This window comes from Notamacropus eugenii, chromosome 7 (assembly GCF_028372415.1).
Source record: "Notamacropus eugenii isolate mMacEug1 chromosome 7, mMacEug1.pri_v2, whole genome shotgun sequence".
NCBI classification, from domain to species: Eukaryota; Metazoa; Chordata; class Mammalia; order Diprotodontia; family Macropodidae; genus Notamacropus; species Notamacropus eugenii.
Genome location: NC_092878.1, coordinates 122,704,191 through 122,829,273, shown reverse-complemented (window position 1 = coordinate 122,829,273; position 125,083 = coordinate 122,704,191). Strand labels below are relative to the sequence as shown.

The 125,083-nt window shown below is 39.5% G+C and overlaps 1 protein-coding gene across 3 annotated transcripts; it reads left to right on the top strand.

Annotated features, from left to right (window-relative positions):
* Positions 1–16,226: 16,226 nt before the first annotated feature.
* Positions 16,227–123,528, top strand: SGMS2 (sphingomyelin synthase 2). Of its 3 annotated transcripts, none has more exons than XM_072622531.1 (7): positions 16,227–16,363; positions 60,950–61,074; positions 96,327–97,037; positions 101,628–101,745; positions 110,727–110,880; positions 121,123–121,289; positions 123,158–123,528. In XM_072622531.1, the coding sequence occupies exons 3-7, from the start codon at positions 96,583–96,585 to the stop codon at positions 123,359–123,361; spliced, it is 1,098 nt and encodes a 365-aa protein (XP_072478632.1). In that variant the 5' UTR covers positions 16,227–16,363; positions 60,950–61,074; positions 96,327–96,582; the 3' UTR covers positions 123,362–123,528. The 3 variants fall into 3 exon arrangements, with proteins under 3 accessions (XP_072478632.1, XP_072478633.1, XP_072478634.1); XM_072622532.1 differs by lacking the exon at positions 16,227–16,363 and adding an exon at positions 16,722–16,854; XM_072622533.1 differs by lacking the exons at positions 16,227–16,363; positions 60,950–61,074 and adding an exon at positions 96,017–96,240.
* The last annotated feature ends 1,555 nt before the right edge of the window (positions 123,529–125,083 follow it).

Below are 125,083 nucleotides of genomic sequence, written 5' to 3'. Positions count from 1 at the left end.
GAAGTGAGTTAAAGATGAGGAAATGAAAACAATGAATGAGTGTAGATGTCTCTTTCCAAATGATTCCAATTGGAGATGAGAATCCAATTGACAAGATTCATTGGGTATGAAAAAGAAGAAAGCTAGAAGATGATGGTTTGAAATGATGGGCAAGTGAAGAAGTTTTAAGGCTAGGGGAAGATCCAGGAGTTTGTAGTCAGCAGGGAAGAAAGCAGTGGACAAGGAAAGAATAAAGATAAAAATAAACCAACAGGAAATGAGAGATGGGACAGGTTCCTGGGGGGGGTGAAAGAAGATGGAATCAAGGATACAAGCAGTGGGGTTGGCCTTTGCAAGAGAAGCCACCCCTGGCCAGAACAAAGGAACTGAAAACAAGAAATCATGAAGAGGAGTTTTGAGGTCTGGAATAGTGGAGAAGGAAAAGTTCTTAATGAATGACCATGACTTTCTACGTATAAGCAGGTAGTTGGCATAGTGGATCGAGCTCTGGACCTGAAGTCACAAAGATTTGAGTTCATCTCTAACCTCAGATTCTTACTATCTATGGGCAAGTCACTTAACTTGCTGCCTGCCTCAGTTTTCTCAAATGTGAAATGAGGATAATAAGAGCCCCTACCTCCCAGGGTTGTTGTGAAGATCAAATGAGATAAGGGGCTTAACACAGAACCTGGCACATAGTGCTATAAATGCTAGCTATTATGACTAGTTGGAGATATGGCCCCCTTCTAAGAGGAAGAAGAGAGGTGGGGTAGTGGGCTTGAGGGGAGAAGGACAAGTTTGAAATAGTCCTTATGGGGTGTGTGATACAGTGTCAATTCGGGAGAATGAAAGGGTGATAGTATAGCAGGGGGGTCCAGTTAACATTAGACAATGAATTAGCATAGTTGTGAGACTTTGCCAACAAGATTCAGCTGTGTGAGATTAGAAGACTTCATGGAGGAGGATGGTGAGCACAGACTCAGGGTTTGGCAAGTATGAGAAGCAGGAGTGTAAGGGCACAAGAGATTTAAGAATAGAGGACAAGTGTTTAATGGGAGGAAAGTTGGGTCTTATCTTTTTCTTCTTTATCATTTGACATATTTTGGTGTACGTGGGACGTTTCTTTCCATCTTTGATCTCCTTGGGGTACATGCGTCTAAAACTATTCCTTTTTTAACCTTTACTTTATGACCTCCAGTCTCTCTTCCAGTTTGTTTTCCTCTGTTTTTCTGCTTTATCACCAGGGGCTGTCTCTAGTTGCTCTGATCTATATCTTGTCAGAGCCAGATGGCTCTGGAGGAGAAAGTGAGGCTGGTGACTTTGCACAGATCTGCCTCACTTAAATTTGCAAGTTATGGCATCACCTTCCTGATGCCGTGGTCCTCTTCCAGAGGAAAAGACTAACAACAACCTGTGAGTAGTCTGAGCTGTCCCACTGGGGACCCAACTGGCCAATCCCAGTTGAGCAAAGCAGCTCCTTCCTTCCTTCCTTCCTTCCTTCCTTCCTTCCTTCCTTCCTTCCTTCCTTCCTTCCTTCCTTCCTTCCTTCCTTCCTCCTTCCCTGCCCCCCTTCCTTCTCTTCTTCCTCTCCTTTTTTCCACATAGACTATCATACCCTTACCTTAGGGTGCTCTGCCCAAAGAATTGTAAATTTTGATGGTTTAAACCTAGCAAGATAGAGCTTCCAAACTGTTTGACAGTAAGCAATACATACATCACAATTCAACAGACAGATGCAATTGCCTGACTATATATACATAGTTGCCAGACAGCATCTGGGTTTTCAAAGCCAGGGGAGTTTCTTAGTGGCTTCCCAGAGTCTCATCTGGCCAAACAAACACTTCTAATCAGTAAGTGCCCAAAGTAAAACCTCACCCCTCAGAGTATTTATATACTTTTTAGAGTCAGAGGGCATCACAACCCTTGAGAACCAGTGCCTCATTAACAAAAGCTGTGGGCCTTCCTACGAATTTTCCCTAATCAAACTCCCCTTAATGGGCAGGCCCACTCACAGGTAGGGAAGATATTTAATCACACTAAAATATTTAACAATACAAATACATATACTGTTTCTAGTGAAAGAAACTTGTTTCTGTACTTTACTCCTCGTAAAGACCCTTAGTTAATAAAGGCAAGATTCAATCAAAGGCATTTGATTATACAAAAAAAAAAAAACACAGCAAAAGATCATAATTTGCTTACCATCACACATGATCCTCTTCAAGAATAAATCACAACACCTCCATCATCCCAGAGACTGACAAATTCCATTATACACTATTCTCTCCTTTTGAATTTCTTACTCTTTTATACTATGGTTGCAAGTAGTGGAGAAAGGGATTGGAAAGCACAAAGAAAGTATAGGTTTAGAAGCATATACTCCAAGGTCAAAGGCCAAAAGAAAAGTCTCACAAACACCAAACTAGTAACAATAGCACTTTTGTGTTAGGAAAATGGTACAAGATTCCTAGAAAGATATAACAACAAAGACACCATTGTTTGATGGCCCTCTAATCATTAATTTTGGGCAAATAAGAAGACGTACACACCAAAGGTCCCGGAGGAGGAGATCCAGCACAAAACTCAAGTCAAAAAAAGATTAGTTATGGATGATTGGCTTTTTCATATGCTTCCGTTTCCAGATACAATGCAATTAGATTCAACAAGCATTTATTAGGGCTTACTATGTGCAAGGGATTATGCTAGGGGATGAGCATACAAAGACAAAAATGAAACCATTCTGCTACTTTTTTTTTTTTTTTTTTTTACAGAGCAAATTTTTTTTTTTATTAATTTTTAACATTTATTTTCACACAATTTTGGGTTACAAATTTTCTCCCCTTTTATCCCCTCCCCCCCCAAACCCGAGCTTTCTAATTGCCCTTGTGACCTATCTGCTCTCTCCTCTATCCTCCCTCCCTGCCCTTGTCTCCGTCTTCTCTTTTGTCCTGTAGGACCAGATAGCTTTCTTGACCCCTTAACCTGTATTTCTTGTTACCCAGTGGTAAGAACATTACATTTGGTCCTAACACTTTGAGTTCTAACCTCCTTAGCTCCCTCCCTCTCCACCCCTTCCCCTTGAAAGACAGGCAATTCAATATAGGCCATATCTGTTTAGTTTTGCAAATGATTTCCATACTAGTTGTGTTGTATAGGACTAATTATATTTCCCTCCATCCTATCCTGTCCCCCTTTACTTCTATTTTCTTATGATCCTTTCCCTCCCCATGAGTGTCGACCTCGGATTGCATTCTCCTCCCCATGCCCTCCCCTCCATCCTCCCCCCCACCCTGCTTGTGCCCCTGTCCCCAACTCTCCTGTATTATGAGATAGGTTTTCCTATCAAAATGAGTGTGCATTATATTCTTTCCTTTAGTGGAATGTGATGAGAGTAGACCTCATGTTTTCTCTTGCCTCCCCTCTTTATCCCACCACTAATAAGTCTTTTGCTTGCCTCTTTTATGAGAGATAATTTTCCCCATATAACTTCTCCCTTTCTCCTCCCAATATTTCTCTCTCACTGCTTGATTTCATTTTTTTTTTAATATATGATCCCATCCTCTTCATTTCACTCTGCACTCTGTCTCTATGTATGTGTGCATGTGTGCATGTGTGTGTGTGTGTACTCCCACCCAGTGCCCAGATACTGAAATGTTTCAAGAGTTATAAATATTGTCTTTCCATGTAGGAATGTAAACAGTTCAACTTTAGTAAGTCCCTTATGATTTCTCTTTGCTGTTCGCCTTTTCATGGTTCTCTTCATTCTTGTGTTAGAAAGTCAAATTTTCTTTCCAGCTCTGGTCTTTTCATCAGGAAAATTTGAAAGTCTTCTATTTCATTGAAAGACCATTTTTTCTCCTGAAGTATTATACTCAGTTTTGCTGGGTAGGTGATTCTTGGCTTCAGTCCTAGTTCCTTTGACTTCTGGAATATCCTATTCCATTCCCTTCTATCCCTCAATATAGAGGGTGCCAGATCTTGTGCTATCCTGATTGTATTTCCACAATACTTGAATTGTTTCTTTCTAGCTGCTTGCAATATTTTCTCTTTCACCTGGGAATTCTGGAATTTGGCCACAATGCTCCTAGGAGTTTCTCTTTTTGGATCTCTTTCATGCGGTGTTCTGCGGATTCCTTGAATATTTATTTTGCCTTCTGGTTCTAGAATCTCAGGGCAGTTTTCCTTGATAATTTCATGGAAGATGATGTCTAGGCTCTTCTTTTGATCATGGTTTTCAGGTAGTCCCAGAATTTTTACATTGTCTCTCCTGATTCTATTTTCCAGGTCAGTTGTTTTTCCAATAAGATATTTCACATTATCTTCCATTTTTTGAATCTGCGCGGTATGTTCTGAGGTATCTGTCTTTCTCGAAAAGTCCTTAGCGTCCATCCGTACCATTCCAGTTTTGAAAGATCTATTTTCTTCAGTGAGCTTTTGAATCTCCTTTTCCATTTGGTTAATTCTGCTTTTGAAAGCATTCTTCTCCTCACTGGCCCCTTGCACCTCCCTTGCCAGCTGAGTTAGGCTAGTTCTCAAGGTGCCAATTTCTTCAAGATTTTTTTGGTTCTCCTTTAGCAGGGAGCTGATCTGCTTTTCATGCTTCTCCCTCACCCCTCTCATTTCCCTTCCCAGTCTTTCCTCCACCTCTCTAACTTGATTTTCAAAATTCCTCTTGAGCTCTTCCATGGCCCAAGCCCATTGGGTGGGCTGGGACACAGAATCCTCGATTTCTGTGTCTTTGCCTGATGGCAAGCATTGTTCCTCCCCATCAGAAAGGAAGGGAGGAAGTGTCTTTTCTCCGGTAAAGTACCCTTCAATAGTTTTATTTCTTTTCCCTTTTCTTGGCATTTTCTCCAACCAGTGGCCTGACCTCTGAATGTTCTCCTCACACACACCTCACCTCCTGGTCCTCCCAGCCAGCTTGGGGACTGAGATTCAAATGCTGCTTCCCGCCTTAGGATTTTTGGCGGGGGCAGGGCTGCTATTCAGTGTGAGAATTAAGTTCAGGTGGTCAGGGGCAGGGCCGCCTCTCAGGCATAGTTCCCTCTGGGGGTTTATGCACAGACCTTCCACAATGGATCCAGGCTCCTGCCCGTTTGGGGAGCCCCCCGTCCACAGCCGCCTCTCAGCCCCCACCTCCCGGGGGGGCCCGAGCCTTGGGGGCACCCCACTCCCCTCTCAACCCGCCAAAGAGACTCTCTCACCCACCCCCGTCAGTCACCTGTTGGTGGGGGGGCCCGTGCCACCGCTGAAGATCCTGCCTCCGGAGCCCTCTCAGATCTGTGCCTCTCGGTCCGGGCTGGGCTCCGCGTCTGCAGCGCGACGGACCTTTTGCAAGAGGTTTGCAGGTCCCTCTGTGGGTGGGGGGACCTGCGTGGCCACTGGAGATCCCGTCCCCGTAGCCCTCTCGGATCTCCTCCCCTCAGTGTCGCAGCCGCAGCAGGGCTGCGCTCCGCTCCCCGTCCCGGCGCCCAGTCCACGGCGCGAAGGACCCCCCGCGAGAGGTCCGCAGGTCTCTCCGGAGCAGGAATCTCCCTCGCTCCAATACTCCATGGTCTCTGGGTGCAGAATTCGCCCTGGCTTGGTCCCCTCTAGCCGTTCTGTGGTTTGTGTGTTCGGAGCTATGTGTATGTGCGTCTTTCTACTTCGCCATCTTGGCTCCGCCCCTCCATCCTGCTTCTCAAGAGGAGGCAACATGTATATGCAAAATGTATATGAAGTACATAAAATAGAATTTCAGGTGGTAGTGATAGCAGTGGTGGTTCTAGCTCCTGGGTGGAAGCAGGCTAGGCACTTAAGCAGAGCTTTAAAAGATCTATGGGTATTATGAGGCAAAGATGAGGAGGGAGTGAATTCCAGGCATAGGGCCTAGGTTGTGCCACGCACAGTGACAGATGGATTATTGTGTGCAAAGAACCGCAAACAAATCAGTTTGTCTGGATACTAGAGTGCATGAAGGGGAGTAATGTCCAATAAGCCTGGAAGGGCAGGTCATAGCCAGATTGTGAAAAGTTTTAAAAGAATGTACAGAAGAGAACAAAAGAAAATGTACAAGGAAGCAAAGAGAAGACGACAGCTCTCAACATGATGCATAGTTTTTTAATACATAGGCTTTCTTGAAATGGAAATTTATTGCTATATATTTTGAATCTTCTTTTACATTCTGCTGTACACCTGAAATTTTTTTATTTTCTTATTTTATCTTTAAGTTTTAATATATAAATTTGTTTCTTTTTTCTTATTATGTATTTAAGTTTTAATAAAATTATAATTTTAATTTTAAAAAGTTTTAATAATAAAAATAAAGCTTTAAAAGGTAAATAGGAGTAGATGTTCTTTTTCCAGAGGCAAGAGGGAGCCAACTCTGGTTTCCTGAGCAGAGGCATGACATAGTCATTTAGGAACATGAGTGTGGGAGCTGTGTGGAGTGTTGCTTAGAGAGGCTGTAACAATCGTCTAGGTAAGGGTTGTTGAGGGACTGAATTAGGACAGTGGTCTTGTGAGTTGAGAAAAGAAGACAGATTCAAGTGATAACTGTGGAGGCAGAACTGACAGGACATGGCAAATGACTGAATATAGGGGTAGAAGGTGAGATGAGAGAGAGGGATTACTTGAGATTGGCTCCAAGGTTGAGAACTGGGAAGATGGTGGTACCCTCAAGAGACATACAGAAGTTAGAGAGGAGGGTCTGGGGTCAAGCAGAATGCTTTTCACTTTTCACATGTTGCAATGCCTTTGGAACATACAGGTGGATATGTACAAGATGCAGTTGATATGAGATTGAAATTCAAGAGAAAGACTGGGGATACAATAGTTGTTTATATAGATGTCACATAAGAAGCTCTGATATCACTGGGGGAGAGTATAAAGACAAAAAAAGAAAATGTCCTAGGACAGAACTCAGGAATATACTCACATGGAAGTGAGACTGGGATGAAGATCCTGCAGAGGAGAATGAAGAATGGCCAAGTAGGGTAAGAGAACCAGGAAAGAGAAGGAGAGCACCCAGAGAGGAGAGGGTGCTTAGGAGCAGGAGAAGTAAGTGGTGTCAAGTACTTCAAGAAGATCAGAAACAAAGGCTAAAGACTAAGAAAAGGGGGCAGCTAGGTGGCTCAGTGGATAGAGTATCAGCCCTGGAGTTGAGTTCAAATGAGGTTTCAGACACTTTACATTTACTGGTTATGTGATCCTGGGCAAGTCACTTAACCCCTATTGCCTCACCAAAAAAAAAAAAAAAAAGACTATGGCCAGTGGATTTAGTTGATTTTGGGCTGTTGTAACTAGGTTGCCCAGTGGTTAGAACAACAGACATGGAGATAGTATGGATTATAATTTATCATTCATTAATATTGTCTGAACCTAGCTTTCAGCTAAAAAAAATTATCTAACCCTTAAAGTTTACTGGAAAGGTCAGGCTGACCTCAGAGACATTCCGAGGAAGCTGGATGATTATAAGGAATGCTTAGATCCCTCCCAGTGCTTATTTTGGATCTCTTCAGATCTTGTTTTGGGTTTTCCAAAATAAACTAGTTTACCTGCTAACGTACATGTCAAACTTCCCTTCTCTTGGAGACTACCTACTACCAATAAGGCCAATCAGGTAAATGTTCTTATACCCTTGTCTGAACTCTATATCATGTAACCTCATAAAGATTTGGTGAAGGAGCCAATCCTTCTTTCTAGCTCTTTCCCTACCTAATAAATGACCTAATACATTTTTTTCTAAAACTGTTTTGGATTTGGGAGTTTGTTCTCTCAAACAACAATAGGAGGACCTAAGTTTGAATACTACCTCAGATACTTTCTGACTGTGTGATCCTAGCCTAGGCACTTAACCTCTCTCCCTCAGTATCCTCAAAATTAAACTGATGATAATAATTGCACCTACCATTCAAGGTTGTTTTAAGGTTTTATATTGCTTACAAACATATGTAAAGTGCTTTGTACATCATAAATTGCTATATAAACGCTATGACTACTATTATTGGGTCTTAGAGCATTGCAGAACCTCCTGGATGAGATCAATAATCACTTAAAAGAGTTTGGACTAATCATCCACACAGTAACAGTTAAGTGGATGAAAAATGCCTATTTCTAGATGCTTTCACTGGTATACATGGTTGGGATAGGAAATACAAATGAATAGTAAGTTGGATCCAGAATTAAACAGGAAGAAGAGAATAGTTTAATTGTCCTGGAGTAATTGGAAAGTTCTTTTAATGACTCCATACTTCTCCCTGAAACAAAGGCCCATCTTTTTTTCACACTTATAGTCTATCCATGTGGTGTCCAAAGAATTTAAAGTAAGGATCACACCCAAAAGGCAAGAGAGAGGCTCATGGAAGGTGTAAGCAGGCTGTAATACATTACCAACAATTTTTAAGAAGTGGGGTAAAAGATGACATTGAATAGCTGTATTAGTGAAAAAGAAGATAGGCCAGTAATTCAGCAACAGGAAGGAGGCAACTTGATGGATAGCCTATAGTCTCCACTGGTATCTTCTCAGCGTCAAGGGAAATCAAAGAAGGCTCTTCTGGTTAACTAATGGGAGTACGAGGATAAAATCAGCATAGAACTAACAGGTCTGCAGCTAGGTGGCTCCATGAAATGAGCACTGAGCTTGGAGTCAGGAAGACCTGGGTTCAGACACGACCCAGACACATACTGATTGTATGTCCTGGGGAAGTCACTTAACTTCAGCTTGTATTAATTCACTGGAGAAGGAAATGACAACCACTCCACTATCTTTGACAAAAAAAGTTTATGGACAGTATGGTCCATGGGGTCAGAAAGGATCATACATGACTGAATTAACAATAACAAAGTAAGTATGAATGAATTGCAATTTACATTATTGGAGGAAATATCCATTGGTGAAAGCATAGAAACAGTGAAGTATTTGAGAACTTCAAGATAGAATGTCAGAGATGTATGGACTCTCATAGGTCATCTACTCTACCCCTCCCCCATTCTTTAAAGATGAAGAAACAAATGCAGAGAAACTGTGACTTGTTGAAGGTCACAGAGGTAGGAATTACTTTAAACCATCTTTAGTCTGAAGAATAGATTGTTGCTAAGAAAGCATATAGAAAAAGGATATTAACAAAGTATATAACAGAAGTATATTAACAAAGGAATATGCTACAGATCATAAAAACCTGAAAATAAAGGAATCAATTCAGTTTCATAAAACCCTATCTTAGTATTATATATGTGAAGATGAGCTAACCAATATTTAAGAAGCATATAAATAAAATGTCAATTAAAATGTAGTGTCATAAGTCATACAGAAAAGAGAAAGAAAAAGGTGAGGTGGGGTGGAAAAAATTAAGAATGGATGAAGTTAAATAAACACTAGCAGAAGCAAAATAGCTATGTAGCAAAAGTCTGCAATACAATGGGGAAGAGAGAAAAGTCATTAAGTATTTATTGATTGGCCACAAGGTACATAGAAGAGGTAGCTGGGTTCCACAGCACAGAACAAAGTCAGTTTCTTCTCACAGAGCATTTGTGATGTAAAGAGAAGAAAAGAAAGTGTACAGCATCAAAGCAAAGAATGATAGGACTGGAAGGTTATATTTATGTAGATTAGTTAGGTTAGGGCAGAAGAGAGGGAAGAAAGAGAATGTCAACAGTTTGTTTTAGAAACACAAGATTGGAAAGCATCAAAGGCAGTAAAAGTGAAGTAGAAAACATTTAATAAGTATCCATTCACACAGTCTTCTGAATCATCAGTTGTTTGATACTGAATAGTGGAAGCAGACTAATGACTCAACAAAAATGAATTTCTGAGGAAGCTGTAAAAATGCAATAAATGAGTTAATGCTTTGGAGCCTTTGCAGTAAGCACATGGGTCTAAATGTATGGTATTATACAACTTGGAATTTATAGACTCTGTTAGTAATATATATTTCAAATGAGCATTATTTTAAAACCTGCCTATGATCAGGAAAAGGAAAAGACTAGGTAAACATCAAAAGCCTTCTTAGTCATTATTCACCTCTGGCTTCTTCTCTTTCTTTAAAAGTACTGATAACAGCCCTGATCATATCTCCTTCCTAGGAAGTTATAAAAATGAATGAGTATTTATAAGTTGTTTGGAACTCTGGAATGAAAGCAAGTCATCTTATCATAAGCAGAGGACTGTGCTGTCGCTCTCTCCGTCATTCAGAAAAAGATTTGTCTATAAACCAATGGACCTCTCCATCTTTCTTTTTAGATTTTTGGTTTAAGCTGAAAGATGTCTACAGAATCAAGCTGATGTCCAACATAAACATGCCAAGTCCCTGGCCATTTTCCAAGTGAACATATTTTTGTAATAGCTGGTTTCTTTTAATATCCTTTTCAAGGTTCGCAAAGTGCTTTGCCTGTATGATCTTTCTTCCCCATAACAACCCAGAGGCAAGTACTATTATTATATCCACCATGTAGATGAGGAAACAGAAGTTCAGGGAAGTTAAGTGATCTGCTCATGGTCGCACAGCTGGTAAACACGAATAGTCACATTTAAATCCATATCTCATAACTCCCAGTCTTTGTTTGTTCATTGCAACACACTGTCTCTATTTACAAATTTGGGGGATATCCCCTTTTCATGAAAGTGAATTTAAACTGGCTATATACTTTCTGACTCAGCTTAAAGTGATGGCATCTTTACAGGGCAACCTAATAAACTCTAAAGATGGATGTTTATATATGCTATTGAGTAATTTAAAGGGTCCAATTTGGACCACTACATGGAAGTTAGAACAAAAGAGACCCATGGAATCATGGTTGAAAAGCATCCATGTACAAGTCTGTGTACGTTAAAAAACGGAGATAAAAGTAGGTCGAATTGGTGCCTTATGACACATGGCATCATTTTCTAAGGAATTAGCTGGCAGTTCATTGTACTGATACTACAGGGAGCATATCCCTCCAGTGTAATTATGAAAAAGTATGGCATCATAATTGGTATTTCCTTAAGGATTGCAAAGCACATTAAAAATATTTCATATTATATTCACAACAACCATGGAAGTTCGGTGCCATTATTATCCCCACTTTACAGATAAGGCAGAGTTGTTAAGTGACTTGCCCTCCTAGTAAGTTAAGTGACTTGCCCTCCTAGTAAGTGTCTGAGGCTGAATTTGAATTCAGATCTTTTTTGACTCTGGGTCCAAGAACTCTACCCGCCATACCACCTCACTGACTGTTTTTATACCATGGTTAAAATAAAAAATGCCTATAAGACAGCATGACATAACAGATAAAGATCTGGCCTTGCAAGTAGGAAGTTCAAGATCCTCCTCTGACACACCCTGACTGTGTGATGCACCCCCCCACCCCCAAGCTACTTATGAGAGTTCCCTATATCCATGAAAAAAGCAAAACCACAGTATTTCATCAGAAGAATAAATATATAACCTTGTATCAGGTTTTCCATCATAAAAGTTAGAAGAGCTAGGTTCTTCTAATCCCAGCATGGTTACCACCTGTATGACTTTGGACAAGTTAATTCTCTTGGAGCCTGTTTTCCTAATCCTTCTCCCTGTTTTCTCCAGTTCATCTTGTATATATATATCTTGTGTGTGTGTGTGTGTGTGTGACTCTGTTTGGGATTTTCTTGGCAAAGGTACTAGAGTGGTTTCCTATTTCTCCAACTCATTTTACAGATGAGGAAACTGAGGCAAACATAGTTAAGTGACTTGCCCAGGGTCATATAACTCAGGTCCTCCTGACTTCAGGACTAGTACTCTCTCCATTGTACCACTCTAGTTGCCCATAGTAGGCACTTTATAAATGCTTGTTCTTTGCTTGTTATAAGATAAGGAAAGTGAACTAGATTATCTCCACTGTCCTTTCTAGCTCTAAAATTCTATTATTTCTACATATGTACCTATTTTAGAATGAAATTTTCTATTATGATTAATCATTGGATTAATTGGAGGCTAAGCGCTTTAGTAAAAAACATTAACCTGTATTACAATTGGGAAACTGAGGCACACAAAGCTGAGATAGCAAATCTAAGATGAGGAATCAAGGACAGAACTATGCAATAAAACTCCCTCCTTTATAGACAAGAGGCTCTTTCTGAGTATTGTGCTGAGCTCTTGTTGTCTATACAATACACAACAGTGTAGAAAGGGCTGCTGGTCATGCTTTGAACTTTTCAGCCCCATTCATGCACACTGATAAAAATACCATCAACAGCATCTTTTGAATACAAAGGACAATTTTATAATTCATTGTAATATTATTGTAGCTACATATTGAAGACTTGCAAAATCCTGAGAAACATCTCTTTTCTGGGGGGGAGGGGAGGATTCTTATATTATGCCAGCTAATCAAGCAAGCATCATTAAATACTTGCTTTAATTTAAAATGCTTGATTATTAAATGCTTAATTAAATTAAATCAAGACTTACTGTGTGTTAGATTTGGGGTATACAAAGTTAAAAAACTAGCCCCTGTTCTTATGTATATTACATTCTATTGGGGAAGTAACAGTTACATATATGAGTATATTATATAAAACATATAAAGGAAACACAAGATAAGCTTGAAGATGAAGGCACTAGCATCTGGCAGAAGGGAATGAGGTGAGGGGAAACAAGAAAGCCATCATACAAAAGGACGCACTTGAACTCAATCTTGAAGGAAATTGGGGTACCAAGCTGGCATTTATATAGTGCATTAAGGTTTCTGAAACACTACAAAAAAATAGCTCAAATTATCTTCCCAATAATATTGTGAGGTAGGTGCTATTATTATTTCCATTTTTCAGATGAGGAAACTGAGGCAGAAGTAAAGTGACTTGCCCAGAGTTACATAGCTAGTAAATGTCTGAGGCTGGATTTGAACTTGGATCTTCCTGCCTCCAGGTTTAGCACTTTATTTACTGTCTCATCTAGCTGTTTCATAATTCCATAATTCTAGTGAAAAAGCACAGCACGATAGGGAAAGCTCATATGAGGAAGAGCTCATCTCTGGCTTTCTCAGCCTTACCTCATACTACTCTGCATACAGTATACACACACCAATCAAAATGCTGTGTCCTAAAGGTGCCCCACTCCTTTCAATCTCTTTACTTTTGTTTACTGTCTCTTCCATCTGAAATGTCTTGACATCCTACCCTCAGAACCTTTGAATGTTACAGGTGGAAAAGGGACCATCTAGCCTAAGGTCCTTATTATGTGGATGAGGAAACTAAGAGCCAGAATGAAGAAATGGTTACCCAAGATCACAGAGCAGGTTCATCTGGAAAAGCATTTAGCTTGTAGTCCCCATTAACTCTGACCACCACTCAGCAAGTGCGCTTACTTACTATTGCCTTCTGGGCAAAATGCCTTAGATTAAAAACCACCCCTGAATATTAGCTGCTCTTTGAAAAGAACAATTGTGTAATGGGGGCCTGACCAATGAATTTCAAATGTTTGTTGCACATTCTTTTGTGTTTATATGTTTCTACAGAATTAAGCAAGTGTGTTTGATACAAGGTCTACTAGTCAAACATTATCTCCTCCATAGAACCTCCCTTGACTGTACTCAGGCTGAGTCATTGAAAGATGATGTATATGATTGAGGAACATATCTTTTGCAAGGTATTCCTGTATTTTGGTGTAGGGGTGATTTCTTCATCCAGTCTCTTAGCATTTTATCTTCCTTTCATGCACTTGGATTCAAATTTGTATTACATTTATTCATGTGTATGTTATACCTCTTCCTATTTAATGGAAGTCAAGAATGTCCTTCCTTCCTTCCTTCCTTCCTTCCTTCCTTCCTTCCTTCCTTCCTTCCTTCCTTCCTTCCTTCCTTCCTTCCGACATAGCAAACTCCCAGTGACAAAAAACTTCCTCTCACAATCTCTGCAGCTTATGATACATGCAATCATCTTTAATTGGTAGTAACATGGAGTTGGGGATAAAGTCTTGGATGTGGAGTCAGGAAGATCTGAGCTCAGATTCCTCCTCAGACAGTCATAAACTTTGTCTCAGAGCAAGTCACCTAACTTTTCTCAGCCTCAGTTTCCTCTGTTGAAAAAAAATGGGGACAATAATAGCACCTACATTACATGATTGTTGTGAGAAAAACCACATGTATACACATAACATATCATGTAATATATGCAATATATTATAGAAAATATATTGTAATATAATACACTATTACAGATATCACATATATATGCAATATATTTTAGATTACATAATTATGCAGTATGTGATTATAGACAACCCATTATATGTTCAATATATTATATATAGCATATAATAAGTACTGGGCTTTGTAAGCAATAAGGATCTATATAAATGGAGTTCAACATCAGTTAATTATTATCGTTTTAGAGAGTTGCTTAGAGAAGGAAAAAAACAAGCATTTTTTAAGCAACTATTACGTGCCAGATACTGTGCTAAGCACTTCATAAATTTCTCATTTGATCCTGACAACAACCCTGGCAAGTAAGTGCTATTATAATCCTCATTTTACAAATGAGGAAACTAAGGCAGACGAGATTCAGTGATTCACACAGGGTCACACATAACCCGTGTTTGTCAGAAGCAGGTTTTCCTGTCTCTAATCATATCTTATTTATCTTTGTATCCTCTCTGCCCTCCACCTGCCAAGCATAGAGCATTATATATAGTATGCATTAATAAATAGGTTTAAAGTAGACTTGGGTTCTACTGCTTTCCACCTGTGCAACTTTAGCCAATTTTACCTCCCTGGACCTCATTTTCATCATCTATAAAAATGAGGACTCTGGACTGGGTGAGATTCCTTCCTCTAGCTTTAGATCTATGATCCCATTTGGCACTCACAGAAAAGAAGCATGTTCCTATGAACCTGGTCCAAGTTCATCTGGAAAAGCATTTAGCTTGTAGTCCCCATTAACTCTGACCACCACTCAGCAAGTGCGCTTACTTACTATTGCCTTCTGGGCAAAATGCCTTAGATTAAAAACCACCCCTGAATATTAGCTGCTCTTTGAAAAGAACAATTGTGTAATGGGGGCCTGACCAATGAATTTCAAATGTTTGTTGCACATTCTTTTGTGTTTATATGTTTCTACAGAATTAAGCAAGTGTGTTTGATACAATAATACTGAAACCTTACACACTTAAAGTGGATTTTTTTTGGGGGGGAGGGATGCAGAGGACAGAATTCCCAAGCTCTACTAGTTTTCTGCCAGCTACCTTTATATGCATGTTGCATTATGAGTAAGTATTACTTCTGGACACTGTGAATCCACATAAATAGGAAAGCCAGTGCCACTTGTCAATATATCATTATTCTCTATTGGTTATGTGTACATGCCAAATGTAGAATTATAGCTCATAGTAAACACAATCTTTTGGGTCAGTTTTAAGTAAAAATTACCTTTTCAGACTCCTAGAGTAGTTAGTTTAGCCTGAAACCTATGTAACTTTTCATTCCAATAGAAACCTTGGAAGCTGCCACCTCTAAAACTATCCTATGTCTAAAAAAAGGTGATTTTTTTTTTCTAGAGTAACACAACTTCCAATAATAGTGTTACTGATGAGTGCATGAGAAACCCAGGCTGGCAGGACACACGCGCGCGCGCACACACACACACACACACACACACACACACACACACACACACACACACACACACACACACACACACACACACACACACACACACACACACACACAGAGTTTGCAATGGAAAAAAGCTGTTGGGGCTCCTTTCCTTCAGCTAGAGGATTCAGCCTAACCTTGTTTGGGGTTGTTTATTTTGGTTACCAGTTTCTCTTCCTAAATAAAAAACAAATCAATCCACAGTTCGAATGATACAGTTGTTAGTCACAGAAAGAGTAATAATACCTGATTCTCATTAAAACAGAGAGCTGTGAACTGGAGCAGCCAGTTCACGCCTGGGGACGGCTGACACACTCGCGGGAGCTGTCAAGGAGCCTTGGTCCTAAATAGGGGCGACCGCGACAACCCCACCAGCCCCCGCCGTGCGTGGGTCGGGAACCTTTCCGGGCTCTCCAGGCCAGCTCAAGCCCTCCTGATCTCGGCGAAGGGAACACCCTTTAAATAAACACGCCTGCCCCTGCCTCGCGGTGCCCAAGGGTGGGGGAACACTCCCTCCGCTGTCATTTCCTGCAGCAGGCCCGGGGCTGGGGCGGACCGGGGCGCGGGCCGGGGGTTCCCTCCTCAGGCCCCACCCGAGGCTCTCGGCCGGGAGTGGCGCTGGCAGAACTTTCCCGGGGCCGGACCGTGCAGCTGCGCGGTCCCCGGGACACCGAGCCAGAAGGAGGCCAGCCCCCAGCCGGGGAAGGGGCGGGTCAGGTGGGCGCTCCTGGAGAAGTCTCACCGGTTTTTCAGGCTCAGCCCGGAGCCGGAATAGCCACCGCGATCGCGGCTTCTGCGGGTGAGTCAGGGTTTGGAAGCAGGGGGCGGGGGGAGAGCGGCGAATGAATGATGTCAGGCGCGGGGCGCGGGGCGCGGGGAGCGGCTGCGGGGCGCGGGGCTCCGAGCGCGGAGCCGACGGAGAGCGGGGGCGCCGGGGGCTAGCTCGGGAAGGAGCCCTGCCCTGCCCAGCCCGGCCCAGCCCGGCCCCGGAGCCGCCCGCGCGCCGCTGCCGCAGTACCCAGGTGCAGCGGGCGGGCGGCGGCCGAGGGGCAGGCTGGCCCCGGAGCTCGCAGCCGCGGTCACGGTCACGGTCGCGGTCGCGGGCGGGCGCCTGAGCCTCCGAGCACCTGGGGAGGAGCCCGGGGGCGGGGGCAGGAGCGGGAAGAAACTTTGCAGCGGATTCTCTTCCCCCACCCGGGAACCGGGAGCTGCTGCAGAGCGCCCGGAGGTGGCCGCGCTGCCGCGCTCCGAGAAGCAAGTGCCTTTAGCCGGGGAGCCCCCGGGGCCACGGTTAGTAGAGGGTGAGAGGAGGAGACGGGGGAGGCGGGTGGGTGGAAGACCCCCGGGAGAATCGGCTGAAGTTTGCCTGCTGCAGAAGAAGACGGAGGAGGGGGGAGCGGAGAGCTGATCTGTGTGCCCCCCGCCCTTGGCATCCCTACTTTTCGTGGGGGGTGGGAGGAGGGTCCTGGGCTCTTTATTTTTATCACCTTCTTCAGTACTGGAGGGATTACAGTTCATTCATTTGGAACCATTTTAGGTCAGTTGTGACCGTGCTCACTCCCATTCTGCTGAAAGCATAGATTAGACCACAGCTTTCCCAAGGCCACCCGAGAGGTTACTGGCAGAAATTAGATTTTGATAGGAAGTACCTTACTATTTTTTCTCTTCTCTCCCCCCTCCCCCCGCCCGCCCCTTTTTGAGAGGCACTGGTTATAAAATAACAGCACAGCTCTAGAAATGCCAGCCCAGAAACCTCCTCAGGCTTTGGCATTCCAGAGTCGCCTGTTTGTTAGGTAAAGGGGATAATGGACTTTTTACCTTCGGTTTTTGTACCTATGGACTTGTGCCAGCCTCTATAGGAGGTCTGTGTGTCCCTCAAGGGCTAGTAGGAAATAGATGGCTTTTGAGAAGCCGCAGTTACTGTTTAAAATAATCCAACTATTGTGTCGCACCTGTTAACTGTATCCTGTGATCTTTCCGTTTTAAGAGTCTGGAGCTCAGGGATGAAGCCCCATTTCTTGCTGCAGGGCCTGCCTCTTGCACTGGGTTTTGAGAGTAATTGTAACAGGTCGTTACACCTCTTTAAAAAGTGAAGAGCTTCGTGAGGAGCTGTCTGTTTTCTGAAACTCCAACTGGGCTGAAGTGATGTCCGTGTAGACTCAGGTTTCCTTCTTGCTATTACAGCTGTTGATGGAGTTGAACTTGTAAGAATCCCTGTGTTAGGATATATCCTCAAGGGCTTTCTCAAAACTTGAACAGAAGCGGTTTTTAAAGTGAGTGGTGAATTGTTCCACTCATTTCAGCTGCGAATCCTCTAAAATACTAGCCCTGCCACGAATATTTTGTTTAAATAAGGATTCATTTTTTTTGAGAGGGAATAATCTAATATTTGGGGAAGAAATGAAATGTTTTAGATAAGTGGAGAATTCAATTCCCCCTTCCACAGGTCCTTTTTCTAATAGGCAGTGCTAAAAGTTTCCTATTGGAGTGGTATCCTCAGCTGACTAATACTGTTTCTTTGCCACAGTGGTGTTATTGAATGCTTTAACAATAACATTGAAGTTAGCTTTTTCTGAATTCACTTAATAGGCTGACACACACAAACCTGAGGGAGTGGAAGAGTCTCTATACTAAGAACACCATCTTTTTCCCTGCTCTTTCTTTCTCTAGCACATATCCAAAACTCTAAAGGGAGTTATTTTTGTATTTTTTCAGCGATCATCTTACATTTGCTCATACCACATCTATAAATTTTAAAGCTCAGTGTTTTGGTGAAAAGGTTGTGGAAAACCTATACAAAACCAAAGTTTTATTGTAATGGGAGAAGGTAAGCCAATAAAACTTGGATTATTTTGAGTACAGTTTCATATATGAAGCTGGAAGCTACTTCAGAGATCATTTAGTCCCATCTTTCATTTTACAGGTGAGGAAAATGATGCCAAAGAACTACTGAATAAAAGGTGAACTTGAATCCAAATCCTAACTCTAAACCTAGCACTTTCCCTCTCTTCCCCTTCCCTTGTCTAGCCAGATTAAAAACTAATTGGCAAATATTTAACAAAATAAAAACTCAATAAAACTTACCACATTTTAGAAGTAAGTCAATATACAGCTTGAAGGGATCTTTATGTATGGATTTGTGGCCCCATTTCTATCTGAGTTTGACATCACTGCCCTAGCTTCACGATAGCAGAAAAGGTACCTGCTTATAGTAAAGGAAGTCTTCTCACCTGGCAGTTCCTCTGTGCTAATCAAATCACAGATCTGGCCTCCATCCCTGCCTCTTGTCTCATTCACAGCTCTGAGCAGTATTAAGGGTCTGGGTCATGTTGTTGTTGTTTTTTTTAATCATATCTGAACTGTGGTTTTCATTCTCTGCTCTAAAATGCATAATATGTTAGAATAGGCATCTGACTCAACTGTGTAAGGGCATTTATCAAGTAAAAACTTATTGTTGGTAATTTTTGTCACTGGTCAAAAACTTCTCTGGAGAGTAAGTACTAGGAACACTGCTGATTCTAATAAATAGTCTTCCTTTGATCTGAGTTATTGAAATATGAAAATACTGCTGGAACTTATTTTAACCAATCAAGTATTTATTAATTCAGTTTCATAGCACCTCTTGGTTCCAGGCACTATGGTTAAGCATTGAGGATACAAAGATAGTCACCCTCTGAGAAACTTACTTTCTATGGGGTAGATCAGACAGCAGTTACATATGTGGGTAGTATACAAAATAAAACCAGTTGATCTTATGAATCACTACCTGTAAACTTGTAAACAGTTGACAGTAATCCACTTACGTGTCTATTTATATATAGTAAATGCAGTAAAAGTTTACAGTAAAAAAAACAAGGCCACAAAAAAAATTGAAGCATAAATAGAAAAACTCATTTTTTTTTATCTTTCATTTAATGAACACATTTTGAATACATACCATATGGGAGACATTGTGCTAGGTATTCTGAAGGATAGAGAGATGAGTAAGATATTTTCTTTGTCATTCATTAATGAATTTATAGTCTAGTAAGGAAGTGAAAATGAAGATAGCTAACCATTACTGGATAGAATGGAATGTGAGAAATCCAAAGTTCTGTGGGAGTTCAGAGGAGAGAGGTATCCCTTTTGACGAAGGGAATTAACAAAGTCTTTCTGAGAGAGGAAGTTTTGTAAAATGAACCTTGTAAGATGGGAAAGAATTGGATCAAAGGTTGAGAGGGATAAAGAGAGAAAGGCATTTCAGAGGGGAGGAACAGCGTGAACGAAACCATGGTGCTTGGAAGTTGGGGACACAGGATGATGTGTTTGAAGAATGATGAGTACTTTGGCCTGATCATGGACTCATAGAATGGTTAATGCTGTAATGAAGTTTAGAGATCTAGTCCATCAGTTTTCAAACTTTTGGGGCTTAGGGCTCCTTTATACATGTAAAATTTATTGAGAACCCCTCCCCAAAGTTTTTGTTTATGTGGGTTATATCTGTAAATGTTGACTGAAGTATTATTGTGAAAATTGTTTCAACCTCAAGGATCCCTTGAAAGGGGATCTCCTAACCATAGTTTGAGAACCAATAATCTGGTCTAATGTTCTCATTAGATTAAAGCTTAGAGAGAAAGTAACTTGCTGAAAGTGAGCCAGGAGAGCACAGGTCTCCTGACTCCCAATCCAGTGATGTTTCTATTCTAGAAAGGGCTACAGAATGAAATAATGGAAGGTAAGGCTAAAAAGATAGGTTAATGTCAAATTATGGAGGACCTTAAATGCTGGACTTTAGAGGGTTAGCGTTTATTCAAATGGGGATCCATTGAAAGCTTTGATCCTAAGTAACGGTACATTAGGAAGAAGAACTCTTTGTTGGTTACAGTTTCTCGATGAATAGACTAGGGCTCATTACTGATGATTCATATCTGGGCGAATGAGCAGTAGCCAGTGTTTAGAAGTGAATAGATTATTTGCTGTAGCAGGTAACAGTGAGGGTTTTCAAGAGAAGCCACAAAAGATGTTGGTTCCATTTCAGAACTTGTCTTTCCATATTGGTGCAGCTACAATCCAGAGTTGTGCAATGGTTGTCTACTTGCTGAAGGGACTCATCACCTAGTTGTACGTTAAAAGCAAATTGACCTTTGGTGAAAGACTTTGAGTGAGGGTAAGAAAGAAAACTGAGATTTAAATACAAGGAGGATGAATATAGTTTCACTTTTCAGACTTGTGGGGATCAAATATGACAAAGAGTTGTACCTTGTACAAAAGAAATAAACATGATTACCCCAAATGGGAATGCTGGACATAATCCTATACTTATATTACTAGAAGAATAGATTTCAGGGAGCCTACATAAAAGTGTCTGTATGTGTGTATAGGGCCGGGGATGGTTACCTCATATTCTATGGGGAAAAACTAGTCTTATCCTTGAGTGGTAATGTGAGAAGAAATGGAGATAAAAAGAGGGCCAGAGGTCTTATGTACTTGAAACATTTTATCAATTAGGGATTCTTTTAGATTTCTTGCTTTTCTATTCATATAAATACCCCAGGGAAGTTTAAACCTATTGTATTGTTCATCTCCTGTCTTGGATTATTTTAGATACCCCAAATGCCCAACATCTACATGCTTTAATGGATCTATGACCTCAGTGAGGAAAAGACCACTTCACTGTCTAAGCTTTCCCATTCTGTGCAAATTTTGTTCATGTTCTCTCAAAAATCCTTCTTCCAGACTTTGCTCATCATGGACCCACCAAGTAATTGTCAGTGGCAAAGTTTGCATTACACTTCACCAATTTAAAATTAACCAATTTAGGGAAGCCAGAAAGAGAAAATTGTATACATTGACTTCCCAATGCAAATGTACTTGAATTCAGAACATGTTTAAGAATCTACCAAATTCACTAGAAGCTTTGCTTGCACTTCATGGGTGCCAAGGCAGCACTCAAGCAGTTCATCTGTTTATTATCTCTCACTTTTATTGGTCATGTATAATCATTTTCTGGTCACACATTTTCTTAGTAGCCCCAGCGCCATTTCTTATGCATAGGTCAACTTCAGAAATGTCTTACAACCCGCTGGTAGCCATTATGTGTATTCCCACTGTTCTTTGGGCCATTAAAAACTTTGATTTTTAGGAGATTGTGGTGTTAGTATGTGCAGTGTGTAGTTCAAATAGGAAAGGATGGAATTTTGAATTGAATTTTGGTCATGAGAGGGGAATCAAAGAAAGTATTTTTGGACCATTGCAAACTTAAGAAAGGGCAGGTCAAAGTAGGCTGACTTGGGACTTCTTCCTGCAAAATGAATATATGACAAGAGGATGGCTGTTCCCAATAACTGATTTATGAAACTTGGCCCTTGGATTCCCCTAGTTTTAGAATTAGAATTGAGACCAAATAACTGAACTTTCTTTCCCTCCCCTTCCCAGAATTTTACACTATTGTCTTCCCTCCTCACTTGATTCATGGAGTGATGATGATGATGATGATTTTTCTGGTGTCCTGACCAGAAGTATGATGACACCTTGACTCAAGGTTATGTAGTTTTTCATCTTCTTAACAGTTTTCTCCTGCATTAATTCATAAACCTATACCAGAAGATGGAATATGAATATGTATGTATGTATATACAAACACACCCACACCCCAGATGGGTAAGAACTATAACCATTGGAGATTTAAAAAAGCAATCACAGCATTGATTCTTTGCACTATGTCTTAAGAATTCTTATTCCAAAGGCTTAGCATAAAGCTCGTTTTTGTAGTTTGGGTGTATAATGAACCTGCGTGTAAGGGCATATACATACATTCAAATCAAAGTTAAGTACAAGTCGTGTCATCATCTTCCTGACATCATGGTCCTCTTCAAAAACGATGAACAAACCCAACAGCAACAACATACACACATGCTTTAAGGGCTCAGCTGTCACCCCTGGAAGCCTTTAAAAGCACTATTAACATAGGGTCTACTGAACTCCCAGTAGACACTGGCTTGATACAACACAAACGCTACTGTCCCTACAGATTAGTCTTCTGGGAGAATTATTGTACCATGAGCACTACTGTCTCAGAAAATGCTGGGGGACTTCAGGAACTAAAACAGAAACTGAGGAGGGTTATGTAATACAAATGCCAACTGTCTTCTGGGATTTGCATTTGCTGAGAGGATTGTTTTCACTATCTTGGGCATTACTGTCTCAGGAGCTGCTCACGAACTTTAACAATTATAGAAAGCATTATTTTATCTCTACAGTGCAGTACTATTATTTCTTCAGCAAAAAATATTGATTATTCTTCTTTTTAAACATCTATGTTTATTCTGTTGAGAGAGAAAGAGAATAAAAAAGTCATTTTTTGGACAGAAGCTATAAGCATCTAATAGGCATGACATTTATATTTGGACTCAAATTGTCTTTTTTCGCTATGGCTATGTGTGTGTGGTCTGTATATCAGTACATACACTTAATATTTATACATATTATAGAATATTTTAAACATTATAATTTAGTGAAATACTATATCCTGGGTCATATCCAGTCATCTTGATGAATATCTGGTCACTGGATCCAGATGGCTCAGGAGGAGAAGTGAGGCTGGTGACCTGCACAGCCCTCCCTCACTCAAAACAAAGTCAAGTGCAAGTCATGTCAATATTTCTCTGATGGCGTGGTCTTCTTTGGCAACGAAGGATGAACACAATATCATATTAGCAAAATATGTGCACGTTATATACATTTTTATATTGTAAGTTTATAAAACACAAATGTATATGCTTAGCACAAAATTATTATATAACCATGTAAGCATGGAGGGGAAGTACTGGAACAAAGGTGAAAAGATTAACAGTGCTATATGAGGACATTGTGAAAGAATGAACACAGTATTTTATTTTGAATATCATTTCCATTTGGCATTTACTTAAAAAAAATTTTAAGAGAATTTTGACTATAGGTCAGGACATTTTTGGAAATAGTAGAACATCAACCTGAATTTTGTAGTATCTTAGTTACCATTTTCTAGTCTAGGAACAAGTCTGGCTAACCTTCCTGTGCATGGTACATATCTAAAAGAGATAAAACTACAAGATTCTTTATTCCTCATACTTAGAAGATACTCCTTTTGTAGCTTAAGGAGAATATATGACACACTTAAAGTTTCTTTGTTTTCTAGACCCTGTTTAAAAGTTATTCAAAATTTCTCCAAGTAAAACTTTGGGGAAAGTTTATAAACCTGGGATATTTGTTGTGGGTGAACTAAGTAGCCATTAATAATTCTATATTCCTGCCTCACTATTAACATGTAAAATTAATTTAAGAGACACTGAAGAGAGAGAATATAAAATTTTTTTACTTACACATGCTCATGCTGGTGTACAGGGCATCCGCAAATATAAGCTTTATTAATTTAAAATTGCACTAAGTCTTTTGGGACATTCTGTATTTGGATACAGAGTATGTGCTTGAGCCAGCAAGGAGCAGCAACAGAGTTTCATAAGAATGATCAACAACAGGCTATAACATTTATTTATTACATGCCACATCCTGTGTTTTGAGACTGAGGATGCAAAAGCAAGAATCCCTACTCAAGGAATTTCCATTCTAAGCAGAAGTTCTTAACCTGAAATCTTGATATATTACAACCTGTATAAGGAGAAAAATTACATTTTATTTTCATGAATCTCTATCAACTATAGCATTTCCTTTGATTGTAGATGTTAGCAAACATTATTTTGAGAAGGCTTGATACAGGTTTCCCCAAAAGCCAAAAAAGATAAAGAACTCCTATTCTAAAAATGAAAATAGCCTCTGCACAGAGTATATTCAAAATAAATGCAAGGTGATTTTTTGGCCAAGAGGCAATGGCAGCTGAGGGAATTAAATAGGTCTTATAGGAGAAAATTAGGAATTTTAAGATGCCAGCAAGAAGACCAGTTAGACTGGACCAATTGCTGATGAAGGAGAATATGCTATATACTAAGTCTAAAAAGATTGGCTAGAGGCAGCTTGTCAAGAACTTTAAATGCCAGAGAAATTGGCATCAGTTTCTAGAGTTAAATTAGGGAGCCCCTGTAGTTGATTTAGTAGAGAAGTGTCATTGTTAGATCCAGGCTTTAGGAATGTCACCCTTTCTGCTGTGTTGATGATGGGCTGGCAGAGGTAGAAACCTGAGGCAGCAAGGCCAAATAGGAAGTTATTGAAGTAACCCTGACCACAGGGGCATGAAGCTGGTGTTTTGGATGGGAGTAGAGAGGAGGGCAAGGTTGTGAGAGATATTTTGGAGGTGTAGTTAGTTACAGAATTGACAAGACTTGGCAAAAATCTTGTCACGTTTTGGAATAAGAACATTTAAGTAAATCTGGAATCCATGTGGAGCAGAGGATTGTGAAAGAGGACACCATCCCTCCCACCACTCTAATGGGCAGTGGTGGTAGGGACACTTCACTCTCCCACCCACCCCATTCACGAATTTTTGGGTTTTAGAGCTCTAAGCTACTAGTTCAGATTAGCGATGGGATAGAGGCCATTGAAGAAGGTGTTTGAGAAGAGTTGAAGTGAGCCATTGTTTTGTAGGCATGTAGAATTTCTTTAGTGGAGGAGATGGGGTAGCTTTTTGGATCTTTGACTCCAAATCAGTGTGTTAATTTACCATGTTCTGGTCTGACCCTTGGTAGTAAATGGATAAAGGCTATGTAGTGCCCCTCTGTGAACAAGGTCAGGGAGAATCCTTTCTTTAATAAGGATCAACAGACAATGGATAGGCTTGTGTTTTATCGAATTCTCCCAAGAATCACTTAGTTTACTTTGTATTTTGGAGATAGTTTACTGAAATTAAGGGAAACAATCTGTCCTAGATGTAGCAAAAGTAACATAAATGGAAACCTTGTAAACTATATATCAAAACATTTGAAGCAAAGAATAGGTAGGGATGAAAGTTTTGATGATTTTAAAGTTATATTCAAGAAAAATGAGTTAGCTAATGAGTTAGGCAGTGAGGAAGGAAGAGATAGGCTATATACACAGTGATTTCATGGAAGGAGCCTTGCCTAGCCTGTGCAGACCGGCTCCAGTCTTCTCTTTAGACTTGAAGACTTACAGGGAGTGGGAAGGATTGGTGCTAAGAAGGGACTGGTTCAAGGTCACCTAGTCCCCAAAAAACGAAACTTGAATCCAGGGCTTACTATCTTGGAAACTAGTTTTTTCTCTACTTTGTCAAACTTCCTTTCATCATAACCTGTTAAAATGTATCTAGTATTAGCTCAGTTGGGAAGATAAACTCTGGCTTTGGGATTTGTAACGTGCAGAAATTTTTTGAGTCTGGAAAGAAAATGTTTTCACATAATCTTTGGGACAGACTCATTTTTAAAGCATTTTGCTTTATATGTTGAAAATCACTTTTTGCTATTTTGGGAACATGATAATGTTCTGTTGTAACTTGATTTGCCAACTCATTTGGTAGATTTAAGTTTGGGTGAGAAGTTGAATCTTGTAAGCATTTATTAATTATGTGCCAGGCTCTGTGCTAAATTCTAGTGATAAAAAATAAAAAAAAAATCAATAGACAGTCCCTGCCCTCCAAGAGAAAAAACTTCAGAAATATTTGACTGGACAAGATTGAAATATCCCACAAGCTTCCCTAATTCCTTCTACTTGCAAAGAAAATTTCTGATTATGACTTAGTTTCCCTGATGCACTGGGTGAAAAACATGAATATTCTGGCCACTAGATAGACACATTTTTCCCCACTGTAAATCAACAAACTGATATTCTGTTTTATAACTCAATCTTTTGAACTTTATTAATGTAACTCAGTTCCCCAAGTTTAACTATCCTAAATAAAGTGATAGAATTTGTTTCTGAAGCTGCAAAGTTGCAAAGGTTCTAGACATTGGTGCCTTCCTCCCCTGCTCCCCCCCCCCCCACCATAGAACCAATTAGAAACAACCAGTTGAGCTTTCCTAATAAAGGTCAAACACCCTCTCTGAATTAGTCACATCCCCAAATGACTCTGTGGTACATCCATTATCCAGTGTCAGGGAGGAGATAAATGCTTTTCTGGATTTCTGTGCCATTGCTCTTCAGATACTCTAAATCAGTGCTCATTTTTAAAAGAAAATTATGTTGACTCAGATTAAATATTTAGACCTAAAAAGGGGGGGGGGGGTAGTTGAGAGAAAGGTTCTGCTTCAGTAGGAAAAAACTAAAATGTGGTCAGGCAAAATATAACATTTGAATTAGTTTTATGATTCATTCCATTTGTATGCAACCTGAGAAATGACTCCTGGATTTAAGGCTCAGAAGAATTGCTTTGGTTCCCAGTGAATGACTGGACTAATTCTGCAAAGTACCTTCACATTTGATCATCATAATTACCCACCCTGTGAGGTGTGGGTTACTGGCATTATGGACCCTGTTTTATTGATGAGAAAGCTAAGACACAGATTCGTTGAGACTTGGGGTGGAGGGGAGGGCTGGAGAGAGGGCATCACACATTTAGGGTCAGAGGTGGGATTTGAAGCCTAGCACTTGTTCCACTGCACTACAGTGCTTCACAGGATGTATAGGCATAAAAATTGACCAACCTCCTTTAATATTTTACAACTCCTATCACTACTTTAAAAATGATAACAGAGTAGTTCTTGACAAAGCTTGGAGTGCTTTCACATATGTTAATCTCTCCGTGATTTAGTTTCCTTGCTGTAAAATGAGGCAGATTAAAGCAGTTGACTTTTACTGTCCTTTCTCAGCTTTAAATCTATGATCATATTTGATCCACAACCATAAGAGGTAGGTAGAGCAAATATTTTTATCCCCATTTTACAGATGCAGAAACTGAGGCTCAGAGAAGTTAAAGTGTCTTATCTGAGGTCACATAGCTAGTGAAAGGAGCCTGGCCTCAGATCCCAGGTCTATGGGTGGACACCACAGAGAGGCAGACTTTAATTCAATGTCAGGGAAAGCTTTCTAAATATTGGAAATGTCCAAAAGTATAATTAATGTGTGTTCCCTCTGGAGTTAGTGAGTTCTGCCTAACTGGAAGTTTTCAAGGGAATTCTGAATAACTCCTTGTTTAATAGTACTGTTACAGGACCTCTTAGTCATGGACACACTGAACAGAATGACCTCCAAAGACCCCGCCCAGAAATTGTGTTCTGATTCATGCAGTGCCCAAAACTATTTGTAATATACATACCACAGGATCACTCCTATAATACACACTCTCCCTCCCTCCCTCCCTCTCCCTCCCTCCCTCTCTCTCTTTCTCTCTGTCTCTCTGTCTCTGTCTCTGTCTGTCTCTCTGTCTCTCTCTGTCTGTCTCTGTCTCTGTCTCTGTCTCTGTCTCTCTCTCTCTCTCTCTCTCTCTCTCTCTCTCTCTCTCTCTCTCTCTCTCTCTCTCTCTCTCTCTCTCTCTCTCTCTCTCTCTCTCCTTGGGGCAGATAAGCTTTGGAGAGTAATAAGGTAACTATTTTAGGAACTGAAGCAGAGAGATAAGTACCATGTAACCAGCTCATTACATTGGATTCATTAACTTAGGATCATAGACCTGGAGATGGTCCAATCCCATTATTTTTGCATATGAGGAAACTGAAATCCAGGAGCATACAAGTATATCAGAGGTGGGATTTGGAACCCAAGCTCCTCTATTTCCGAGCCAGTGTTCTTTCTACTGTCTCGTTCATTGCTGTCTCACCCCTTCAATTCTCCCTAGTGCTGAGGAATACTTAATTTCTTCAAAGTTCCTGCAAGATTTCTCAAGTCACTTGACACTCTGAGTATTCTACCTCACCATAGCATATTTCTCTTGCCTTTTCCTTCACATCATCTGTTGATCTTGCTCCTTGATTTTTTATACCTACGGCTTCTGTCTTAGGTGGTCTTCTTTTATTAAATTAAATTACTGCAAATTTCTACTGCTATCTCTAGGCTAGCTTCCGCTCCTACTTGGAACGCTCTAACAATTGTCTCCTCTCTTCTCGTTTTCAGCCTGCCTTACACCTCTCAAAGTTCTACTGGGATTTCTCTTTGTGCCTGGATTTAGAAATTTACTTCTTGCTTTAGAACTGTTTTATCTACTTATCTTCAGCTATCTCACTTTGTTACTCTTTTACTCAACTGTATTATCTCCAGCCTTCTGCTCTACAGAAATTCCTCTTTCAAATTCTAAAACTCTAAAATATTAACTCCTTTATTAATAAATTCTTTCACAACTAATTGACATGCAAGTATCATTCTTCCATTTTCTATTATGTTAACAGAGTACGCCTTGGTTCCTTTACATGCAGAAAAGATTATTGAATTGGGGAACAGGAGAGGTTCTACCCCAAATTTGCTGATAGGTCTTTCTGCTATAAGTTTTTTTCTAGTCCATCCTCCACTTATTTCTCAAACTGATCTTCCTAAAATATGGATCTTAACCCTGTCAGACCCGTACACAGTAAACTCTACTGATTCCCTATCACTTTTAGGATTGAAAGTAAAATCCGAATTTGATGTTTAAGACCTTTCTTAACGTCCTCTACCCCTCTTTTTTACATTCTTCTTATATCTTACACTGCCCTCTCTGCAACTCACTGGCTCCTGGCACTTTGAGTGGCTTTTCATTTACACTTTCAGACTTTCCTGGCTTCCTTCAAGTCCCAGATAAAAGACCACCTTGGACTGGAAGCCTTTCCTTCATTCATAATATCCTATTATCCTGCTTTTAACTTTATCGCCTGTGGTTGTTTGCATGTTGTCTCTGCCATTAGACTGTGAACTCCTTGAGTGAGAGCAGGGTCTATCTTTTACCTTTCTTGTATCCCCATTGTTTTGGGGCAGCTAGGTGGTGCAGTGGATAGAGCACTAGTGCAGGAGTCAGGAGGATCTGAGTTCAAATATCACTTCAGACACTCAACACTCACTAGCTGTATGACCTTGGGCAAGTCACTTAATCCTACTTGCCTCATCCTGGGTTATCTCCAGTCATCCTGATGAGTATCTGGTCACTGGATTCATATGGCTCTGGAGGAGAAGTGAGGCTGGCGACCTGCACAGCCCTCCCTCACTCAAAACAAAGTCAAGTGCAAGTCACGTCATCATTTCTCTGATGGCCTGGTCTTCTTCATCAGTAAAGGATGAACACACTTCACCATCCTCATTACTTTATAGCATAGTTCCTGGCATATAGTAGGTGCTTAGTAAATGCTTATTAACTGTCTATGTTACTTAAATAAGTCTTCTCACGTGTCTCAGAATTCTTCCTATTTTTCATTCCTCAAAAGCATTATAATGTGCCATGACATTCTCATACCATGGTTCATTCAGCATCATGGACCCTTTTAGAAGAATCTTTCTCCTCTGGAATTCTTCAAACTTGAGTAATTACCTGCATTTGGTTGCATGGAAGTAATTTTTTGTTAATCTTGGCCTCTAATGCTGCTGTTTTATTTTCTATAAGTTATCAGCCTCTTGTTGCAACATCTCAATATAGTAGTTGCCATGGAGACATTATTGTGCCACTGATGGAGAATTATTTCTTCAGATTGAGGGGAGAGCCCATTGCTAATCTCATGCCAGGGGTTCCTTGTAATTAAAATAAGCAATAGACCCAAAGAAGAGAGATTTTTGCAGAGGCGTGGGACTGGGTTTGGGATGCTGCTTGTAATTAGTTTTTTTCGATATGTTGGTTAATTGTGTTGGATTTTTTTCTCTTTTTTTTATGAGTGATTGCTTTGTGGTTGGGTAGATGCATTGGGAAATGTAAGTGATATAAAACTAATTTATTCATAAAATTGTACTAATTAAAATATATAAATGTCTTGGAAAATGAAAGTCACCATGTCTATGCACTGCAAATTGGATTTTCTGCCCTCTTCTCCTCTTTTATAGTTTTTGTTTTTAGCGAACTGTTATACTTATGTTATTCTTGGCATCTCTTTACCAAGAAGTCCTTTCTCAAGTTACGAAGCTCATTCTATTTTACTTTATAGCCTAGCCTATAGCACTGAGCCTAGTACAGTGCCTGCATGGTGACATCTTTTTAAAAATATGGTTTTTTGGTCTTCTGTTTCTCACATCATCATAGTTATCTTCAGTATCCTTCTCCCCCATGCCAGCTCTTTTATGTAACATACAGTATTTTTTAAAGAGGAAAAAAATTAAGCACAACTGATTGTGATGCATTGAAAAAGTTCAAAAACATGCGTAATATGTAGCAGCTGTGGACTCCACCTCCGGGAAGGGGTGGGTTGGGACTCTCTTCTTATATATCTTCATTCGAGTCATGCTTGATTTTTATAATTTTGCTAGACTTATTTTTGATTCCTTAATGTGTAGTTCTTTCCAGGCATATTGTCTATCATTTTCTTGTATATCACTCTACATTTATAGTTCATATAAATCTTTCCATATTTTTCTTTGTAAATCATTTCCTATAGCACAATAATATTCAGTTACATTCATGTACAATACTTTGATGTATTTGGGACTTTCTTCTTAGCATTGGCTTCTGTAGGGTGTAAGCCCAGTAATGTAGTCTCTATTCAAACAACATATCAAAGGTCTTGGGGAATGAAAGTCATTTTGTGATTGTCTATACATTTCAAGTGGGATCTTCTGGCCTTTTCCCTCCTTTTATATTTCGTTTTTGTTCTTTTTTGTTTTTAGTGAACTGTTATACCTATGTGATTCTTGGCATCTCTTTACCAAGAAGTCCTTTCTCAAGTTACTAAGCTCATTCTTCTTTACTTTATATCCTAAGAGCCTAGCATCATTCCAGATTGCTTTTCAAAATGGTTTTACATTTTAGAGTTCCACCACAATGTGTTAGAGTACCTATCATATCACAAGCCCTCCAACATGGAGTATTACCATTTTTTTTGGTGTTTGTTGCTTTTTTTTTTTTTTTGGTTGTTTTTTCCAGTTTGTAGGCGTGAGCTGAAACCTCTGGGTCACTTTGATTTACATTTTGCTTCTTGATGGTTTGGAGCATTCTTTTGGGTGGTTGTAAATATTTTGCAATTCTTTTTAGAACTGTTTGTTTATATCTTTTGATCATTTTTCTATTGGGGATTAGCTATTAGTCATATTTGTTGTTTCTGTATCTTATACCCTAAATGTATATTAGAGAAATTTGATACAAAATTTGTTTTTCCCCCATTTGACCACCTCCCAGACCAGGTCCCTGATTTTGAAGCTCGCCATTGATCTATACTCCCCTCCTGGTTACCTTATTTTGTCCATCTGCTTCAAAATCTCCTTCCTGGGTCCATGCTGTCTTTCTCTCCCAGGTGCCATTTACCCCCATTACATCCACTTGCCTCCTTCCAGAGGTAGGAAAAGTGGTCTTATCAAGCATCAAGTCCTGAACATACTGAACACAAGTCCCTGTCTGTCTTTACCCCAATAAGAGCCTTCATCAGTGGAACCCCCTACCCGTACTAAAAAAGGTCTCTCTTCTTTCCCTCACCCTTTTCAATTCTGTCTCTCACCTTTACCCCCAACTCTTCTGGAAGCTTTTTGGAGAATACTATCTTTACTTTGAAAGATGTAATGTTGACTTTTTAACCTTTTCATCCATGTTTACTAAAAAGAACATTATGGTATTAGTCATTTATACACTGAAGTACTAAAATAACCTTTATAATTTATTTTCTGATTTTTAGGACTTTGACTTTGTGATTTACTGACATAGTTTGTGATTTATTTAGCAAAGAAAAGGAATGTAGTACTTGGTGTACACATTAGTTTCTGTAACCATTTCTTAAAATAGTGCTTAGTTTTTTTTCAAATATGCTTATTTTTAATTTTTCCCCTTTAATGACCCCTTAGAGTGCTTCTTCATACTTTAGTCAGATGCTACTTGACAAACATCTTGCTATGTCCAAAAGAAAAGGCATCTATTAGAATCACAAGTTAAGAATAGTTCTTCTTGACACTAAATATCCTATCTTATCCTTTAAATTTCTTTGAAAATGGTACCTCTTTATTTCTTGGTCACTCTAAGTGAGAGATCACAGGTGCAAGGAGGTCAAGTGTAGAATGTGGAAGCCTATCCTCACATAGATTTAAAAGGGTCATTTTCTTATACATCTCCTTATTCCCCATATACACAAAAGTCTTGAGCGTTCATAGGTCTTTCCATATGATTGAAAGGCCTATTGTCCCAGATTTTCTTTGCTTAACTCCTGGGTTTTTCATTTGTAAACACTCGTGATTGGGACAGAGGTTACCATAGTGGCCTGGGAGGAATGGGATAGGAATTGGCTCTGGGACTTCATTGATACCAGGAACTCACCATTGAGGAAACTCTTTTTACCTGCAAGTCTCACTCTTTCCCTACTTTTATAGTCTTGGAGAATAGCCCAGGATGCTGAGAGATGCTTGTGAGACTTGCCCGCCTAACACTGACAGTATGTGTCAAAGGCAGAACTTGGACTTTCCAAGGTCTTCCTGGCTCCAAGGCCAGCTCTGCTGCTTTTAATGGGGAGGGAGGTAGTGCAGTTTAGGTTGTTTTGGAGGTATAAGACACTGGCTTAGTTAACATCACACTATGTATATTCCTAGAAGATAAAGTGAAATTAATATTTCAAGGTTGACACTAATCAACCGTTTAAAATGACCAGATAATTCAATTTTGATTGAACTGGCTTCGGTTTTGTACACCTGTCAAGGGAATGCGTAAGCATCTCTAGGAAATTTAGATACTTTGGCGGGTTCTATTCCAGATATGGATGGAGGGGCCAGAGTATAGTATAGCTGTTAAGAAACAAAAGTCCTTTAGGTGACTTTGTAAATAATGAGGTCTAACATTCACATGGGAGGTAGATGACAGAGGAGAAAGAGAGAACTTGGCTTTAGAGTTAAGATTTTGGTTCAAGTGCTGTCTCAGGCACATATTTAAGATGCTATATGACCTTGGGCTAATTTCTTAACCTCCTAATTTCCCACTAAGGCTATATAATACAAATTAGTTGATCATCATTTGTGGAGGGAGTTTCCACACACTAATGACATCCCAAGTTTGGACATGCTCTTAGCCTCCCCACCTCTGCCCCTTTCAGATATAGGCTTAGAAGAATTAATCAATAAAAGAGATTTACTAGTCTGTTTATAGCTTGGAACCCTGATGAGGCACTCTCTAGCTCAACCAGAAATATGGACCCTAAAGAGCCCTCCAGGCTAGAATTTCCTGTTGTGTATCCTACCACCACAATCTTCCTACTCTGTCGGAGGCCTCTCAAAAAGGAGACAATCACATACATGGTCCTAGCTTGGGGCTGCCTCTCATTGTCAAAATATTGGTTGGTTAGAAATATGATCACTTAGATTAAACAACCTGGAGATTAAACAAGCAGGACCCTCAACAAATTTCTGATTTTGATTTAATGATGTGGCCCTCAGTTTTCTTGGTGAATCATTGAGTGCTATGTATTCTTATGAGTTGTCCATTCACACTTATCTCTTTTAAAGAAAGAAAGCAGTGGTACAGATAATTGGAAAAAGCAGAAAATATGGGGGAAAGCAGCTTCATTGCAACAGAATGCAAGAAATAAATTATATGTTTCTCAAGGGCACAACAATAAGGAAGTATATCATTAAAGTTTTTTTTGCAATAGATTTAGTTCCCTAATTTTTCTTTTCTAAAATTAATTTTTTATTCCTTGGACACACATTAACTTAATAGCAGGAGGAGAGGTAGCTCTGAAATGTATTGATTGGCATTGGGGAATAATATTACAGAATCAGAGTTGGAGCTAGAAGGAAAATTGAAGGTCATCTAAACCCCCAACCTCCTCTATTTTGAGATAAAAATGAGGCCTGGAAACTCAAATGATGACCTGAGCATCATATCTGTGTCCAGTTGGAATTTGAATCTCGTCTTCTTACTCGTTGCTCTTCATTAGGACTGTTCTCCTGTGGTCACTTAAAATTCTAATACATTTCAAAGCATTTTATACACATAGTCAAGTTCTTGAATTGTAGATCTAATTTTGGAGTGACTTTCCCCCTTTTTTTAAACAAAAGTACTTAAGGTACAGTAGAACATTATGTGTTGAGTGATTGCTTTTTTCCCCTTGTTTTAGATGGAAGTTACTGTTTTATTTTTAATAGTATGTGTGACCCAAACTTAGTTGTCTTGCCTCTGTGTTTGTTGGTTGCTATGATACCTTTATTAAGAATGCAGTTCCAAAATAAGCCATTCTGTGATATTAATGGATTAACTAATTTCCGTGTGGTTTTATGAGGTCATTGAAATCGGGTTAGTGTCTAATGTACACAAATATTTTGCTTTTAGTTTCTTGTCTGTTTTTTCCAATAGGTTGAAAGAAACAAATGCCACTCTTTAATAATCAGCAAGCTTCTACTAAGTGCCAGGTTCTGTGCTATTTGCTGAGGACATATATAAAAAGGATCAAAAAATTCCTGTCCTCTAGAAGCTTCTATTTTTCTAGTTAAAGGTATTGTCTAGTAAAAAACTAAGCTTTGTGCCAATGAGACAAAATAAGAAAGAAAATGTCTCATTAATAGGAAACAGAAAACAATAATTACAGTGCTTTTTAGGGGGATAACAAAGCAAATAAAAAGAGCCTGGGGCAAATAAAATGTTTTGAATATGAATTTCCATTTCTGTGATCATATTCTCTGGGAACTTAAGACTTTTACTACCAATCTCATTTAAGAGACTGAAAGTCTGTTTACAATACAAGGACTTTCTTCAGATAATTTCTTCCTTAGGGACTCCTGGACTAATTTTAAATGTTGTGCAAAACTAATTTGGAAACATTAAATGATATACCACCCTTTGTGCTCGAAGGAGAAAGAGGCTTCTTCACATCTCCACCAGTGAAAATTCTCCCCTTTTCCCAAAGCACAACTCACGTACTCCCTCCTGCAAGAGAATTGTCTCTGGCTTTTCCCAGTGCCTGGAATGCTCTCCCTCCTTTGCTCCAACTACTGTCCTTCCTGACTTCCTTTAAGTCCCAAGTAAAATCGCACCTTCTACAGGAAGCCTTCCCCAACATGTCTTAATTCCAGTCCTTTCACCTGCTGTTAATTATTTCCTGTTCCTTCTGTCTATTTCTTGCTTTATACATGTTTGCTTTGTATACGTATTTTGTTTCCTCTGTGAGATTGTAAACCCCATGTGGGCAAAGGCCTATCTTTTGCCTCTTTGTATCTCTAGTGCGTAGCACTGTGCGTGGCACATGGTAGGTGCTTAATTTTTAATTTTATTATTAGTTATTGATTGATTGATTGATTAACCAGAGTCCTTCCTTGGGCTACCAGGAAAAGATTCCTCCATCTCCAACCTTTTGTGCCTTTCTTTTCTTTTATAAACTTGTGTACTTATTTGTGTACTTGTCTCGTCCTCTTATCAAGATGGAAACTTTAGAGAAAAAACTATCATTTCTCACCCTTTTTACCCCCGACCCTTGGTATCTCCAGTACATAGAGTAAGCTTGAATTGAATTTTGCTCACTCTTGTAGGTTTCTCCAATGACTTCTTCTAGATTGAATTTTCTCTCCTTCATTCTTACTTCCTAGAGGTCATTTCTGTGTTTCAGATGCTGCTTTGTGTTGGGGGCTTCCCATATATCATATCCTCAAATCAGTTTGCATTCCTTTTAATTGCAGCAAGTTCCTGTCTTCCCTACTTCTCTTATGCCCTCTAGCTCCTGACATGGGGCTTTGTTCATACTACAAGAGTGTTAAATTGCTATTATGACTTGTATTTAATTACACTAGCAATTTGTCATAGATTACACTGTTACACTACTAAATTAGATTATTCATCTAAGGTACAAACTTAAGAACTATAGATTCACAGCTGGAAGGGGATATTAAAGGACCTGCCCAGTTTTTAGAGTGGGAACTCAAATCTCAAAGTAGAGAAATGATTTGACCTGTGCTCTAGCAGGTGGTGAATGGCAGGGCCATGATAGAACTCTGAGTCTTCTGACTTACCATTCCTTCTGCGGAACCATGCACAGAACCCCCAACATGGGCTCACATCTTTGAGTACATTTGCCCATTCCTCCTACCCCTTGACCAGCGGTAGCCAAGAACCAGGGTTGTGAGTATAGTCTTGTGACTGTGAAACAGAAGAAAGCTGACTGGACCATATGGGAATTAAACCTTCAACCTTGGCTTCATTAAGTACCATTTTCAAACTCTCTGGTCCTCAGACTTTAGCCTGGGGAACAATTTAGCCAGGTCCAAGGCCCCATGGACCATTTATTTTACTCATGCTTACCATCACACGCACACACACACACACACACACACACACACATACACACACATCCTTGTCAAGCTTTTGCCTGGGTAAATAACAATTACTGTGGCTATGTTTTTAAAAATTGCCCTTTTTTACCCTATTGATGTATATTTGTTTGCTACGTATTTGTATATTTGGATGCAAATTGCAGGAAACAAGTGACAGGGTTTTGGTGTGTGTTCATTTTCTAAGCCTGAAGATGGACCATGACGGACATTTAGGTTAGTTCTAACTTAACTTTGTAAGCACGAATTATGTTCTGCAAAATTAAAACCGTGTCAGTGAATCTTCATCAATGACCACTTAAGTGCCTACGGATGGTAGGCACTGAGGGAGATGCCAAGACGATTAATATTCTTTGCCTTCAAGGAGTTTGTTAATTAGTTTTGTTAGGGCATACGGGGATAGATATAGATAGATAAATAACAATATATAGCATATAGTAAGTGCCAAATAAATGTGGCATTCTGCACTTGGATAGGAACAACCAGTTGCATACATCATGGCCTCTGGAGATCTGGACATATAGGTAGTAGTTCATATGGAAAAGATATAGGAATTTTAGTATACTTAAAGCGTAGACATTTATTATCTGCCTACTATGTGCTAGAGACATCTAGGGATGCAGTAAATAGAGTGTTGGGCCTGAAGTGAGAGAGACTTACCTTCTGAGTTAAAATTTGGCTTCAGATACTAGCTATATGATGCTGGACAAGTTACTTAATTCTGTTTGCCTCAGTTTCCTCATCTGTGAAATGAACTGGAGAAGGAAATGGGAAACTACATATTTGCCAAGAAAACCTCCAATGGAGTCATGAAGAGTCAGACTGAAGTTACTGAACTGCAACAACTACTTATGTGCTGGACACCGTGATGCATGCTGGGGATACAGAGACAGAAGGGGATACCCTCCAGGAGCTCACATTATGTGGGGACGTGTGTATGTGTGTGTGTGTGTATAATATACATACATATATATACATGCATGTATATGTGTGTATGTATACACGTACACACACATATATACAGGCACATACAAAGTAAACACAAAGTAACGGGGGGTAGGAGGAAACATTTGACGTCTAAGGGATCAGGAAAGGCTTCACATTGAATGGCATGATTGAGTTGAGTGAAATTAGGGATTCTGAGAGACAGGTTAAGAGGAGATACATTCTGGGCATGGGGATGAGTCAGTGCAAAATGTGAGAGATACTTTTGGATCTCTCCATGGACAGAATCCATGACATGAAATCTCTCCATGGAAAATGGAATGATGGTGTATTGCTGTGTTGTGTTCATCCTTCGTTGCCAAAGAAGACCATGCCATCAGAGAAATAATGACATGACTTGCACTTGACTTTGTTTTGAGTGAGGGAGGACTGTGCAAGATCACCAGCCTCACTTCTCCTCCAGTTTGGCTGGACTGAAGTCTACTTGAAGGGCATCAAGTAATTGTCAGTAAGGGTAGAAAGGTAGATTGGAATAAAATTATGAAAGACTTTAAATGGTATTTATATTTGATCCCAAAAGTAATAGAGAGCCACAGAGGTTTGAGTAAGAAAGTGACATGACGATATGTATACTTTCAGAAAATCACATTGGCAGCTGTGCAGAAGAATGAATTGGAGAGGGAAGAGGCGTGAGGTAGGGATACCAATTAGGAAGCTTTTTCAGTAGTCTAAGTAAGAAGCATTGAGGTGTGAGCTAGGGTGGTGAGTACTGTGAGTAAGAGAAGGGGTCAGTGCAAGAGGTTTTGTGGAGGCAGAAATATCCCAGGGGTGATTAAAGATCTGTGGATGATGATACTGTGGTTGCTATCTTGAGTGATTAGGAGGACTGTGGTGCAGTTGACTCTGAGTTGACAATGTAAGATGGAAGTAAAACAAGCAGGTGTGTTCCTAGGAAGTATTACTAAAAAATCTAGTGTTTGCAATGTTTCCCTTCTCTGTACTTTGTCATATCACACCTAGGGTATTGTGTTCAGTCTTAGGAGACACATTGGCAAGATATATGACCTTGGTCCTTGTGCTAGAGTAGAAGTCAGAACTGTATCAAAATGAGGAAAGTGTGAAGGAAGTTGGAAGAGTTAAACTCAGTTTGGAGGGACATAACAATCTTTAAGTATCTGAAGGGTTCTCATGTGGAAAAAGGCTATGGAGGACAAACCAAAATGGGGTTAGGGATTTCTAGAGAGGCAGATTTCTGTTCAACGTGGAGAAGAGTTTCCTTAACAGTTAGTGCTGTCTCAAAAAGAAATGGATACTCTCAAGTACTAAGTTCCCAGTTCCTAGAATTCTTCCAGTGAAGACAGAATAAACAGTGGTCAGGGAGGTTGTAGGGGGAACTCATGTTTCAAGTAAGGGTTGGATTCGATGATGTAAAATGTGTATCAAAACCTTAAGACTCTAGGAATCTGCCTTTTTCATATGGATTCATAAGACCAGACTGTGAAGGGCCATGAATGGTAGTCTGACAAATTCTGCACGAGAGAGAGAGAGAGAGAGAGAGAGAGAGAGAGAGAGAGAGAGAGAGAGAGAGAGAGAGAGAGAGAGAGATATTTTATGTACATATGTATGTATTTATGTATATGGAGTGGGCATGGCACCTGATCAAGGTGATATTTTAGGAAGGCAAGTTTGGTAGTGTTCTACAGGATGGATTGGAAAAGGGTGACTAGAAATTAGAGACAGAGAACAGCAAAAAATTTTTAATAGTATAGACTTGATGAGGGTTTTGGCCAACTCTGGGTCTCTTTGATTGGCCAACAATAAGGTCCCAGACTAAGTCCTACTTAGTCATCGTTTGGGCCCTGATTAGCACAGACCAAATGTAAATAGCAATTGTTTCTGAGGGTCTTCCCCTCCTAGACTGATTTTTTTTAACTGGATAAAGAGACCATTTTCCACCTGATTTCTTATTTAGCCTTAATCACTAAATGAATGTTGCCTCAGTGAAACTTAGACCTGCTAAAGACTTTAGTTTAAAAAGACCAAGGTCTCTCACTGCATCTGGGTCCACCTCCAGTCGTTCTGATCTGTGTCTCTCCACTGGACCCAGATGGCTCTGGAGGAGAAAGTGAGGCTGGTGACTCTGCACTGCCTCACTTAAATCCAATCCACTTGCATGTCATGGCATCACCTCCCTGATGTCATGGTCCTCTTGGAGAACTAAGAAGAAGCATCAGCAGTGTAATGGTGAGGAAACATCTAATATTTTTTAAAATAAATTTTCCAGTGTCCCAAAGTCTACGTGAAGACTATGCAAAAGCCATGATTCCTGTATTCCAAGGACTTGATCTACAAAAGCAATTTTATGGGAGTTAAGTACAGAAAAGTAGGACCAAGAAATATGAGACTGGTAGATTTTAAGGAAGCAGAATTGTGGTGGAGAAGGGACTAAAATCCTTATCCTTGACATTGTCACTCTGCAAGAATTACCGAACACTAGGCAAAGTGAAATTTATAAAGAATAATTCCTGTAGTGTTTTATATTGTTGGAAAAGTATAAGAAAACACAGATGAACTGTACCATTTTGAAAATGGACAAGAGATGGAAGGACGTACAGATATAGGATTTCGTTCCTGGTGCTTTGCTAGTGAGATTTCTGTACCAGTAGTTGAGTAAGTAAATGTAGAGATAACTTTGTTTTTTAATAGAGCACTTTCATTCTGTTCTTATTATGGATTATACTTACCCTCTGCTTTATGTTGTGCCAAGTCAACAATCATTCATTAGGAACCTTCTGTGTGTTAGCCCTAATGCTAAGTGCTGGGGATCCATGGATGGTTAAGCAGACATTCTGGAATTTCCAATTATATTGAATTCTCTAGTGATTGTCACTTTCACCTTCTGATTCAAACTCCTTTACTATCATCTAAATAGTCAAATCTTGATTTATTAAAAGGTTGATTATTCAGACAGAGTAATACAAGCCTTCCATTTGCTTTCTGCTTTTTTTCTTCTTGATAATTTTATTGCCTTTCATGGACTTTTGCCAAAAGGAAGGCAAGAAAAGGGAGGAATTATGTCACTTCTGTAAAGCTCTCTTGCAGAGCTTGATGGGAGAATCTCTCACTTAAATCCAATTCACTTACATGTCATGGCACCACCTCCCTGATGTCATGGTCCTCTTCAAGAATGAAGGGCAAGTGACAGGAACAGTGGCAACAACTTGATAAGGGGAAGAAACCTGAAACTAAAGACACAAATGGATATCATGCGTGCATTTAACTTTTCTCTTCTCCCTTTCCTCCATTAGCACAGGGACATAGTACAATGATTTCCTTTAAAAAAAAAAAACAACACACATATTATTTTCTGTATCAGATGTCCTTAGACTTTACTTTAACTAAACTAGTAGTACAGGATTCTTCTAAGTAGAAGAGTGAGCTCTGACACCATTTGGAGGATGGCCTGTATCATTTACCAGTGGGAAGGTGGGAAAATGGGTAGATCCCATCCTCCAGGTAACAACCAGTCCTGGGGGCTTATCTTACCTACCGTCATCTCTAAAACTCAACTCCCTTCCTTCACTGTACAAGTTCCTAACTTTGTCCCTGTCCAAAGAGTTTCTGTTGTAACCTAATTATTGCTGGGGTCTCCAAATCAGCAGTTGCATGGATACTATTGAGAGAACTCCCATCTTTCTGCTACATACCCACTCCTGTTCCCCTTCCCTCCTATGACTAATAGACACCTTCTGAAAACCATACTCTAGTTCTTGAACATTGAATAATAAGTCCCATCTTGGTCTTTTCATTTTGGATGAGACAGAACAAGATTCCCAGGACAAATAGACATAAGATCAGTTGCAATTTGTAGCAGTGATTTTACTAATCTTAAAATGTTATCTCTCCCTCTCCCAACCCTACTGCTCTTCTGAGCATCTTACCTCTTTCAAGGGCTCTCAGGTTTACAACCTCAGCCTCATATTTGACTTCTTACTCTCTCGATCCACATGGTCAGTCAGTGGCCAAGCATTCTTATACATGTGCCCCTGTCTCCACTCAGGTAGCTCCTAATACAGGCTTGTCCCTATCATCTCGTACAGGGAGGATTTGCATTGACCTCAGTTGTTCTGCCCATTTCAAACCTCTCTCTTCTCTGATCCATCTTCCACTCAGCTGCCAAAATTATCTCAGATCTGATGGCAGCATCATTTTCCTTTGAATTAAGTTCTCATGACTTCTTAGAATCAAATATTATTTCATATTTACTTATTCTTTTTCAAATGTAAGTTTTATGATGTACATAATTTTTAATATGGTGATATGTGCTATATACCCATATAATCTATAAATAAGTAAATATGTTCATATGGGGGGGGGTGTTCAAAATATTTTTGCTGACGGAACAGAAAAGTTTGGAGACCGTTGAACTCACTCCCTTGCACAGTAGTCTTACTCTCAACGAGAACAAACACTTATATAATGCTTTGTGGTTTGCAGAGCACTTTACATAACTGATTTGATCAGCTTAATAAGCCTGTAAGGTGATTACTATTCCCATTTTGTAGATGGGGAAACTGAGGCAGGGAGTGATTTGATTTGAATTCAGGTCTTCCTGACCTGTGCCCCTTGGCTTATGATTATCACATGCACACATACATATGTGTATATGCACATATGTGTATATATACAGTATGTGTGCGTATATGTGTATGTGCATATGTGTATATATGCAGTATGTGTATATATGTCTATGCATGTGTATATATGCGCATATATACATATAGCATATATATGTATATACACAAACATATATATATGAAAAGTTATAAACAAATGTTCACACTGATAAGCTTTCTGAGAATAATTATTTTAGAACTGTAGACAATAGGCTTATTTCCCTAAAATGAGGTTGAAGAGTGGCAAATAATTTTAGCAAGATAATTCTGGAAACATAATTGTCTCCTGCATCAACACTTAAGAGCTCACTTTAATAGATCTGACTTCATCCATATCAGTGATATTCCTTTTGCTGCAAAGCCCTCCCTCCATTTCTTATCATCCCATCCCATTCTTGCCCTTGTGTTTCCATAACTCCTCCCTCCCAGAGAGAATATCTTCCTTCCTCTGTTTCTGTTAATATTTGAGGGATAGTAGGGCAGCATTGGGGCCATCCTGTGCTATGTGGCCAGCCTTGTCCAGAATTGTCTCCAAAATCTGACTTAGTTGAAATCCAGCCTCAAGACACTGCTGTGACCCTAGGCAAGTCACTTAAACTGTGCATGCCTCAGTTTCCTCAACTGTGAAGTGAGAATAATAGCTTCTAATTCCTAGGGTTGTTGTGAGGATCAAATGAGATAATATATAAAGCACTTAGCAAAGTGCTTGGCTCATGTTGCTGAAAAGTTGTTTCAGTCACGTCTAACTTGCCATGACCCTATTTGGGGTTTTCCTGTCAAAGATACTGGAGGTTTGCTATTTATTTCTCCAGCTCATTTTAGAGATGAAGAAACTGAGGCAAACAGGGTTAAATGACTTGCCTAGGGTCACACAGCTACTGTCTGAAGCTATATTTGATCTCAGACTCATCTTGGTGATTCCAGGACTTGCAGTCCATACGTTATGGCACCACCTAGCTGCTGAGGCACACAGTAGGTGCTTAATAAATGCTTGTTCATTCCCCTCCTTTTCCTTTCCCCTCCCCTCTCCTCTTATTTTCCATCTCAATGGAATCATGGACCATTCTCAAAATCATTTTATAGAGATGAGAAAGGAGACATATGAGTTGGTAGGTTAGCCTCTCAGTTGCAGTTTTTGTAATGATACTGTCCTTGACTTTTTCCATTCTTTGAAATTTTCTCACATTGGACGTATCTTGAAAATTTATCCCTGGGTAGCCTTAATGTTAGTGCCTTCAGCACAGATTCTGCCTTTTTGTAAGTATTTGGTCAGGTCAAGCTGCTTTTCCCAATTTTGGTAACTTTGCTCTTTTCTCATTCTAAATCAGAACTACCTCATCCAGCTTACATCACCTCACATCCAGGGGCAGAAATAAGGAAGAGAGAGGACAATGGAAATGTTGGCACATCTGATCTGTTTCACATCACATTGCTGCATTCCTTCCAGTTTAAATGATTTTACCACCAGGGATGCTGCTGACAGCTTTCAGTAACTGGAATAAAATACTGTCAGTCCTTTACTTCTGCCTAGCACCGTAGGTGCTCTGTGATAACAGCAGCCTGGCTACATCTCTTTTCCTTTTTGTGGGGAGGCAATAGCCATCTCATTATTTTAGGAGTTTTGTGTGCTTTTTCTTTTTAATATATCTTTCTTTAGTGATTTATTTTTATATATTTTTATTTATTTCGTTAAGTATTTCTCAATTACATGTAAAACATTTTTAACATTCATCATTAAAAATTTTGAGTTTCAAATTTTTTCACTCCCTCTACTTGCCCCTCCTTGAAAAGGCAAGCCATTTTATATTGGTCATATATGAGAAGTCATGCACAGCATTTCCATATTAGCCATGTTGCAAAAGAAAACAAAAACAAAAAAGAACCCAAGAAAAATAAAGTTTAAAAAGTATTCTTTAGTCTTCAATCAGTTCTTTCTCTAGAGGTGGATACCATTTTTCCTCATACATCCTTTGGAATTGTCTTGAATTACTGTCTTGATCAGAGTACCTGAGTCTATCACAGTGGGTTCTCATATAATATTGCTGAACTATGCATACTTTTCTTTCTCCTGGTTTTGCTTGCTTCACTTTGCATCCATTCATATAAGTATTCTCAGGTTTTTTGGAAAGCATCCTGCTCATCATTTCTTATAGCACAATAGTATTCCATCACAGTCTTACACTACAACTTGTTGATCCATTTCCCCAAATGCTGAGCATCTCCTTGATTTCTAGTTCTTTACAAAGGAGTGTGATGTTTGACACCCATGGCTTGTGGAACTCCCACCATCTTGTCTTCCTTACTGTGTTTCAATGAACTTTAATAGCAGCTTTGGTGTCCACCTGTCACCCGATTCTCACCTGTGGCTTTAAGAAGCTGTAGCACATGTAGTGGTGACACCCTGGTAAAGCCACCTGGGCAGACTGGCTAAACCAGGTTGAGGGTAACTGACAGACCTCGTTCCTCTCAGTGAAATAGGGGGATGTCTACTCCAATCATGTGAAGAATGGGTAGATGAGAACAGTTTGTTTCAATAACCATGAAGGCAGGTTAAGCAGGTGCTGTGGAGAGCTTAGAGCTTAACCAAACATTGAGGTCATCCAGCACATCCTGGGTCATTGCCAGACATCTTGACTTTTGTCTTACCATTAGACATCAGTGACTTTGGAAGAGAGAGTGGGGTGGATGACTTTGTGTAACTGCCTCACTTAAATCCAGTTCATGCCTCAGTCAATACATTGCCCTGTGATGTCATTAACCTTCCAAAATGAAGGATGAATAAGTAACATTTGCAGAGCATGATGGAGTCAACAGCTTAAACATGGTGACTTTATGCAGACTTTTATTCATAATGATAGGAAAAAATGCAAATAAAGCAAACAAAACAACCACTGTGGGATAGTGTAATGGTAATTTAAGGTTAATGTTGGGTTGGGGAAGAGTTAGAGATCTTCTCTGCCCATTAATAGACCTCAATACTGAGGCACTAGGTCAGAGGGTCTTGCCCTCTGACTCTGAAAAGTATTTAAATACTCTGAGGTGAGGTTTTACTTTGGAGCTTACTCACTGGAAATGTTTGTTTGGCCAGACGAGACTCTGGGCAGCTGCTAAAGAACCCCACCCCCTTTGAAAACCCAGATATTGGTACTTCCCTCTCTGGTAACTACGTATGAATGGTCAGACAGTTGGATCTGTCTGTTGATCTGTGATGTATGTATTGCTTACAGTCAGACAGTTGAAAGCCCTGTCTGTTGATCTTTATTTGTTTGTTTGTATTTTATCTGAAGTTCAGGGTGTTGACTTTTCCCCCTGAACTAAGTGAATGATATATGCACTTGAGTAAAGTGATTATTGACCACTCAAAAGTTGCTTTCTTTTTAGAAAAGCAGATCAACAAACCTGTACAGTGGGCCCTCCTGTGTATGTCGGAGTCCCTGCTGATACAGATGGTGTACCTGGAGATGCCTCTAGTCTGTGGTCCTCTATTTGAACTGATGAGTCCCAGTCCTTGACCACCATGAGGTACCCAGGCCAAGTTCACTTCAGTTTTGTCTATTTTTACTCTGTAGACTTGTCCAACTCTCTTTTTATGTGATGAAAGTATCCTTAGAACGTAAGCTCCTTTTGCTTGGATTTGTATATCTAATGTTGAACACAATGCCTGGCGTAGGCTAAGCACTTAAGAATGCTCTCTCCGTACATTAGTATCGTCTTTCTACACATTGTTCCTTCCAAGCCCTTGGGCAACCCCAAGTTTGGAAGGTTAAAGAACAGTTTGGGGGTTCAGAGTTAAATCTCCTGAAGGGCTATTCAATGACCTTGTTTCCTTTAGGATAATCTATTCTTTGGGCCATTCTGCTCTGGCCAGTTCTTACTATCAATCCCTCTCCTGCCTGGAGTTTACTCACTGCCTTGCTATCAGGTCTTATCATGGGAAACAGTTGTAAGAAAAAGGTCTGCTTGCTTCCTTGATGATAGTCATTTTTTCTCTCTCTCCCCCTCTCTCTGTTCTTAGAAAAAACCATGCCAACTGCCTTTGCCTTGTGTCACTTCCCCCAGGCTTTTTTCATGCCACCCTGGCTCTGAAACTTGGTAGGCAGGGCTGTGTTAACCTCTAGGCTTGTATCCTCTTTGTTCTCCACTAGTTGTCTAATTTATCAGAGCAAAAGAGGAGGGGAGAAGGAAAAGAGGAAAGAAGTGTGTGCTTGACCTAGAAAACCTCTTGTGATGATCAAGTGTAGCTGAGGTCAGTAAGTCCAGACCTCTCATTTTGCAGATGAGGAAAATGAGGGACAGAGAGATTATTAGTTGGCCAATCAAATCAAATGATTTCTAGTTGTCAGAGTCAGAATTCAAACCAAGGTCTCCCTGACTTCAGATGTAGCTTCCTAACTATTGCTGCTGAGTCATTTAGTTGGGTTTGACTCTACATGACTCCATGGACATAGTTTTCTTAGGAAGATTCTGGAGTGATTTGTCATTTGTTCTTCAGCGTGTCTCCATTTTTATAGATGAGGAACTGAGGAAAAAGGGGGTTTAAGTGACTTGCCCAGGGTCATACGGCTAGTAAGTGTCTAACGTCCCATTTGAACTCAGATTTTCCGGACTCTGGGCCTAGTGCTCTGCACCACCTAAGTGCCCCTTACATTTATTATACGGCTAGTCTAATGCTGTTTACACCTAAAATAGTTTTGCCGTGACTTGCATGAAGTAGAGACTTCGATGTACATTCAGTCGGTCAACTAACATTTATTAATTTAACAATTTGTTAATTAACATTAATCATAATATTATTGAACTAGCATTCTCAAGGTCTTTCTGAAGTACTTTGGAATCAGTTGTGAGACCTGGGAAACACTGGCACAGGATCACCCAGCATGGCATGCCCACATCAAAGGAGCTGTGCTCTGTGATCAAAGCAAACTTGTATGGGCTCAAAAGAAATGTGAGATGTACAAATTTCAAGACTTCTCCATTGCAGTCGTTCATATGGGCTATTTGTGTCTGACCTGTGATAGACCCTTTCAAGTTGTATTGGTCTGATCAGCCACAGTCGGACACATTATACATTGATCTCTGACATAATGAATTCATTCTGGTACTCTTCAAGTATGGAAAATAACAAGCTACTAAGCCCTTACTAGGCAAACGATCTCCCTTGTCCTCACAAAGCTCACAGGCTAGTGGGTGAGACAATATGCAAATAACTCCGTACAAATAAGCTATAGCTTGGATAAATTGGATATAATCACTACAGAGGATACAATGGTACAAGAGAGGACTGGAACAGAATTCTAACTAAAGGTGAAACTTGAAGGAAACTGAAGGTAGGTGGCTAGCTAATGTGGTGATGAAAGGGAGAATTCCAGGCAAGGGGCACAGCCCGTGAAAAAACCTAGAGTCAAGAGGTAGCATGTCTTCATTAAGAGATAGCAAGGAGATCAGAGTCTTTGGACTGTTGAATTGAAACAGTTGTTGAATTATAATAGAAAACAATGTCTAAGGGGAGCTAGGTGGTGCAGTAAATAGAGTGCTGGGCCTGGAGTCAGGAAGACCAGAGTTCAAACCTGGCCTCAGACACTTACTAGCTGTGTTATCCTGGGCAAGTCACTTAACCCCATTTGCCTCAGTTTCTACCTCTGAACTGGAGAAGAAAATGGCAAACCACACCAGCATTTCTGCCAAGAAAGCTCTCCAAAAAGAATCAAGAAGATTTGAACACGACTGAAATGACTAAGTAACAACAACTGTAAGTGACTTGCTGAAACTACGACCTGCACTGGTAGAAGGAACTCCCCATCTTAGTGAAATCTCACGTCCTTATCCATCCTTCTTTTTGTTGAGATGAGTGGGACATTCAGGTGGAGACTTCCTTTATGTAGTTCCAAGTGAGATTTCTTTTTGTATTGTTATTTGGAGATTGGGGCCTAGAGGTCAGAAAAGAGATTAAAAATAGAGCTGGAGTCTTCTACATAGAAGTGGTCATTGAAACCTTGGGAGTGAATGAGACTAGGCTGGAGAGAAAAGGGAAGATGGTCAGAGACTGCCCTTGAGGGACAGTCATGTGAAGGAGTCTCCCAGGAAGAGGATGAGGAACAAGGTGATCATAGATCTGGAAAGGACATCAGAGTTCATCTAGTTCAGGTAGTCCTTTCACAAATGAGGAACATGAGGTTCGGGAGATAGCCTGTCAAAGGTCACAGGAGTAGCGTGGTGGTAGTGATGGAATGGGAACAAAGCTATCCCCAGCCCCAATATTCTTACTTTCTTGTGGCCCCCTCTGAACAGCAGGCATGCCCTGATTTGACCACACCACAGGACCGCAGGCTCGATCCAGCGACTGGCCCGCCCCCCAATTCACTATCCTAGCTTCCTCATATGCCTTACTGCTCACTAGATCAATAGGTGTGTCCATGAACTCATATTTCCCACAGAAACAGGAGGTGTGTCCATGTGATAGGATCCTAGCCACTGCCCCCAGACTCATTCCTTATATTTCCCACAGAAACAGCAAATGTGTCCACGCACTCAACCACAGACATATCCATCTAATTTCGGACAATAGCCAGCCAATGAGAAAGCAGCAACTCCAGGATGCCCAGGCAGGATATGGACCCCGAAACAATAGAGGGGACTTTCCCTAAGTAGGCACCTGCACAGTAATAGCAAAAGCTGCCCTTTAGGTGAACTTATGATGTAGAGAGGCTTATTATATCATCCTTCATACATACAAGCCTCTCCCTCCCCCATGGATTTTTTCTGTATGCAGTGCAGATAATCACATGTGTAGTTTCACTGAAGCTGGGACCCTCCCCTATTACCTAATCCCTTAACAAATCCCTCCTGCCTTTTTAAAAATTCATAATTTCAGTTGTATAATCAGCATCATTACAATATAAAATTTCCTGTCTTGTCTTACTGAGCTGCTGGTTTCTCTTGGAACTCAGCCCATTGGAGATGTCATTCCCAGTAAATGCCTGTGCTTGGATTCGAGGTGGTCTAACTCTGAATTCTTTGAGACGGTCCTGCCACAGCACACCATGAAACCACAACAGTAGCTTGGGAGTCAAAGGTCCTGGATTCAAATCTCATCTCTCACACTCCATATGTGACAATAGGACTAGTCACTCAATTTTCTCTGAGCCTAAGTTTCTTCATCTGTAAAGTTATGGAATTGAACCAGATGGCTTTTGAAGTTCCCTCCAGCTACCAAACCTCCAATCCTAGTAGCAGAGCGGGCCTTTAAACTCAGTCCTTTGACTCCTAATCACAGTGTACTACACTGATCCCTCAGAAGAAAAGGTAGAAAGAGCTACTAAACAGGTAGAAGGAATAGCAGGGAAAAGATGTTTTCCCTGAAGTTGAGGGAAGAAAGTATTCAGAAGGATAGAGAGTGATGGCTGTTGCTAAAAGCTGCAGAAACATCCAGGAGAGTTGTAGTCATTGTTCATCCTTAATTTGAAGAAGACCAGTGATGTCTTGACTTGATTGTGGATCGGATTTAAGTGAGGCAGGGTTGCACAGTCATCAACCTCACTCTCAGAGTCATTGAAGTCCAGTGGCAGAACAAAAGTCAGGATGACTGGAGATGGTCTGAGACAGTATGTGCTGAAAAAGCCAGTTGGGAGAGTAGAATATCCTTAGAAAGCAGAATATCATTGAATCCTCTCAAAAAGGAAAATGAGGTTAGTTTGCATGACTTGAGCTTAATGAACCCATGTTGGTTTATAGTAATCACCTCTTGCTTTTCTAAATGCTTAACACCTCATGTTCAACACCTCTATCGAGCAGAAGGTAAGACTGAGTTTATGATGCCCAGAGGCAAACAGAGGCCAAACCCTAGCAATAACACACCTAGGCAAACAGGCTAAAGAACTAAGAGTGGGTTTGGTTGGAAGAATTTTTCTGCAAGTGAAAGAACTCCTTATTCAACAACCTTTTAAGTCAGGGCCTTAGAATAAATTTGGCCAGCCACAAAGAAGAAACTCAGACTCTGTATACATATCTGAATGAATTATAGATACAGCCTACTGCAAGCTACTGAAATTTCTGAGCACATTTCCATTCCAAAAAACAAACGCACAGCCCCAAATTTAGTAATGAACCTTACCACATGACAGGAAAATATGTATTTTTTGGAATGGAGCCATTATTTCCATAGCTAAATCAGTCTGGGGCCTGTTAGGAGAGATGTTTTTCACGTCACCCAGGCTTTCTTAGTTTTAGCAGAGTTTAAGTTGTGAAGAGGTTTTGTAAGAAACACCTCTTTATCCTAAAGTCATGGTGGGTTGGGAGATGACCCACCAACCCCCCTGCTCTTGCCCTACCCCTACTGCAGGCCAGGATGTTCCTAGGACCACAGGTGTACAGCTGGAAGAGATCTCCAAGGACATCTCATCTCTCTCCCTCATTTTACTGAGCAGGAAGTTGACATCCAAGCTAGATGATTCACTCCGCCAAGGTCATACGGTAGTAAGCGTCAGAGACAAGACTGGAACCCAGCTCTTCTGACTCTGGACTCAGTGCTCCTTCTACTATATACCATAACACTGATAGTCAAATGAGAGTTTGTTTGCTATGCCACTTGTATGCATGGTAGATTTTTAGCCAGGGTTCCAAATGGGAATTCTGTGCAATGGGATCTCTGGACTGGGCAGGGTAGGGGGGTGGGGATGGGGGAATGGAGACCAACAAAGGTGAGATTTTTAAGAAACAAGGTAGTTTTTAAAATATGCTGGAAAAAGAACCTCAGTCTCTTCTGCTCATTGATTTTCACCCCGTTCTCTTCCTCACTATTTGGATAACCCACAAATATGAGTGGTGAACCTGGAATTAGCCTGTTAGAACAATATTAAAATCAAGAACCAAGAGGTAAGAAAGAACTGAGCCCATTGAGATGGTATGTTAAGTGCAGGGAAACAGGGTGCTCGCAGTCGAGAGAGGCTACCCAAAGGATTCCTAGAAGCCAGAGCTTGGAAGACATTGGCTGAAATGGAGTTTCAGATGGCTGTTGAGGGGAGCAGTTTCCCCAAGTGTGCTATAGACCTGGATCCTAGACAGTAAATGACACTGCTTTTCCCATGAGTTAGGAAGTTCAGCTAGATAAAGCATTTATTAAGCAAGTGCTATGTGTCAGGCACTGTACTAAGAGAAAGAAGTCAGCCTGGGGGAATTGGGGAGCTTGAAGTGAGATGAATTAGAGCCAAGACTTGGGCCTAGAGGAGATGACTGAGTTTTTTGTTAGTAGTATAAAAACAACGTGTACCTAAAAGGAACAGCTGAATCCTGTACAATTCTGCCAAATCAGTTGAGTGATAAAGCTGATAACCTTTAGCTTCAGGACTGTGTGGTTTGTGTCTCAAAATGAATTGTATATTTGAACATAATCAGAGTGTGATTTAGGTTGTTGATTTGTTTTTAGGGGAATCCTCATGGTGGTACTGGCGGAAAATTACCCCCAGACAAATAGCTAGGGGTGGGGCTTGCTGATAAGCGTCCTCTGTTTTACTGGATGGTTGGTTTTCTGTCAAGGAAGGGAGAGAACATCTTTTAAAAGAGAAGGGTCCTGGGAAAAGTCATGCTGGGAGGAAAGCTGAATCTGGCTTTACCACGGTAGGATTTTGCAAATGACAAGTTGATGATTTTGTGGTGAGGGCCCCTTGAGTTCAGATGAGGCCCGCTGAATGGAGCTTTTAATTTCAGAAGTGGAGAGAATGTACCTAGACATCTTGGTATACAAGGAATCTCCTTCATGTTGGTTGTGATTGACATGCTAGTATACAATGACAGGGTTATACATCTGGACTCCCCATCCCACAAAATGCAGTGCACTCTTGCCCACAGATTTTCAACAAATGTTGTTTTACCCACATTATAGGCAGTTTGTCATAATCTCTACATTTAGAAGGTTCAAGTGCATGTCGATTACAAAGCAAATTTAGATGACTAATTATATGTTTTGTAAGTTAAGTCTACTGTGAAAGTCATAATGTCTGGGTGTTGACTTCCAGTCTTAAATGGCACATTGCTTTGGGAATTCTTTGTTTTTTTCTTCTCTCTGATTTTTAGATTTTACAGAATGGACGCTGCCACATTTAAGAAATTGTTGGTAGGAGCTGTTTCCCACCTTAAAGGCTTTCAGAGATAAATAGTAGGCTGGGTAATCTCTAAAGGAACCAATAATGACTGAATTACATAAAATTACAGATTAAGAGCTAGAGGGACCCTGGAGGCCTATCTCCTCCAACCCTCTAATTTTATTTTATTTTTCTTTTAACAGCCATCTACTTAATCTTCATACATCTTTGGTAGGGAGCAGGGTGTAATAAAGGAAAACAAAACCCTTGTAACAACTATGATCATCAAAATAATAAATTCAAGCATTTGTAGGGGAAAAAATGCACGTTCCATTCTGCATCTTGACTCTGTCTCCTCTTTCTTAGGAGATGGGTAGTAAGTATGCTTCATCATCTCTGATATCATGGCCCATACTTCTCACTTTACAGATAAATTAACTAAGACCCAGAGACATTAAATGACTTGCCACACAGGTGATGGAGGCAGATATTGAATTCAGTTTTGGGGCTCTCTTTCCACTGGATTTCACTGAAATCTTAAACTCATCATATCCCAAATTGAACTCATTGCCTGTCCCCCAAAGCCTTCTCCCTTTCAAATTTCCCTATTACACCACCATCCTCCCAGTCATTTAGGGTCACAATCTAGGTGTCATCTTTGACTCTTCACTTCCCCCTTCCCCCCAGCTATGTATCTAATTTGTTGACAAAGCCTGTAAAACTACACAGATATGGCCTATATTGAATTGCTTGCCTTCCAAAGGGAGGGGGTGGGGAGGGAGGGAGGAAAAGAAGTTGGAACTCAAAGTTTTAGGAACAACTGTCGAGTACTGCTCTTGCTGCTAGGAAATAAGAAATACAGGTAAAGGGGTTTAGAAAGTTATTTGGCCCTACAGGACAGAGGAGAGGATGGAGACAAGGGCAAAGAGGGATGATAGAGGAGAGAGCAGATTGGTGATGGGGGCAATTGGAATGCTCAGTGTTTTGGGGTGGGGGGAGGGGATAAGGGGGGAGAAAATTTGGAACCCAAAATTCTGTGAAAATGAATGTTAAAAAAGTTAAATAAATAAATACATTGGAAAAAAAAAAAAGAACCTAGACAAACACTGTCATACAACCCAAGCTTTCCCCCTCTCCCTGCCCTCACTCTGTTCATCCTTGTCAGGCATTTTCTCATCCTACAGCAATGTTCTGAATGCAAATGGGGATATAGCCTGGACTCTTGCTGTCTGCTCTGTTGTCCAGGGCTAAAGTCTTGAGGTTGTGCAATGACCTCTAGTCAGAAAGACTCATCTTCAGAATTCAAATGTGACCTCAGATTCTTGCTAGCTATGTGAGCCTGGGCAAGTCACTTAACGCTGTGTACCTCAGTCAGTTTCCTTTTCTGTAAAATGAGCTGTAGAAGGAAATGGCAAAACACTCTTTTATCTTTGCCAAGAAAACCCGAGATGGGGTCACTAAGAGTGAGACACGACCAAAATGAGTTGGACATGACTGAAAAATGACTCAACAGCAGAAGTGTCATGAAGCTAAAGCTATCAAGTTTTCTCCTTGCTGCCTTTAATACAGTTTTGTATCTGAGGGAGGCAGGGCATTGTCTGGAGACCTTAGTTTCCAATCCTGGTTCTGTGACTCTCTAGGGGATTTCGGGCAAATTGCTTTACTTGTGTCATCTGCAGTGTCTTAATTTGTAAACTGACAATTGTATTTGTCTCTCTTTTTCCTCCTGAAGAGAATTGAAGAAAGAGGAAACTGCTGATAATTCTTGATATGAGATAAAGATGAGGCTTGAAGCCACAGTGTTCAAGGAGGGAGTTAGAAATGTAGTATCAACTGGTGGATTAAGGGGAGAAGTCAAGTAAAAATATGAAGGATTTAGGAAGATCTGTGTAATTAATGCTTATCTATCTCTGTATCTTCTTGAAACACTTAATATGCAACTATTTATTAATATATATTATTTTGAATTCTTTTTTTTGTTTAATTTAGTTTAGTTTTATTAAGAAATTAGATGAAAAAAATTGTTTTAAATTTTCAAAGTTATTTTCTTTCCTGCCTCTCTCCCCTAGAACTCCTCATCCCATTGGGGCAGGGACCGTCTTTTAACTTTTTTGTATTCTCAGTACTTAGCACAGTTCCTGACACATAATAGGTGCTTTATAAATATTTATTGATGAATACTGGGGGAAAAAGATTAAAAGAAAAACAAAATCCTGGTCATAACTATGCATAGTCAAAACAAAATTCTGCAGAATTTTAGGTGTCATTCTGCATCTTGAGTCCATTACCATTTTCTTAGGTGGGTGTCATGGTTGGTCATGGCGTTGATCGGAGTTAAGTCTTTCAGTTCTTGTTTATAAATGGCTGTTCCCCTGGTTCCGCTCACTTCATTCTAAATCTATTCTGTTAGAGAAGAGGAGCAATGTGGCCTTGTGGAAAGACCACTGACCTTGGAGGGAAAGCTGGGTGTGAGTCTCACTTCCATTAGTTCTCTCTGGAGAGAGCCTTCATTAGCCCATTTAAAAATGGCGGTTGTTCAGTTGCGTCCAACTCTTTGTGGGCCTTGGGGACCATACTGTGCATGGGGTTTTCTTGGCAAAGACACAGGAGTTGCTTGCCTTTTGTCTCCAGTGGATTAGGGCATGCAGACATTAAGTGACTTGGTCAGGGTCACACAGCTAGTCAGTATGTGAACTCAGGTCTTCCTGACTCTAGGCCCAGCCCTGTATCCTCTGAGTCCCCTAGCTGCCTATCTCCTACCTGGGGATAATAATTATTGGATAATATATTGCCTTCTTTAAAAAGCAAATGAGATAATAGATACAAAGCACTTTGCAATTATGTAAATTCTGGCTATATTTAATTCTTTCGATTTTGAATATGCCAAAAGAAACTCTTTTGATTATCCTTAGTGTCTTTTTTTTAAGCCTTAGCTCTGGCTTTCTTTCTGATGTTTCTGGTAACCTGTCTCACTCATACATTTGTACTTCGGTTGTGTTTCTCTCAGTCTGGGTTTTGTCTTAGTCTTTTCTGGAGTGCTCCATGTTGAGTCTCATTGGTTTCTTTTGCTGTTTCCCTAGTTTTTCATCCTCAAGAAAAGATCTAGCTTCTTCAGAGACTAAGGAGGGACTTGAAAGACAGAGACAGGGAGCAGGAAAGATCAAGGAAGCAATAAACGTTGGCACCTAGACCGGAGTCTGAAGACTGGAAAGGGAAATGATAACAGAGATTCCTTAGAAGGCATACTCTGATGCTTTAAATCTACTCATGGGCTGAATAATAATGTGAGGCCTGTGATTTGCCTGAGCACCTGGATAGAGAACATTGGACCTGGAGTCAGGAAAACTCATCTTCCTGAGTTCAAATCCGGCCCCTGACACTTAACTAGCTGTGTGACTTCGGGCAATACACTTAATCCTGTTTAACCTCAGTTTTCTCATCTGTCAAATGAAGAGGAGAAGAAAATGGCAAACTGCTCCAGGATCTTTGCCAAGAAACCTCCAAGTAGAGTCATAAAGAGTCGGATATGACTGAAACAGCTCCACAACAACATGATTTACCTCCACTTTATTACCCTATCTTCAGAAGCCAAATTCAATTCTCCTTACTGGAATCTACAGTGTAGAATTTAGAGTCCAGACAACTCTTGAAGAGTTTGTAGTAAGTATAGAGAAAGGACATAGGGCAGCTGACAGTGTGGTGGATAGAACACTCAGGCCTGGCGCTAAGAAGACCTGAGTTCAAATCTGGCCTCAGACACTTACTAGCTGTGTGACCCAGAGCATAACAATAAAATACATAGGATTAAAAAGAAAACCAATTATATTGAAATCGATGTAATTTTTTTCCCATACAAATTCTCAAACTTCTTGGGTGCCTGTGGATCCCAAGCTCAAAACCTCTGGACAATATGCTCTCTAAACTTCCTTCCAGCTCTAAATTCTCTTATCTGTGTGCTGTAAAGAAAAGTGTCTACACACACACACACACACGCACGCACGCACACACACACACGCACGCATGCACACATGCATGCACGTTTGCCATTTCCTTCTGTATCTCATTTTACAGGTGAGGAACTAAGGCAGACAGGGTTAAATTACTTGCCCAGAGAGCTTGACACAGCTTGCATATGTCTGAGGCCAGATTTGAACTCAGGAAGATGAGTCTTCCTGACTCCAGGCCCTATATTCACTGTTCCACCTCAGTGCTATCAAGCATCCTAACAATTAGAACAGTCTAAAAATGGAAGGTATTTCCTTGGTAAATAGCAAGTTTCTTGTCATCAAAGGTCATCTGGTAGAAGCTGGATGACTACTTGTTCGTGTTGTTGTAGGCAGGATTCGTTATTTGGATAAGATTGGAAGCCAGAAGTTCTATAAGATCCTTCGCAACTTTAATTCTACGATTGCATAATTTTTATTTTGATGGAAGAGTTCATGACCAAAGAAGACATAGGTTCACAGAGGATAAAAAAGATAAACTTGATTGTGTAAAATAAAGAAGTTTTTGTACACATAAAATCAATAAAGCTAAATTTGAGGAAAAGCACAAAGCTGAGAAAAAATACAGTAAGTTTCTCTGATAAAAGTTTACTTTCTAAAATACATGAGAGAACTGAGTCAAATGTACAAGATTAAGAGTTATTCTCCAATTGATAAGTGTTCAAAGAATATGAACAGGCAGTTTTCAGAGGAAGAAATCTAAGCTATCAATAGCCATATGAGAAACTGATCTAATCATTAATAATTAGAAAAATGCAATCAGCTCAAACCTATCAGATTTGGTAAGCTGACAACAAGGGAAAATGGCAGATATTAGAGGAGATAGAGGAAACCAGGTACATTAATATGGTGGAAGTACGAATTAGTCCAATGATTATGGAAAGCAATTTGGAACTATGTCCAAAAGGCTATTGAGTTGTTTATGGAATATCACTACTAAGGTTGATCAAAGGAAGAGGAAAATGACCAATACATACAAAAATATTTAAAGTAGCTCTTTTTTGTAGTGGTGAAGAATTGGAAACTTGAGGGAATGCCCATCCATTGGGGAGTGGCTGAATAAATTGTGGTATATGAATGTCACAGATTACTGTTGTGCTGTAAGAAATGAAAGGGATGGTTTCAGAGAAACCCAAAAATTTCTATCAACTGATGTGGAGTGAAGTGAAAAGAATTACGAAAGCAGTTTATCCATTTGCCACCATATTATTAAAATAAACAAATTTAAAAGACTTAAGAACTTAATTAGTGAAATGACCCAACAGAATTCCAGGAGATCCATGTTGAAATGTTATCTACCTCTTAATAGAAAGGTGATGACTCAGGATGTGTGTATATATATCTGTATGTGGATGTATATATGCGTGTATATATCTACATATATGTGTGTATGCACATGTATGTGCACAAATATGTAATACATGTTATCTGTGCTGTATGTATATATGTATTGTATAATGTATGTGTGTTTATGTACATATTGTATGGGTGAGTGGCTATATGCGATATAGCCAATGTAGGAATTTATTTCTCAAGGGTTTTGTTTTTTCTCTTTCAGTAGGGGTATGTAGTGAGAGAATTTGAAATAGCGCATCGAGACCACCTTCGCTTTCTTTTTCTTCTTTTATTTTACTGCCAGAATCCTTCCTTAGACAGTTGCCCATGGCACCACTCTGTTCAGAGCTCTTCAGAAACCACCAAATTCTTACCTGCCAAAGAGGTTTAAAGATCCTCTGTGAGGTACTGAAATACCACCTCACTCACTTGCTCCTCTACCTTATAGTACTTCCGTCCAGCCAACCTTGTACAGACAGATTTAGGGTTTCCAATCTCTGTTCCTTTGTATATGCTGTACTCTGTGTTTGGAATGACTTCTCAACAGCCCCTGCTGGATTCTTAGTAAATGTCTATCAAAATTGTTGAAATGATCGTGTTCCACTTGTACAGTGAAACTAAGCAGCAAGCATTTATGAAGCGCTTGCTATGTGCCAGGTGCTGTCAGGGTTACAAATATGACAATGAAACCATCCCTCTCCACCAGGAGCTTATACTCTACTGGGAGGGACAACATGTGCTTTAATAAGTAGATACAGAATTGATAGGAGCCAGCTCAGTGCCTCAGTGGATAGAGCACTGGGCCTAAAATCAGGAAGACCTGACCTCAAACCCTGCCTCAGACATTTCCTAGCTGTGTGACCCCGGACAAGACCCTTAACCTGGTTTGCCTCAGTTTCCTCATCTATAAAAAGATCTAGAGAAAGAAATGGCAAACCACTCCAGTATCTTTGCCAAGAAAACCCTCAATGGGGATCACAAAGAGTCAGACACAACTGAACAACAACAGATTTAATACAAGATAGTTTGGGAAAACAAAGGCACTGGCAGCTGGAGGAGAGGAAAGCTCATCAAAGACTTCTCTGGATACTGTTTGAGCTGAATCTTGAAGTCAGAAAGATCATAGCACCTTAGATTCAGAACTGGGAAGGAACTTAGAGAGCTGCAGGGACCATCCCCTCACTTTACAGATAGGAAACTGAGATCGAGAGAAATTGATGACTCAACCAGGGCCTCACAGCTCATAAGGACCTTAGGCAGGATTCAGCACCAAGTCTAACTAATTCTTAGTCTAACATGCTATTTACCGGACTTACTCCACTCCACACAGGCAGAGGTGAGGAAGGTGTACATTTCAGGCATTGAAGGGGATTAGTACAAAGGCGACACAGAGGTGGAAGATTCCGTGATACATGTGAGAAACAAGAAGGCGAGTTTGGCTGGACAATAGGGTAAGGGAAGGGGAGCGATGGGGAGATGTATTATGAGGCTAGAAAGGTAGGTTGAGGTCATGTTATGAAAGATTTGTGTCATGTTAAAAAAATAGAACATAGCATCTCTCAAGTAAAAGTTTCCTTTCTAATAACTAATCTCTTCAGAAATTATCTTTTGTCCACCTTCCAGGTAAAATGTATCCCTAACCACACGCTGTTTTGTACTTTGGCATTTTTCCAGGTGTGAGACCTTTGAGTAGCTTCTGAATTCATACATCTAATAGGAATGTACTTCCAGTTTCTTAAGTCCCTCGAGATGTTTGCAGTTCCTTATTGCCAGATGAGATCTCAGTCTTTCAAGTGTAAAAACAGGTGCTTTGGGGGAAAGTTACTGTCTATCCCAAAAATCAAGTTGTATGAGATTTCTGTAGAACATCTCTTTAACCATCTCATGACAATCAAAGCAGCGTGTTCACTAAGTTACTTAACTTCAAAATAACCAACTGTATCTTTTTTTAAAAAAAAAAAGGAAACCCACAAAAGCCATGATCTGACTCATTAATACCTTTTGTTGTGTGTATCGTCTACAAAAAAGATGCTGTGGTAGCATATACCCTCCAGACAGCTTCTCTAGTGATGGATTTATATTCAGATAGCTATGCTTTCTCCCTTGTAAACAAAGACATACATATATTTGCCCAGGGTACTAGTGAGTATAATGAGTGACTGATGAACAGAATGAAATTATAACTGGTCCCATTAGCATCATGACCTAAACAATTCATATGTGTATGTATGTATATACATATGTGTGTGAATGCTTGTGTGTGCACAGACATGTATCTCCTTACAAACTTGATACATATGTGTAATGTTATATGTGATGTGTATATGTATATATGTGTATTTTTTCATTCATTTTTCAGTCCTGTCCAACTCTTTATAACCCCATTTAGGTTTTTCTTGGAAGAGACATTGGAGTGGTTCATTTTACAGATGAGGAAACTGAGGCAAATAGAGTTGAGTGACTTGCCCAGGGTCACACAACTATTAAGTGTCTGAGGCCAGATTTGAATTCAAGAGGTTGGGTCTTCCTGACTCCAGGCCTAGCATACCTAGAATTATTACTCTATGTCAATTAAATTTGCTATGTAGATAACACATGTTATGTGAGAGAAAATGACGTGGCAATTCATTTTGGAAATACCATTGCTTTATTTTTGAATAATTTTGTTTTAAAATATCATATTGTTTTGTTTTTATGGTTCTATGAACTGTAGGTCTGTTCTTACTTGGTACTCTTATCTGATCCCACATACAAAATTCATTCAGTTATGTGCATTTGGAAATGTGTCTGCCATTCATTTTGTATAAAGATAACATATACTAAAACACACGTCAAACTTAATTTTGATTCCCTTATCAATGTAACATTTTATAGACCTGAGAACATGGCTTCATGAACAATTTTATTCCCTTGGTATAGAGTTATGGCTTCCTTAAAATTCTGTAATTTCCCCTCTGGCCGATCCACTGGGGCAGAACTGGGAGGTTCACTCCCTTTTTGGTAGAAAAGGGAAGAGTCCAAGAAGAAAGAAAACCTATTGCTTATCATTAACATTTTATTAATTATCATTAATATTACTTATTACTATTTTTATTCTTTTTAGAGTCATAATTCTCAAGACCTACTTCATTCTCCTCTGAATTTCCTGCCATTCCTTGGTGCACTGAATGTAAGAAAGCCTTCACTTGGAATCTTGGGGCTCTCTGCCTTTGTCAACTTCTGTAAACAGTAAGTTTGGTACTTCTGTGTGTCCTGGTGCTAAAACTTTTGTGTTTTAACTTAGCGTAAGGAGAAGATGGAAAGGCTCTCCACTAACCTAAATAAAATTTTCCCCCACATTCCTATAACATATGACTTTGATTAATTAAGAATCTTTTTTTTTTTTGCTAAGATCTCTCCCTCCCTTCCTCCCCCCCCCCTCTGTCTGTCTCTCTCTCTCCTTTCCTCCCCATATCTTTATGTCTCTCTCCCTTCTTATCTATCTCTCACATACTGTCTCTGAATTTTTAATGGTCTTCAGACCAGCTTTAGGTTTCTCAAAGGAGATATGGGCATCAAAATGTTCTGGGAATATACAAGTGGGTTTTTTACTCTGCTTGTTGTCTTAGTAACTACATAGAAACGAAACAGCTCACTGCACACATTTCCTAGCCTGTTTGGATTACTGCCAGAAGAGACTGTTCACTGACTCAGTGAGGCTTTAAGGAAAGTGTGTCTAAAAACATTTAAAAAATATGCAAACATTGGCCCCCGTTCACCTTGTATTTCATAGTTTCCAAAGCACTGAATTGTCCTAAGAAAATGTGCCCTGGTTTGAGTGATCCTGTACCCCAGGGCTGGTGGGGGTGCTGCCTGGGGGAGCCACTTGCCTTTGTTTAACCAGGCAGTAGGAATGCTCACTCTGAATTGATTTTCACAGCATCTCAGATCCACTATCCCATGTTCTTGGTTAGTTTAGTGGTTTTTTAGACTTCCTGAAGTATCCAGAAAAAGTGCTTTGCCATGTGAATGAGAACATATTTTCTACACAGGTGGTGATGAGGCTTATTGATGTTTTTTTTAAAAAATAGTAATCAAAATAGTGGATGATTCTTCAAAAAAAATCCAAGAAATTTTACTTCTCAGCCTTTAATGATTTCTCCCTGTGCTGGCTCCCTTAAATCTTGCAAGAGTTATTCATTAGCCTAACTAGTATTCTGGGTTGACAGGGGAGACTTAAAACTCACCAAAGTAGTGTATTCAATTAAAAACTTGTTATTAATAATAAATACAAATTAGCCATCATTTTAAGTTCACCATTGAATTGTTCTAACAGTCAGCTCTAAGCCAGGTAGGCTGTAATTTTAATTTCAACAATGACTCTTAGCAACTATGAAAAGGAGCTTTTGAGACTGTGTCTACCCATACTGGCAAGAATTTCCAAATACTTCAACCAAGCTATTTCTTTCCCTCTTGGCAAAGTCTACCCCTGTGATGAAGAGGGAAGAAAGCTTAAAAAGAGATGGGAGGTAGAGAGGATGGGCCTCACAAAGGGAGAGGCTGTCTCATTGACAGTCAGAAAGATTTTGTTTGGAAAGCTCCCGTCAAGATGGCACAATAATTTTGGCATACCAGGAAGAAAGAAAAGGAGTGGAAACTTTTGAGGAACAACAGTCTTCCTCCTCCTCTTCCCCATTGCGTGACAGAATATATTTCTGCTATGACACACAGACACACAAGAAATAGCAGGTTAATGGGTTGGATATTGAGGTAGGCAGTTTTCCTAATTCAGAGTTTCAGCTGCACTTACCTAGACAAGGGATTATAAAGAGGGGTCATTTGAGAATCCACTAACAAATACCAATTTGGGTTTTTTTTGCATTATTCCCTTGTAGGTAAAGGTAAAAAAAGGCTATTAATGCTATAAATATGCTTCAGTGTGAACCTTTGTGTGTTCCCAGAGATAGCAGTGGCTCCTCATCACACAAGGAATTTGGGTGACCTTGCATTTTGCATAATAAATACCTTTTTATCCTATATTCTAGCCTTAATTTATCAGTGTAGAAAATTTTAATAGGTCAGCTCTACATAGGACTTTAATATTATATCTATTAGTACTAATAAAGTCATAATCATCCTTTTGGTTTGAAATATGCACCAAAATAGCATATTCAATTAAATACTTGTTATTTATAATAAATACAAATTAGTCATCATTTTAAGTTCACCAGTGAATTGTTCTAACAGCCAACACTAAGCCAGGTAGGTTATAATTTTGATTTCAACAATGACTCTTTAGTTTTTAAATGAAAGAGGACTGAATGTAGAGGCCAAACTTTTATATCTGAGCCCTTTATCTAAGTGTGTGTGAGACCCTTAAAGGCAAGTCTCTTATACTTTCTGAGGGTCAAGTTTTCTTACCTATCAAATGCAAATAATAATAATTTGTTCTTTAGTCACGTCCAATGCTCCATGACCCCATTTTGGAGTTTTCTTGGGGAAAATGCTGGAGTGGTTTGCCATTTCCTTCTCCAACTCATTTTACAGATGAGGAAACTGAGACAAACAGGATTAAGTGGTTTACCCCTGGTCACACAGCTAGTTAAGTGTCATGAGTTGAATTCATGAAGATGAGTTTTCCTGGTTCCAAGCCCAGTGCCCTATCCACTGTACCATCTATGTGTCCCCAAATAATAATGTTTCTTTTAAACAAATTGGGATAATATTATCACCTACTTCATGAGGTTATTGTTAGTATTAAATGAGGTGACGACATAAAATGCATTGGAAGTATAGAGTCCCGTACAAAGTGTCCCAAATTGTTATTTTAAGCTATGAAATAAAGATGCCCTAAAACCTTTGGGACACCTTGAATACATGACAGTCGTTGTTATTTTTAGTCTGCCTTCCGTTTCAAGTAGAGCCCACCATCATCTCAGGAACTAGTTTCAGAACAGATACTGAAAATTAACCACAATGGTGGGAGCAAGAAAACCGCTTTGCCTGACGCAAGTTTAACTACAGTATTTGATGCAAACTGAGTCTCTGTGGGTATTCTGTAACTTTTCAGAGAGAAACAGAGGGAGAGAGACAGAGACAGAGACAGAGAGACAGACAGACAGAGAGAGAGAGAGAGAGAGAGAGAGAGAGAGGGATGAAAGAGTTCTGCCATTTTAATTTCCCTGATTTCTATCCTTAGATTAAGAGTGATTTAGCCAAATTCCCAGAAATTTTGAGTAACAGAATCCTAGGCATATTTAATTCTGTTTTTATGGACCATATGCAGAAGTCATCTTGGATCTTTTACAAATAGACTGAAGGCCCTTAAAAAGGTTTGAGCAGAGCCAATCAGTCAGGCCATCTGCAGATGAGCAGATTGAGGTCCATGTGGACCATAAACTTGAAAAAGTTTATGATATTACCAGAGCTCCAGAAGTCTGTTTATAAAACAGAATGAAATTATTTTTTGTTAATTGAAGTGTTTTCATGCAATTCCTTTAAATAAGGTTTAAATCATAGAAAATTGGTAAGCAGTATATTTTTTTTTAAAAAAGAAGAAATCCATGAAAGATGCTGTGTGAGAGCCCTTTGCCTAAAAGACAGATTCATGAGACCTAGAAGATATGGAATGAGAGTTTATTTGGAAGAATTGACACTGTATTTCAGTTAAATATATTAAGTAGCTATGGTATGCAGAGCTAGCCCTGCCTTCCATGCAGTCATATTATGGGACTGTCTGTGGCTTTAGGGCATGTGTTAAGAATGAAAAATTTGAAAGTGTATGTGTGGTGCTACTGGAATGATTGGGATTGTTTTCCTTGGTAAGTCAGAAGTAACACCCTTTGATAGCATCTCTGTCTTAAAGAAATTTAGGGATTGGATTCTGGCTTTCTTGGTTTTGCCAGACTTTCCATGGGGCAAAGTTGGAGAGGAGGAAACAATACAGAGGAGCCATCTGGTAACCGCTGGAGCCCAAGAGTTTTATACTTGTCTTTGGCCAGGCTTCATTGTCAAGGCTTGGGCTGAGTCCTCTCCTGACTGGCACTTATTTTTTTGGTACCAGATGCCAAGGGCAGCGAGGTTGTAAGAATTGTGGCACTTCAGCATCAGGAAGTCCATGCAGGATGTTCATGAGTCAGTTTAAGGGTACAGAGACCCCAAAATACCAAGTTTTAGGGCAGAGTTGTCTGGAAAGAATTCACAGACTCAAGTGGCCTTCTAGTCAAGTGGTGAAAAATTTATTATAATGCAAATAAAGGTGGGCAGAGCTCCACTGGGGAACTCACAACCTAACAGGAATAGTGTTAAAGCTTATATAGGAAAGGTACAGTGAATTGTGTTGCTGAGTGGTAAGGGTAGGAAGGAATATACAGTTTCTGTACCTTGGGCATAGGCATCATTCACTGCTGACATGACCTGGGGAAGGGGGTGAGCTTCTAAGGGATCTGAACATCTGTGTCTGTAACAAGATAGCCCTGGGAGCTGATGTCTGTAGCTTGATCTCTGGATTGTATATGGTAATTGTGGGAATCAGTAATCGGTAAATGATAGTTCTACTGGTACAAGATAGTCCTGTTCATACAAGGGAAATTCTACAGAGGTCAGCTTGTTCTTGTAATAGGGAGAGATAGTTTGCCTCACTGGACCCACTCATGAGTTATTGCCAGAGAGAGGATCTTTGGGCTGGGGAGACATATGGTCCTAGGGTTGTGTTATGGGTCACAGACCACCAACACGGTATGGTGCAAAGAAAGCTAGATTAGAAGTAAGTCCTGGACAGCCCACTCATGGTCTTTGGGCTTTAGTTTCCTCATCTGTAGATTGAAGAATTTAGACCAAGGCCTTGTTCACCTGGTCCTTTTATATTATTTCCAGTTTTCTTATACCTGACGCCCCTCTGAACATGTTATGATCCAGCAACACTGACCTTCTGGCTCTTTCTCAAACAAGGTTCTCTATCTCCCTACTCTTGGCATTTTTGCACTGGTTGCCCTCCCCCCTCCCATCCCAGGAATTCTCTCCCTCCTCAACTTTGATCTAAGGGCTTCCCTGGCTTTCTTTAAGTCTCAGCTAAAATCCCACCTTCTAGAACAAGCCCTTCCCAGTCCTCATTAATCTTAGTGTCTTCCCTCTGAGACTATTCCCAGTTTATCTTGTCTATATTTTGTTTGTACATAGTTCTTAAGTCTTCCTCATTAGACTGTGATCTCTTTGAGAGTAGAAGTCGGTTTTGTTGTTTTGGGGTTTTTTTGCATTTTTCTGTGTTTTCACTGCTTAGCAACAGTGCCTGGCACATAGTAAATGCTAGGTAACTGACAAATTATGAGTTGTTGAGATATAGAAGGGATTTCCTTAAAGAAAGGAAGTCTGATTCAGTGAATATTTGTGTACAAGGCACTATGTAAGATGTTGACAGAGAAGAGATAGTTTGGATGAGACAGGGCCTCTATTTATCCTGTGAAGCTTTTAGGGACATAGGATGGACACCCAAAAATAACTTCTAAGAATTTTAATCCACAGACTTCATTAATATGAGTACTTTGCCAAAAGCTGAATCTCTGAATCACCCAAGCCAACCCAGATTGTGTCATTTTGGTCAGAGACCTATCTTAGGTCAATAGACCTGTCCTGACAGTCCACCATTGGTGCTTGGGGCTTTTCTCTGGAAATCATATGGATACCAGTGAGATGTGTGGGCTACCCTTCATTTTTCCCTTATTCTACCTGACCAAACCATCTTATTTTCAGGCAGACATTTTTTTTTGCTGAAGGTATTGTTGCTGCCAGGTCTCTTTTATAATTCTGTACCATCTGTAGGGCTGCCCTCTTCTATTTGGCCTCAGAGCAAGACATCCAACTATTACAGCGTCAGGCACAAGTCTCTCTGACTTATTACTCACTAGAAATAAATCATTAAATATGGTGCCTTCGTCTGTCTTTCTATTCTGCTTGAGTTTGATACATGCGTGTTGGAGGAGTTAGCCTGTTTTACTGATGAAAATGCTTTTTTTTCAATAGCCACAGATAACAGGGATAGGAGATCTTCTGCAGATCTTCCTTTCAGTGACTTATGTGACCTTAAAGATGGGATCCACAGTAGAATTTTTATTGTTCAGTCACTCAGCTTTGTTTCATTCTCTGTGACCCCATTTGTGGTTTTCTTGGCAGAGACACTGGAGTGATTTGCCATTTCCTTCTCATTTTACAGATGAGAAAACTGAGGCAAACAGGGTTAAGGGACTTTGCCCAGCATCACACAGTAAGTGTCTGAGACCAGATTTGAACTCATACCAACCCTACTGGGTAGGTGCTATTACTATCCTTGCTTTGCAGATGAGGAAGCTGAGACTGAGAGAGGGTTAATCAACTTTCACAGGTCACACAAAGTTTCTGAGGGAGTATTTGAACTCGTCTTTATGACTTCAAGTTCAGCACTTGCTCTATTATATACCACCTAGGAAGTTCTCAATTTGTTGCTTTCGATATTTTGTGGATTATTTTCATAAAATGTTGTTCCCATGGAAAAGAAGACCTATCAGTAATATAAATGCAATTATGCATAAGAATATCACTGGAGATCTGAGGGTGTGGCAAGGTCTTCTTGACCTCTGGGATCAGTATTCTATCCACAGTACCATGTCAGATGTGCTTTGGGCATGTTGAATTTCATTTCTACTGAGTGAGGAGGAGATTTAAGAGATGGGTTGGAATTCTAAATCTATTGAGAGAAACAATGAATTGAATGTGGAGACAGGAAAAGGCAAGGATTTGGTGGAGGATGCTGAGAGACCGATTAGGCTAGTGAAAAGCTTTTATGAAAAAGAAGAGATAAGACTGGAAAGGTAAGATGGGGCCACACTGGAGGAGTCCTGGAAGAATGTGAACAGGAGTTTTGAGGAATGAAATGGCCCCCCGTTTCATACTCTCTCTGTCTCTCTCCATCTCTCTCTGTCTCTGTCTGTCTCTGTCTCTGTCTCTGTCTCTCTCTCTGTCTCTGTCTCTGTCTGTCTCTCTCTCTCTCTCTCTCTCTCTCTCACACACACACACACACACACTGAAAACTGTAGAAGTTCTGGCAACTGCTAATAAGGGTCTCTACTAAGGGACATAGGGACAGATGCAAAATAGCTGCTGAAAATAGAATTGACTAACTGGTCAATGGAGATTAAGGAAAGGGAGTAAAGGTAAACCCAAGATTTTAAATATGTGAAACTGGATGGTGATGCCAGTGATGCATGATTGAAGTCAGGAGGAGGAGCAGGTTTTGGTGGAACAAAGTGAGTAATCATTATTAAGCACCTACTATGTGCCAGACACTGCTAAATACTTTACAAATGTTATCTTAATTGTTCCTCACCTACCTTGGGAGGTAGGTGAGATTATTGGCATTTTCCTTTTGCAGTTGAAGAAACTGAGGCAGGCAGAGATTAAGTGACTTGCCCAGGGTCACACAGCTATTTAGTGTGAGGTTGGATTAGAATTCAGATCTTCTTGACCTCTGGGATCAGTATTCTATCCACTGTACCATGTCAGATCTGTTTTGGACATGCTGAATTTTGTTTTTACTTTTGCAGAAATTGCAGTAGAAATGCAAGAAAACCATTTTCTAGTGTAAGATTCATTATTATTTCCTGAAACAAGGCTTTTTGCATATCCCTACCCACACTTTCTGGGGCTTTGGGCCTTCACAGGCCCACTTATACATATCACGAAATAAATGTTTATGTATCATAGAGAGCAGTATATGCATTTACCAGAGACATCATTAAAAATCATTCATCATCCCTTCCTGCTGTGCATTGCATACTGGCTATCTGCATGTCATTCCTATCCCTCAAACTAGGGGTTCTTCACATATTTTGTGCCATCAACCTCATTGGCCTTCTGGTAAAACCTATGAATCCTTCCTCAGAGTAATGTTTCTAAATGCTTAAAATAAAACTGATGGGATAACAAAAGAAACTAATTATATCGATATACAATTATCAAAAATACTTGAAAAGAAACCAATATTGTGGACCCCAGGTTAGGAATCCTGTCCTAGTCCCAGCTCAAGTGTTAAGGGCCACAATCCATCAGTCAGATTGCTTTTAATGACCTGTTTTTATAGCTATGGCCTAAAGACAAGACATATCTATGCCAGATTTTTAAAATTCCCCTTTCATATATATATATGTCCTTTTAAAAGTATTTTATTGGAACTCATTTTAAAAAATGTCCACTGGATTTGCCCTTGTTCTCCCACCATTAGAACTCTACCTTGTAACTCCTCCAAAGTTTCCTTCCTTGCCTGTTTATTGCCTGCTTGCCTTATTGCTACAGCTCGGTATAATAAGCCAAACAAAGCAATGTGTCACCATGACCAGAAACATGCCTGCCTCTGTCTTGTACCCAGTCTTTCCACCAAGAGGTAAGAGATGATTTAGAGAAGTCAAGAATGGACCCTGCATGGATCAGCGTTCTGAATTCTCCCTTCCAGTATTGTGATTTTATGCTCATTGTTTTCCTTATTTTGCTCAGCAAATCCCTTAGACTACTGTAATATATTAGGACATAGTCGTAGGAAAAAAAGGAAGAAAACTTTGTCATGCATCTTTCAGTCTGTATAAACACTAAGTGAGAGAAACTAGTCATTCCTGGCTGGTTTTTCTCATCTTGCTGTAACCATTGGTTCTTGATTGTTGGAGTGTCTTCCATGTTTTCATTTAGAATAGATATGCTTGACCTCTCTGGGTTGGTGAGAAATATGACTATGATCACAAAATTTCTTTAAAGTTCTCAACCATTTCCCCTCCATTTTTATGTGTTATATGCAGAGAGATTAAGAAAAAGGAAGGATCACTCTGATAGGAAATTTTGTAGAAAGTTGGGGGTAGAAGAGATGTGATCTTTCAACTATAAACTAATGATCTGAGTTATTGGCTTTAGACTCTGTTGGTACTAAGAAATAGCATGGAATATGTTTTTCTTCCCTTTCATCATAAAAGCTATTAAATTAAGTGTGGAAAAGAGGCAGTCTAGTACAGTGGACAGAAAGCTAGCCAAAGAGTCTGGAAGGTCTGGGTTCTGGTCTAGTCTCTGACACACATAGGCTGTGCGATTCTGGGCATGTCATTTAATTTTAGTGCTTCCATGTAATTTTCTAAGACTCAGAGGAGCAGTGAAGGTGATAATCTGCATTGGCATTCACTGGGAGCTCCCTCTACCAATAAAATCACTGGTCCAATAGAAAAATGAATATTGAAACTGGCATTAGATGGAGACAAAGGGCAACATGATATGTTGACCCATTCACCTGTCTATGATGTTGGTTCATTCAGCAAACATTTAAGTACCCCCCCAAAACATGCAAGACCCCAAATTTTAGAACTGGAGGCCTTCTCTGATGCTGGAATTCCTTGGATGATGGGGAAGATTCTGAGTTTTCCAAAAAGACAAGCAGGCCTTTTTCACAAACAGTTGGAGCTTTAATGATTTGGAGAAGGGCCAGCTGAATGAGTCAGACCTGTGGTTGCCTGAAAAATAATCTCTCCTGATGATGATGTCGTGTATTAGTGACTCAGTTCTGCTGTAAAATATGTTCATTGGTGGAAAAATTAATGAGTTGAATAATTCTCATGGTCATGACAGATGGTTTCCATGACCATTTATAAACCAAACACTTGATATACAATGAAGACTGTGTTCCCTTTTGTCTGAAATTAGTGTGAAGACATTTGTAAACTATCTAGATTCCAGTTAAAATTGCATGCACAGTAGAACATATGTATGTATGTATATAGATAGATAGATAGATAGATAGATAGATAGATAGTTTGGTTTTTTGTTTTTATTTTTATTTATTTTGCTTTCTCTTCTCCAGCTTTCTGTGTCAACAAGGGGAAACAACAGTACTAAGATTGAGAATTTGACTCCTGGGTCTAGTAGATGGGAGGAGATAGGGCTGAGTAAATCATCTGCTATGTGACTGAATATACCTGTGCTTTCTGCTAGAGTATCTCCTACCAAACACAAAGAAGTTGCCAAGCAACAACAGTGATTCAGCTCCTAGAAGAATATCATTCCAATGAAATTTCTACCTTTTAAGTGTCTCCAGGAAATGTTACTCTTATAAGTCACTGGAAAACTGTGATGAGGCAGAGTCACTCAGTCTTTACAGATATCATCAAATCAAGGGCAACAATCTAGGGAGTAGATTTGTAGACAGATGTTGGGATGGAAATTATTATGTATGTTGAAGGCTGTTGTTCACTTGTTTCAGTCACATCCCAACTCTTTGTGACCCCATTTGGGGTCCTCTTGGTGAAGACACTGGAGTGCCTTGCTATTTCCTTCTCCAACTCATTTGACAAATGAGGAAACTGAGGCGGACATGGTAAAGTGACTTGCCCAGGACCACAAAGCTAGTAAGTGTTCTGAGCCCAGCTAGCTGCCACAGAGCTGTTAAACGTAGACTTTTATTAAATGGGAAATGAGGGATTTGGGAGATGCTAACTTTTTACATCCTAATAAAAAAATTTAAAGAAAGAGTAAAAGAAAAATCTGTAATTTAAATTCAACAAAATAATTAAGTAGCTGTTTATTAATTATTGCACCCATAGGGGAGAATAGTAAGAAGAGAGGTTTTTACTTTCCCATTATTCAGTCAGGGTTGTTTCAAGGGATTTATTATTACAAACTAACTCTTTCTTCTTCATACTTGCAATGGTTTTAATGTCTCTTCTGCATGTGTATGTGCATATATACATGTGTGTATATAAGTATCTATGTATGAATGTACACACACATACACATTATTTTATATTAAAATGATTACCACATATATCACATCCCCTCCTACTAGACGACAAAGGGAGAATAGGCAGAGATTAGGTCTTATCAGACTTATCTGTAGTGTCCATCATGGTGTGATGCATATAGGAGGTATTTAATACATTAGTTGAATTTTAGTTTGTTGCACAAGGAAATCAGACTGTGGAGATGTGCTAAGTACCAGATAAATATTTGGTTCATTTTTAAAAGACACTACTGTTACTAAACTTAAATGATACCCTAGTAGGGATAGTAGGTCTCTTCAAACCCTGACAAAAAGTGTTTCCCCTGCCCCAGAAATGACTCACCCAGTATTATTTCAATTTGGATGTCATTAGTTACAAAACAAATAGTTTTCTAACTTGCTTGTACTATGCCACAGGCAGTGTTTCCCGAAAATAGGTATCATAGGTACCTGAAATGTTTACAGAATCTTTAGATAATTTTCGGTAAAGCTCATAGGTTTATCTTGGGATTGCTTGAATTTAGTTCAGTTTGTAATATGAGTATATTGCAAGGAATGATGAGAGGTTTCACAGGTGCCTCCAGGAAAGGCTGTCCCATTTCTAATCAGAGGAAGGAGAAATGAGTCATGGTTGCTAGGGACCGCCTACACCGAGGGGGTGCTGAATCGGCCATATAGCAACTGTGAATGAACAAAAAAGAGTTTAGTTGCCTTCTCAAGGACTGAGAGAATTTCCTCAATTGATCAATCCTGACAATTGCTCCCCACTTCAGGTGATTCATAATGGAGACAAAAGACATTGCCAGAAGGAATCTAGAGAGAACATTTGGACAAACTAGGAAGTCCAGATCAATAAACCCTAATCAATAAATCCTAATCTGGAGTCAGTAGGGAATGAGGAGAGGGGGTGGGAAGGGCCTATGAACTTGGATGTGGAGAAAAAATATCTTGATTTTCACTAATCTTTAACTGAAACTTAGCATTTTCTTCCACTAATGCACAAGCATCCTTCTGAGTAGAATTTACCAGTCTAACAAAGGGGTCTACAACAGAGAGCCTTTGCTTTAGAGGCAGTGAATTTATTACTGTTGTCTAAGGAATGTAGAACTGATAAGATCAAAATGGAAAGGTGAATTTAGAAAGTGAACAACTGGTACAGAAGATTGTGTGGGCAGAGTGGGGTTTTGGATTTCTGGGCTAAGACTTAAGATACAGAATTTTCCAGGACTTATTAATTCTCTTTAAAGAATCAGGAGTATGAAACCTCAGACCAAATTCTGTCTCCCGAAAAAGCCAACAAACCTAAGAGGACAAAAGGAAGATGAAGAGATAGGACAACTGTTGGGCAATAAGAAGGTAGTCCTACTTTCTCTTTCAATAATGATGACTTTTGGACTGAGGAGGATAGAATAAAAATGGTTGATAGGGTGTAGAAAATCATAACTGAGGAGATTAGGCAGCACCAAGCTGCCTCTCTCCCCAGGCACTAACAGAGTAAACCCAGAGTGGTTAAAAAAAAAAATCTAACCTCTGAATTGTCGTTAGTGTTCTCTTGAAAAATTATGGTTGAAAAAATCATGATTGAAATTTTTTATAGTACTTGGAAGATTTGTTGTGATTCTTTGTGATCCCGTGGACCGACTTTCCATGGGGTTTCCTTGGCAAAGAAACTGGAATGGTTTGCCATTTCCTTCTTCAGTGGATTAAGTTCAACAGAAATTAAGTGACTTTGCCCAGGGTCATAGCCGGTAAGTGTCTGAAGTTGGATTTGAACTTAGGTCTTGTTGATTCCACACCAACACTATATCCACTCACTGAGCCACCTAGCTTCCTCCACTTGGAAAATCACAACGCACTTTATATCAGTTATCTTCTTTGAGCAAGCAAAAGGCTCCAACGAGAGAAAGTAGTTTTAGTGGATTGCAAGCTAAGTATAGGTCAACATGGTGAAGTGTTAACACAGTCCTTTGGACTGCCTTGGAAGATAGTAACCAGAGTGAGGAGGGTAGAAGTCCCACCATATCCTGCCTCACTCAGACACATACCAGGTATTTTTAAAAGGCACCCAAGTGGTCCTGGTTTTTGTTTTTTTATCTTAATTTTGAATCTTGTGAACCCTGGTTTTGAGATCTCATTTTGAATCAGAATGTGTTCAATAACTTGGCCCAGGATGCTATATAAACACAATCAAAGACTCCTAAGGGATCCATTCCCACTTCATACCTGGGAGGGAGTCCAGTTCTGAAGAAAAACATCAAGACTTTGGCAGACTGAATCACAAAGAGACATTTTAGGAGTCATGGGCAAAGAGAGAATGTTTGAGACTCTGACAGGCTTCCAAAAACATTTGCAGTGGGATGTTTTTTAGTTAAAGTAAGGTGAAATATTATAATGTAGCTGCATATTAACTTTGCCTGATAACCCCGGATTTGAAGGCTGTAGTATATGTATATACTTTTTTCTCAAACAAAAGCTTTCTCAAAATAACCATGAAACTGAAAATAAAAGAGTTGATCTATTTCATGATCCAGCTGATTTCTTGCCATGACTTCAAAGAGATTTCTGTTTCTGTATAATGAAAACTGCATGGGCTTGTTCCTCATAGTTAAGCCTTCAAGGTATAGACTCTTACCAGTCCTCAAAAATTACTCTTTTGCTAGGTAGTCTACAAATATAGTTTTCTGGATAACATGATAATTAAAAAATGTCTCAAGGAAATTTGGCCTTTTGCCACAGAGTAGATAATCTCTTGGTTGAGTTTTATTGTCCCTCCATTAAAAATTATTGCCATTATTATTACCACTATTACCACTGCTAATAATAGTTAACATTTGTATAGCACCTACTATATCCAGCTAAGTGGCACCATAGTGCACAAAGTGCTGGCCCTGAAGTCAGAAAAACTTCCTGAGTTCAAATCTGGCCTGAGACGCTTACTAGCTGTGTGACTCTGGGCAAGCCCCTTAACCCTGTTTGCCTCAGTTTCCTCATCTGTAAAATGAGCTGGAGAAGGAAATGGCCAAACCATTCCAGTATCCTCGCCTCAGTTTCCTCATCTGTAAAATGAGCTGGAGAAGGAAATGGCCAAACTATTCCAGTATCTTTGCCAAGAAAACCCTAAATGGGGTCAGAGTCAGATATGACTGAAAAAGCCAGGTACTCTGCTAAGTGCTTTACAATTATTATCTCACTTGATCTTCACAATGACCTTGGAAGATAAATGTTATTATTATGCCCATTTTACAGATGTGAAAACTGAGACAGGTTAAGTGGGTTGCCCAGAGTCACACAACTAATAAGATGCCTGAAGTTAAACTTGAGCTCAGTTCCTTCTGACTCCAGGTCCCTCTATCCATTTTGTCACCTGGCTGCCCATTTTTGACTCTTTTTCTATTCAGAATAAATTATATATTAAAATATCTGTCAATGTATAGATTACAATTCTGTTGCAATATGGCTCAGTAATTGTGCTTTTGAGTAGGGTTTCTTAACCTTTTGTTACGGCATGGGCCCCTTTGGTAGTCTAGTGAAGCTTCTGGACCTCTTCTCAAAATAATATTTTTTGATGCATAAAATACATAAGATTTTGTTGTGGTTGTTGCTGAGTCATGTCCACTTCTTTGTAACCCCATTTGGGGTTTTCTTGGCAAAGGTACTGAAGTGCTTTGCCATTTCCTTCTCCATTCATTTTACAGACAAAGAAGCTTAGGTAAACAGGGTTAAGTGACTTGCCCAGGGTCACCCAGCTGATGCATATTTGAGGCTAGGTTTGAAATCAGATCCTTCTTACTCCAGGTTTGGTGATATATCCATTGCACCACTTAGCTGCCCCATAGAAAACTGTTCTTTAAATAATATTTCCCCCAAAATTTATTAATTTTTTTTTTCAGTTTTCAGCAATCACTTCCATAAGTTCCAAATTTTCTTCCCCTCCCTCCCCAAGACAGTATGCAATCCTATATGGGTTCTACACATACATTCCTATTAAACACATTTTCACATTAGTTATGTTGTATAGAAGAATCAAGAATGGGAGAAGCCAGGAGAAAAAACACAACAAAACAAAACATAACAAAGGAGAAAATAGTCACTTCATTCTGCTTTCCTACTCCAAAGTTCTTTCTCTTCATGTGGATGGCATTTTGCTTCAAGAGTCCTTTGGGAATGTTTTAGGTCCTTGCATTGCTGTGAAGGGCTAAGTGTATCAGAAACAGTCCTCGTATACTGTGGCTGTTACTGTGTACAATGTTCTCCTGGTTCTGCTCACTTCACTCAGTATCAGTTCATAGAAGTCTTTCCAGGTTTTTCTGAAGTCTATTTGTTGTTCATTTCTTATAGCACAGTACCCTTCTCTTACTAAATAATTGTTTTGTAAAAACCTCCTCTGGTTTTGTATATTTCTGAAATAACATGATCAGTTAGATTTCTAATAAACCAATTTAGCCAATTAGGATATTGTAGATATGGAAAATTTTTTTTTAAAGTCATAGGAAAATAACTTTTATTTTGGGCTTTTGGGTATTTTAGTTTGTTTTTAGCCCAAGCCTGTAACTGCATTAGTATGACAAGCTCTTGGTGTATAAAACTCCCTCCTCTGACTCAGACCAGTCACTCCTGGGTAACTTTCTCTCAGAAAGTTGCCTGGGGCACTAAACGATGAGTGAATAGCTTGCCCCATGGTCACTGCCGTTATGAGCCAGAGACAATTTGAATCCAGACTTTCTGGTTTTGTATTCACATGCCTTTCTAAAGTAACTTGAGTGCCCTTTAAATGCTGGTAAAGATAATCCTGAAATACTTTGTGGTTTTTTCTTGAAACTTAATTTCTATTTTTCCCTTTTTTTTGCCTTAATATTAGTAAATTTTTTTAAAAATTGAGAAAGAATTGTACTCTGTGCATTTGACATATAGGTATTGATGTGTTTGGCTTTGGAAAATGGTTTATCAGTATGCTGGCATAGTTTTTAGATATTAAAATATTACCCTGTCCCTAGGAAACACATACGGTGGAATAATCCACAAGCAAAGAAACTTGTTTGGATTCTTCTGTCCAATTCAGTTTGATCACAGTCATTCAACAAGCATTCAGCCCTACTGTGTGCACGGCACTGTGCTAGGCAGTAGAGATGCAAAGACAAAAAATGAAGTTGCTCGTGTCCTTAAGGAAATTACATTGTATGGGGTTAGGGGTGGAGATTGGGAGACAAGACATAAATTCAAGGTAAATTGATGTGGAAGAGAGAGCCAATATTTAGGGGAACGTGTGTGTGTATTTACCAACCAGTTAGTACACTCTACTGGACTCCAGGATTGGGATACTACTCTCCACTAAGAGACTCGCTGATTATGGGACTACACATATGGCCCATTTGGGCTCAATCCTGGGGAAGCCTGTTTTTGTTTTTTTTAAATAACTATTGTTATTTTTTTTTTCTTCCACTCTTCACTGTCCCCTCAAAGTCTGTTTTCTGGCCATTCAAAGATTTGGGCATCTCTTTTTGTGGGTGATCATCTTCTCTGATAGAAGTTCCTTTGCCACTTTGGTCAAGGGACCCAGAACTTAGACATCCCTAAAATTCACAAGGTGGCCTCTATGCCTGTTTATAGCCATCTCAAGGTCAATGTTTGAGTCACCTACACTCAGAAAGGTTGTATTTGTCCTTCATTCTTGAAGAGGACCATGACCTCAAGATGATGACATGACTTGCAGTTGACTTTGATTTGAGGGAAGGAGGGCTGTGCAAGGTCACCAGCCTCACTTTCTCCTACAGAGCCATCTGAGTCCAGTGGCCTGATAGTCATCAGGAAGACTGGAGATGACTCTGGATGTAATGGGAGATGCTGGCCATTTTAGGCTAAGGTCTTATCACATTCTCACTTTGAGTGAGACATACTCATTCAATGAATAGGCCTCTTCAAGTAGTTACTCAAGGGATGGTCCCTTCTTGTTAAAAAAAAATCAAACTGGGAGGGGAAACCCTCAGAGTTCCTGGGTAAAAGAGAAAGAGTTACTATTTGGTATTTACATTCAGGAAAGAAGCAGAGCAGAAGAAGCAGCTAGAGATTCTGTGACCCAGTCTCAGGCTTGTTTAGACTGGGATGTTGTTAGCTGCCATGTGTTCATGGCTGCATGATGGCCAAGGGGCAGAAAAGAAAAGGGCTGGTTACCCTTCTTCCATTCCTCACAGAAAGTGCCCAGGTTAGATGATTAAATACCTTAGTCATCCCCAAAGCATCAAGAGTCAGCATGACCACCTGGATGTATAGGCTCATAGATTTGGAGCTGGGAGAAGCCTCAGGAGTTAATAAGCCTAACCCTTTCATTTTACAGAGGGGGAAACTGAGGATCAGGGATGTGACAATGACCAAGATCACACAGGGAGTATCAGAAATGGGACTTGAATTTAGGTCCTCTTGGCTAGGACCCCGGTGCTGAACAAGCTGACATGGAGGGCTGAAACCAGGATCCCTGGCTACAGAGATAGATATGGTTATATATGTAGTGTGTGTGTGTATGTGTGTGTGTGTGTGTGTGTGTGTGTGTGTGTGTGTGTGTGTGTGTGTGTGTAAGAGAGAGAGAGACAGAGAGACAGAAACAGACCTGTACTTTAGTAGGAAGATCACTTTGGCATCTGAGTGGCAGGTGGACTGGAGATTGATAATGGATAGAGACTGCACCTGTGATTTCATTGGTATAGGGAAGGGAACTCTTGGGTGAAGAAGCTTCCTCTACCAAAATATGCCAGCACTTTTTCTGCAGTTTATAGCCTTAAAGAGTTGGGTAGGACAGAAGTGTCACATACATAGCCTGCTGGAACCACAGTAAAATATAATTAGCAAATGTTGAAGAAAATAAATGGAGATGATTTTAATTTGTGATTTGCTAAATTGATATGTGGCTGCCAGGAATCTTTATATATAGTTTGGTGGCTCCCTTTTATTTCACTTTGACGCCACTGGTCTAGGACATTAAGAGGTTAAGTGCCCAGGGTCACACCAGCAGTGTGTGTCAGAGAGAGGACTCGATCTTTCATTTTGTAACTTTGAATGCCTCTCTGTCCACTACCTGTTACTGCCTCTCTCTCTCTCTCATCTTTTTCTCCTCTTCTCTCTCTCTCTGTCACACACACACACATACACACAGAGTATATACATACATACACACACCTAAAATACGTTTTTTAAAAGCCAGGGAAGATTCTTTCAGAAGGAAACCATGTTAGTTGAGTAGACTCTGCAAATGTTTTTATATGTGTCTGTAATCTTTCTTTCACCACCTGATTAGACTGCTTACTCTAAATAAGAATACAGATTTTACCAAGAGATACATGCTCACCTGTTTGTTTTGGCTTCCATCTTATCACCTTTGCTTTGAGTCATGAACAATCTGCTGCTCAGATGGGTCTGTCATATTTGTTTTCATCTAAGAATATAGTCATATCTCCTGAGCTGGAATGTGCCTCAGAGGCAAATCCCACCCTTTTACAAAATTGCTCAAGTTCACATAAACAGTAAGAGTTAATGACGAAGCAAATCGGACCTGAGTCTCCATTCCTGAAAGTACATTTTTTTAAAGTGAGGAAACAGAAAGCTTCCCAAAGAACCTAAATACAGTTAATGTCGTCATTGTTCATGCTGAGGGTTGGGCCACAGGCAGATCCATGGAGGGAATTGTAAGGAAGAAATTCCTACATGTCTTTTCTTTATAAGTGTACAAGGTGCTGATTCTGTGGGACTCCCTGGTAATGGCAGGGAGGGGGACAGGACCAAAGTCCTTTTCTCCAAATGGAAATGGACAGGTTATTAAATGAAAATGTCTTACCCTGTTAGAATGAAGGTGATACCATGCTGGCCCTACTTCTTTCCCCTTATAAATCAGGATGACATGTCATCCTAATAAAAATTATACTAGTGCCCTGGCATATCACCCAACTGAGTTTTATCCATCACTCGCATTACCAAAGCAAGCATTTTTGTCAAAATGACATTATGTAAAACCTGAATTTTCTCATAACTTCCAATGAATTGAGTGCTGATAAGCCTAAACAAATTATCTTACTGTCTCTTTTTTTTCTGTATGCCTTTTTCTGTCCAACGTTGGTAAATTTGGGCACTTACCTTCATGGACCCAAGAGGCACGAACCTTAGTGATAAGTAAGTGGTCTCAGAAATGTTAATATGCAAATGAGGAAGATTCCATGTCTAAGCCATGAAGGAAGAAAATTCTCTGAGGCAAACAAGGCATTCGTGTAACCGGTTTCAAGTTGCATTCGATCTCTGGGGGGAAATGAATCTGGGTAGGTCAGTAAGAATTTTAAAGAAAGATGCTGCTATTGATGACTTTATCCCTTTAGGAAAGCATTTGTTTTTACGATTGGCTACATGGGTCATCAACCTCATGATTTCCAATTCAGGAAGTCATGGAAGTGAAAGGATCCAAGTTCCAGTGGAAGCCCTACCATTCTAAACTCCTTAGATGACCTTTGAACGATACACCTGACCTCCCAACCTTAGTTTCCTCATCTATAGAATGAAAGAGTTAGATTTGGTGACCACTGAAATTTTCCAGCAGGCATAATTAGAGGCAGTGAGATTCAGTGGAAACAATGCTGAATTTGGAGCTGTTGGACCTGAGTTTGAATCTTGGCCTGACAATTTGCTACTTGTGTGACCTTGAGTCCCTTCATTTCTAAAATTTTTCAGCATTTGAACTAGATGACTTCTGTGGTCTTTAATAGGTTTGCAGCTGTGATTCTATGGTCGTTCGGTCAATAAAATCAATACTCGTTACCGGACAGGATTGTACAGCCATGCTTTGGAGATACAAGGGAGTCCCACAAATTTTTTGGTTTTCCAGTGCATATAAAAGTAATGTTCACACTATATTGTAGTCTATTAAGTGTGCAATAGTCTTATGTCTTAACAAACAAGGTACATACTTTAATTAAAAAATAGTTCATTGCTAAAAAATGCTAACCATCATCTGCACTTTCAGTGAATCATAATCTAAAAAGCTGGTGGAGTGTCTTGCCTCAGTGTTGCTGGCGGCTCTGATTAGCATGATGGGTGCTGAAGGTTGGGGTCTAATGACTGTAGCAATTTCTTAAAATAAGACAGTAGTGAAGTTTGACGCATGAAGTGACTCTTCCTTGCACTTGAACATTTATAGGCCATTATAGGATTTTTAACTGGCCTAATTTCAATATTTTGTTTCAGAGAAAAGGGAGGCCTGAGGAGAGGGAGAGAGACTGGGAAGGGCTGCTTGATGGAGCAGTCAGAACACACATAATATTAATTAAGTCCACCATCTTACATGAGGGCAGTTTGTGGCTCCCCAAAACAATTACAATAGTATGATCAAAGATCTCTGAAAACAGATGACCCTACTAGACATAATGATAATCATGAAAAAGATTGAAATCTTGGGAGAATTGCCAAAATATGGCCCACAGACATGATGTGAACACATGCTGTTGGAAAAATGGTGCCAACGATATATACTCAATGCAGGGCTGCCACAGACCTTCAGTTTACAAAAAAATACCAATATCTGCAAAACCTGATAAAGCAAAGCACAATAAAACAAGGTATACCTATATACTAGAAAAGAAGAAGGTAGGAGATCTGGGTTCAGATCTAGCTTTGATATTGATTCATGGTGTGACCTTGGGTAAGTCACTAAATCTCAAGTTTTGTCATCATTAGTGATTACAAAAAAATGGCTACATCTTTTGCCAATCCCCATTAATAAAATGGGGTATGATAATAATTGCACTAATTACTTCACAGGATTATTAAGAGGAAAATGCTTTGTAAATCCCAGAGTGCTGTTTAAGTGTGAGTTATTATTTTATTGTGTCATTCATAGAGTAGTTGCAGATGGCTTTGGAACAGAGGCGTTCCTAACTTGATTTGGGTCATGGAACCCTTTGGGAATTTGATGAAGCCTATGAGCCCTTTCTCAGAAGGTTTTTAAACGCATTAAATAAAAGCCATCAAGTTTCAGAAGAAACCAATTGTATCAAAAGACAGTTATAAAAATGTGTATCATTTGGAAAACCAAGTTCAAAGACTCCCTGAATTCTATCCATGGACCTCTAGGTAAAGAACTCCTACTTTAAAGAATTCAGATTTAAAGATTCATCTTTCTGGAAGCTAATAAATTGTAAAGCCTCAATGCACACTACCCCGACCCTCAGACAGCATCTTAAAGTCCTTATTCCAATCTCTAGACAATATTCTGCCTTAAGCCATGCAAGACCAGTGACTCCAGGATATTTTCCAAAACTGCTAGAGAAATAAAAAGACTCTTCCCTTTTCTAGTAGATTTTGCGGCTAAATTATTTTTGATATTGGGGAATTCTTTTCTGTAGTCACTAATCTAAATTGTGTTTGATCCTTGACTAATTCTCTTTTTCAGTGATAAGAGAAAACAGCTAGTGACAACCTTTGTATATTTAACAGATTAAAAATAATAATTCCTCTGTGTCAGAAAAACAGGAGACAGACCCAAAAGGCCAGTGCAGGGGGTAACCATCTTTATTTGGCCATGATAGTTGATGTCACCTAGTGTTCTTGACCAAGTCATGGACCAGCTAGAAGTTTCTGGTTAGATGTTGCTTTTGAATTATTTGGTGTATTCTGTTTGTCTCATTAGTGCATAAAAAATTTGGAAATCATTTACGTAGTCATGAAATGCTAGGAAAAAACCATTTTTCATGTCCCTAAAAAGAGGAAGTTTCTTCCTGTGGTCAAATACCCCGTTAGATTTCAGCGTGAAGAGGAAGTGATTTTATAGACACCCGATTTCTGTGTTTTGTGTTCTTCAAAAGTAAATGTGAGTACACTTAGTGGTTCACAATACTGTTAAGCACGCAAGTACACCAAGAAATCTATTTACCATTTTCTTTCATTAACTAGTGATTGGTCCAAGTTGTCTCTTAAAGGGCCCAAACTTGGGGCCCTTATTAAAGCAGGCTCTTTGGAGGCAAATTTTTTTAAGGTAACTGCTTCTTTCATTGCGGGACACTACTAAAGCAATTGTGATCATTCATAGTGAACATTTGGGGATTAAGGAAGATATCCTGACAGGTCATGATGAGAAAAGAAATGTGGTTACTGTTGGTGAGTGTGAGTAGTTTTTTTTTTATGTTTTATATATATATATATATATATATATATATGATATATATTATACACACACACACACACACACACACACACACACACTTTTTACCAGTTATCAACAAATAGAAATATTCCAACATATACAAAAGAACAAAAAAAGGGGGGATCATAGAAGAGCCCTAAAACAGCTTGCTTGCATGAAGTATACTTTAAATTGAACACAGTAGCAATAATTACTGTTTGTGTTCCCTTCTAAACTTTGTAATCTGTTTTTTAAAAAAATTTTTCAAGGCTTTCCCCCGTCTTTTTCTTCCCTGTCACTGCCCCATTGACTTATCCCTTCCTTCTGCCTTGTAACAAGTAAGTGTACATATTTAAGCCAACACACAGTTGCACTGGGTACATCTAAAAATTTGATGCACACCTGTTTCCTACACAGCTCTGTTTCCTAAATTGGCCAGCATTCCGAACCAGAAGAAAAATCAAACTCTTATCTCTAGTCTAATTTTTAAGCTTTAAGTAGAATTTTTATTATAATTTCCAGTAGTGTCTCCAGCAGGATGACTGTAGATTGCTGTGATAGTCATTGCAATATGGGTACAGTAACCCTGACAAAATCATAGGTTTCTAAGTTATACATTTTGTGGTAGATTTATGAGGAGTTGGGAACCTGGAAAGTGAATATTACTACCACTACACTACCACCACCACCACCACCACCGCCACCACCACCGCTGCAACTACTACTAATTTTTTTTTAAAGCTCGATTTTCTTAAATTTCCCTAGGGTTAGAAGGCTGTACTTTTTGAACTGGAAGGGACCTCAGAAGTAATTTGGTCTACATCCTCTCATTTAACAGGTGAAGAAATTGAGGCAGAAGTTAGTAACTTACCCAGGATCATGTGACTAATAAGCAGAGTCAGAATTCAAACCCACCTCTGCTGTCTTCAAATCTAATGTTCTTTATATGCCATGGGTGGGGAACCTGCGACCTTGAGGCTACATGGGGTCCTCTAGGTCCTCAAGGATGGCCCTTGGACCAAATCCAAACTTCACAGAACAAATTCCCTTAATCAAAGGACTTGTTCTCTAAAATTTGGCCTCAGTCCAAAGGCTGTCCTTGAGGACTTAGAAGGCCACATGTGGCTTGGAGACCTCAGGTTTTCCACCCCTGCTCTATACCATGGTCACATTAATGATGATAATTAAGGAATAATTATATAACACTTAATACATGTCCAGTGCTGTAATAAATGCTTTACAGTTATCCTCACAATAACATTGGGAGGCTGGTACTGGAGACAGGTAGGCCTGAATTCTAATCCAACTTTAGACACTGACTAGCTGTGCAACTCTGAGCAAGCCACTTAACTTCTGGTTGCCTCAATTTCCTTATCTGTAAAATGGAGGTGATAATAGCAATTCCCTTCCAGGGGACATTGTGCAGATCAAACGAGATAGTAATTGTCAAGTGCTTAGCACACTGTCTAACACATAGAAAATGCTATATAAATATTGGCTAGTATTTTAAGTAATATAATATGAATATATGTGATTAATAAAATAATTATAGAATGAAGATAATTAATAATAATTCATGTCTTTCACATTCTCTGTCATCTGTTTTTAGATTTCTGCCCCTCACAGACTGGGGCATTCTGTTCTCTGCTTCTCCTTGTTCGGTTCTCATTTATAAACTGTCCATCTGCCTTAACCCTGAAGTCTCCTGAGACTCTACAGTTTTCTTCCAAAGCACCCTAGGAGTCCCTGTCTTATGGACAGGAAGTCTCAAAGCTCAAGAACTATATCCTACTAAAAAGAAATTGATCTTAAAAACTCTTCTGAACAAGTACCAAAGCATAGAGAGATATGTCAGATTTAATGAAAATAATAGTCAGGGAAGACAGGAGAAACATTGCTCTAGCCCGGAGGGTCCTGGAGCTAACTCGTACTGGCTTGGCAAGGGTTAAGGGTTACATTTTCAAATGTAATCAGGAAATGCTACAAATCAGCAGGAAATGCTACAAATCAGGGTTTGATTTAGCGTTTTATTAGCTGACTTAAGTATGTCCCATGTAAAAAAAAATTTTTCTCAACAAGTTTATTGTTAAACATCTACCAGTAGACCCTGACTGTAGCTGTAATACCCTTTCCAGGTTCTCAATTTAGGAAACTAGAAAATATCTCCTTTGGCACATCCATTTCCCCCCATTTTGTTGAACATCAAGCACTTGCTAGATATAGATAAACCTGAATATAAGGCCATGATGGAGATTCTCTTCTGGGAATTGTAGAAGGAGGCTTCCATTTTAACCAGATTTAGCTACATTCATTCTCAAAAGCCATCTTGCTAACTTATTATCTCTCTTTTTTGGAACATAGTGAAAATTCTAAAACAGTTGTACTAAAAATGGTGTTGAAGGGAGGCATTGTTGTATGGGGGAAACAGCACCTTTTGTTGGTAGTCCAGGGTCCTGGGATTGAATTCTGTTTGTCCTCCAACCTGTCTAACTTTGGACAACTTCACTTCTGGCTTTAGTGCCTTTCCATGTCCAATGAGTAGATTTATTAGATTACCTGTTAGCATTTTCCTGCTCCAAATGAATGATCCTGGGATACTAATCAGAGATAGTTTAGTGTATTGGAAAGAACCCTGGATTAGAAGCCAGAGATTTGAGTTCAGTTTCTGGTTCTAATACTTTACTATCTTTGTGACTTTGGGCAATTTTACTGGGCCCTCATTTCTTCAAATGAAGGGGACTTTGATAAGTCTTAGATAAGTCAGAAGGACCTGAGTTGAAATCTCACCTCAGATACTTGACACTCACTAGCTATGTGACCTTGGGCAAGTCATGTAACCCCAATTGCTCATCCTGGGTCATCTCCAGTCATCCTGATGAATATCTGGTCACTGGATTCAGATGGCTCTGGAGGAAAAGTGAGGCTGGTCACCTGCACATCCCTTCTCTGGTCTAGGTGTTCTTAACTTTTTTTTTTTTAAGGGTATGGACTCCTTTGGAAGTCTGGTGAATCCTTTAGACCTTTTCAAGATGATCTTGAAGAAACAACAAGTATTTATTAAGCACCTACTGTGTATAAAGCAATTTGCTCGATTTTTAAGATACGAAGACAAAATAAAAAGTCATATCTGTCTTCCAGGAGCTACGTTTTTTTCCTGGAGGGAATGTAGCCCTTTCTCAAATAAGTATATAAGATAATTTCTGGAGGAAAAGAGCACAGACTGCCAGGGGATTAATAAAAGCTTTCCGTGAGATCACCTTGGAGTTGAGCTTTGACGTAAACTAAGAATTTAAATAGGTGGAGATGAGGAAGGAGTACCTTTTGTGGGGAGGAAGAAGAGGGGGAGCTGGGGTGGGGGCAACAGCCCATGAAAAGGCCTGGCCTTGGAATGCAGCGTTTCAGGAATCTCAAGTAGGCAACCTTACCTGGAACACAGAGTGGGTGGAGGAGAAAAATGTGAAATGGTAGAAGGTAGGTGGGGACCAGGTGGTGCACAGCTTTAAATGTCAGGCATAACTGTTTACAAGAGGTAACATCAAAAGTTCTTGAACAGGAATCAGACTACGTTAGGAGGTTACTGTGGTAATGGCTGCCATTTATACAGGACTTTAAGGTTTGCCAAGTCTTTACAGACATTATCTCACTTGATATCCCCAGCAACCCTGGGAAATAGATCCATTTAATATATGAGGAACCTGAGGCAGACAGAGATTAAGCGACTTAATCTCTGCCCAGGGTCACACAGCTAGTAAGTATCTGAGGCAGAATTGGAATTGGAGTCTTTCTGATCCCAAGTCCAACAATCTATCTATTGATCCACCTGGTCATAGTTCAGGAAAGAGAGATGGAATAAAGCCTTTAAAGTTCCTTCCAGACACTTGTGGAATGATCAGATGATCAACTTTAGAAGTTTTTCAGTTCTTTTCATTTTTGCCCTGGACAGTAAATTTTGATGAATCCTGTTAGAAAACTTGTCTCTGTTTTCTCTCATTTCACTTTGTTTAATTATGGGGCAGTACTACAGGTTTATTCTTAGAACAAAGTTTACACAAGTTTTCTTAAACAGTTTGCTTTTCCTTGCCTGCTTCTTGATCTTGTCCATAAGAAACTCAGCACAGTATATTCCAGAGCTGCTATTAAAAAGAAATACTTGGTTGGCAAATGTAAAACTTCAAAGGAAAAAAATGAATTTGACACATTGACTGCATGAGCCCCCTGACTTTATAGTCCTTCCCTCCTTTCCTCACCCCAAATACATTATTTCAGTAGTCCAAATTTTTCTTAATCATTGGACGCATCGTATAACCTTCTTTGGAAGGAAACATGGCTAAAAATTGAGTTGGCACCTTCTGGTTGTTGACCTGAAATTGTAAGGGCTGTCATCTCTTGACAGACATTCACAAAAATCAGATGTATAAGAGAGATGGAAAGCAATTTTACCATCATTTCCAATATAAACAGGTCAGAGTTTTGTTCTTGTCACATCCACCACGTAGGTAACAGTGGCCTTGGGAAGTCTCTGTGGGAAAGATTCATGAAACCTGCTTTTTCCCTTAATGTTCAAAATGGTCATTCCCAGTCTGGTGTTAGATGTGCTGGACAGTGTCAGGCTAGTAACATGGAGCATTGCCATTTGGAATGATAGAATCCTCCTCACTCTCTCTGGCACTGATAAAGTTAACTTTGTGGCCTTAGACAAGTCATTAGATGAGAGGACCCTAGCCTGAGAGATAGAAGAGCTCTCAGAGTTCCCTGGGTCCAACCTTCTCATTTTACAGGGGAGGAGAATGAGGTACAGGGCGGTTGTGATTTAACAGTCTGGGAGGTATTAATTGGGAAAGGTAGGACCTGAACCCATTTGACTTCCTCATCTGCAAACTGTAGAAGTAAAACTTTAATGAGTTTTGAAGGACCTTTTTAGTTCTAGCAATGAAACATGGAGGTCATCATCCCCCCCAAAAAGCTGTTTCAGAAAGGATTTCACCATTACATTATTAAAAAAAAAATACTTGTGATGTTAGAATTTTGTCTACATGATAGGATTCTGTTTCAATTTCAGTGCTTTTTCCTTTGCTAGAATTGTTTTCCTTGGAAAAATAATTCTTCACCACAAGGGTGAATGAATAAAGCAACATACCCTTTCACTGGATGGTTTCAGTCTGAGGCATGTTAACTCCTCAGGATGATCTACCTAATAGTCTGTTTGCCTCCTAATAGGAAGCTGCAAGGTAGCTGAACCACAATATACTTGGGGAAAGCAAATATGTCCTCATCCTGAGTGACATGTTGTACCTATGTGAGACTTCTTAGACAAAACAGAGATGTCTGAAGTTGATTGCCACACTTTTTTCAGTTGGACATGGGAGGCGAAAATCATAGGAACTGAAAGTCTTTTCAGGAGAGTAGGGTGGGATCTGTAATGGGAAGGGATCCAGTGAATGCTTTCAAATGCCATTAGAAAGAAAGCCACTTCATTGTTCTAAAGATCTTTGGACCCTTTATTACATCTGAAGACCTGTTTTACTGTCTAACTGCAATAATGAAATAGCTTTATCTTGATTTGGGAACCAGAAGTGAAATTTCCACCAGTAAACCTTACCACTGAAAGAGAAATCAAGGCAGAACCACCACTCTGTATTAGGGAAGTGGTCCTAAGAAGTAAAACTAATATTTTGAGGCAGAATTTCTGCCAGGCATTATGGAGGGAAAAAAGTAAAGGTTCAAAATTGTGGCAGCTATATTTAACGTTCTCTACCTCAGAGAAATTTGGTAACTAAGCTAGCTTGGAAATGAATACCATCTTAGGTGTCTGTGGTCTAAGATAAATTAAGGTTTCACCTAAAGTATACTTAATAAATACCCTTCTTTTTTTAATGTTCAAATAAGCTAAAACTAGAAATAAAATACAGTAGAGGTACCACCCTTTGGGGAAATGCCAAAGCCAGAATTTTCAGGCACTTTGTACACTGGCTAGCTTGCATACTGAGAGAGATGCATAAATTAAATTGCCGTCACCTTGATTACAAACATCAGGTGCCTGGATTGGTTTGACACATGACGAATGTGCTTATTGTGTGTTTAATCTCCTTAATGAAATCCCTAGGAAAATATCCATCTTGGCACTAATGAGAGTAAATAGGTTTTGAGCTTGTAGGGCTCCTGTGCTCCCAAGGGCTCCAGCCCTTCACAGCTAATTATTTCACTCATCCTTGTAACATTCCCACTTGGGTAGATAGCATTGTGCTCTGTCTTTGAAGGAGATATAAGCAGGGAGCCCTTGCTGCATTCTCTCCTCTCTTCCAGGGTCAAATCATTGACTAATACATCCTCTAATAACAAAAATATTTATATCCCTTAGTAAAAGGAGCCTTCAAAAGCACATAATGGCTGTTGGTTCAAATTAAGGGGGTCTAAGCCTTTCTCGTGTCATGGCAGTTTTAGTGAAGCCCATGGACTCTTCTCTGAGTAATATTTAAATGCATAAAGAAAAATCATAGGATTACAAAGGAAACCAATGGTAGATTAAAAAAATGATACTTTTTTTCCCCTCATCTAACCTCATGGACCTCCTAAAATCTTTCCACAAATCCTGGGGATACAGAGGTACAGATAGAGTGGACAGAGCCTCCAAGGTAAGAGTCTCTGGTCTAAATGAAGATTGTTGTTACTCTTTGTCCTTCATTCTGGAAGAGGACTATCACATCAGGAAGATAATGCCATAACTTGCGAGTGAATTGGGTTTAAGTGAGGCAGGGCTGTGCAATGTGACTAGCTTCACTTTTCTCCTCTGGAACCATCTGGGTCCAGTGACCAGATATAGGTCAGGATGACTGGATGTGGTCCCCAAAATGAAGATTATAATAACAGTGAAATAGAAGCACACTAGGGATGACAGTGTTGGAGAAGGCTCTGCCTTTGGAGAACTCAGATCCCGAACTCATTAGTCAAGTTGCATTGAGAGAATTAGACTAGACTTGTAAGTCCAATAAGGTAATAGGAGGAAATGAAGACCAGACCAGTCCATTTAGTTATTTTATTAATAACTGCACCCCAACCCCCACTTTGTTTAGAGCTTATTCATTCTCATTCATAGCACTGAACATTTTTGACCATGTAACACCGATCATCTGTATAGCATCCCAGTAATAACCTACCCAATGGGGAGGCTGCTCTTTATTGTTGCTGTTTTATAGAATAGGAAATTGGTTCATGCTCCTGGAATTTCCCTTGAGGAAATAACATTCTTCAAAACCCTCTTCACTCTTCCCATTTCTCACCCCTACTTTATGGAGCTAAGAGTAAAAAGATGGCATACCCTGTCTCCAGTGCCACCTCCGGATCATTTTCTTTTACTGCCATGAACATTCAACCTTTCTTCCATTGAAATTATCCTTATCTGATTTATACTAGACTTGTCCCTTCATCTAGAGCCATCTCCAGTCGTCCTGATCTATATCTTGTCACTGGATCCAGATGGCTCCAGAGGGGAAAGTAAGGCTGATGACCTTGCACAGCCCTCCTTCACTTAAACCCAATTCACTTACAAGTCATGGCATCATCTTCCTCATGTCATGGTCCCCTTCAAGAATGAAGGACACAAAATGACAACACTGTCCTCTAGGATATTTTAGATGTTACTGCCCTCTAGGTTACTATCCACTTTCTGTGTTGACTTTAATATCTGACTCAGATTTATGTTTCCTGTTCCATTACCTTGCCATCAATCTATCCATCTATCCATCCATCCATCTATTCATCTATCCATCCATCCACCATCCATCCATACATCCATTCATACATCCATCCATACATACATATATATATATATATACATATATATATATACATACATACATACATAGGGGCAGCTAGGTGGTGCAGCAGATAGAGCACAAGTGCAGGAGTCAGGTGGACCTGAGTTCAAATCTCACCTCAGACACTTGACACTCACTAGCTATGTGACCTTGGGCAAGTCACTTAACTCCAATTGCCTCATCCTGGGTCATCTCCAGTCATCCTGATGAATATCTGGTCACTGGATTCAGATGGCTCTGGAGGAGAAGTGAGGCTGGTGACATGCACAGCCCTCCCTCTCTCAAAACAAAGTCAAGTGCAAGTCATGTCGTGATTTCTCTGATAGCCTGGTCCTCTTCGTCAGTGAAGAACAAACACATACCTTGTCATCATCCTTGGCAACAAATTGATGACCCAGGACCTCCAAACTCTTAATCTATCTGTTTAATTCTCATGATTTTCTTTTACACCATACTACAACCACCTGCATTTGACTTTTTCTGGAGGTGGACCACTTCCAAGATCTAAGACTTTGAGATTCTGTCTGAGTATAATCAGTATAGATTATAGTATAGATCCAGAGTTAGGAGGGACTTCTAATGCTATCTAGTCCATCCCCTCATTTTACAAGTGAAGAAAAAAAACCAGAAGTGACTTGTAAATGAGCATCAGAGGTGGGATTGAAGCCTTCTGACTTCATTGTCCGTGCTCTCTTCCCTATACCATGTAGATATTTAGTAGACACCTACAATGTGCCTGTATTATGCTAGGTGTTTGAAATAAAAATACCCAATTGCGATTTCTTTTGTACTCAAAAAGCTTATATTCTACTACCGATCTCTTGTCTTCTCATCCTTCCTGCTTTGTCACTCATGCCATACTTACATCTATCCTTCTTATAATTGTGTCTCAGCCCTTTTTTTCCTCCCACTCTCTCATCTTTGCCCTGGCTTCATTTGCTTCCCTACCTAGTCAGGGGCCCCATAATCATCCCCTCATCTACCTACCCTGAGTCATTTATTCATCTGTAACCCCAGGTAACCCATCCAGTATGGAGCATTTAAAAGGTTGTAGATTTACAGAAGAAGAGAATTTGTTGTTGTTCAGTTGTTTTAGTTATGTCCCACCCTTTGTGACCCCTAGGGTTTTTTTTGGCAAAGATACTGGAGTGGTTTGCCCTTTTCTTCTCTTTCCTTATTTTACAGATGAGGAAACTGAGGCAAACAAGCTTAAGTGACTCACCCAGGGTCACATAGCTAGTAAATGTTTGAGCCCAGATTTGAATTCTGAGTCTTCCTGATTCCAGGCTCAGCACTCTATCCACTGTGACACTAAAAAATCATCAGGTCCCATCATTGAAAACTGAGACCCATAGAAATGAATTGACTTTTTATAGATCATGCAAACGGAGCTGGAATTCAAACCCACAACCCCTAATATCAAAGACAGCATTTTTTTTCACCATTTCTTTTTTACCCAACCTGCTGTCTCTTTTGTGATGGGCCAGCACCAACTAATTGCAGACCCACACCACCTGCTCCAGACCATTTCTACTTTGCTCAATCCCACTGACACCTTCCTTTATGGAGAAACTCGTATGTGTGTGTGTGTCCTTCATTTTTGAAGAAGGCCATGATATCAGAGAGATGATGACATGACTTGCACTTGACTTTGTTTTGAGTGAGGGAGGGCTGTGCAAGGTCACCAGCCTCACTTTCTCCCCCTGAGTCATCTGGGTCCAGTGGCCAGATATTCATCAATGGGAATGATATGTGTTTGATTAAAGTAAAATGGTTAACCCCTTAAAAGTTGCTTTCCTTTAAGAAAAGCAGATCGAAGAACAAGAACTAGCAGGTGATCCTGGGTATTCTAGGTGCTTGCTGCTACACCGTCATAATTGTTCAATTTGTCCACCCCTTGGCTTTAGTGCCAGCTAAATTGAGAAGCTCATACCTCCAGTGTGAGCTGCCTCAACATCCCTTTCTCCAGGATAACTCACTAATTAATTCATTTAACAAGCTTAAGTGAATCCTCTGTGCATAGGACTATTATAGGTGCTGAAGAACATACAAGATAAGACATAGCCTTGTGGTACTTAAGTAGAGGGTAAGACACCAACAATTCTTCAATAATTCTGCGAACACTACAATTTAGCAGCACATAGTCTCAGACAGCTCTGGTTGGCTTAGAGATTCTTCCCCCTTGCTATCAGCCTGGAGAAGGACAGACAGTCCCATAGGTCAAACAGACTTAGAGTTTGAAGGGATCTTAGAGGTCTTCTGTTCTAACATCCTCATTTTGAAGATGAGGAATCTGAGTCCCAGAGAGGTTAATTATCTTATCTAGATATAGCATTGCATGATATTAGTATTAGAGGGCTATAGAATAAAATATTATGTAAAGTCTGAAGGGGACAAGATTGTTCCTGCGTCCAGGAAGATAAGGGAGAGGTTTTGGTGGAGGAGTTGGCCTCTAAAAACCAAGGTGAAATTCAACAGATAAAGATGAGAAAGGCATTCACAGAGGTATGAACATGTGTGGTAAACTTGTGGAAGAGAGCCTCTAAAGTCCCTCACAGCTTTGCATTGTATGATCCATGAGAGTTGGCCAGTTTGGATGCAGTGCTGAAAAGGCAATCATGTGAGGTAAGCATTGGAGGGTTGGGGAGAAGGGGCGGTGTCACTTGATTGTAGAGAACCTTGAATGCCATACCAAGGAATATGAAGCAGGGAATTTAAAAGGACCCATTGAAGGCTTTGAAGGAAAGCCTTGACACGTGTGTCAGGTATATGCATACTGTTATGCCAGATGTATGTATAAGTGAGCTTATTTAAGTAGTGATAAAAAGAACAGATTAGAACAAGGAGAGAAGAGACAAAACCCTAGAGGGACGATATTGTAATAGTCCAGATGGGTAGAAACAAAGGACCTAGACCAGAGTCATGGCAGTGAGTAGAGAGAGGAGGGGATGGAAGAGAGAGGTATTATATAGAGGAAGAATTGAAAGAACTTGGTAATAATGGGTTGCAAAGTTTGTCTCTTGACAGATTTCACCACTTTCCCTGTACCCTTGATTTCCCCCTCCTTTCTTCTTCTGGACTTACCTCCATCGTTTATACCCTCTTTCAGAGTTTCCCTCTCTAATGACATTCTTTCTGCTGCTCTACAAATATACTCATGTATTCCCTAGCTTTAAAAAAACTAAGCAAAACAAAGACAAGCCTTCCTTTGAACTTTCTATGCCCCTAAGCTATTGTCTCATTTCTTTCCTCCTTTTCATGACCAACTTTCTTGAAAGAGTAGCCTGTACTTGCTCCCTTTTTTACAGAACATTCTAATTCCTAACCTTCCTACTTCACTGAAATAACAACCTTGCAGACCACTAGTATCTTCCTAATTGCCAAACCCAACAATAATCTCCCTACACTCCCCCATCCCTTTAAGGGAATAAGAAAAAGAATCTGAGAATCTGTTAATTGGTCACTTGTTATCTCAGTCTTTTCCTTCCTCCACCATAGCACCATCCAACTAGTCTTACAAAGCATTTTCTTTCCTCATGTCAGTATTCTGTTCTATAATCTGAGATGGCTCCCTATTTCCTGCTTTAATTTTGGCAAACTATATCCCCAAGGACAAAATTCCTGCAGCCTTTTTTGTTTTGTTTTTAATAGAAGATTTTAGGATAACAAGCAAACATCAGACAGACCATGGTTTGTCTACCCCTAGGCTGCATCATTTCTAAACTCCTCTGCCTGGACTTGAGGGTCTCCCATTACCTACCCTGATAATCCAGTCATTTCCTACTGCTCCCCCTGGAAGTAATCTCAGGATCAAATCCTAGATTCATGAAAGTCTGCATTTCAGGCCTGCCTCAAAATAACTTGTGTTGTGACAACTGGGCAGCCTTTCTGAGATTCATTTTTCTATTCTGTAAAATGGAAACAATAGCTCCTCCACAGGGGCACATTGTGAGAATTGCATTAGATAATGTGTGTAAAAGGGCTTGTCAAACCTTAAGGCACTTGTATAAATGGGAGTTACTATGCTTGTGTGCTCCTCCAAAGAGGTTGTAATTAGTGTTAGCTCAGTGCCTTCACTTAGACTGTTTTCACCTGATTAGGATCCTCTGCCTACCCTTTCCTCACTTCCTTCCCATCTACCTGATTCTTAGTGATCCTTTAAGACTGTTGATTCATCCTTTCAGTTATGAAAGTCCCAGCACAAATCCTGTTTCCTGTATGAAAACTTCACAAATTTTAACAACCCATATTCATTTCTCTCTTCTCCAAACCACATGGTTTAACTTTTATTTTGGAGGCAGTCTGAGTTAAGTGACTTGCTTAGGGTTACACAGCTGGTAAATATCTGAGTTCAGATTTGAACTCAAGTCCTCAGGGATGGTGCTCTATCCACTATGGCACCTAGCTGCCCCATGGTTTAACTTACAGTCATTTTCTCATTATATGTGTTAATTCTATCTCCCCAGCTAGACTGTAGAAGATGTAGGATTCACATCTTACGCTAATTCATTTACTGAGTCTAATCGTTATTTGATTTTCTCCAGTACTTCAAAAAAACAGCCCTGCTAATATACATTGAGTATATTGGTTTCAAAGCACATGCTTTTTTCCCCTCTTTTCCCCCCTTTTTTCTTCTCTTAATGAAGCTAGTTGTCATCACTCAAGATTCCTTCTTTTATTTCCAGACAGGCATAGATAGAGATAGCCTTTGCAAAACCTGAAATGTGAACAAGCATTCTGCTTACAGTATATAAATGTTCAGGGTGGGGAATAATTACAGGTTTTTGTGAGGGCTGTGGATCTTGACCAAATACTCTTTTCCTGAATAAAGGGGTAGTGATGTTAGCCAGTATAAAAAAGAGATGTTAGTGATGCTTTAGGTCCCAGTGAAACATTTTCACTCATTGATGGGTTCCCAAGCAGCAGTCAGCTGAAGTTTGTCCTTTCCTTACAGACTCTTGGGTAAGTCAGTACTTAGAAGGTAGTTTAAAAATGGGTCTTTTCTACTGTTATTGTTTTGTTCCCCTCCCCCCTTTTCTTTCCCTTAAAGCATCTGTGACTTTGAGCTCTTATTTTAGATATGAATTACCATATGTCAGGATGAGCATATGCTGGTGATTTCTACTTAGTAACCAAATGAAAGCAAATAGACTTTTTTGTGTAGTTATTATGACTTTCATTTTGCATAGAGAGGCTCTCAGGATGGAAAGCTATTTTTTTTAATAAGTAAAACTATTTTAAGTGTCTTGCAAAATATACCTTCATTTGGTTTTTAAATATCTTAAAAGAAGCCCCTGGATTAAGTCCCAATTTGGAGCCAGAAATTAAAGAATTCTGGAAAATGAACAAAGTAACATGTATTTACTGAATATATTTCTCTTAACAGAAATGTTGGAATTATCTTTATGTCAAAGTAAAATCTAGTCTTGTTAGTGATGTAGTTAATATGGAAATTCTAGCTTATTATGACCTCACTGTTAGCAACCAGTAGTATTGACTGGAGATAAAATGCTTGAGATGTTGGTTTCTGCCTTTATTTGAAGGACAGCAAATTGATTGCTAGACTATTCTCACTGTATGGACATCAAACCAGAGAAGGACTATAATTCTAAGATATATCTATAGGTTATAAGTAACTTTCCCAACCACTGATGATATCTTAAGTGATTGGCTTGGTATTTATTTCCTTATTTTGATACTTTAATTTTGAATTGTCAAATGGGTACAGTTTCTGACTGTAATTTTTGCTTTTGTTTTGCAGATGGAATATTAGCATCTCTCAGAGAAAAAGATTTGGCTTCTTTTCCTGAAAGCAGGGCATCGACAGTGGATACCTGGATGGGAAAAAAAAAAATCAGATGGCTGAAATCTCCTTATTGTACTAGAATACAAAGTCAGCCATAAGCAAGTGTATAATCACCTTAGAAGTACAGAGATCAAAGAAAAAAGAGTAGGACAGACATCGAGGAGAAATAATAGTGACCACCACTTCCCTGTTTGGGTGACGGTCAAGGGAAATGGATGTCATAGAGACAGCAAAACTTGAAGAACATATGGAAAATCAAACCAATGACCCTGCAAATAGTTACACGAGACCTCCTGAACCTACTGATGAAGATAACAAAAATGGTGGTGGGAAACCCAAGAGCTTATCCAATGGCTTGCGAAAGGGTGCCAAAAAGTACCCAGACTATATTCAAATTTCTATGCCTGCTGAAGCAAGAAACAAATTTCCCCTAGAATGGTGGAAAACGGGCATTGCTTTTGTCTATGCCCTATTCAACCTAATCTTGACGACCGTCATGATCACAGTTGTACATGAGAGGGTGCCTCCCAAGGAGCTCAGCCCTCCACTACCGGACAAGTTCTTCGATTACATTGATCGAGTGAAATGGGCATTTTCTGTATCAGAAATAAATGGGATGATATTATTTGGGTTATGGCTTACCCAGTGGCTGTTCCTGAGATATAAGTAAGTATCCCTCTTATACATCATTTGGGGCATGCTAGTTGATCTGCAAACATGAATGTCTTTGAAATTTAAATTATCTTCCTGAAAGAATCTTGGCCCAGATTATTGAAAATAGGGGAAAAGCACTGGATCTGGGATTTCAGTAATCTAGAGGACTTCTAATAATGCACATTGGCACCCTCTATATGCCTTATAGTCTAGAGGACTAACCTAGAGAACTGAGAGATTAAGTGACTTGCTCAGAATCTTACAGCCGTTGTGTGTTAGAGGAGGAACTTGAATGCAGGTCTTCCTGGCTCTGAGATCCATTTTCTTCACTACTTCATGCTACCTCTCAGTAACTCAGAAGTTTGAAATAACCATTTTTTTTAAAAGAAACGACTGTGAGGAACCAGTAAACTCAAGCTATAGAATTTATATGAAGTATCATTCAAGAGATAATTAGAAGGAATGGCATTCAGCTGATGGAGAATGGTTATCTCCTGTTTTTAGCTGCAGAGGGATAAGGAGAAGGTCAAGTTAAGAAGTTCATTATCTTTGCCACACACATGATTTGAGGCCCTGCCTTCTCTCTTTACAGTTTGCCTCTGCCAATCCAACCAGACCATTAGTCAAGGACAGATAAGCAGTCCTTACAACCAGGGCCTGATAGTATGACGTAGGTTCTAAAAGGCAAGTGGGCCTCATGGGCTTGTCTCAGGGTTACCAAAGAAGTGAAATTAGCCAAATTTAACATTCTGGGGGTTGGTTTTTGGAACCACTTTCTTAACATGTAGTAGAGCAGGTATACATATACAGAAGGGAATATATGTCCTTCCTTGTAATACGCCCTCCAGCTGACAAAATGAAAGGTGATCAGAAGATCTCTAATTCTTCAGGTAGTCGGGGCTGTCTGTGTGTCCCTTCTCTTCTCTTTTTACCAGTCCCGAGAGAAAAAGAAGAACAGTCAGGCAGATGTATGACAGTCCTTTCTCTCTGAGGTCACTATGCAGCAGAAAGCAAAAAAAAAAATTTATGTATATATATATATATATATATGTATGTATATTCTTGAAGAAGCTTTGAGCATCACATCAAAATAAACCCAACATAGGCCAAGAAAATTTTCCATAACCCAGGGCTTATGAAAAATTGTGAAAGTTCTCAAGAGAATACAATTAGGAAATGCAAAGGCAGAGGAAATTAAGTTTATAGTAAAAGCCTAAGAGAATTTCAGAACAAAACTCTACCCTATCAGTCATGTTTGTGGTTTAGGTTCTAAATTTTCTTTATTCTAGAGGACAATGTCCCAATACCTAACCTTGCTGTTCAGATGCTCCACTGTGCTAATGCTATTTCAACTTACTTCACAAACAAAACCTGTTTTGTAGTGGTTTGTAAATAATTTGTAAGCTTATCCCATTTTTTTAGTTAATAGAAATGCACAACTCCTGAAGCAGCTATTTTTAGTTGTCTGCTCCTTATGTGTAAGTGGTCTCTAGTGGGGAGTTGAACCCCTTCGACAGTTTGGTAAAACCTGTGGACCCCTTCAGAGAATAATGGTTTGTTGTCTACATTCAAAAATGAAGGAAAAACCAAATTTCAATTACAGGTTAGTGAAATAAAAATGTAACCCCACCTTCCCCTCCCAATAAAAATTCATAGACCTCCTGAAATCTATCCACATACTCCTGTTGTCCTAGACTAAGAGTCCTTTACCTTCTTCGTGTCCTGAATCCCTTTGGCTACATACAGCCTATGAACTCTTCTCAGAATCATGTATCTAAATGCATAAAATAAAATAGGACCACAAAGGAAAATTATGCTGAAAAACAAGACAATTATCAAAATATATTTAAAAAAAAAAACACACTACAGACCTCAGGTTAAAAACTCTTATTATGGTAAAAACTGGGGTGGGGAGAAGCAAGGAGGGGTTATCCCAGTACATCCTGTTAAAAGTAATTGGTAGAAAAATCTTTACAACCTTTTGCAAAGTTCTCAGCAGACACTCTGATGGCTCTCCCAGTATGAATAACATAGAACTTAGGAGGAGGACCGTTAAGTATCTTCCTCCTCTCTATGATGCTGCAGTTGGTACATTCTCCTTCCCACGTGAATTTCTGTATGCTCTGAGCAGCCAAAATCAGAATGTAGGACATGCAAATTCTCATATTACAAAAAATTTCTGCTTAATTACTTCACTTGTTAGAAAAACATAGAACACAGTTTGACAGAGGATGTTTTCAGTCAAAGCAGTAGATGGATTTTGGAGTGGAATTTATTCAGGGAAGAAAATGGATTGCCTTCCTCCTTCCCCCCTCATTTATTAAGTAACCAACGGGACAAATTCAGCACTATTAAATGTTGATACTGGAAAAGCAAGCCCAGAAAAGCAGTCCTTTGAAGTAAATACTTTAGGATAAACAAGTAGTTTCTTTGACCACAGTGGGTGGTAGGGACACCACCCTGGTTTGTGTCCCTGTTAACTTTGTTGGAATGTCCCTACTTACTTTCTCAAAATAACTACTGGGCTTGGTTAGTATATTTAGCATGTCACGTAAAATATATTGCATTGGGACTATGACACAAGGAGTTGGTATGTGCTTTTATATATGTAGTGCGTTAGTCAATAACATTTATAAAGCACCCACTATGTGTCAGTGACTATCCTGAGTTCCTGGAGATACAAAAAGTCTCAGCAGCCCATGTCCTCAAGGAGCAAACAATCTAATGATTATGAAGGGTCCCCACAGCTAAGTTAGCCCTCCAAAATAATTAAAATATGCCATGACATCAATCATCAAGCATTTAAATGCCTAGTATGTGCCAAGTATGGTTCCAAGTTTGCCATTTTGCTTGCTTTATCAGAATTTCTTTGCCCTTATTTAGTAACAATCTTGACAATGCCAGTCTTGGATAGAAAAGAGCTCAAAATTGTAAGCTTTGGAGGGAGGGATTGTATATCCTTGTATTTCCCTGTGTGCCCAACGTAATATCTTGCAAATAAAAATCAAATGAATGAATGCCTCGGTTGGAAGAGGGTGTAATATTTTATTGTCCAGTTTTTATGCTGAGGAAGCTTCATTATCCCAGTCCATGAAATGAAAGAACTGGACCTGATCAGAAGTTCTTTACCTTTTGTGTGTTGTGGCCTGTTAGGGCATTCTGCTGAAACCGTCTGGACCCCTACTCAGAATAAAATTTTTAAACATGTGAAATAAAATACATAGGCTTATAAAGAAAACCAATTTTATTGAAAGACAGTTTTCAAAATATTTTTAAAAGGAATCTCACAGTCCTTAGGTTAAGAATCATTAGACTAAATGAACAGTTTCTTCTTTCTCCATGATTTTAGGTTTCCTTATCTTCCCTAAAATGGTGAGTATTAAGGTGCTCAAGAAAGCATCTATTTGTGATAGAGTTTACCTACAATGTCCCTTAGCCCAAAGACTCCATAATGGCAGTCTTGGTCAGTATATTTAATGGAAGTGAAAATTATTTTTGTGCTCCCTCCCCCCTTATCCTTACCTATGTAATTTGATTTAAATTAAATGTCCTATATCACTCCATGACCAATAATGGGACTTGGGATGGGAAGGGGGGTCACATCTATATTCCACTTTGTTCCTGGGGAGAACCATGAGCCCTGAAGCTATCAAAGCACCTCCTTATATCCCAGCAACAGGAATTTCAAGGGGCTAGAAAGAACTGAGTTCTGTGGTTTTCTTTGATTACCAGGAGCTCCCTCTTTTCTTCAGGGTTGGGGCAGCAGTTCAAAATGAGTCTGGGACTTTCCCCACAGAAAAACTATAAGGATTGGTGCTGACAATCAAAATAAAAGCTTAGGTTAAAAACATGAAAATGGAGGCTAATATCAGTATGCGATGGTGAGGTGAGGATAGGGTTTTCTAATGTAGATATAAGACAGAAGAAGTCTGGGGTAGGATATGTTTTTTGATTAGGAAGTGAAATTTGCAGAACTTTAGAAACCACAGAAATTCTAAGTAAAACACCAGGAACAAAATATTTACCCTTCCTCACTTCAGATTGATAGACTCGACTGGCCAGGAACATTTCAAGTGTCTTCAAAACTGAGCTCCCTTAAAATGTAATATTGAGAGGAAAAGAATGTATAATGGAAATGGTTTTTGTGTGCCCTCCCCACCCCCTAATTATCCTTGTCTATGATCTGATTTAAATTAGATGTCATATTTTCCTACATGGCCACTTATTTAATATCACCTTCGTTCATTAGTCAATTCCTTTGTGTCATTTTGGTTTCCCAGGAGAAGACTTGATTGCTGGAAGTGAGCTGACGCTAGTGAGAGCTTCCTTACCTACCATGATTCAGGGAAGAGGTCAATCAGCTTGCTATGTAGTGTACCTGAAAAAAATACTGGAATCCTAAGACCTGGGTTCAAATCCTACCTTTTAGGATTATTTTGTAACTACAACTTTTTTCCTCTTAAAATTTGGTCCATTTGTCCAAGCCCTGAGTTCAATTATCCCTCATTCTGTTAAATATTGTTTGAAGTAGTGTTATGAATGAAAAAACCAACTGACGGTGGTTAATTAGCTTTCTCCCCCTTCTCTCCTCCTCATTCTTAGGTCAATAGTGGGACGCAGATTCTTTTTTATAATGGGAACTTTATACCTGTATCGCTGTATTACCATGTATGTTACTACCCTACCTGTGCCTGGAATGCACTTCCAATGTGCACCCAAGGTAAGTAACTCCAGACTATCTCCATTTTACCATAATCCTTGGTCAATTTTTCTTGGTAGCTCTTAGTTGTATTAAATGTGTGGAGCCTAAATGTATGCTTTTTAGTTTATTTTTATGTTGCTGGGAATGCTTTTCTAAAATGTGTATTTTTATGCAGGGAGTATACCTCTTTTGATGCTAACTGAACAGCCCTCTGTCTATTTGCTTTCCTTCTCCCTATTTTTACCTCCCTAATTTTGTGTGGCAATGGATATGAACGATGTCTTAGGTGTGACTGCAAATATTTATAGTCAGCCAGGTCTTCAGAGAACTGTGAATTGTCTGAGACCTCATAGTTTGTAAAATAGAAACCAAACCCATCGGTTTTTTTGACAGGCAGGTAAAGCCTCACATCAAATCTTACTGAACCCTAAGCAGATGTTTGAGGTGGAGGGGGAAAATAGATTGTTCTAAAGAAGCCACCAGTCTTTCAGACCAAATATAGGTGTGGTTTAGAGAAGCTATAATCTTTCAGAACCATCAAAGCCCAAAGTATCTATAATTAAAACAATGTACATATTGAATTTTAACATTGGCTGGGACTAATTTAAGGAATGAAAGGACATCAGAGCTTTAAAAAAGAGAAAGAGAGAGAAACATGGTCAAATGAGTGCACTGTGTATGTTTTCTAATTGGAGACCACTAAATGAAGGGGTGTGTTCTAGTAAATGAGGAGGTTTGGGGGATCAGTTGGGTATTTATAGGTTGAAGAAAAAAGAAAGCATAGATGCACCTCAGCATTTAAATCCCTGCACAATCTGGTTTCTTTTCAGCCATATTTCATTTTCCTTTCCTTTCTCTTACTTTTCCTTTCCCCTTCTCCCTTCCTTCCCCTCCCCTCCCATTTCCTCCCCAACAACAACCCTGAGACTCCTGCCCCTCCAAGAGGGATTTCTCTATTTTTTCTTTTCTGTTAAGAGGGGCCACCCACCTGACTCCTTTTTAAAGAAACCTATTCACTCAATGGGCATTACCTCACTTTAAGTGAGACTGACTAAAAGGCCAAGGTTTCCCATTGGTTACTGGATCCAGATAGCTCTGGAGGAGAAGTGAGGCTGGTGACCTTGCACAGTCCTCCCTCACTCAAAGCAGTCAAGTGCAAGTCATGTCATCATTTCTCCGATGTCATGGTCCTCTTCAAAAACGAAGGGCGAACACAACAACTTACTTGAAGTTGTTTTTCCTCAAATTTAAGCGTCCAGCTGCTGCCCCCATGCATTGGCACAAGCCGTCTCTAAAGTCTGGAACAGACTCCATCCTCATCTTTGTCTCTCAAAGTCCTTATTTTTTCGAAGCTTAACTCAGGTGCCTCGTTTTCCATAAAGTCTTTCCTGCTACTCTCTGCTTGCTAGGTGGGTGCTCTCTCTTTCTTGAATTATCTGTATGCGGTATTCTCCTCTTCCTTTACCACCCTCAACAGCTAAATGTAACTTTGTGAAGGTCTCTTTCTTTGTGTTCCCAGAACCTTCTTTGTACCAGTAGGGGTTTAATAAAATATTCTTTGATTTTATATGCTTGCACATATATAATCTATATTGGATTGCATATCATCTTAAGAGGGGGAGGGAGGAAAAATTTGGAAATTAACATTTAAAAAAATGAATTACTAAAAATTATCTCTATGTGTGAGTAATTGGAAAAAATAAAATACTATTAAAATAAAATGCTATTCCTTGAATTGAGAGATGCCTAAAATTAAAGATTGCACCCCATGGTAAGAGCTACTGTTCTTTCTTTCCATGTTTACATGTGCTCTTCCAGATGTTAATCTTCCAAAGTGTCCTCATAAAGAGGAAAGTCCCATCATTTATCTTGCCACCTTGATATACTGTTGTCAGGATACTTATGGTTAGTAGGACACACATCTATAAATCAACACGTTACCTATACATCTTGTAACTACCAGCTACAAAGTCTTTCTGAAAAGAGAAGCATGTCTGAAAGATCGCCCAATAGAACTGGCCTCTAAGACTCAGATGTTCTTTAAGTTTTTCTGGTCCCAAGTGTAATGGGTGTCAACATTGTCTACTTTCCGTAACCATTTTTTGATATGGCACTGACTGGTTCCCTGGTGAACTGTTAACTCATTTAAGAGATTTATCACAGAATTGGAGAGTTGTAAGATATCGCAGTGACCATCTTGTCTAACCTACTACTGAAAAGAAATATAGTAGGCAGTTCGGTGGTGCAGTGGATAGAGGGCTGGGCTTGGAGTCAGATACTTACTCACTGAGTGACCCTGGACAAGTTGTTTCACCCGTCTCAGCATCAGTTTCTTCATCTGTAAAATGAGGATAATAATAGCACTTTCTTGTGAAGACTGAAGGTGGTAACATGTAAAGTGCTATTTAAGTGTGTACTCCCACTATAGCATACCTTCCAGGTGAATGGTTTTCAACCTAGAAGAGTCTGGATGTTACCAGAAGTAGCTCTCAGTTAAATCATCTACAGACATTTATAGAATGACTTCTATGTGCAAGACGTCTAATGTTGTAAGTTCTGTGAGGGCAGAGACCTTTGTTATTTGGTGACAAAACTATTATGTTGGAGGAAATGAGTCAGCAAGATAAGAGAGCATATAACTGATGCTAATCAGATAGAAACCAAAGAAATTCCATACCAATCAGTCAGCAAGCATTTTTGCTTTGTTCTTTTTTTCTGTATTTTTAAAAAAATTTTTGGTTTTCAACCTTGACTTTTATGTAATTTTCCCCCCTCACCCCTCCCTAAGATGGCATGCAATCAGCTTTAGATTATTCACGTACCATCATATTAAACGTATTTCCACATTAGTCATGTTGTAAAAGAAAAATCAGGACAAAAATGGGAAAAACCACTGAGAAGGAAAAAAAAAAGAAAATAGTCTGCTCCAGTCTGCATTCAGACTCCACAGTTCTTTCTCTGGAGGTGGAGAGCATTTTCCATCATGAGTCTTTTGAATTGTCTTGGATCGCTGCATTGCTGAGAAGAGCTAAGTCTAATGAAGTCGGTCTTTGTATGATGTTGCTATTAACTGTGTAAAATATTCTCCTGGTTCTTCAACAAGCATTTACTAAGTGCCTACTGGGTGCCAGGCCCCTGTTAAGTGCTGGGGATGAAAAGGCAAAAGGCAGTTCTTGCCCCTAAGGAGTTCCTTTGTGATAGAAGCACTGTGCTGGTCACTACAGATATATAACACACGCGCGCGCATACGCACACACACACACACACACACACACACACACACATACACATACACATACACATTCCTTTGTAACCAGACATTTACCAACTACCTACTTTGTATTTTCTTGAAAGTCTTCCTCTTTCTAGAGCAAGAGATAAAAGAATTAAATGCTTTGCTCTTGGCTTCATTGATAATAGAAGAAGCAAAGCCCAGAATCCTAGCCAGAGTTGCCCTCCTTATCTCTCGGGCCATCCAGGTAAAGCAGAGACTAATTAATTATGTGGTTTTGCACTGGGGTTATAAAATGGCCTACTCTCAAGTCTGTTTTTTAATATTGTGCCAGGCACATTCAGCTGCTATGACTTTCAACCTGCCAGAGATATATTTAAGCAGGTTCCTACTATGGTTGGGTCTTGTTCTCATCTTATCATTATTAATAATGGTAATGCTAACATCATTGATATTAGCATGACTAATGTCAATTATGATAATGTTACATAATAAAATAAACAGTGGTGACAATATTTAAATTGTATGTTAAATAATTATTAATAAATATCTGTGTGGCCATTTAGCAAGTACTGTTAACTTTAACGGCTAACAAAATTTAGGATCAGAAGTCCAGAGCTGGAAAGAAGCCTTGGAGATAATTTATTTCTACTACCACTCCTTTTCTAGAGGGGGAAACTGAGAGCCAGCAGGACGTAGTGACTTATTTAAGGTTACACAGGTAGTAAGCATCAGAGGTAGTATCTGAGCTCAGGTCCTTTCACTCTATAGCCAATATTCTGTTATCTGACATAAGTGAGAACTGAAAAAATGTTTGGAGAAGCAAACATCCAGATACAGAGAGGCAGCCTGTGGTAATGGCTAGAGAGCTGAACTCAGGGTCAGGAAAACCTGAGATCACATCTTTCTTCTTATACATCTTCATTATTTGACTTTGGCAGATGATGTCACCTTTCAGTGTAGCCAGGAAACCACTGATAAAATTAAATTGTAGAGAAGCTGCCAACCTTCATTAGTAGAAGGTGCTTTTTCACAGTTTTCTAATCTATGAAATTGTAGGCCTAAACTATACACCTATACATCCCTTCTGTTCCCCCCTTTCTCCTCACAGATACCAAATTTTGATTACAGAGTATTCCAGACACTCCCTTGTACATCCTGGTTTTTTTTAACATTCTTGAATTCATATGTGGCACCAGCTACTAGGATGAGACCCATGCTTCAAATCATTTAATTAGCCTTAATAGATAGAATTGATAATGTTGGAGCACAGAGTTCTGGTTAGGCACCAAGAGACAACACTGCCCTGGAGAAGAAGGAGCATTAGGGGACTGCATGGTCCATTTTAATTCCTGAATGGCATTACCATGTTATGATTCGATTCTAGATCCCAACCAACATAACTCAAAACATTATCAGATTCTGGGAGTTCAAAGGACGGGGAACTTTTCCTTTTTGAATTAATTATGTTTTTAAGTTAAAGATTAGTTTTTATCCTCCCATTCCTAAAAAGAAAAACAAAACCTTTGTAACAGATATGCGTAGTCAAGAAAAATAAATTTAAGAGGACTTAAAACAACTATTGTTTTGGAAATAACTATAACATGTCCCTCTTTAATTGGGAACACTGTGTGCAGACAGAGCATGTGTACCTACCTCCTTTTGATCTCTGTGTTGGTGACTATTTATAACAAGAGTTTGGGGGAAGGGACTTCCCAAATGAGTTTGACTGTTGACTTCTTAATTTTGCTACCCTTCTCCTTTCTATTAGAAAAAAAAAAAACGCGTTTGATTCATCGAGTTTATTTATATGTGGTTTCTGTGGCTTTGCTTCAAGTAGGTTCGATGTCTCTTCTAGGATTATCTTTTGAGTACCACTTGGATATGAATTCGTTCAGGGAAGGGGCAGGATCCTCCTAATCACAGCACAGGTTTTTTTTCCTTTGTGTTTCTGTAAGAGGCCTGCTCTTCTGGTTTGCCTAATTACAATTTGCCCTAGGCAGAAATATTTGATTTATTTGGTGTCCTCTGGTCTCCAATTTCTTGCCCTTCTCCTTCCCCTCCATTTTGTATACCTTTCCTTTAAGTACCTTCCCTCTGAGATTCCCCACCATTTAGCCTGTCTTTATCTCATGTGGCAGAGTAGATAGAGTGCTGGACCTGAAGTTAGGCAGATTCATCTATGTAAGTTCAAATCTGGTCTCAGACACTTAGTCAAACCCTGGGCAGGTCATTTAACCCTATTTGCCCCAGTTTCCTCATATGTAAAATGATCTGGAGAGGAAATGGCAAAGCACCCCAGTATTTTTGCCAAGGAAATCCCAAATGGGACCATGAAGAATTGGACACAACTGCCATATGAACTGGTTTTTTTAGTCTTTGTGAAGTGGATTTTTTAACCCATCTGTAGAACTTTACATTTATTCCTATGAAATTACATCTTATTTGATTTGGTCATAGCCAGTTGTTATCTAGTGTGTCACAGAATTTGAGAGTTGCAAGGAACCTTACCAGCCATCTGGTCCAACTCCTACACCAAAGGAATTTCCAGTATGACATACCCAACAGGTGGGCCACCTAGACCTCTAAGAATAGGAAACCTACCTACCACTTCCAAAGATTCCACTCTTGGACACCTCCATTTCTTAGGATATTTTTTTCCCAACATTGACCCTTCTTTGTAATTTCTACACATAGTTCCTGGATCCCTTCTCTAGGACCAAACAGAACAGAATTTGACTTCCTTTCAAATACTTGTAGCCTGATAGCATTTCCTCCTGGTGTCTTCTCTGTCCTAAAATTTCCACATTCTTTCAATATGTCCTCATATGACATGGATTTTTAGCCCTTTACCATTCTGATGGACATTCTCCAGTTTGTCATTGTCCATCTTAAACTGTGGTGACTAGAGCTGAACATAATATTCAAGATGAAGCTTGCCAAGGGAAGAAGACAATGGGATTATCCCTTCCCTGTTTGTGAAGCCATGACCCTCAAATTAGCTGTCACACCCTACCCGGACAACCCTCAATCCTGATCTTTTGTAGAGCAGCCTCCTTTCCCTTCATCCTGGACTTGTGAAGTTGATTTTCTTGCACCCAAGTTCAAAGCTATCTTTTCCCTACTGAATTTCAGGCAACTTTGGACTTGGGGAAACAGTATGTTATCCAGAGATAAAGCTACTCAGTTCTTTTAGATCCCAACTCTGACATCCAGTATGTTAGCGATCCCTCTCAGCTTGGTACCATTTGCCCATTTGATGAGCATGCCCTCTGTGCCCTCATCAAAGTCATAGATAAAAATGTTAAGCAGTCCAGATGCTCAATGTTACCAACTGAAGACCTGCTGCCCCATTGACAACAAACCATGGACAACTACACTTTAAAACCAACCAGCCAATTAGTACAATTAACCAGCTAGTTCTGATGGTGTTATCTTTTTATCCATACTGTTGCACAAGAATAATTGAAGATAACTCATTAAGAGCTTTGCAAAAATACATATGTCATACCCATAGTATCCTCTCAAATACTGGTTTAGTCATTTAATGTCTTTGGTCTCCTCTCCATGTTCTTGAACATAATCTTTATTTCCTTATCCCTCCATCCAGTACCTAGCTCTCCTATTTTCTCCAGGTCGCCACTTAATTGGATGTCTTGAAACCCTTTGAAATATGGTTTATTTATGGTGTTCATTATTGTTTTCTAAGCTAATGATCATTTCCATTGCCATGTGAATGTCATTTTATTGATAGTGAGTAACTTTATCTCTGGATAACAGATTGTTTCCCCAAGTCTTCTTTTTGTCTTTTTTATTTCCTGAGTTTTCAGCTGCAAGGTGTGTGTATATGTATGTGTGTGTGTGTGCATATGTGTATATATGTATATGTATATATATATTATATATATCCTGTGTGGTATAATATATATATATATGTATACATTTATCCTGAAGATACTCATTCTTTTTTGTCTCTATTTTTAAGCCCCTTGTTTAGGTCCTGTTTATTTATTTGAACCTGGATGCTATTAAAAATCCTTCTTAGCTGGTCCCCTTACCTCTCAAAAAAATTTCTGCTTGCTGCTGAAGTAATTTTCCATGCATTGCCCTACTCATTCCATTGCTCCTACTCTTTCCGGTGATCTAGAAATTAAGTAGGAACTCTGATTGGTCTGTTTTCAAAACTCATTACAATTATACTAGCCCTACCGATTTTCTTCTATCACTTTAATTTCTTGACTTTATCCAAGCCATGTTCCATATTTACCAAACATTGTTTCTTTTGAATGCCCATCGCACCAACCATGTCCCTTCCCTTCTTTAAATAGAAAAGGTCTGTACTTCCTTCCAGGAAGCTTTCCTCTGTTTTTTATCTACCCACTTTTTAATCCAGCAATTGGCAAATTTGGGGCTGTGGGCCAAAGCGGCTTTCTCCAAAAACTCATTTCATCATTACATGTATGAATGTGTGTGTGAAGAGTGTGTGTGTACAAGAGTGTATGTACACATCTACATACATACCTACACATATTTCTCTATTTTTCATACAGCTTGTATAAAAATGTATATCTACAGACAATTACATATATATGGTGTATATTGTATATGTATATACATAATGTAATGGAGCAGCGAGGTGGTGCAGTGGGTACAGCACCAGTGCAGGAGTCAGGAGGACCTGAGTTCGAATCTCACCTCAGACACTTGACACTCACTAGCTGTGTGACCTTGGGCAAGTCACTTAACCCCAATTGCCTCATCCTGGGTCATCTCCAGTCATCCTGATGAATATCTGGTCACTGGATTCAGATGGCTCCGGAGGAGAAGTGAGGCTGGTGACGTGCACAGCCCCCCCTCACCATCATTTCTCTGATGGCATGGTCTTCTTTGGCAATGAGGACGAACACATAATGTAATAAATATTAAAATGTGTATATATAATGTGCATATATATTATGAATATATGCAAATATATAAAAACACCTAAAATGTATTAGATACAGACAATCCACAGGATATATACAAACATATTAATTTCTTCTTTCAAGAAGTTTACAAACAGGGATGGTGAAGTAACAGTTAATCCTGTGGGTTATCTATACCTAATATACTTTATCTGTACATTATAATATGTGTGAAAATACATATATTCATATACACATACATATACATATCATCCTGTGGGTTGTCTGCACCTAATACATTTTCTCTGTACCTTGTTTTACATACATACATACATACACATATACATATATATGTATACACACTCTCTTTTCTCTGTATATACATATGAGTCATCTGTACCTGACGTATTTTATCTGTACATCATGCTACATAATATGATAAGTTACCCAGTTGGAGGTCCTATTTATAAACTATATATTTTTTTAAAAACCTCGCTTCCCCCCACAAAAATGCAGGAAAGTAGTTTTGGTCTATTTTTTACTTTATAGCTACAGTGAAGTCTTTGGTTATTAATACTTTAAAAAGCTCTTTTCAAGGTTATAACGTCACGAGAATATTTTTAGTAAAATGCTGAATCATTTTTAAATGTTTGAGTAAAAACTTGCCAAAATAATGAACAAAGCCTATATTCTGAGGACTTTGCCCCAGCGCTCATATTTTCACTTTACTGTGGATGGATGCATGCATTGTTTCCCTTGTCTAGTGCTGAAAGTTGGTTCTTTCCAGATGTTACTCAGGGAGGCTGATGAGGTTTTTTATCTTTCGAACTTGTTCATCTCTGCTTTAATGCTCTGTTTTCCAGCTTAATGGAGACTCTCAGGCAAAAGTGCAGCGGATCCTGCGACTGATCTCTGGTGGTGGGTTGTCCATAACTGGGTCACACATCTTGTGTGGAGACTTCTTGTTCAGCGGTCACACTGTTGTGCTGACTTTGACATACCTGTTCATCAAAGAATGTAAGTCTGTTGAATTTGGTTCCCTCCCCCTTATTGATTTCCACAGGAGAAAAGATCACCAAGACCTCAAACTGATTTGTGTGTAGCCCCTTCAGTTGTACAGCTCTGAAAGTACACAAATTGGTTGTGTACCTGTGGATTACTTTTAAAAAAAGCCAATTTAAATCTTGGACTGGCTGCCTTCTGTCACTCACTTTCTCCTACTTCTGTTTGTTCAAAGAAAATCAACTCATTTTAGTGTTGGCCTAAGCAGAACATCACTAGGAAGTCAAGTAATGGCAAAGAGAAAATCATAGTACATTCCAAGCCAAACAGCAGTGACCTTTGAGATTATTTGGATCATATTACCTGCTCATCAAATCAGATAATTGAAAAGTTATTTGGTTTGGTTCTAAAATTTATATTTGTCTTCGTATATTATATTCTTCCTCTGTCTCTGGTTCACCCGATTTCCTCATAGAAGATGCCTACTTGAGCATTTAAAATACAGACAGAGCTTTTCTTCTGTAGAAGGATTCTATACCATTTTAGGCAGGGTAGACCAATGGAAGAAACACTGGATTTGGAGTTGAAAGACCTGGTATCAAAACCCAGCCCTACTATGTGCTACTGTTGTGAGCTTATGAGAGCCTTGTTTGCCTTATTGGTAGCCTTATTGATAACCTGAGGGTCTTGGATTGAATGGCTTCTGAGATCCCTTCCTTTGATCCTCCAATGTGAGAAGTGACTCTATCTAATCCAAGTAGCACTAACTTTGGGGTATCTCCGTTTTTGTGCCTTGAATAAATGTGCTGTCTGCTACTAATGTGAAAAAGTGATCAGATTTATTCTGCTTGACCTCATTGAGTAGAAGAAGCTGGGTTAAGTTGTATGTTGGCTATATGGGGGGAAAGCCTATTAACAATTAGAACTGTTCACAGATGGAACAGGCTGTCCAGGGCAGGGAAGGCACCACCTTCCACATCACTGGAGATCTTACCTGAACATACTCCAGCAATGCTCTGAAGAGGACATGCCTGCCCCTCTGAGGCCCCTTCTTATTGTAACATCGACTTTACAAAATTAATCTCGTCATAGGTACTTAATCAGACTTTAGAAATTCTCATATATACGTACATATATATACAAATATATGTATATATAAATATGTATGTGTATATATGTGTGTATATAATAAAGTATAGATAAAATGATAATCCATAGGATAAAATTGATAAATATGTGCATGTGTGTATGTATATGAGTGTATGTATACACATATGATATATAATATATGCATATTATATAAGTAATATATGCATGCATGCATACATGCATACATACATACATGTACTCACACATATATGTGCCAGGCTCTATGCTAGGTCCTAGAGCTTAAAAAAAATGGAACAGTCTCTACTCCGAGGAATTGAAACGACTTGTTTGGAAACATTCTGCCACTGTATGTCAAAGGCAGAACTTGAACTCAGGTCATCCTGATTCAGAGGCTACCTATACACCATGCTGCCTCTTTTCATTTTCATTGGATTCCTACATTTCTAAGTTCTTTGCTCCATTTTCTATTATCTCCAAAATGCCTTCTGAAATAATGATGCTTGATATGCCCTTCCTCTGTTTTTAGCTCCCTTTAAAAGCTAGTCAAAACGAGCCTTCAGTTTTTAGTGTTGTTAATCCCCAAATACCCCAAGCCAATAATATCTATTTAAAGCTTGGCTCAGACCTCTTGTTGCACATTGTCAAGCATGCCCTCAAGCAGAGAGCTCTCCCATACAGCAAGCCCACCTGGCCAATCCAGAGGCTGTAGAAAAAATAAGAATAGTTTATGCCAACCACTTTGTAACTATAAAATGCTTTGCAAATGTGATGATTATTTTAAAAATACATATATATATATGTGAAAAGTTAGGAAATTTCCAAGTTGGAAGGGTAGAGGTGAACAGATACAATTTCCTGAATTCAGAGAAAGGAGTGTACCACTCCCCTCAAGTGTCTCTAAACCATTTGAGGAACATGGAAACAATAACCCACTGACTAATATGGGGCCAGTTTCAAATAAGGCATGGGGTTGCTTGACGTGTACAATTGTAACCAAAGTCTTTGCATCGATCTTTGAGGCTGACTGGTATTCTGGTCAGGTTAACCTAGGTCTTGAATTAAGGGTCTCTATGCAGCAGGTAGAGGTGGTCCAGGTAGAGGGCTAGGTTCAAACAATACCATAAGGTTTTCTCCCCATTTCCACAACTAAGTAAAGTTTTTCTCTCACGACAGAATTTGGATTAGACCTACAGTCTAATAGAAAGGGAATTGAGAAACATAGAGGGCACAATGTTTATCTTAGTCCTGTTTAAAAGGCCTTTAAGAGTTGAGAGAGTACTTTATGGAAGATTTATGGACAGTATGGACGAGTCTCCCAGGATACCATATTATGAGTGGATTTGAGAGCTCTCCAGTGGGTCAAGAAGGCAGCAAAGTTGCTGGGGTTCCTGCTCTATCAAAATAGTCTACCAACTAGTGTGGTTGGTTTTACATTTAGCATTTAAATATAGGCCATGGGAGATGGGGATGTGTGTGTGTGTGTGTGTGTGTGTGTGTGTGTGTGTGTGCATGTGTGTCCACACCGCAAACACCAGTTTCAAGTTCTAAATCAAAACTTTGCTTTGAGGTTGTAGCATAATTTGTAGGTGTTCACATAGGACAAAATTAGGGTTTGTATGTTTTTGCCCTCCCTCTTGGTAATAAGCATTACTTAAGCATCTGCTCTGTATTTTGTAGGAAGTCTCTAACTTTGTAATTAGCATCCTCTACATGAAAAGGTCAGCTTAACAGTTAGACCCAAACACTGTGCAAATGTTACCTTCCAAGTTGGGCCCGATGGAGAATGCATTGCTGCTGTGAGTTACCAGTGAATCTGGGGCCTTTCAAAGGCATGCTTCTAGCAAGAGGAGGAGGTTTCATTGATGTCTGTTTTTTCTTCCGTTCATTTCTGTGGCCTCGGTCCAAGCTTGCTTCCTGGTACTTCTCGATTTTACTTGTTTAGTTATCATTATGAGAGCAGGCCTGCTTGGTAACTAAGTAGGTACCTTCTTTGTATCCATAAAGCCTTACATCAGCATAACCATTATTATTGTAAGGTGACAGACATTTTAGTAACAGTCGTGCTTATCCCAAGTTTTGATATATATAGTGCTGTTGGATGCTCACAACAGCCTAGTAGTATAAAGTCAGTATGCAAGTATTTTTTCATCCCCATTTTATAGATGAAAAAACTGATTAAGGGGCAGGCCTGCTGAGAGCTCTTTATAGATCATTCATTCTAATTCTCTTGATTTACAGATGAGGAACCTGAAAGGTTGACCAGTCTTCCCAAGGTCACATAGCTAGTAGACAGCTAGGTGGCACAGAGCCTGGAGTCAGGCAACGTTGTTAAGTTGTTTCAGTCTTGTCCAACTCTTTGTAACTCCATTTGGAGTTTTCTTGGCAAAGATACTGGAGTGGTTTGCCATTTCCTTCTAAGACCTGAGTTCAATTCCAGCCTCAGACACTTACTAGATGTGTGTCCCTGAGCAAGTCACTTAATCTCTGTCTGCCTCAGTTTTCTCATTTATAAAATGAGGGAAATAATAGCACCGACCTCAAATTAAAGTAATGTTTGTAAAGCACTTTGTAAACCTTAAAGCATTGTTTAAATGTAAACTAGTAGTGATAGTGATGGTGGTGCCAAGATTAGAATCTAGGTCTCTTGGCTCAGGCCAATGTCCATTACACCATATTGCAAAGACTCAGATTCATAAATAAATTAAATACACAGGTAAAGGCAAAACATTTCACAGCATCAGAACACTAATTTGGCCAATGTACAGATCCCACATAGATTCCATAGCCTATAATGATCCACTACTCTCCAAGGAAAATTAGAATGTAAATCCAAATTTTGCTAGGACTATGGCCTTGTGCAAATCAACCATCTTCCAGTCCTCAGCGTTCTGTTCAGGAACATGGGGATTTTCTATTCGTGGAAATGTAATGGCTAGGAAATCAAAACACACTTGGAAATAAAAAGGGCAAAAATCAATAAATTACATTAAGAAACCTATTTTAGGGATCTGTTCTCAGATCCTATGTAATAGCTTCCTATTAGAAATCATTAAACGTTGTGCCTGACTAGTCCTACATTCTCCGTTCTCCAGACTACAAAAATTAACCATCTAGGATTCCTTCCTCTCCAACTTGACCTTGACCCTCCTTTTAACAAAGAAATTGTGGATTGTCAGTAAGTCAAAAATCTGTAAGTCTTCCATTTGCAAGTAGATATGGCCTGCCTCTTTTTGGATTTTTTTTTTAAGGTCAGCAGTAAAAAGACATCAAGACAGGGCAAAAGCCCTGAACTTGGGGTCAGAAAATATGGGGACTGGGTTCATGTCACAGCCCCAGCACTTATGAGCTGTATGACCTTGAATAAAGACTGCTAACCTCTTTGAATATCCATTTAAAAAAAATTTTTTTTAAATGGGAATAATGTGTGCTACCCTTGACAAACAGTAATGTGGATAGCCAGTTGACATTTCAATTTAAATGATAATTTGAAAGGAACAATTTAGTACCTGAATTGGGAGTTCAAGATGAATTCTGCCCCTTTGGTTCACTCTGTAACAGGACTATGTGGGACTGGGACAAGGGCATTCTTGATTTCCATGCTTATCCCTCTAGTTTCTTATAGCTGACGTGTGCTAGTCTAGCACCATCTTGTGGTCAGGATGAGAAGTTACTCAGTGACTGGAGAGCAAGAATACTGCCAAGTTTTGCAGGAGGTAGCATGGCCTGTGAAGTCTACATATTTGCTAGCATGGAAAGATGATTGAGGGAAAATTATATGTAAAATTTCTGTGTACTTAGTCATATAGGACAAATTATTTTCTGAAGATAATCATAATATCACATTCACCTCATACCTCTTCTTTCTATGTATACTCCATCTAACTGCTCTAATAATGAGAACTTTTTGGGAGTTAATATAATTTTCCCATATAGGAATATAAACAGTTTAACCTTATGATTTCTCTTTCCTGTTTACCTTTTTCTGCTTCTTTTGCATCTTGTATTCGAAAGTCAACTTTTCTACTTAGCTTTGGTCAGTAATGCTTGAAAGTCCCCTATTTCATTGAATATCATTTTTTTCCCCTGAGGGATTATACTCAGTTTTGCTGGGTAGGTGATTCTTGGTTGTAATCCTAAGTCTTTTGTCCTCCAGAATTTCGTGTTCCAAGCCCTCTGATCCTTTAATGTAGAAGCTACTAAATCTTGTATTATCCTGACTGTGGCTCCAATGTTTCTGGCTGCTTGCAATTATTTTCTCCTTGATCTGAGAGGTCTGGAAATTGGCTATATTATTCCTGGGATTTTCATTGTAGGATATCTTTCAGGAGGTGATTGGTGGGTTCTTACAATTTCTATTTTACTCTCTGGTTCTAAAATAGCTGGACAGTTTTCCTTTATAATATCTTTTTTTTTCTTTTTAAAAATTTAATTACTTTGTTTGTTTTCAGTTTTCAACAATCCCTTCGATAAGTTTTAAATTTTCTCCCTCTCCCTCCTTTCTCTCTTCCTGAGATGGCATACAATCTTGTATGGGTTCTGCACATACATTCTTTTTTTTTTTTTAATTTAACTTTTAACATTCATTTTCACAGAATTTTGGGTTCCAAATTTTCTCCCCCCCTTGTCCCCTCCCCCCACCCCAAAACACCGAGCATTCCAGTTGCCCCCATCACCAATCTGCTCTCTCCTCCATCATTCCTCTCTGCCCTTGTCTCTATCCTCTCCTCTGTCCTGTTGGGCCAAATAACTTCCTATACCCCTTTACCTGTATTTCTTATTTCCTAGCGGCAAGAACAGTGCTCAACAGTTGTTCCTAAAACTTTGAGTTCCAACTTCTTTTCCTCCCTCCCTCCCTAGCCCCTCCCTTTGGAAGGCAAGCAATTCAATATAGGCCACATCTGTATAGTTTTGCAAATGACTTCCATAATAGTTGTGTTGTATAAGACTAACTATATTTCCCTCCATCCTATCCTGCCCCCAATTACTTCTATTCTCTCTTTTGATCCTGTCCCTCCCCGTGAGCATCGACCTCAAATTGCACCCTCCTCCCCGTGCCCTCCCTTCCATCGTCTCCCGCACCCTGTTTATCCCCTTATCCCCCACTTTCCTGTATTGTAAGATAGGTTTTCATACCAAAATGACTGTGCATTTTATTCCTTCCTTGAGTCGAATGTGATGAGAGTAAACTTCATGTTTTTCTCTCACCTCCCCTCTTTTTCCCCAAACTAAAAAAGTTTTTTGCCTGCCTCTTTTATGAGAGATAATTTGCCCCATTCCATTTCTCCCTTTCTCCTCCCATATATTTCTCTCTCACTGCTTGATTTCATTTTTTTTTTTAAGATATGATCCCATCCTCTTCAATTCACTCTGTGCACTCTGTCTCTATGTGTGTGTGCATGTGCATGTGTGTGTGTGTAATCCCACCCAGTACCCAGATACTGAATAGTTTCAAGAGTTACTAATATTGTCTTTCCACGTAGGAATGTAAGCAGTTCAACTTTAGTAAGTTCCTTATGACTTCTCTTTGCTGTTTACCTTTTCATACTTCTCTTCATTCTTGTGTTTGAAAGTCAAATTTTCTTTTCAGCTCTGGTCTTTTCATCAAGAATGCTTGAAAGTCCTCTATTTCATTGAAAGACCAATTTTTCCCCTGAAGTATTATACTCAGTTTTGCTGGGTAGGTGATTCTTGGTTTTAGTCCTAGTTCCTTTGACTTCTGGAATATCCTATTCCACGCCCTTCGATCCCTTAATGTAGAAGCTGCTAGATTTTGTGTTATCCTGATTGTATTTCCACAATACTTGAATTGTTTCTTTCTAGCTGCTTGCAATATTTTCTCCTTGACCTGGGAACTCTGGAATTTGGCCACAATATTCCTAGGAGTTTTTCTTTTTGGATCTTTTTCAGGTGGTGATCAGTGGATTCTTTCAATATTTATTTTGCCCTCTGGTTCTAAAATATTAGGGCAGTTTTCCTTGATAATTTCATGAAAGATGATTTCCAGGCTCTTTTTTTGATCATGGCTTTCAGGTAGTCCCATGATTTTTAAATTGTCTCTCCTGGATCTATTTTCCAGGTCTGTTGTTTTTCCAATGAGATATTTCACATTCTCTTCCATTTTTTCATTCTTTTGGTTTTGTTTTGTGATTTCTTGATTTCTCATAAAGTCATTAGCCTCCATCTGTTCCATTCTAATTTTGAAAGAACTATTTTCTTCAGTGAGCTTTTGAATCTCCTTTTCCATTTGGCTAATTCTTCTTTTGAAAGCATTCTTCTCCTCATTGGCTTCTTGAACCTCCTTTGCCAATTGAGTTAGCCTATTTTTCAGGGTGTTATTTTCTTCAGCATTTTTTTGGGTCTCCTTTAGCAGGGTGCTGATCTGCTGTTCATACTTTGCTTGCAGGTCTTTCATTGCTCTTCCCAGTTTTTCCTCCAGTCCTCTAACATAATTTTCAAATTTTTCTGAGCCCTTTTTGAGCTTTTCCATGGTCTGAGCCCATTGAGTGGGCTGGGATGCAGAAGCCCCGACTTCCGTGTCTTTCCGTGATGGTGAGCACCGTTCTTCCTCATCAGAAAGGAGGGGAGGAGAAACCTGTTCACCAAGAAAGTAACCCTCTATAGTCTTGGTTTTTTTCCCTTTTCTGGGCATTTTCCCAGCCAGTGACTTGACCTCTGAATATTCTCCTCACCCCCACCTCGCCTCCGGATCCTCCCAGCCAGCACTTGGGGTCTGAGACCCAAATGCTGCTTCCCAGCCTCAGGGCTTTGGGCGGGGGCAGGGCTGCTATTCAGTGTGAGATCAAGTTCAGCTGCCCAGGTGGGGGCAGGGCCGCCTCACGGGCTCAGTTCCCTCAGGGGGTTTATGCAGAGACCTTCAACAATGGATCTGGGCTCCTGCCTGCTTGGGGAGCCCCGGTCTGCTCCCACCTCCGTTGGTGCCTCCTGAGGGGGCCTGAGTCATGGGGGCTCCCTACTCCCCTCTCGACCCGCCAAAGAGAGCCTCTCACCGACCCTTGTCACCTGTGGGTGGAGGGACCCGCGCGGCTGCTGGATATTCTGTCCCTGAAGCCTACTTGGATCTGCTCCTCTCTGGGCGGTCAACGCAGGGCTGGGCTAAGCTCCGCGTCCACAGCGCAAAGAACCTTTTGCAAGAGGTTTTCAGGCTCTCTGGAACAGAAATCATATCCGCTCCGCTTCTGTGGCTTATCCTGCTCCCGAATTTACTGGCAGCTCTTTTCTACAGATATTTCATGGGCTGTGGGTTTGGAGCTAGCGTATTTGTGTGTTTCTACTCCACCATCTTGGCTGTGCCCCCACATACATTCTTATTAAACACATTTTCATGTTAGTCATGTTGTATAGAAGAATTAAAATGAATGGGAGAAATCATGAGAGAAACCAAACCAAACCAAAACATAATACAAGAGAAAATAGTCTGTTTCATTCTGCATTCCAATTCCATAGTTCTTTCTCTGAATGTGGAAGGCATTTTGCAGACATCCTTGATCTTTTCTTGAAAGATGATGTCTGAGCTCTCTTTTTTGATCACAACTTTAAGGTAGTCCAATAATTCTTAAATTATCTCTCCTGGATTTATTTTCCAGGTCAGTTTTTCCAAAATGATATTTCACATTTTCTTCTATTTTTTTATTGTTTGATTTTGTTTGGTTGCTTCTTGATGTCTCATAAAGTCATTAGCTTCCACTTGCCCAATTCTAACTTTGAAGGAATTATTTTCTTCAGTGAGTTTTTGTACCTCCTTTTCCCATTTGGCCAATCCTTCTTTTCAAGGCATTCTTCTCTTTATTGGATTTTTGTACTGCTTTTACCATGTAGCCTAGTCTATTTTTTAAGGTGCTATGTATTTTTTGTACCTCTTTTACCAAGCAGTTGCCTCATTTTTCATGATTTTCTTGCATCATGTTCACTTCTCCCAATTTTTCCTCTACCTCTCTTACTTGATTTTAAAAATCTTTTTTGAGCTCTTCCATGGCCTGAGACCAATTCATATTTTTCTTTGAGTCTTGAGATGCAGGATGTTTGACTTTGTTGTTTTCTTCTGAGAGTGTGTATTTTGATATTCCTTTTCATCATAGTAACTTTCTATAGTCAATGGCTTTTTTTCTGCTTGCTGATTTTCCAGCCTATTTCTTGACTTTTAACTTTATGCTAAAGTGGAGCTCTGCTTCCCAAGTGGAAGGGGAAGTGTCCCAAGCTTCAGATGTTTTCAGAGGTAATTCTGGGGACCTGTAAGTTTTTAGCTTTTCCAAGGTGGTATGATCTAGGGAGAGGTGTGTTCACTCCTCTCCTGTACCGTACACTGGTTTGTGAGCAACTCTTTTCAGCCCTGAAACTGTGACCAAGGTATCTGCTCCCCTGCAGGCTACAAGCTCTAGGACTAAGACCCAGGACTGTGGCCCAGATCCAAGTATAGACAATGCAAGAGTCCTGCCCGTGGTGCCAACAAAGGGACCCCTGTAAATTTCCTTTTGACCTGTTGTCCAATTCCCTTACCATCTATGGGCTGAGAGGTCTGGAAACTGCCACTGCTGCTACTGATTCAGTCACTCTGACTCCTGCTTCTAGTTTGCTCAGGCCCAGTCTGTGCTGACATGGCCCGAGTTAGACTACGCTCTTCTCTCATCCTGGTGCAACAGACCTTTCCTGCCAGTCTTCTAAGTTATGTTGGGCTAGAACATTGTTTCACTCTGTCTTTTTGTTTAGAGTCATTACTTCAAGGTATTTGGAGGGGCTTGGAGGAGAGCTCAGGTGAGTCCCTGGGTCCCTGTACTCCACTGTTTTGGCTCCATCTTGGCTCCATCGGCTCTAATCCTTTTCCTTTTATTTTGTACGTTTAAAAACGTTTCTGAGAAGGGGACAATAGGCTTCATCAGACTGACCAAGGATGGAGTTTTTAATGCAGCAAAACTGAAGAAGCCCAGATATGGCCTTATACTTTCCTTTTCCAGGGGCTAAAGCTCACCAAGGTAGTGTCAGAGAGAGGACCCTGGGCAGCTGGAGTCTGCTGGTCTCCTGGGCCCAGGTTAAAGTCATGCCTTGGGACACTATGGTAATTTTGGATATTTTCAGCAGCTCATAAGTGGCTTATCTCTGGAAGGAAGAGTAATGTGTTTTTCTTCTCCTCAGACTCACCCCGTCACTTCTGGTGGTATCATTTAATATGCTGGCTGCTGAGCGCTGCTGGGATCATCTGTATTCTTGTAGCCCATGAACACTATACTGTTGACGTGATAATTGCTTATTATATCACAACGAGACTCTTCTGGTGGTACCACTCCATGGCTAATGAAAAGGTGAGAGCTATAAATACTTTGATGTAGGAGGAGAAAAAATGCAAGTTGATGTGAAAAATGAAATAATCCCCTAATTCCATGTGAGTTTAAATAAGCACAGCCTTAGAGAATGTGGCTTTGTCACTGACACACCTTATGGTTGTGATGCAGCCACTTAACCTCTGTGTCCATCACCCCTTCTCAAAATAAGGCATAATAAAGAACTTACAAATACGACTGACTTCAGTACTTCTAGGATCTATTATTTCATCAGTGTGGGTAGTACACCTTCCACAACTGCAGATTGAAATCCTTAGAAAATCTTCATCATGGTAACCTAACTTCTTGTGATGAGTCTCCCTAAACTTGGGGCAGCTAGGTGGTACAGTGGGTAGAGTGCTGGGCCTGGAGTCAGGAAGGTCCAAGTTGAATCTTGCCTCAAATATTCCTTAGCTGGGCAACATAATTAATTTGTCTCTGTCTCAGTTTTCCTCATCTGTAAAATGAGGGTGATAATAGCACTTACTTCCCAGGGCTGTGAGGATCACATGAAGTAATCTGTGTAAAGTGCTTAGCATATTGCCTGGCACATAGTAGGCACTCAATAAATGTGTTTCCTTGTTTCTTCCCATAAGTATTCACTTTAATAGGTTTTCTTTACATTGTGGCTGTCTCTACTGAACCTATGAATTTATTTGCTTCCATATAATTTTTTTCAGAGAATGAGGGGCCAAAGAAACAAAGCTTGTGTATTAGGAACCATGTTCAATGTAATAGCAATTTAGAATGAAAATATATTTTAATTTCAGATTTATTAAACCAGTTTATCAGCTTGCATATTAACCTGCTAGGAAGTATCTGAGGCCAGATTTGAGCTCAGTTTTTCCTGAATCCAAGCCTGGCATTCTACCCACTGAGTCACCTTAGGGAAATGTTACTACAAGGCTGGTGCTGCCTGGGCTAATGTAGCATTAAGCTAAGCTTTGATATTTGGGTCAGATTATGATAGCTGGAATTAGGTGAAGGGGGAATGTTTGAATAGAAGTGCTGAGCTGAGAAAACAAGACGTGGAAGTGGGAATTAGCAGATCAATCCAAACCAACAAACATTTATGAAGCACCCGTCATATGTAAGGGACTGTACTAGCCACATATGATACAAAAGATAGTGGAATCAGTGTGTCATCATCCAGTGATGGCTGGCCTCAGGAATACCTGGGCTCTGATCCCTTCCCTATCACATTCCTGCCTATGTGTCTTAGGGTACCAAATCACTTCCCCTCAGTGCCTACGGCAGCCCCTCTAATATGACTAGAAATTGCAGAAAAAAATGTGCTGTCATCCTCTGGAAGAAGGCATTCTAACTGACAGCTCCCAGGTCTGGTCACCACAAAAGAAACATAGACACAAGAATAAGAGAGAAGAGTGGGAAATGGAAATCAATCAGTGTGCATTTATTAAATGCCTACTGTTTGCTGAGACTATACTTGGTCCTGGGGATTCAAAACCAAAGAATTCAACAGTATTTTATTCTTATGGAATTTATATTCTGAGGGGCTTAAATTCTAAATTAAAAGTTACTTCTCTGAGAACTAAAAGTTCTTTATTATAGTGAAATTCAGATGTGATACTAATGAATACAGCTATTTCTGGAAAGTAAATATTGATTTTATAAGATTATTTTCTAAGATTTTATTTTTCCCATTTTCAGCTTTTTTAAGTTTAATTTTTTAAATTAAATATTAAATTTAAATTTAAAAAAATTAAAAAATATATTTTTCTATTCATTAGATTGGCTTTCCTGATGGATGATTATAGTTTTGTCCATTGTGTTGAGTTATTCATTCACTGTTAAATCTCTCCATCATGTTTTCTTCTCTCCACATGCAGAACTTGAAGATTTCATCACAGACTAATTTCTTATCTCGAGCATGGTGGTTCCCCATCTTTTATTTTTTTGAGAAAAATATACAAGGCGCAATTCCTTGCTGCTTTTCCTGGCCATTATCCTGGCCACCTGGCTGCTTCAAATCCTCCTGCAAAAAATATTCACGGGTTCAGAAAACAGGAGAGGACAATGAAAAATCCACTTGAAAGGAAGAATCATCAGGAAAAAGGCATAGGCTCTAAGACCAAAATGTTTCATGCTATATAACCAAAGGTAGAGTTGTTTTTTTTTTAATAGGAGGATTGACTGGTATGTGAAGTGGACCAAATTTTGTGTAAATGATTTGAAAGATAAACAAAGTATTGTCCCGTGACATGGTGTTTATTTGTCTAGGAAAAAAAAAGACTTCTGCAGCTCTATACCCATTGATGATGAGACCCAGGACTGTGACTGACCAATGAGGTTGTAAAAGAGGTGCCAAAGAACACATCCCTTCCATCCCTGGTCCCGCGCCATCCTTTGCCCTCCTCCAAAGCCCTACCCCACAGAACTCAGAGTGCATTCCCAATCTTCCCCTTTCTCTCACCCAGCACAGCAGAATTTGGTGGTATTTTAAACACATTATCAGGTTATACTTACAGCTAAAGTATAAAGGGAATAGTAACTTAATGTTGGGAAATAGGTGATAGCATTCTCAAGGCTTCTCTTTGGAGCCTGTGTGAGGGTGATACCTGTCATTCAGGGGATGAAAAATGTTGGGCAAACTGCTGCTGTTTTCACTGCTTGTGGGGAAAAGGGATAGCTTAGAACCCTGGAATGGTCATTATTGCTACGATCCAATGAATGACATGCCCACCACTTTATACATTTTTTTTAACCGATGACTTTATTTTTTAAAATAATGCTAGGCTAATGTGCTCCAGCTACAAACATGTCTGGCGACATCACAACGGTTTTACAAGTGTGTAAATAACTGCATTTTTAAAGCGTATTTAATAGACATCAAGAAAACAATATAGGAGATCCCTGACAGGACATAAATTTTGCTTCTGTGTTCTGTCCGCTAGGGTGTTCGAACTGTCCCCATGCAGCAGAGGTAGATGCCATGGATTAAGAAAACATTTGTGGGTACCAGTGCTGGTGCCACTTCGGGCTCCAGCCTGAGGTCAAATCCTGACCATAAATTTATTTGTGTGTGGACTAGGTATAGACTCTAGGAATGATGAAAGGTCTTTGGTCACATTGAATTATGAAGGATCCTTGCTCTAAAATATTTACCTCGTTCTTTCTGAAAACCCAAAATAGATGCCTACAACTTTGATGTCTTCTTGCCTTTTATCAAAAGACTCCACTAGCCAGAATATATATATATATATAGGCAGACACTGTAGTTCCTTACTTCTTACCCAGTGAGAATGGTTATTACATGGTGCTGAACTAGTCAGAACGAGTGTGTGACTGTTACATCTACACAGTGATGTAACGTAGTGTTTATAGATTTATTTAATGAGGTAATACAAAACAGAATGGATTTTTCTTTTCAATCTTAGCATTATTTTAGCATTAGAGTATCTTTGACTGAACTTTGAACTTATTTCCTCAAATGCTTGAGGGCTATTTTTAAAGACTTCCAATAAAACCCAGCAAAAAGAAATAACCAAATTTGCAGTAATACTCATTGTTAACACTGGGGCAAAGTAATACTAAGTAGGAAAGGAAAAATGTTTCCTCCGTATAATGATGTTGGAAACTTCAGTCAAATTTTAATCATTAGCAAGACCAGTCAGCCTTTATAGATATATGTAAATTTTGAATTATTTCAGTTTATCGCAACAAAGCACAAAATTTCCCCCACTCTACAGCAGTCATCATCCTTGGTGCTAAAATTCTCTGAATGTCCTTAGTGTTACTGCCTCTCTATAGTGGGA

What these genes read in the sequence shown, in the direction of transcription:
- SGMS2 (XM_072622531.1), top strand. Translation starts at nt 96,583, where the DNA reads ATGGATGTCATAGAGACAGCAAAACTTGAAGAACATATGGAAAATCAA. An exon ending in ACTTCCAATGTGCACCCAAG is followed by an intron (nt 101,746 to 110,726) that starts GTAAGTAACTCC and finishes TCTGTTTTCCAG; the next exon opens with CTTAATGGAGACTCTCAGGC. An exon ending in ACTCCATGGCTAATGAAAAG is followed by an intron (nt 121,290 to 123,157) that starts GTGAGAGCTATA and finishes CTCCACATGCAG; the next exon opens with AACTTGAAGATTTCATCACA.